The 133209-nt window shown below is 40.8% G+C and overlaps 1 protein-coding gene across 1 annotated transcript; it reads left to right on the top strand.

The window, feature by feature from the left end:
• The first annotated feature begins 19843 nt into the window (after positions 1-19843).
• Positions 19844-89994, top strand: zgc:153039 (uncharacterized protein LOC767698 homolog). Its single transcript, XM_038692253.1, has 13 exons — positions 19844-20417; positions 24134-24268; positions 26511-26648; positions 28999-29325; positions 32790-32897; positions 33344-33455; positions 49376-49533; positions 55414-55496; positions 66513-66637; positions 76974-77166; positions 83302-83476; positions 84877-85023; positions 87370-89994. The coding sequence occupies exons 1-13, from the start codon at positions 20198-20200 to the stop codon at positions 88329-88331; spliced, it is 2883 nt and encodes a 960-aa protein (XP_038548181.1). The 5' UTR covers positions 19844-20197; the 3' UTR covers positions 88332-89994.
• Positions 89995-133209: the final 43215 nt, after the last annotated feature.

Below are 133209 nucleotides of genomic sequence, written 5' to 3'. Positions count from 1 at the left end.
CAGGATGTACCTCAGAGCAAGCCGTAAATGCCGGCAGAGAAACAAAACAAGAAGCGCATGCTGCTTTTACAGCCACTGTTATGCTGATGCTGATAATGATGGTAATAAGAGGCGGCCCGCTCAGTTGTAAAGCAAATGTTGTGCTGCTGCAGGCAGCGGAAAAGGACGAATGGGCCTTTCCTCACCCAATAGGCTATGCTAATGGCAGAAGTCTTACAGAGTTGATGTTTATTCATGCATACGGAATCAATTGGCAGACACAGTCGAAACTTTAGAGAGAAAAGCGAGGAGCTCTTATTCCTCTTCCCATCACTATTTCCGAAATGGGATCCATGATGGAGAGTGTGTGACAATGATTACTGGGCGCAATTAGCGGGCAGAAGCTATCTCCAAATGTACTGACTATGGTTGTTGTGGGATGTGTGTGGGGGTGCTTGGTTTATTTTGACACCTTGGGGAGAGGACCTATTTGGCTGTAGGGTGGAGTCTCCATCATTTGCCACCAATAAATCATTTCTGGAGAAAACTCGAAGCAACATCATGGACTGTTAGGATGGGATCATTTCCGTCCGACAAAATGTAATTACAGCGCACATGATGCTTCCTGATGAGACATTTAATGTTGTAGGGCATCAGATGCTATTTAGCAATAAGAGTGTAAAACTACTGTACTTTCAATCTTATAAGTAAAAGCAATAAAATGGCACCATATGAGTGTTATGATAAAACAACTCACAGGCAATCATATTAGCTATTTATTATTAGGTTTGCATTAATCATGTTAATGCTGTAGCATGTGGAGAAAACTATTTGGTATAGTGTTGGATAGTTCAATAACAAATAGGCTATGTTGTTGTTATAAATTGACAGTGGTGGAAGAAGTACTCAGATATCAAGTAAAAGCACCAATACCAAAATGCTCCACTTTAAATAAAAGTCCTTTGATCAAAATCCCACTGAAGTAAAATCACAGAAGCATTATCAGGTAAATGCATATCAAAAGAACAAGTGCTCATTATTAAGCAGAATGGCTTCTATCAGTGTTACATTATGGTATCAGATTGTTAGTACTGATGCATTTAAGTGGAAGCAATTTACTGTTGTTATTGGCCAAGGAGGGGCCAATTTTAACAACTTTTTGGGCAATGCATCATATAGACCCCTCATACATTAAGGTAATCTATAGCAAATATATAGTAGAGTAAAAAGAACAATAGTTCCCTCTGAGTAAAGTATCACAAAATGTAAATACCTCAAAATTATACACAAGTACAGTGCTTGATGTACTTACTTACATTCCGCCATTGTTTAGGCTATTGATCATGCATTTTGTATGTAAAATATAATTATGCAGAGTAACTGGTAACTACAGCTGTCAAATCAAATTAGAGCACTATAAATATATATCTAGGCATTATTCTTGACTCTACTCTATCATTTAAACATCAAGTGAGAAAGGTAGTGCAAATAACCAAATATAACCTAGCGAACTTTAAGTATATAAGGAACTGTTTGACAACACCTGTAGCAAAGCTATACATGACAACTATGATAATTCCTCACCTAACATATTGTATGACAAGCTGGACCCAGGTATGCAGTACAACACTAAGGCCTATTTTATCACTTTACAAACAAGCACTTAAAGTATTGGACAAAAAACCCCAACTTTACCACCACTGTAACATTCTTAATACTTATAACCTACTCAATTGGGAAAATATTTTAAAACACAGTGATGCATGCCTAATCTTTAAAATCATTAATGGGAAGGCTCCCCCACCACTCTGTACTTTTATACAGCAGAAGTCATCTAGCAGCAGAACCACAAGGTCTGCCTTAAGAGGGGACTGTGTAGTCCCTCGTAGGTCCAGTTCCTTTGGCCAATTATGCTTTTCTGTGAGAGCCTCTAAACTATGGAACCAATTGCCTGTGGATATTAGAAATTCCACCTCATACCATACATTCTCACACCATCTTAAGGTCTGGCTTTTGAGCATACAAAAATGTGAACACCTCTCATAATAATAATGTATGTCTGTCTCTATATTTTAGCTGTCGTGTAACTTTTGGTATATGTATGCTAAATAGATGGTTAGATGGTAACTTTATTAATGCCCTAACAGTTGTATGGATGTATGGTTATATGTTATATGTTTTATGATGTTATGTTTTAATGGAGCCAGTGCTATGGCATTATGTTTTATTGTTGTATATCAATTGCTGTGTGACTTAATGTGTTTTATTATTTTTGTTTCTTTTAAGCTATTATGTGCCTAGTATAACATCTTGCCAATGGACTACAGTTGAAAATTAGCCTGCTGGCTAACACTGGCACATTTACAGAAATGTTGATTAATGTGCACTGTCCTTAAATAAATAAATGAAATGAAATGAAAAATAAAGTAAAATATTTCCCTTTGAACTGTAGAAGCAGGATACATTACAGATTTAATTTGTAGCAACTTTCAACAACAAGGCAAGTGCTTGACATAAGATATAAATAGGGCATTAGTACAAGACATAAAGGATAGAAAAGGCAATAAACAGACACACAAAAGAGGAAAATAAAAACTCATAATAATAAGCTAGAATAGAAATTGAACAGGAGAATAAAAAATACAGTGCAGTGAAAGATATAAATAAATACCTTGAAGAAGCATTAAATAGAAAAACTCAACAATAGTATCTCAGAGTTGTACACTTAAATACAGTAGCCTACTTGAGCAAATGCACTTGAATAAATTACATGCCACCTCTGCTACAGTTCACGTGAAAGCCTGACTACATACAGTAGACGTTGCCAAATAGGCACACATGGCACAATGCGTTTCAAGTCTTATCCATCCTTCCTGGCAGCCTCCCCTCCTCTCAGCCCTTTGAAATCTGCATCACGCCCCTCTCATTTTTGTTTACAAGAGTCAAATTGCTTCCACACACTTTGTTCGTAATAGATCTGCAGAGAGAGCTGCGCCAAAGGCGGTCACGGCACACGCATTTTTTACTCGCGCGGTAAATACTTCGACCGTTAAACATCAACACACAGTCATCCTGATGAGTGGTCTGAGAGGCGACAGCCTAACAAGCGTCTCTTTGACTCATCGGTTATTACTGAGTCTGACCCGCCGCTTAACTGATTTCGTGCATGCATGACATGAATGATGCTCAATGGAAAATTGGTCCAACTCCACTGAGATTTACAGTTTGGTTACTCTGGCTGAATACTTGGAGACTGCACCTTCGAAAAAAGGCAAACACAGTGACTGAAAAGCAGACAGGAAAGAAGAAGATAGGTTCAGGAGGGAGTTCTTCAACGGGGCCTGCATTACCTAATCATAAGTCAAGTGGTCACGCAAAGTATATGAACATCAGCCATGCCAAGTATAAATTCATGCCAAGTATAAATAGTCCTCGGCACCAGTGGTTCTTCAAATGAGGCTTGGAGCCCCAGGGACTGAGGAGAAAATGAGGAAAAGTTTATACTTTCACTCTCTTGTTTGCCAGAATCGCTCAAATTGAATGTGTGCCTAACATGCAAAACCAGTGGTGTGTAGAGCTAAAAGCCAAAGAAGAAGAGACACAGCAGAAGGTCTTAGTTGCAGAGAAAACCTTTAGCAAACAGAGGTATGGAAACATACATTTCATTCAACATCTGACCAATAAAATGACATGTGCCTGCATGAAAATCACTTTCATCATTTAATGTGCCAAGGCAACTAATGCATCTCTATCACTAAACTGTAATCTCACCACTTCTAATGTAAAGTAGTGGCTTTGGCAGCCCAGTACCACCTTAAAACAAGATCTCAGACGGTGTGGCTTAGCCAGTTGATCTATTCAGAGCTTCATGACATGGAAGCTGGTGGGAATCCCTCTCTCAACTCATTTCTTTTTTACCACCTGCTGTCTTTAATTCATACATGCTGTTTTCTCTTTCTCCCACTCTGTTCTCCTGCTCCCTGTCGCCCCTTTTGAAGTATTTGGGACGTCCTGTGGTTTTCAAAGGGTCAGAAAAGGGCAGGCCTACTGTTCTATCGAAGGCAGGCCGCGGGATAAACGTACGTCACCAGCTGTCCTCGCTGCTCTGTGTAAACACCGCTGGTGTCACTGTACTCACACATTGTCATCTCACCCCTTGCCGCTTGTACATCGTTCCCGCTTGCTGACACGCACACCGAAATGCGACCGAGCAAACGCATATACTCTGGGTAGTGCTTGCGCCCACATACACACATACAAGAACATGCACACTACTACTGTAGGACCCTTACTGCATGACTACCGTCACACAGAAACAAATCAAGGAGTCCCGCTGCTAAAAGCCCACCCTTTCCTCACACTTCACATTACAGAGGACTCTTTCGGACCCAATCCCAAACCAGTGGGGGTTATTTTGTAGAGAGAAAGGGCTGTGTCCTGGGGAGAGAGTCAATTGCCGGTCCAGGGTCACACAGAGATTGGAAAGAAGCAGAAAAAAGTCCTTCAAGATGAAACATTAGCCTTTCAAATGATAGCCAAGGATCAAACCACTCAGAGGTGTGTGTCCCTGACACTCCCATTGGAGAGTTTCAGAAGCTCTTCTTATTCAGCCCGTTTCCTTTCCTGCTTGCCCAGAGGGAAACATCCCAGGAATCCCCAGATCTGGAAGGGAAGCCAAGGTCGAGCAGGACGAACCAAAACTGGACACCAGGCCTGAGTCTGAGTCCGACACAGCCAGCTCCTCAAATTTCTGGATCACTTTCCTCACAGATTGGAAGGGAATCTCCCTGCGCCACCTGCCTCCACCAGCCCCACAAGGTCCCCTGTAGGTAGAGTCCTTACTGAGGAACACATGAGGGGGAGGCGGGAGGCCGCAGCGCAGCCTCAGTCGGCCATGGCCCAGGCCCAGAGCGGGGAGCACTCCAGTAGGGTTGAAGCGGGTAGGCAGCGTAGCTAGGTGCTCTTGGGTCAGAGGGTTGTGGAAGCTCAGGATACCCCCACCAATGTTGAGGAATACCCCAAGGGTTTTGATCTGAGGCGGGACAGTGCAGAGGGGCTCCCAGCTCCCATCATACACTGCACAGAAAGACAAACCCTGCCTTTGGAGCCACCAGCCGGCAGAACCCTCCAGTGCGCTCACACCTCGGAGATAGAAAAGTAAAGTTTTATATTCATTGTGGCATGGTTTGTCAACCACTTTGGTTCAGTTTGAAATATCAGAGCAACTACGATCCTCCTGACTTAAGTGATTCTTGACTTTTCCTCTAGCGCCACCATGAGGTTGACATTTTTGTTTATAAACTATAAAATAAAATTTTGTACACACATTCTCCTCATGAATTCTAATAGCTTTGGTGATCCCTTCACTTTTTATTTAGCGCCATCACCGGGACAAAATGTTAGTTTGGTTTATGACCAAATCCCTGTAAAATGGCATTCCCATCAACCTCAGCTATACATTGTGGTTAGTGCTAATTAGCACACTTCATTTTTCTTTGATACCGGAGGGTTTTGATGACAATGACTCTCAAAGAAGATGTGTCTGAAGCAGCTAATGATGATGAAGATTATAATTCTCTGCCACAGGATAACCAAAACCAGAATTGGAGCATGACTAGTTCCAGCTCTAGACAATATGAGCTTGACCATTAATCAGTGGACAGCTGCACATACAAACAGAGACTGGGATTTATGATTACTTCACTGACTCATTTGTGTTTGGTGAGTGAGTCATTGAGAAGTAGCCTAAGTGTAACACAGTACAATATTGTTTTATATCTAAACATAAAATGTAAAGACCACTTTTAAACACATCAATAAGTTTTGAAAAACTATCTATTGATGGGGAAAAAGCACATAAATGTTAAAAAAAAAAGAAAGTTTTTGGCTGTGTATTATTTTCAATACCTGTCTTTATGTTCTGTGCTACATCAAGTGTCTCTAAAGATCATACATACTCAGGATTGTTTGGCAAAACACTAAGGGTTAAGGTAATGTGGACAGGCAGACATTATTAAAAGCAATTAATATCAACAATTCGATTAGTTTAATGTCAATCTGCTGATGCCTAATATTTAAAAAACAAAATCCATTCACTTAAAACCACTTCATGGAAAGTAGGAAAGGGGCAGTACTTCTTTTCACTTGATACAAATGAAAAAATGTTTCCAATCATGGCACACTAACAGATAACAATTTAAACACAGCTTGTTCCAGTAACCTGACAAAACGCTAAGAATAGAAATCCCTTTTCCAGTGTTGCTTCGCCAGTGTTCAATGGTCCAACCACTTGGTGGCACTAAATATGAAATTGTGTCTGATGACGTGTGCATGTGTTTATACATGTGAGTGTGGGCTTAAACAAGCACAGTCTTGCTGACTAACGGTTAGGGTTTCTGGAAGCAATAAGCACACTGGCATCCAACCAACCAAAACAAACTCAAGAGAGTTCTCACCGATCCTGTAGACAGAGCTGTTACAGACATCCACCTCCCAGTAATACTGTCCTCTTGCAATGACAACGTCAGCGCAGACCTGGGGGAGGGCAAGCATAGCCTCGGCGTCAGATTTCATTGATCTCCCCACCTTGTTGTCTGGAGTTGGTCCAGTAGGGCTCCCTCCTTGGTAGGTGACGGTTAGGGAGGAGTGGGAAAGATAGAGGGATGGAGGGACGGTTGAAGGGTCCAGAGCAAAACAAAGTCCTAAAATAGACCAGTAATGAAAAAAAAAACATGTAAGGAGTGAACATTCACTCATCTTCTATACACAGAAAGCTATATTAAATTTTTTTTAGGGGGGCATTAAGAGCATAAAGTATGTTTCCTGACCAAAGACAGACCGCTCCATCTCTCCCTCTTGCAGGTCTACACCGCCATCCACTGGTGCTATTGAGGAACTGGCAGCATTGGAGCCTGAGTCACATAGGGACAGTGTTCACAATTCTGTAGGTTCCCATATTTACAGTGAGGTTCATATAGATAAAGGTTTATTCTGAGCAACTGGCTGGACCTCTGAATACATCACCATACTCACCATGTAAACTGCTCTGTGCTGTCGTGTCACCTTCACCCACGCAGCATGTGTCCCCCTAGATACAATGACGGTAAAGGGATGGAATTAAAAATAAAATAGTAAACTGTAAATCCAAACAAGGGACACGGGTCACCAAGAATGAAAATAAGAATACTTGTTTACAGTGCAGTATTAGTAGTATCATATTTAAGACAAGTATATTTACCCAACTACTGTATTTAAGTATAAATTAGAGGTATCTGTACTTTACTCGAGTATTTTCTTTTCATGCCACTATCTACTCAATAATTTCTACTAAATATTGTACTTTTCACTTCACTACATTTATCTGACAGCTTCAGTTATTAGTTGCTTTACAAAGTAAGATATTTACACATAAAACACATGGAGAGCTTTAAAAAATATGTTTTGTTCTAAATTACAGCTAGATCATTTGTTGAGTGAAAGAAATTCAAAAACATTTTATGGTTCATGGATTTGCTGCTTTTCCTTTTGATTAATTTAATGTATTTTTAATAATTTTGAGGTTTGGACTGACAAAACAAGCATTGTGGAGGTGTCACTTTGGGCTCTGGGTAAAGGTGACAACAACTGTCAATATTTTCAGAATATTTGCAATCGATTAAAGGAGAAAATAATCAGAGGATTAAGCCATAATGAAAGCAATAATGTAATGATATAATAAAAGTATAACAGTGACAGGGGACATTTTTCTTTCTACTTTGCGTACTTTTACTTTTAATATTTTAAGTACATTTTCCTTGATTATACTTACGTGCTTTTACTTAAGTAACATTACAATGCAGTACTTGTACTTTTACTTGTTATTTTACAGAGAGATTTAAGTACTTTTACTTAAGTAAAAGATCTGAATACTTCATCCACCACTGATAAATACGAAATAGGGCGGGGTAAAGTCAAGATGAGTAGATGTCAAGAGATGTAGTTTCATTATTTTTACATGTTTGCTCTCAAGTGTGTATAAAGTTTTATTGCATAGTTTGCTTAGGAATTGTGACATACATTTTAAGTTTTCATATACTGAAATGTGCCAGTAAACACTTTAGCATATTAAAACTTTTATTAGATATATTTATAATGTTTATCCTTTATATATCTTGCTCTAATCCTTTTTTTTTAACATTTTAATTATTATTACTCTAATTAGTTATTGCACATTAGCCTTTTTTGCACTCACTGCACAGAATCTTTAAATGCCTCTCTCCTTAGTTTGTATCTCCCACCTGCACATGTTGAAGGTTGTCTTCAGATGCTCCCTCCGTGGTGCCTGCCTTCCTGCTGACACATGAAGGAGTGAGGTTGGGATGTTTTGGGAGACAGGAAGTAGCAGATGACCAGGTCCAGCAAGGCAGCTCCACAGGATGTCGACAGCTTGGGCACAGAGCAGAGCAGACAGGAAGGCCGACAGTGCGGTGCTGAGACTGACCTGACCTTATTCCCTCTCCAGCTGCTATACAGTGACCGCACATGGAGTGAGAGCATGGCAGGATCAGAACTATGTCATGCTCCTGGTTGCAAGCTGGACAGCGGGATAACGGCTGGAAGCAATCTATGTCTTTGTCTCCATCTTCCTCCCTGTTAGACTTTCCTGCCTCCACATCCAGAAGCTTCTGCTCAATGTGTCTATTCCTGGGATAAAAAGTCCTCACCGACATTACTGACAATTAAATACATTCTTTAAATCCAATTTCAACTAAACTGTGTAAATACAGCTATCTACAGTAAGCCCGGCTTCAGTCAGTATACAAGGAGCATTGACAAACCATTCTCCCAAAAAAAGAAACACAGGGGCGCCATCTTCCTGTCAAGATACCCAGGAAATCACAAAGCTGTTCTAGTAGGTAGAGATATCCCACTGTGGCAAAAATGACGATTCCTGGTGATTATTCTCTAACAGGCCAAAGCACATGGCAGACTGCAGGATATAAAGAACGCTGTTGAACAGACGTTTAGAAATCCTCTTGATGTACCATCCGCTCTGTGTCCCAGCTGACTATTGTGGGTGAAAGAGGTAGAATGGCCTGAGAGCAGATAAAAGAGAAAGAGAGAGAGAGAGAGAGAGAGAGAGAGAGAGAGTGGTCGAGACAGAGAAGGACCCAGCTATTTAAAAGGTTCTCATTGCTTGGTGTTACCATGGTAATGGCTCTTCCCATAGAGACCAGATGCACAAATGCAAGATAATGTGCTGCACACAGACATGCATGTCTAAATTCTAACAAATGCCACAAGCACGAGCCACACCACTTTGACAATGAAAATAACACACACACACACACTTGAACACACACATTTTGCCCTCCTGCCCTGGATGCTCTGCTCTCCTGTTCAGCTGCGCCTCCCTTATAGAGGATTATCAGTGAGCGGATATCACAATGTGAATGTCAAAGATATTTGTCACAGCTATTTGTAATTCACTGCTGGTGAGAAGGAGGCGGCTCATTGTCTCCTCGCCTTGTGTACAATGTAGGGGGCAGATCTGAGGTCAGTGTAGGGAAAGCGTTCAAACACCATGAATGGAAAAAGAAAAAAAGCAATTAGCTGTATCATTTAAGAAAACATTGATGATCTGTGGCAGTGGCTGACATGTGATTTTTCAACTTGGTACAAAGCAACAATTCAATTCAATTCAATTCAAATTAGCTTAATTGGCATGAATGTAACACAATATTTCCAATGCATCATACAAACTACATAAGAACAATCAACCCCATTCATTTCATTAAGCAAGTAATTAAAGAATAATGTAAGCAACAATTAGAGCTGACAGTTTCATGGGAGAAAGACTTGCATGGACTCCTTCTTGCATCACATGATTATTTCCTATGAACGGAATTCCTGGGAACCAGAAATATGTTGTCACAGCATTGTGCAATATTGTACCAGTGAAGTTTGGCAAGGCCTGACATCTTAGAGCTGCTGTTTTCCATTGGTTGGAAGTTACACAGAACTGAGTATTGTGCTCACATTTAATATTAAGCACAATCAAACTTATTTTTTTTACACCATTCTCCTGAGGACCATGATAACATCTTCCAAAAATCCTGGAGTTGGGGATGGGGTGGATATGGCATGCATGACTGTCTGTCGGATTATATTTTATGATACTACCACTGGTGTGCCAAAGTCAGACATTTGCATTTGTGTTCCTCATTTAACAGACCTATACAGTACATAACTAATGTTAATGGTTAATGGTGCTGCTACACTTACATGTCACCTAAAACTCTTAACCAACTTCTTGCACTTAACATGAAGTTAGAGCCGCACCAATCAATATATTTTTTTACATCAACAATGGATCAAAAGACAATCTTTGGAAATACCCACAGAGAAGTCTCACCCAACAGTGCACTCCCTCTCAACTCTATGAGCATTTGAATGTTTTTTAGCTCATTGTTTTGGTCGAGCCCCCTCCACTCTCATTTCCCACATTTACAGCCACACATTTTCTCCAAGTTCTGCTGCCTGGTAAAAAAAAAAAATTAAACTCAAATAAAGCAGCGGTATTTTTCCTATTGCCACTTCTGTGTACTCTGCAACATCTTTATTGCATGTCTGTATGCCCCCCTGTTTGTCCTGTTTTTGTTTGTTTGTTTGTTTTTCTAGGTTTTGAGGTGTGTGTAGTTTTTCTGGATCAGACTGATGAATCTACAGGTTGCTGTAAGTTGTAAAATAGGCTCAAATAATAGTTATATACTACTACTACTACTACTACTACTACTAATAATAATAATAATAGTAATAATAACAATTATAGTAATAATAGTGATAATAATACACTTTATTATGAACAATAATACCATCAATAGAATAAGCTATAACAGCCACTTTGTGCAAAGATGACAGGGCAGCTGTAAAGTGCTCTTGATTGACATTTAGGATTTAGATTAAAACACAAGGTAGTTGCAATAATCTGGTCGTGGTGAAATAAAGACATGAATGACTGTTTTGCAGTGCCCTCCTAGTGTTTCTTCCAGCTTGTGTGGTGAAGCCCCTACAAATGGTTCAGAACGCAGCAGCGCGTCTGGTTTTTGATCAGCCCGAAAGGACGCATGTCACTGCATTTCTGTGTGACCTCCACTGGCTCCCCGTGGCCTCCAGAATCAGATTCAAGTCACTAATGCTTCCATACAGTGAGAGTGACTACTGGGTCTACACCCATCTACCTAAACTCCATAACACAAGTTTACGTTCCATCTCGGCCACTACGCTCCTCCAACGAAGGCCGTCTGCTCTGCCATCCCTTCACACAAAGCAATCCCAGTCCCGGCTGTTCGCATCTGTGACACTACGATGGTGGAACGAGCTACCGCACGCCATCAGAGCAGGGGCGTCCCTCTCTAACTTCAGGAAGCTCTTGAAAAATCAGCTCTTTACGAGAACACTTCCTTTTATAACACCTCTAACTCCTAAGCTCTAACATGCACTTCCTGTGCTCTTCTTCTTCTATCCCCTACAATTATCTTGTATTGAGTGCACTTTTTGTTTACTCTAACTTCTTTCCCTAGGTATTTACCCCATTGATGCGATATGTGCCATTATCGCTTACTAGTATTTATTGCTGCTTTTATTATGTATTGTCAGTTGTAGATCTTGTGCTGTATTTGATGCTCTGTTAATGATTGTATGTTGTTCCTCAAATGTAAGTCGCTTTGGATAAAAGCGTCTGCCAAATGAGTAAATGTAAATGCAATGGGTAGACAGTAATGGCTTACTTTTGTAGATATTTTTCTAAGCTGAAAAAAGCATGACTGTATGAAAGATTTGATGTGGCTGTTCAAAGTGAGGTTGCTTTTACAAATATGACAAATATGTGGTTCGGGGCAGTCTTTGAGATTGCCTTGGCTTAACTAATAACTTTGGTAATTGAAAAATGCACCACAAATTTTGCTCATCAAAACAGTTTAACAGCTTGCTTTCTGTGGTGAGGAATGAAAAGAAAAGCTAGTAGTTCTACACTTCCACCCACTCCAAGTGATTGGATATAGAGGGAAACGTCTTTATGCATCTATAATTATTATTATTGGTAGTAATAATAGTGGTAGTCAGGGACGGGCTGGGAATGAGAAATGGGCCATGGCCTTTTGACTCTTTTATAAAGCGGGGGCTGGGGTTACCTATTTAAAGATCTGTAGACCATATTTTGCATCCCATTGACCCCAATTGTCAAGACCCCCTGCCAGGAAAACTCCGTCACTGGTAGTAGTAGGGTCATATTTGTGTTGTTGTTGTTATTCCACAACCCATCTGTAGTCTAGCATTACATGAACAAACACACAGAACTGTGACCAATGATCCACCAGTTATAAACAACACTAAAATATTAAATACATTGTGAATTGAAGTCCTATATGTCATCATGTTATAACTGGGTTAGCACTGTCTGCGTCTCTCTGGTGCCTCTCTTGTCTTATTTGTGTTGAGAGTCAAACATTAACTCGGGCTAAATCAAATATAAAGCCTGCTTGCTCTAAAAGCTTAACTGCATGCCACGCTTTCGCCACTCCTGACACATCCGTTTATCAAACAGTTATCAAACTAACAAGACAGGTTTAGGCCCAGAAAATGGCATTTCTACTGGGTACTGAATGATATTTGAGGATCCGTGTTCTGAGCTCATTTTTATGAAGTATGGATGGGAGAAGGACGCAGGTTGACAGACCACAGCTGAAGGACACCATGCACCCAGGAACGGGTTATGGCTTATAGCAGTAAGTTGATTGTTTGGACTCATGCCCTGTATTTTAAGTCTTATTTCTGAAAGGGGTCTTTAATCACTGTGGTTTATACATAGCCTACTTAAAATTGTGTAAATGTTTGACTTAGATTGATCATGTTAATGTTAGGACTACAGCTGTGACAACCCATTAGGAGATCCCAGTCTCTTTATTAGGAGAGCAGCATGACTCATGTCTGACTATTTCTTATCTAGAAAATGTATTTTCTTTCAACACGTCACTCAATTAGTTCTAATTTTCACATGTAAAAGTATGTAAGATTGTGTGGGCACAGGATGTGGGAGGATTCCGCCCAACTTGTCAGGGTGAAACGAGTGGGTGGAATTTTGGCAAGATAAGAGGTGAGTTCCAGAACATACAATATAAGCTCAAATACAAATGCAGGGAGGAACCATTGTGTCCGCAGCTGCAGAAAAGGAGCTAGATGGCAGCTTGTCAGTCATATCTGCTGTGTGTTCCTCCAGGACTCCTGCTGCTGCTGATAGGTGCGATTTCCTTCCATCTACCTAAAGTCCAAGGGAGACCCACTGACTTCTGGTGCAACAGTAACGTAAGGAAAGATATGGTAGAAAGACTTGTGGAGCTGAAGAAAGAAATGGTGAGTTAATACTGAAATTAGAATTTAAAAAACAAACATATTCTGGAGCACTGACACATGGGCTACATGCATCCTTATGAAAACAATTATCACATCACAAGATGTGTGAAAAAACGTGTGTGAAAAAACTTTGTTCATGCATTCAGGCTCACTGCGTGGGTTCAGATAAGCTGTCCTCTCCTATACAACTACCATGTGTTTGGATCCGCGTAGCAGAATGGGCAAATAAAACTGTAAGTAATACCTGACACCCACCAAAGCAAGTACACACACCCTCCATTTGTCTGTCATTCCTTAATTTGGCAGTCGGTTTCAAAAACCGACAGCATGTATGCTATGCAGGGTTTTTGCGATTCGTCTTCTTGGTCCACTACTTATCAAGGAATACACTAAAATGTACAACAAGAGCGTGTGCTCAATACCAAATTTACAGTGTAATAATATGCAACTTACTTGGCATTTTACATATAGTAACACAAAAACATATAGTTTAAGAAACAAAACATTTATCTCTGATCTTCTTTTAAAAAGCCATTCTGTAAATGGTGCATCAAGCTACCTATTCAAAGACTGAATCTAAGTATCAAAGATCTATTACCTATTGGTTATAGAAGTACATGTTCCCACATGTACAAAGAAAGGGTAATATCAATTATCTATCCAAAAAGCTTTCCAGGGAAGTTATATAATGTCTGCTTTACTCACTTGCCAAAAATGTGCTGCTTGTACAGGTTGACAATTGTGTTGTTGTGACGGCTAGCTACATTCCTTTGGCATAAAGTAAACTTGATGATTGTGATGACTTAATGATACTGATGTAGTTTAGTGGGAAATTATTGAACATTTTCTTTTTTCCACACATGTATTTCATGTGTTGGGACAAAGACACTAGTGTTGGGGCACTGATGATTGTGGCAAACAGGTGATGGACAAAGCCTATGTCACTCTTACTTACTAAGCTTGGCTCTTGCTCACAGCAGCTAATACAAAACAATGTAGAAACAAGAGAGTCTATGGCCATGTTTATGGCTGTAGAGATGCTGTACTTAGGCACAGAAATTATATATGCAAAATGCCAGTGTGAGAATGCTAACATGCTGATGTTTAGCAGGTATTTCCAATGTTCTCCATGTAAGTTTAGTGTGTTAGCATGGCTAATTAGCACTGAACTCAAAGTACAGCTGAGGAGGCTGATGTCCTTAGCTTTGGTTTGGTTCATAAACCAAATTACTGGACAAATGACCATTTAGAACTGATGGTGGACCAATGTGCAGGTACGACATTGACCGTCAAACATTGCCATACCTATCCACGGCTAATGTGACTAAAACGTGAATGCTGTGCCAGTTTCAGATTTAAAAAAAAGAAAGCAAACACCACTTTTCTAGAATGTATGTTCTAACAGGTAGTGTTGAATGTCTGCAGAGGATTATGTGAAAGGGAAAAAGCAAGATAAATACATTACAAGCAAGTAAACAAAAATATTTCTTCCATTCATCTATAACCTGGTTATTATGTGCATGTGGGTCATGGAGGACTGGAGCCTATTCCAGTTTATGTTGATGGGATGACACATTGAATGGAATTCTTTGGAATTTAAGCCCGTGCCATCATGTTGTAAGTAACTGTTACAACATGACATGGACAATGTCCAACTTTCACTTTACTAGGCCAGACCCTTAACAAGCAGATGGTGGTGTAGGGAAAGCTGTTAACTACCCAGGTTGGTTGTTCAGGTTTATATTTGTGGTTTAGAGAGAAATAGCTTGAAAACTATTTGAATGAATTGCTATGGAATTTACAACAGATATTCAAGGTCCTTGGATACCTTCTAATGACTTTGGTGATCCTTTGACCTTTCCTATAGCGCCACCTACAGGCCAAAGTTTTCACTTACATTGTGATAAATCTCAACATCTCCACACGTTTGCACAACTTTGGTACAGACATCCATGGTCCCCTGATGGTGTATCCTGCTGACTTTGGTAATTCTCTGACTTTTCCTTCCATGAGGTTGACTTTTTTCTTTATTGAAATATCTCAACTATTATTGGATGAATTGCTGTGAAATTTGGTACACACATTCATGATCCCCAGAACAATAACTTTGATCCCCTGACTTTTTATTCAGCGCCACCATCTAGTCAAAATTAAATTTTGTCCAATACTTTGGTTTATGACTAGATACCTGCAAAACTAATGGCATCTGCATCGAGCCTCAGCTGCACTTTGTGTTCTGTGCTAATTAGCAAATGTTTGCATGCTAACACACTAAATACACACAGTAAGGTAAGCATGATACCTGCTAAACATCAACATATTAGCATTATCAATGTGAGCATTTAGCTCAAGTACTGCCTCATAGAACTGCTGGTGTGGCTATAGTCTGTTAGACTTGTTGATGAAATAATCCGGACTTAAACTGCCACATCAAATACAAATAATTTATACGACTATTAAAATACTTTGTTGTACCTATTAAACTAGTCAATTTCATTTCACAGCAACATTCTGACAGTTTGTGTGTGTGTGTGGGTGTTCAGCTCCAGCAGAAGCATGCAGAAGTGGTTGGAGCCCTCCAGGGGTTTCATGACGGAGTGCACGAAGTGAATACGACCACAAAGCATTGTCAGACCTCAGTGTTGAAGAGACTAAGGAATAACATTGGAAATTATCTGGCTATCGTCAACATGAGTTCGATACAGGTGATACACATGAATTCTTCAACATATTATACATAAACATACTATTTAAAGTGTTCACATAAAAAAGAGGAATAAACAATAAAAGAATGAATACAAAGACAATAAATTTTGGATAAACAAAGGGTCTAATTTACATATTCATATAAATACATTTAATAATAGAAATCATTATCAAGCAAAACAAAAGAATTGAAAACAATTGTTTTACACTACTAACTGATTCTACTTTTGGGCCCTTATAGCATGACACGGTGACACCATCTCATTCTGCAGTACAGAACTGTTCCAGCACATCCAGCCTAATGAGAGTACTGGAAATGTACATAAATCTACTCCAGGGAAAACTGGAGTACTTTGCAATTGACCTCCATGACAGTATCTGCAAAGTAGAACACAGGACAGCCAATTCTTAGGAACTGGTGGCTAATTTAACAAATGGAAAATTACTTATTTGCACTGCTGAGTTGTGTAGCCTGAGACCTGATCCAAAATACAGGATATCAAGGGAGGAACAGCACTGAGAGGACTGAGAGGGTCCGTCATGTTGACAAAGACCCAAGAAGAAAGGAATGGGATTTGATTTGTAGATACAATGATATACTGAGGAAAAATATCTGTTGTTTTTCCATTTACACTGGAAATAAGGATGGATGAAGGCTAAAGGAGGGGGCAATAGTTTTGAGTTGAATGTCATAAAAACTAAACTAAGGAGTGATAGTTTTGTGTAAAACTTTTCAGTCTGGAAAAGATCACTTGAAACTAAAAGTCTTTGCTGAAAGAAACACTAAGGAGTTTTCTTCAAGGAGTGTATTAGTGACTTCTTAAGCATAGCCTATCATAGTTATAGGTTTATATTTCTTCCTCTCAGGCATCACTATTAATGCTAAAAGTCTAGAGCCATGCTAGTGGTTAAGTTAAATGCTAGCATGCTCACAGTGACAATGATAGCATGCTGATGTTGAGCCTTTTTGATGTTTACTGCGTTAACCATCTTTGTTTTATGTGTTAGCATGTGTGAACACTAAACACACAAATGTCCAACTGAGGCTGAATGTCATTAACTGTTTCTGCATTTGATCATAAACCAAAGTACTGGACAAATTATAATTTTAACCTCATGGTAGCACTAGGTAGCAGAGGATCAGAAATGTCTACATAATATCACTGAAATCCATCCAGTTGTGTTGAGATATTTCAGTCTGGACTAAAGTGGTGGACTGACCACTTTTTGACAGACCGATGCTGTCAGGGTGGTTAAACATAAAAGGTACTTCAGCCACTTAACTTAAGTGAAGGAGTTGAGTATTCAGTATGATCACAAAGGGGTTAGTGAAGTCAGTTTTTGTCCAAAAGAAACATTGAACAACCAACTGTTATTACCAGGGAAATTTCACAATAGGGTTTCAAGGTCCTTTAAGTGAAACTAATCTGACTGTGATGCTGTTGTCTTACGTCAGACCCACACATTAATTTGTTTCCATGTAAGTAAATGTAATTGTGTAATGACTATCCCTTTGTAAATCACACTGCCTATACCAATGCTAAAATTAGCATAGTGTGACAGTGTTGTTGTTATACAGTCTATAGTTGTTGGTCACACTTCTTGTGCAATTCAGTGTGCAATCAAAACAATGACTGTAGTGCCCCCTGTGGGGGCTGGATGGAAGGTGCTCTATGTTGGATTCTGTAGTGTTCTTCCCACATGAAGACAAAGAAAGAAAGAAAATGGGCATCTAATTTTTTCTTCATTCATCTCATTAAGACTGTGGAAGGCTGGCAAATGTAATTGTACACTTTTAAGCACTGGCCTGCAAGAAGACTTTGATAATGAAGAAATAGAGAAGGAAAAGTAGGAATAGAATAATTTAAATGAAAATAAGATTGTCAATATATGAAACAAAAACAGTTAAAAGATACTCTTTGTGATTATGCACTCAACAACGCCTAATGGAAAAATGTCCTCTGAGTTCACTGTTGATGATGAGAACATTAACTGTGAACTGTGTTGCAAAAAAAGCTGTGCATATTTTTATCATGTTTTACATTGATCCAAAGCTGTCTGTCTGTCTGTCTGTATGTATGCAGTTTATTTGTCTGCATTACTTTTATAGATTTGTAGATATGTATGCAGTAACTTTTTTAAATACATGTGTATATATATATATATATATATATATATATATATATATATATATATATATATATATATATAATACTCCAGCCTATATAGGTATTAATGCTGGAGTATTTTTTCATTAATATGCTGAATCACTGTAGGGTTTTAAGATGTTCAGTTTTAGCTATAGGCAGACTCTGTTATGTGTGTTAATGCATTTTATTTTTTTTTACTGAGGAGGACTTTAGACTGTTTGGGTGGCCATTACACCGTTATCACTTTCATCATTAGTATCAGACCAGTCATAACTTTCAAAATAAAAGCTCACAACATCAATGTCAAATAGGTGTTGCATGATTCTTTGAGAATACAGAAGTGAAAAAAGAGGAGGAACATGTTTGGTTTGGTCTTCCCCCCTCAGTGTGTTGAATTTCTATAAATATGGGTCCGTATTGACCCATGCAAAATGCCACTGTGCAAAAAGCGAGTTTCAAGGAGTTAGTTTAGTTCCACTAAAGCAATTAATGCATGTAATGATAGTTTAACACATATACTTACATTTTCTTCCGTTATCTTTTTATATTCTGAATTGTTCTAAAGCACCCACATTTAATTTTCTATTTTAAGGTAAAATCACATCCACATTAAGTATCAGATTTTAAATAGTTATGTGTGTCTGAAGCGGTCTGATGACACACAGCTATCAGCAGGTGGCCGAAAGAATGCCATGCTCTGATTGGCCCAGCCAACTTGATCATATGACCGAAAGCTACAGGCTGGAAGGCTGTATAAAACAGCCGGCCCAGAAAATGCAGGAAAATCCGATAGAAAGATTTGTCAAGCTGGATACAGAAAGCCAGGACAAACACGGAAGTTGCAGAAATTTCGATTCAAATTTAAGTATTGTGAATTATACCGCACGACTTGACACCAGTCAGTGGCTCTTTATGGTACCATTAATTCGTCTGATATGTTATAGTAGGATGTGCATATACATTAAGGCAAGAAAACCAACTGAATTTGTGTTTGTTGTTGAGGTAGCTTCCTTTGTGTTGAGTGGTGGGGACATAAGGGCTCAATATTTTGAAGAAATATTCAGTGCTGAAATATAGGCTACGAGTGGGGGTTCTGGAGGGTCCTCCCCCAGTAAATTTTGAGCATTAAACATTTAATTTCCTGCATTTCTGCACCAATATATGGTAGATATGTCTTTATTTATGTAAAGGGAAACAAAGTGCAGGTGGCAGGTAAAAAAAACTGTTTGTAGCTTTTTGCTTAAGTTACTTTTTTGGACAATGCACATTTGTTTCTTCTATATTTACATTGCAATGCATGTTTTGTTATTGTGCACATAACCTTATCTCAAAGCATTTCATTTTTTGCTTAACGTTTCTTGTTGCAAGCTATTTTAAGAACATTTTCAACAAATGTTTCACAAAAAGTGATGGGGACAAAAGACAACAGCTGCGATTACAAAAAGTGTTGGGGACATGTCCCCAGCGTCCCCAGTGTAAATGACACCCATACTTATTTCCAATATGTTTTGTGGTAGTTTTTACAAGCGTTTTACTGGCTTGTCAGCTTTTCTACTGAAAGGTTTAACCGGAAGTTCTACATGAGACGGAGGCTACAAACCGTTCGTACGTCACGTGATACTCAGTAACTTGGAAAGAGTCCAGTGTAACAGAGGCGAGGCATTGGCAGCTTGCGTGTACATTTAACTTTCTTTTTAATGTTACGTGTAAGGACTGCTCATTTTAATATATAGGTTTACTACGCTGGGTTTCTTTTACGTTATTTTTTTTATTGATAACGAAGGCACTTATTTCCTACTCATGTAGCCATGTAGCCAGGTATGGCTGAGTTGTTACCATCAGGACGCGTCACTAAACTTCCGAGCAAAACATTGGAACTTTAATTAACGTGTGTGAGAAAGCCGGCGAAGCTGTCGGAAATCATTCAGAGCACTTCATGAAGCTGTGAAGCTTGTGCAGGGGCAGTTTTCACAATGACAGAGCGGACTCCTCTCCTCAACTACCGCCTCTCAGCCAGCGCCAATGAATCCGAGCTGCGGTCAGCTTCGGCCGGGCATGCCCCGGAGCAGCACCCGGGCAGCCCCAGGCAGAGGTCCACCCATCAGCGGCAACCACAGAAACTCTCCATCTTCTTCGGTGTGGTGATCCCTACCTTGCTGTCAATGTTCAGCGTGGTAGTGTTTCTCAGAATTGGTGAGTGCTGATGATCACAGACGTCCGCGTTAATCACTGCACACCGTTTTGTTGTGATTTCTAAACAAACCCCATTCAAAATTCTGAGATTTTAATGTTGCCTTGCTTGTCAGTAAAGGTTCATGGTATAAAACATAGCTTTGGCCATTTTAAGAGCTACTGGGCGATTTCTGTGTGCATGTCATTCATCAAATTTGAGTTGTTTCTGTAATAGTAACTTTGCTCTATATTATAACCATGGCGGCACTAGTGAGCAGTGTTAACCCATTCTATTCGTTGATTTCATTGAAAGAAAGTTGTGCTTAATGGCATTCAAACGGATCTTTTAAAAGTTTTTGTGTCTTATAATTTCCCTCATTAACTCAGTCCTGTTCATAAATCAGATTAGATTAAGAAGCAGATGAATTACAGAGGGGTTTTTAAGATTTAAGGTAGTCACTACAGGTTTCATACAATCTAGGGCTGGACGATATGGCCAAAAATGTTATGATGATATAAAGTTTTAGAGTTTAAAGGCTGAATTTTGTTCCTCAGTGAAAGTTGAACAAACCTGATGGTTAATTGTGGTTTAAACTTATCTTTATGGTCAGAACATGACAAACATTTGATTCCAAACAGTGGATTACCTCACAAATCTGAGGGAGAACATTCAAAACAATTATGATAAAATCTTTTTCAACAAATATGCACAAGTAAAATTAAGTAAAAGCTTTTTTTCTGTCCTTTTTCCTCAACAAAATAAATATCTTAATAAAAAATTCAGTCCTAATTTGTGTGTGATTCAAGTGAATCAAATCAAACATTTATTGAATATTTATTGAACATTTGTTATATTGTTATTGAAAAAAATTATATCACGATAATTATTGTTATTGTTTTATTGTCCATCCCTAATGCATTACTGTTTCTGTTTTTGTGCCTCTGTCAACCCTGTAGCAGCAGTGTGAGAAATAGTCTGCAACTTTTATGTGCATTGCTTTATTTCGATGTGCCCTGATTTGATTTGATCCAGATCAAATCATCAGTTAAATTCAAAGTGACTGCATCGATCTGTATTATGCCATTATATTTAGCAGTCCGTTCAGTTTGGTGAGAATATCACCAGCAGACACATCTTTACTAGGTTTTATTACTAGTTTTTTATGTTAAAGTCCTCAACCTCTCACCCAATTTTGCATGTAAGGTGGATGAATTCCCCAAGTCGGCAGGAGAGCTTTTTCTTCCTTGTTTACATATATTGGGTAAGAATAAAAATTTTGATCAGAATTTTCTGTAGTTTTGAATGTTATGCAATTGTTCTCATCTTTACAAACATTTGCTCACAGCAAAGATGTAGGGCTATGTTTTTTTTTTTTTTTATGCTGAACCTATTTTTGGAGTTTTAAGTAATAATTTGACCAGTCAGATGGGTCCCGCTCTGGCAGGGAGGGTTAAGCTTCAGACACTCAGGCTTTTAATAATTAAGTTCTGCAAAATATAATAGTGCCAACAGTTTCCTCAAAATGTAAATGTGAAACTTGTCAGTTCTTGTTGTGGGGCACTAAATTCAGCTTCATGTAGAGGAAGGATCCCTCGTTGTCATTTAGAGTATTATGGTGTAACTTTAAGGCTAAGTCATTTTGGTCCACGTCTAGAAGGTACAAGGTTTCCTGTGAAAAATGTAGTGTGAAGCTAGTAATCATATGTCATGCAATCCACAGTTTCACATTTCTGCTGTCAAAGGACAACCGAGAAGCACCAAAAACCGCCCTCTCCCATGTAACTTCATCTCTTTCTCTCTCTCTTGTCACTGTTGCAGTTATAGGAGTGTTGTGCTTGTGTGTTTTTCTCCCTGTTGTACCCCCCCCCCCCCCCCCCCCCTCCAGTCTCATGAGATGTCAGCTGCTGTGCAGTAGACACACATTGTCTACACACACACACACACACACACACAGACATACACACATAGTAGCTGTATGCCTGACTTTAGACTACTACTCTCACACTGTTAATGTGCCAGCCTACACAGGAACTAACAGTGGTTTCATTGTGGATGTGAAACTATTGTAGATTCATCAGCTGTTAAAGCCTCAGCATAGATGACAATGAAGACAAGTGTGCTGTTGTCATGTCTTCATACACATATTATTGTGACCGGCCATTTCCCAGTAAATCTTGAAGTTATATTTTTATGGTATAAAAAATCAAAACAGAATCATACATATATCAGTTGAATATTGTGCCCCATGCATTCGTGCCATTCCCATTTGATTTTGGTTCTGATTCTTTTGATCATGTGGTGCTGATAAAAGCAGACTACGAAAACAGCAGCAATATGCTGTTAGTCACAGTCATTGATTGTATGTAAGTACAGTCAAACGTGACAGTAGAAGAAAGTGGCGATGATGTGGAAAATGTGCATCTGACATGGTGTAAAGTGACACTGATCTCTTCTCTCACACTTTGATGAGATGCGGATGACTTCCCTTATGGAGATCTGATAATTTAGTTATTCTTGTCAGCTGTTGCTTGCATCTGAACTAGTTTTGTGTGTTTGCAGATGCAGAGGGGTAAAGTACGGAAGCCCTAAGCGGCAGTACATTAAGACATTTTATTTACTCTGTTTTCCCGTGAAAAGAGTTAATTTTATTTTTTATTTTTTCAAGATCTCGAGTTATTATCTCGAAATAACAAATGTTGTTTTCCCGAGATAATGGGATAATTTTCTTGATCTCAAGGAAACAAAACCATAGTCTTGTTCAGGGGTCAGCAAGTAAGTGTGGCATCGATTTTTGAGGATAATTTAAAAGTGGATGTCAGTGAGTTAGCTCCGCTTTTTTTTTTAGACTGTTTCAAATGCTTGTATGCTTCCATAACATATCAGTGAGGTGCCTGCGCAGAGCCCAAAAGATACTAAAGGATAGTACCCACCCTGCCACAGCCTGTTCACCCTAAAGAATCTGCTGTCCAGGCTATGAGATTCTTAAATTCATATTCATCCTCGGCAGTGCTCCATGCAATACAGCTTATTTCTGTTTACCATTTTAGAGTTATTGTGTTTTTTATCTGCTTTGTTGCAGAAGGGAACTACATACTGCATTTCATTTTACAACCCAATCAGCTACACTCAGTTACCAGTTTATCAGGTCCACCTAGCTAAAAGTAATGCAGTCTAAATTAGACGGAACATAACAAGTTTCATGGCCAGGATATATATATATATAACATATTTGTTTCATGATTCATGTCGTATGTTTTGTTATATAGTGTCTTCCAAAACTCCCCAGAATTCTTACATTTCACACTTTAGCAACTGTAATCACAATTTATTTTTATCACGCATTTCCTAAATATGAAAGTTGTGACCAAGCCTGAAATCTTTTAACATTTATGCATGGCACTTATTCTTACTTAGAATCAGAGCAAAATTAAGTAAATCTCAGAATGTCCCCCCCTTCTTTGAGAAAATGATTTCTGTTGTTAATAGGGCTGCAACTAACTATTATTTTGATTGTTGATTATTTTCTTATTGATTGATGATTGACTTATGATTATTTTGGTCTGAATGTCAGAAAATGGTTTAAAAAAAAAAAAAAAGTTACAGTGCTTCCTAAAGAGGAAACTGGAACCACAACCAGAGAGGATGGGATGTTGTGCGATGAGTCATTTTGTACGTTGGTCTCTTTCATTTTGACTTTCTGGAAAGATCTGACTGTGTTTGTGTTTTGTCTGGCTAGGTTTTGTGGTGGGACAGTCCGGATTGTACCAAGCTATTGCCATGTTCCTGGTGGCCTACTTCATCATCAGCATGACCGTGCTGTCAGTCTGTGCCATCTCCACCAACGGAGCCCTGGATGCCGGGGGAGCCTATTGTATCCTTTTCAGTGCTGACTGTAATCCTTACCCCCTAACCTAAACCTAATTCTAACTTCACCCTTGAAGTTGTGTGGACCGGCCAAAATATCCTCACTTGCCAAAAATGTCCTCACTCTGTTGGTTAAAAACTTGTCCCCGTCCTCACTATGCAGGAAGTACAAATACACACACACACACACACACACACACACACACACACACACACACACACACACACACACACACACACACACACACACACACACCAGTCAGCGTACTATCAGCGTTTTGACCAAAAGCACCCGTCCCAAGATCTCTTTTCAAGGAACTAAAAGGTTCCTTCAGCCCACTGTTGTGTGCGTTTCCACCGTGGTCTAAAGACCTGCGAAAGCCTGTGTAGGCCTATGCCTTACAAAGCGATGCACAGGCATCATTATTTGTAACCACTATCCATGAGCAAAATATATAAATGAACATCAGATTTGATTGGACTATTGTAAAAACTATTGTATTTTTTTTTGTGTGGGAGTATAATGAAGGGCCACACGATAGAGTTTGTTACAAATTTAATAACACATTGGATAAAGCCATCAAGTTCTTCAAATAACTCTAGCACAGAGAAAGCAACACAAAAATAAAACTCTTACAGTTTGGAAGGTTATTTCCAAACATTTCCAGCTGACAAGAGCTGCAGATCAGCTGGCAGCACTCACGTCTGAGTCGCCTGAGCGTCGGAGGAACGGGATCTTTAACAAGCTTTATTACCTACTGTTATCAGCTGTTCCACTTGTTTTGGAGAAGGGGAGACCGACTTCGGCTCTGTGTAAAAATATCCTGACTGATGAAAACTTAAAATAACAACTCAGGACCCTGTTTTTAGCGTAGCTCCACCAGGTCTAAACACACCGCTGCACGCTAGCTGCTATGTCAGAGCAATACATTTAATGCTCACTTTAAAGACAGTAGCCTCTACTCGTCCATTCAGAAATTCGCTGCAAGCAGGGACTCTTTGGTGGGCAAAATAAAGACCCTAAAACAAAATTTAGACCCTGGTCCCTGCGGTGGAAACGCAGTGAGTTCCCCCAAAGGTTCCTATTCCCGGGGTCTAGTTCCTTTGGTCGAAACGCAGCTTAGCATCGTCATCGGTCAAGATATCAGGAGCACACACGTAGAGCCCCTTGCCACACCAAACAAAGACAGACTTTCCTCATTTTAGTACTGTGTTTAGTGAAGTGTATGTAGCATTGTCTGTGACAATGAACGGGGACTGATATGGTCATTAACTGCACTATAGGACACAGTTTGCTACTTAATGGAAGGCAGTATGTTTTGCTGCCAGGAATCTGGTAAATGACCCCAGTCAGTGCTGCTTATCAGCCAGGACAGGCCATTTCCATCATTTAGACACACAAATATTATACAGCTTTGTCTCCCTGTAATTCAGTTGTTGCAGTCGTGACCTCCTGTGAATGATTTATATCACAGTAATTCATTAAACATGGATCATCTGCAGAAATTTGGTATACTGTGACCTCAGCAGTTTTCATTTCCCCATCTGATGATATGTTTTTTTGTAGACTGTAGCATGGGACCAGAAATAAAGTTGGATGAAAGTAATCTATCTACACATACTATTGTTGTGCTTGGGAAGACTTGTCCATTACTGAATTCTAATTGTAATTGTGAGTCTTAATTCAGTCAGTATCTCTCAAATAATCTTAATCTAGATAGAATAGTTTGACATTTTGGGAAATACTATACTATCATTCACCGTCATTTTGAGAGTTAGGTGAGAAGATGGTTTCCACTCTTTTATCTATCTGTTGGATTATATCTCATTTTTTAACCAAAGTATAAAAACTGCAGGTTGCGGTTGTGGGTTATGTACCTTTGGACAGAGCCTGTTTGAAGTCCTTAAAGCTTTTAAGCTATGCTAACAGTTTCCTTGCTGTAGATGTAGATATTTATTGGACAGACATGAGAGTGTTCTCTTCTCATCTAACTCTCAGCCGAAAAGCAAAGAAGTGGATTTGCCAAACGCCAAACTGTTCCTTTAACTCTTTTACTAACCCAAACCTATTTCTAATCTTAGCTAGAAGCAGACCCTTTGTAAAAGAGACGACTATTGCCCTCATGTCACTGATGTCAAGGTCACATCTGTTTCGTAGTGTGTATATATATATATATATATATATATATATATATATATATATATATATATAGTAACAAACAAGTGGGCTTTGCCTTAACGTCAGTAAGACATGATCAGCCGAGCGCTGGGTCCAGAGTTTGGTGGCAGCATCGGCATCATGTTCTTCCTGGCAAATGTATGCGGCAGCGCTCTCTTTGTGCTGGGTCTGGTTGAAGCCATTGTGGCCACCTTCGGAGTCCCTGAAGGTGAGTTTAATTTATGCAATAAATAAAATGCTGCCAGGTCAGCATTCCTTTTCATTTTGGTTGGAAATGTGTCATCCATCCGCATGCGCAGAAGAATAACAGGTTGTCAGGCTACAGAAGTAAACAAGGAGCAACAGAGGTTAGCTCCGGTTAGCTCACGGGAGACTCACGTTTTTCTTTGTCCTCTTCACGGGTCACATTTTTTGAATTATGACATGTTTTCACAACTTTCTGTTAGTTTCATTACATTTTCTGGCTCTGCCCCAGTATTCTCCCCTCGCTCTCCCACTGTGTCCGCTAGGACAAGTAGCATGCACGTAACTCAGAAGAGAGCCCCGGTCCGGTGGATTTTAGGTATAAGGAAGGGAATTTGTGAGCAGATGATTGCGAGGTAGAGAAGAAAGAGAGACGCATGTTAAACCGTAGCTTTTTGTGGAGCTTTTTTGTTCAGCGCGCTCCGTGTACAGCAGAACAGCTGCTCTACAGTGACGTCAAAGTCGCATCAAATGCGACCTGAGTGTCCAGACTGAGGTCACATTTAAAAAGATCCGATCTGTATTGGATTTGGACCACATATGGGAGTTGCCCAATTCCGAACTGGAAAAGATCAGATTCCATGTGACTTGGCCTGTTTACACTGTCATAAAAAGATCAGATCTGAGTCACATATGTACAAAATTGAATTTGGGTAATTTTGGCGGTCTGAACGTAGCCATAGAGACAGACAACCATTCACAAGTTTATTACAGACCTATGAAGATTAGGGATGCACCGAAATGAAAATTTTTGGCCAAAATTGAATATAATGAAAAAATTTGCCAAAAAACTGAATACCGAACAAGTAAAATCACATTTTTTACCATTTATTTTGCCTTTTTTTTAAACCACTGCATAAATTAAATAGTCAAAATGTACTTTTTACTCAGTGTTGCCCACAGGATCTGGAGAGACTATGGTGGGTGGGTCCGAGACCCGAGAGCGTCCTGTAAAGTAAATTACATGTGTCCGTTTACTTTTAATTACACATGTAATATGTGTTTATACTTTCTGTGAATATAATCGAGTTAATATTATTTCCATACTGTATAGAGACCTTGTTTTGAAAACCGGACGTTGTCTCACGTGTATCCTCGTGCTAAATGCATCAAGTCCAACCCAATTTGATACACAATGTTGTATGTGGTTCTCGTATCGCGTAACATGAAGACTTCACAGCCTCTCTTCAGGTAGGACTCTCATACTGCAACACTTGTCTTTGTAAAGAGAGAAACTGACAGGATAAAGTCACTAACCTGCCTGTCAGCTCGCACTGGTCCATTTCAGTGGATTTACCATAAAGGCTTGAATACGTGTGCACTCCAAATTTAGGTGCGGCTAGCTTAATCGCCTTCTCACAAACGAGTGACAGAAACACTCAAAGCGGGTCAGACCGTGTGTTGCCTTCTCTAAGAAGTCAGCCGCAGATGGAGTGGATGTGCTAGGAGACAATTCAGCAGAACAGACAAACGGCCATTTTTGCCTGTTTCTCAGAAACTTTAAATTGGTTCCACACTGCCGACATGTCAACGTAATTGTTCAGTGAAATTTATTTGGTTTTTTTGACTTATTAGGCTGAACACCGAAAGTGCTTTTTTTTTTTTGGCCGATTAATTTTGGTGGCCGAACATTCTGTGCATCCCTAATTATGATCCTTAATTATACAAATTACAGCAACAATAAATAAGCAAGTTGCCTGATCAGGGAATATAAATTCATTTTACAAATAAATGTTTTTGTAGGACTTCTTTAGTTGATCAGGTTCTCTTCTTTAGTTTATATGATGAGTTAATTGAATGGAATCCACAAAGTTCCCTCTTTTTAGAGAACATCTTTAGTAAACCAGGAGTGTTATATCATTGTGACACTTACATAATTATGGACAGTCATGAAAAATCAGGGAAAAGTCACATTCTATAGCAGGGCCATGGTGAAAATAAGAAATGCTTTCCGTGTTCAGTAAGATCTGAGGTGTGAATGAATAAAAAGCAGGAAGCTTCTACAAAACAGCATAAAGCTCAGGCAGTGTTCCCCGGACAAATGAACCTTAAAAAATGGGGAGTGTTCTGTTGAAGGCTGTCAGACTTCAACAGAACACTCCCCATGTCTAGGTACAGACATTATTGTTTATTACTGTGAAAAGTTGTTTTTGTCTTTCAAATCTTTTTAAATGTACCAGTCTACATTAATTTTCGTGTGTAATATTGTACTCTTGAACATATTCTGTCAATCATTTCTTAGCACTAACACATCTTCCTCCTTATCTTTTCCCTCATCCAACCTCCTGCCATTTGACCATCTCATCCACTGGTAGACGGGACTCTGGCCACTTTGTCCTACCAGGTCCTGCCGTCGGGCTACTGGTGGTCTCTGCTTTACGCCACAGCCATCGCCCTGCTGTGCCTGCTGGTGTGCCTGGTGGGAGCCCACATCTACGCAAAGGCCACCTTCCTCATCTTCCTGGTGGTCATTTTTGTCCTGGGCACCATCTTCATCAGCTTCTTTGCAGTACGCCCTCGTACCGTCGTCCTGCCCAGTTCTGCCATATCCAACCCGACAGCCAATGGAACAGGCCCCGTGTTTCCCACCACAGCCAACTTTACTGGCTTCAAATTGGACACGCTGCTCGGAAACCTGTGGGGTAAGGTGGATGAGGCCAAAATTTGTTCCCTCATGATGTGCTCATACCTAGCATGTTTGGAGTGCCTTATTTAAATTGTGGCATGTTTACTTCTATTGTTCATTTTGCCAGTTGACAACAACACAATTCAAACGTAGATTTAAAAAAATGTATATCAATAAATAATAAGTTAATTGACAAAAGACGAGGGAAGAGAAGTGTGAACGGTCTGATAATGTACTGTGTCTTGGTTGTTGTGCCAGGTTGCACCCTCCTAATATGATTCCAGCATGCCACACTGGAGACCTCTGAGGTGCACCGCAGAACGCCACAGGGGGTCTTTTTTATCAGTGGCCATCAAACTGTATAACTCCTCCCCCTTTTGCACCGTTCACACATTGGATCAAGAGACAAATCTGTCATTAAAAACCAACTGTAGTACAATCATGTTGTAAGGGTTGTTGCAATACAAGAAATCAATAGAATTAACAAAGTACAATTTCAATCCCAGTTAAAAGCTAGGCAACACAATGCTTGTTAAAAGCCTCTGAGTGTTGAACTGCTTTGTACAGCGTGAGAGCTTAACAGGGGGCTAAATCTTGTTAAAGCCTAACACTGCACATTCAGTTATTATTAATATGTAACCTAATGCTCAGACTGATCAATGTATTGCTTAATATCAGACTAGCAACGTCTGTCAGATATACACGTTTAGGTTAGTCCAGTCTTCAAGTCTGCCATTGGCTTGGGGTCAACATCTTTGCCTTATTCATAAGGGAAGTTGTGTGTTTTAGTGCTGAGCTGACTGCTTTCTGCAAACGTCAGGAATCCCCTTGAAGCAACAAAACGAAGAGTGTGATCAGCACTACTCTTTCTGTGGTCTAAACCCAAAGTGGGAATGTATGCCATGTTCTTTAGAATATTTTGTTGAGTCAGTTCTTGCAAAGAAATCATGTGAACTCAAAAGTGGGGGCAAGTTTGAATTACAAAATGAAGTTTATTATAATTGATGATTGGGCTTGTTCAGTCAATAGCCGGTTAATCACACGATTCTTAAAACTACTTGTGTGGCCCATAATTTCCACAACATGTGCACTAAATTAGGTATTTGAGAAATATACATATTCAATAAACATAATCTAAATTGTAATTAAAGCTGCAAGCAGCGTTGGACGGGCGAAGTGTTAGGCGGCTGCGTTGCAGATTCTGAAGCTCTGCCGGTGCGGCTGTGAATTTGCCTCGGACGCTGCACGAGAGTGTTAAACGTCACTTCCTGTGTCCCCTTTGTGGCGCTACAGAGCACTTGACGCTATGACTATAACTGAATTTTGGCATGTGGATGTGATCAGGGCGGGACTGAAACACGGGCTGAAACACGTAAAGTTTGGTACAGATCTGAGCATGTACAGTCAAGTTACAGCAACTTCCTCAGTAATGGCAAAGCATTTAAATACGCCGCCCCGCCACGCCACCGCCACGCCGTTAACTGCAAACTCAAGTTTTACAACATAGCTTCATCGATGTGTTAAGGAATTTTTGGGACAGTTTTGAAGTTGATATGGCCAACTTGCTAGGAGTAGTCCATCATAGCGTAAAACGTGTCATTTCCTGTTGCCAGCAGGTGGCGCTATGGCTTTGAGTGAATGTTGGCATGTGGATGTGTTCAGGGCAGGATTCTTCAAAAAAATTTGGTGCAGATGTGAGCATGTACACTGAAGTCCTATAGACTTCCTGTTTCAAGGCAAATCATCAATTTTCGAAGACATGCCATGGGCAAACTGATCGACTGATAATAACCATTTAATAACTGTTGTACAACTTTTAATCTTGTCTGTGAAGATTTTCAGTCCTCTAGGTCATTGGTATCCAAAGAATGTTAAACACTGGGATGTTGTTTGTTGAAAATCCTCCTGAGTTTCTCTGATACCCATACAGGTTGTTGTAGGCAACTGAGAAAACTGGTGGATGCCTCAATTTTTTGGCGTTACAACCTGATGACATATAGGCAATAAATATGTTATAAATCTATTTAAATTCCTTTTTAAAAACTGAACTCATCTGTGGCTGATCTAATCAGTTACAGCTCAAAGTGGAACACGCAACACGTTGAACCATGAAGCAGATGGGCTACAGCAGCAGAAGACCACACCGGGTGCCACTCCTGTCAATATGTACCAAAGAGAGCCAAATGTCACTTCAAGGAGGTTCTGCTAGTTGCCTGGCAACCTCACGGTGATGGCAAGACTGCAGGAAATAACCACAAAGTAGTCCCGCACATAAATGAAAGCACAATGTGCCGTTTTTACACTGAAGACAAGAAAGCAAAGTGTCCCCTTAGATCCTAACTCCCTGTGGACAGATATCCACACCAGCCAGTAGGAGTCACTAATTCAACAACAAGGACATGATCCCTCACCTGCTTCCCACCCATTAACAGAGCTGAAATTCGTACTACTGAGAATGAAACCAGAGGCTCTGCAGTGGTGGCTGGTACTTTTTCCTCTTGCCCTTCTGCCCCTGTTTTTTTAAAGTAAATAATCTTTTCCTTCACTGTTGACAAAGGACAGAAGTTTTGCTTGATCTCTAATTAGATGTTGAACATATTTACCGGATCTTAATGTCCGTGGAAAACTAATCAAGCACTCCACTCTGTTTCCAGGGATTTATATCCAAGCACATGATCACTAAGCTAATTGCTGTAACTTGGGCATGCACTCAGGCACACGTGAGAGCTATTATACATTCAAGCTTTGCATAATCCCAAGATGTGACTTGGAGCACAAACACACGTGGAGACATGTCAAATCACAATTTTGCATGTGAATATTTTCCAGTTCAGAGAAAAGGGTAATCGCGTGTTTAAAAATTAAAACCTCTAATATTTCTGAACATGTCTAATTACATTCTAAGGAGCAAAAGGGCCAGAGTGGAGTGACAGTGCAATTCTACTTCTCTGGGTAATTTTGGATGTTTGTTTCATTGCATCAAACTGTTGTTTGTTTTACAAATATAACTGTTGGTTATTTTCTTTGTTTACCTTCATTAATTAATAAAGGACGGTACTTTTTAGAGGTGTGTTCTTGTTTGAAGGCCCCAGGTAAAAATGCTATTATTCATTGTTAGTAAAACAAGAGCAGAAATTTCTCAAGTGTTAGTTGAAGTTAGGTGTGATCCATGTTAGACTGGTTTGGGAAAGGTAATCAGAAGTCTGGGAGATACTATACGTATCCATTATACACACACATCCATAAAGACCTCAAAGAAAATTAGTTTCTTATAAATAGATCCCACATCCTGTGATTGAGTAGATGCTGCTCTATAAACATCAGGAAAGATGTGTAGAGATTGGTTTTCTCAAGTGCTGTAAACCATGATGGAGTTTGGTGGCAAGCAGGTGTGTCTGCCAACAAACCAAATTGAACTTTCTGTTAAAAGACTGATGATGCTGATAACAGCGACTTATCTGTTGTTTTCTCTTCCCACAGCTGACTACACTGTGGATTACACAACAGGCACTACAATGACCTTTGCCACCGTTTTTGCTGTTATGTTTAATGGCTGCACCGGTATCATGGCTGGTTCCAACATGTCAGGTGGGTGAGGGCAGGTTGTGTGTGTGTGTGTATGGGTGAGCTAATTACCTGTGTATGAACCATAGAATATTTATAAAGATGGATGACATAGTAGCTTCCCAAAAGTGAAGCCAAAACCTCTTGATCGCCCCATGGGGTCTGGCTGCAGTAGGGATAGTATAGGTCAGGTCTTTTTCTGAGAAGTTTGGTTTAATTAGTTATTTGATGCTATAAAAAGGGGGTTTCACGTCATGATTGACAGCTGAGGCCCTGCTCACGGTGGAGTCTGCCACGGCTCCAACCCTGATCACTCTGGCTCCAAATGACTGCCCCAGCACAAGATGGCAGCACCTGTATCAGGGATGTTTTGCCTTCATTTTTGTACAGTGGGAGGAAGTGGAGACGCATCGTCCATCTTTAAATACGGCCTCTGGTATGAACACATTGTAAACTTGTCTATTTACTAGGTGAACTGAAGAATCCAAGCTACTCCATCCCCCGTGGCACCATCACAGCCGTCATCTTCACCTTTATCATCTACAATCTGCTCTGTGTCCTGGTTGCCTGCTCCTGTGACCGGTCAGTAACACATGCACGCTCGCACTCAGTCACACTTAGGCGATGTCATTGGGGTATTTTATACTTGTACTCTTTGATGTAGTGGTAAATAAAGACGAGGTTAAACTTGATGAACTTTACGAAAAACATTGCTTTATGCTTTTTACTTTTCATGTTCCCATCTTTGGTGTGTCTAGGTTTTATACTACTTACTGTAACATTCAGTTATACCATTTACAGCTGCAAACAAACAAAAAGCAGTGAGACCTGTAATTGAACATTAATCCACACAGATCCAAACAAGGTAATTAAACCTTCCCGTTGATAAGAGTACAAGTGCGGTGCTGTAGTAATAGATAAAGCAGATGAAATCCAATACTTAGTGGCTATCAGATAATGCAAACATGGTTCATTTTCTGCTTCACCAAACAGAGTTGGGGCATCAGAGGTGGATGATTTCAAAATCATCTATTCCAAGTGACTTTTATCCCACACCAGTTGTCAGTTAATCAGTCTGAACAATTACAGCATGCAGGAATGAAAGCAAAATAATGGTAACACATCTACTATGTGCAAGTGTGCCTCCATTCAAGCTCATTTTTGACAACACTTTAGGGAGTAGATCCACTATAGCATGTTAACACTGTAGCATACAGTATATTTAATGATGTAGGGAAGCTAGCTGTATCAGTAGTAAAAAGACTGACCAGATTTTGTACAGCCTGTTTCAGTTTTTAAACTACTTTCTGATAAGCAACGATGCATTCATTTGTCCACTTATTAGCTGTCCACAGTCTTCCATAACTTCCTCACATAGTCACATGGATAACTTTGGTGTCTGTGTCCTCGCTTCATTCTTAAGGTTAGAGTGGTAAGGTCTGACGATGCACTTGGTATTTACTTCTTCCTGCTTTTGTTGTCCTCCCTCTCTCTATCTGTCTTTTTCTATCTGTCTTTTGCTGAGTGCCACAGTTCAGTATTGATGTAGCTCTAAGGCGAGTGTTGCCAAGGTGCTAAACTGACATGACAGGGCTATAAAAGAGCGTTGGAGATCAATACTGCCGTCATTTACCCTCCCTGTCCTCCTGCGTCCACCTACCACATACACTCACTGATTTTGACTGAGTTTCTTAACACACTTTCTCTACCTCGGCAGGACACTTTCCCCTTAGAATCACACATATTACTTGTATTTTTTGTTGGCATATTTCATCTATTGAATCTATCTAAAGTAGTTTCTCTTGTAAAAAGAATGACTTCTGTTAGACATACAGCTATTTGGTCTTCAATGAAGGCTTAAGGCAGTGTCAGTGTTTTGAATTGGGGCCAAGTCAGCACTAGGCCCCTGCTCACATGACCCAACAAGGAGGCCACAAAGGTCCCTCACATGACCTGTGCGTGTAGAGGTGGCTTATTCACACTTGGCATTACAATGTCTCTTGGTCACGCATGCATAGCTCTAAACACATTTGTGGATGCAGTGGAATCCGGCCCATCAGGCCACATCAGGGACACATGTGGACACATACAACGGTGATTACCAACCCGGGGTACTTCTGCAGTTGCCATGGGGCACATGGAAAGATTGTGGAGTAGCTAAACTCATTTGGGGGAAAAAATATATATATATATATTACAAATAACCAGTTGATAAATAGCTTCTGATAATTCAAGTGTTGTAAGTAGTAGAAATGCAGACGTGACCAAACCAAACTAAACATTGACAGTTCAACTGTATGAAAACATTATTTTATGTTTTATATAATAGTATACTCATATAAATTAATAGTGTTAAACAACATCCACTTTGGAATCAATTCAAATGAACACATTTGTAACATGACAGGTGGAGGGGGTACTTGAGTTTAGTGACATGCGCTTATGTGTCATGTGCATGCAAGGCTTCTGTAAAAAATCTGGTCCCATACCATAATGACTTACTGTAGACAGGGAATGTAAAATATTCTTGTTGATGGAAAGTTTTATGGTTTTGGAGAGAACGGAGTCAAACGCAACGCTTTCAAAGAGATTTATTAAGGGGGGAAAAAAGGGATGTTGAGGGGCTGGAGAAAGGGGGGAGATGGACACCGGCAGACGTGGGCGCGGAGGACCGAGGAGCTGGCGGGGCAGGAGAGGTTCAGGCGAGAGGGCCGAGGGGGACAGGAGGCCGAGGTTGGAAGGGATGTGGTGGCTGGCGGTCAGGCGAGGAGCGAAGGGGAACCGGGGAGCGCCGTGGAGGTGATGCGAGGGGGGAAGCAGGTAGGCGAGCCCAGCTGACCGAACGGGAGACAGAGGTGAGTGGACCTGGCGGGGGAAACAGACACACAGGGTTAGTTCAGGGAGGCAGGAGACGGAGAAGTAAGATGCGAACAAGATCATAAAAAGCTTGAATGTAGCAGTGGCACCAAGTCTGGAGCGACGACGATCAAGCGGGGATGGAGTGGAGAGCCGGGGTTGAAATACTGGTAGATATGAGGCTGATAGCTGGCAGGTGTGGCGGGCGGAGGTGGAGGTTGATGAGACACAGGTGTGGGTTGTCAGCCGGGCTCCGGAGTGGAGAGAGGGAGAGCACACACAGATGGAGAGGGGAGGAAACACATGAGAAAACAGGATGTGAAAAAAAGGAGGAAAAAACAGGGCACTCACTGTCAGCCGGGCTGCCACCGCAACAGGCAAGGCTGATAAGAGGAACATGGGTTGGAAAGTGAAACATCAACTTCCTCAGAGCTGTGCAAGCAGACAGACAGTTGTGGGATTTTGAAATACAGAAGACGTAAATTCATACAGGGTGTAAATTCCTGCTTTATTGGTTTCTTGTCTGGGACTTCATTCCCTGACTTATGCTCTGGGTCGTTTGGTTTATTGAGGCTGACCAGAATTGAACTGATATGAGTGTTATCTTGCTGCAGAATATGTATAAGAAGTTCTCGGAAACACTAGGAAAATTTACATTGACGGGGTATTTCTTTATTGTGCACTTGTTTCTGTTCAGGCCAGATGTCGGACATCTTGAGTTTTTTTTAAAATGCTGGTTAATGTGAGAAAACGAGAAGAAAATGTATTCATTGTAAACTTAAACCAGTTATTTTAATTGGGTAGCTAGGCGTTTATGCAGAATTTTCTGTGTTGCGTAAGTGAATCTTGCCATGTGATAAAGACACTAGAGAGTAATTGACACCCAACTCACAAGAATCCACCCAAAATATTATCAACAATAACTAAAGTGCATCATAAAACTTCATTAATTTTCTGTAAGGAAATTAAAGAAAGACCAATATCATGGCACAATAATTTAAGTAACATCCATTTATCAAGTGCAAATTATTCTAGAAATGAGAAAAAATCTGGCCATCCATTCAAGTACAAGATCACATACCTGGTCAAATAAAGCATTTTGTGAAAATGATATCTGTATATAAATACAATCATTATGTGTTGATTTTCTTATGAAAACCGTATGAAGAGAAACCAAAACCCTGACTCCATGCTGACACGCGAGCAATTCAATTATGCAAACAAGCAGGCTAAACTAATAATTGTGGATTAAAAAATGTCTGGTTCTATTAAAGTAATTTGTCATGTTATGGCGCCACCACACCACATGTCAGGGAAGTCCGCACGCCTGATACGAGACTCCAGAGTAACTCTAATGATGGCGGTATTTCATATGTTTGTGTGTGATTTAACTGGAAGATGGGTAACCCTAACCCTTTACTCCAACTCACCTTATTTAGCATTTATAAGCAGTGTATACATACATAATAAAATGTTAATAACACACTATAATAAAGTGTTAGGCTGACATAAGGATGTCTTTAAGTTTTATTATGTATCTGTGTGTCCTTCACAACATTTAATCATTTAAGCAAGTATCCCAGTTAGTGTATAAACAGATAATGAATGATTGACAATAACACAGTAAAACATAGCTGTAATCATATTTAATTATATATAATTGACACAAGAACACAACAGCGTTTGTGTGTTATAAAGGATGTACACACATATACAAATCATTCACTGGTGGGTTTGAAACTGCTGAGTAAACTCAACTGGGCCTTTCTGTGCTGAAAAAAATAAACCTTTTAAAGCAAGTTGCCACTGATAGTTCTATAATAAAAGCAAAAGGAATATTCAGTGCCTGCTGTAGTTGCCTTAGTTGTCCAAAGGGTGGCAGGAACACTCTCTCACCAACCAGCCATGCTGCCTTTTTAAGGGAAGATTTAGAGTGACAAACTAACCTTTGCATAAGGCTCTTCTAAATTGCTACCCTCTGCAAATTGTAGTTCTGCATCATAGCTTTAAAAGGCAAAGCAGTTAAGATTGTGTTTAAAAGTGAAGGAGGTGGGAGAGCGGCCATTGAAAATGATTGTACTGCATGGTACAGGTACCTCTTTATAACTAAATGCCTACCTGTGTCAGTGTGTGTGCTGATCTCACAGCATCGGTGCCCTCGCTCAGGTGCGTGAGCGGGCGAGAAAGGGGTTGTCAGTGTGTGCTCATTATAACGGGAGCCGAGGTAATTTAACCCAGGGCTGACAGCTTCAGAACAGTTCCGACTTGGTTTTAACATGAAGTATGACATACCCCAACAGCTATTACTCTTCCATATGCCCTGTGTGTGGAGTTCTCACCGGTCATGGAATTCCTGGAAAATCATGGAAGTAAGGGCCACGGTTTGACAGTGTGAGGCTTTGGTAAGTTATTTATATTTTCACAAAAGCTGAGACATACTTGACCTCACATCACGCATTAAAGTAAGGTTTCAGAAGTATTTCCTTCCGCTCCACAGTGGGAACCCTGAGATTTATTTTGCAGGTGCACTGACAGTACTGCGCGTGTGGGTTTTTTTGTTTCCTTTTTTTTTTACAGCCGAGTGAGCACTTTTTCTGCTTCACAGCTATTAGCACTGCAAAGAAAATGAAGCTCATTTTGATGTAAAAGCGGTACAACTGGTTTCCAGGTCACTCTTAATAGAGCGGCCTCATATTTTGTCCGGTTTGAGATTATCTCTGTTGATATGCCACTATGGTAAGAGGGCCGCTGATGATGGCGATGGAGGCTGAGGGGATGTGAGATAGAGGGGAATCTATTAACCTCCTGTGACCAGCTAGCCAACCGTGACAGATTGCCCTGTCGCTACTTTATCAAGCTCTTTTGGTAGTGTGTGTGTGTGTGTGTGTGGATTAAGAACGTAAATCTACACTGAAAGCAACAGAATGAACAAACATGACGACTCACTCTGTTACTCCACAGTGTTTTTTAAAATTATTTTAGAACATGCGTGAGTATTAACTAACTGGTTTTGTGTGTGTATGTGTGAGTACACACGCTACACACACGTGTTTTCCACAGTACTGTGCGTCAGTGACCTGTGGGCTAATCCGCTGTGCGCAATAGAGGCTTTTGTATTAATAACTGACTTGATAATTATATTAATTTGAATCTGCTGGGTGTCCTTTTGTTGCGCTATCTCTGACATGCAGCCTTGTGAATGTGTGCGCCATTTGCACCCCCTGAAGTGCCTCTGTCTCTCATCTCACTTCTGTTGCCCCACACCAACCCCCTCCCATTTACTGCCGTTCCTCTCACTTTTTCCAGAAAAGTTACGTCTTTCGTCACAGCACTTTTCTTTTTCTTTCTCGCCACCCTCCAAAAAAACATTCTGTATTTCTGCTGTCACCCACACACTGTCTATTTTCATTCCTCTGTTTCCTAGTTTATATTTTGTCCTCCACTTCCCTCCCTGTGGTTACCTTTCAGTCACATACTGTTGTTCACTTTTTTTTACTCATTCAACATCTACCCCTAGTCTCTTCCTGTCTGCAGAACACTGACATTTTTGAGACCTTTTACGTGCTTTACCATCTGAAAAGGGGTTAAATGCTCTTGGCCATAGTTTCTACCCCTAAACCCTCTAAAAATCCCTGTGACCCAGGTTTGCAGTAGCACATAGCATATGAATAGTGAATCACACGGCTACTCTTTTCATACTGGCTACTAACTGATTGGTTAAACAACTGAGGCCTCCTAACCAGTTACGTGAATAGTTTGACATTTTGGGACATACACTTTCTTGGCGAGAGTTAAATGAGGGGATCAGTCATTTAATTCTCATGCCTTTACCTTAACAATAAAGGTACTGTACAGCAGCTCTCCAGCAGCTGTGTGAAACATGTGGAAATAGCCAGCCTGACTCTGCAGGGAAATTCCACCTATTATCACCTCTCAAGCTCACCAATTACAGTTTTACTTGATTGCTTAAACACATTTCTTGAAATGATGCCACTTTTTCTAGAAACTCTAAACACAGATCCATAACTTCTCACCCAATTCCCCAAATATCCTGTTTTCAGGTAAAAAAAAACCTCTCCACTCAAAACCATTTAATATAAACCATCACACACAAGCCCTCATAAAACACACACACTACAACATAGTCTTACGCCAAGAATCCACTGACTCCGGCACTTTACGGCTGCGCCAAGGTTTTGATGCGTCCATAGCTCGGCGTCAAAGTCCAGTGGAGTGTCTCAGAAGCATTTCAGCAGCGGAGCGTGCAGCCTGCCCCACGTTATTGACTTGTTACTAATTTGTCATTTTTGTGCTTCTGCTACCTTCTTCACAGCTCTATGTGACCCCGTTTTGTTCCGTCAACTTTAGGCTGCTTATCCCACAAGGAGCATTTCAGAATCAGATCGTTTTGCCAGCCTGATTTAGCTGACATGTTTAAATTTTGTTGATTTTGGTCTGGGACAGGCCAGAGATCCTCCTCCTCTTCCTCCTCCTCCCCCTCCTCCTCTTCCTCTTCCTTCCTTCCTTCCTTCCTTCCTTCCTTCCTTCCTTCTTCTTCTTTTTCTCCTCCTCCTCAGGTGTCCTCTACCTCTTCCTTTACATCTCTTTGGATCCATTGTTCCAAAACTGAATGAACTGACTCTGGTCCATTTTATCTTTCTATTGAAGCTTCTGATTGGTGTGTTATCAGTTATGACTCTTTGTGTTTCCACACAAAGAGCCATAGGCCAGAGCCATAGCTGTGGGCTAATTGAACCTGTGCTGATCGAGTGAACAATATTGAATGTTGTTTTCTCAGTGACCACATGGTGTAGGCAATGATAAATGAAGGGATTTGTGTGTAGAGTTTAGAGAAATAGGTGTACTTTTTGAAAAATCGAGCTATGGTTTTGAAAGTTTAGTTCAAAAGCCTGCTTATAGTGTTTAAACAACTCAGAAAAACTGTAACATGTTATATCTTTGTGTGTTGTGTAAACAACAAGCTATGATTTTACGGTGAGTTGCATGCTGGAACTATTTCTTGGCCGGGGCTAGTGACGTCCTGGAGTCTCCGCTGGTTGTCTTGCAACCTCACGGTGACGACAAGGCTCCAGGACTCCTGCTCCCAATCTTCATGATAAGCTAAGCTAATTGTCTGCTGGCTGTACCTGCATATTTAACAAATGGAAAGGGATTGTTATTGGTTTTCTCATTTAACTCTCGACAAAAGAAAGTGAATAAGTGCATTTCCCAAATAGACAAACTATTCCTGAACGAAACAATATCTGATTTATTAGTGAGCACAGTCACATTTCTCTTTTCACTTCCTTATTCTGGAGAGGCAAAGTAAAAATGAAAGTTTTTTTTAGCTCTTCACGTTCTTTCTCTTTTTGGCAGAAAAGTGTGTTACGACACACTGACAAACTCCATTTTTACACCATTTCTCCTCATTCTCAGGCTTTCTGCTCCTCCTTCTCTAGACTGTAGCCATTGTAAGGCAACAAGTCCAGCATCCCTTCTCCCCTCATCCACACTCCTTCATTTTCTCTGCAACCCCCCCCCCCCCCTCTCTTGGCACTATCACCCCACAGCAGCATTCTTGGCTTCCCTTTCTCCCTCCTGTCCTCGTCTATCATTCATCCATCCATCCGCACAGCCGTGTTCCTTCCTTTTGTTATTCACCCCCTATCTCTCCACTGCAGAGATTCCAGTCACTTTCGCCCCTCTCTTGTTTCTCTTTTTTTTTTGAGGAGGGGGTAACAATGGTGGCAGTACAGGCCAAGCCTTCAACAACATGTCCAGTCTGAATTAAAATCTGCTGGGATTGGAGGGAGAAACACATGTATGAAGAGCAACAGACCGAGGAGAGAAAGGGAGGATTTGGGCACGGAAAGGTTTAGATATTGGGCTTTTTTTTATTTGAAATGGGTTGGCAGGCACTTTGTGTCATCCATGAAAGATATGAGGCAGTTTATAATAATTGATGAATACCTCACCTGTTGTCCATGGGAAGAACTAAAGTTGAATTCTAATTAAAGTCTTTTATCAGATTCCACACAATCGATGAGTAGAGAGCCGAAGCCCAGACATCACTTCTGGACTAGCCTCTGTCGACTGCACTCTCTCATCAAGGGTTTCTTTCATCTGTCTTTATGAAAAAGTTAAATTGCTGATTGTGTGTGTGTGCATGAGGTTCAAAGTTCAAAGAAAACCTGTTGTCATGGCAATATCATTGGAATAAATGTTTGAACTTCCATATTTTTCTTCTTGTCCATGTTGGTTTAAGAGCAGATGTTTAAATCTATTTCTAATTTTCCATGTCAGTTGGGCAATATGCTAATGATTGAAGATTATGAGATATGAGAGCTCCAGAAAGTCAACCAAATGGTGTGGTGATGAGGTTGTTTTTTCAAATGATGATTAACTTGTTTGGATTAAAAAATGACACATGGCATCATGTGTGACATGCATCACTATAAAGTGTGGAGCGGTACATTACAGCTGCGCCAGACTGACGAAGTAGTGAAGGTAATGTAGCAGGAATGTGCCAGTTTAGATAGCAAATGTAATAAAATTACTGCTTTTCTGGAGAGTTGACACCGCTGGTGTGTAATGCCCACCGATCATTGATAATATCCACTCTCACTCTCTTCTAATTTCTCTCCAAGATCTCTCCAATTGCTAATTCTAATCGTTGCTTTTTACAAAACATCGGAGCCATTTGCACCCCCCACCATTTTCACAGCCCACACTCGACTGGCCCCAGTCTTTATAAACTGGTGATATCTAACTGGTGTGAATGGGAAGACATTCCCCAGAAAAGCTGAGACCTGCAGAGTACCTGTGAAGTGTTGGGAGAGAAGGGAAGGCTGGAGACTGAGAAAGGGAGGATAGAGCAGAAGGGCTGGAGAGAGAAGGAGGTAGCGTGTGTGTGTGCGTGCACAGAGGCCTTGTTAGTTATTGATCCCATTTAATAATCCTTAACCACAGTCTACTCCCCTGAGAGCACTTAACTCGCTCCCCCTCCCTCTCCCTGGCTCTTACAGCCCCTCTCTGCCTCCCTCTTACTTTCCGTTTGCCTCCTTTTCCTCGGCTGCTTCTTTATGCGCCTGTATCTCTTCCTTACCCCTCGTGCACCACGGCTACACCCTACCTACAAGGTCAAGGTGAAATGAGGCTAAAGACTTACACTAAATCCCAGCAGTTGACGGGTGTAGTTCTGAGCTGGTGCATTTGTTGCTGTGGAGTCGATTCAGCCGTCTCTAAGAAGCCTGAGTTTATTCAAAGCACACCGGGCAGGCGGGCAACACGCAGACTCTGTGAAGGCAACGCGGGTCTTTAGCGAATTGAGATCCACATGTTCAGGCTGTTACTGTTCATACTTTTTGAAATGTGCTCTGAGGATTTTGCCTCTGGTTTTGCGTGCAGAATGAGTTCTTCTTTGTTTTTCCCCACTGACACGGCAGAAAATTGGACCATTGAATTGTTGCCTTTTCATGTCTTTCAGCTGAGCTGTTGCCTTTTTTCTTTTATATCACACACTTTCACTTCAGTTTTCGTCAGGATGCAGGTGCACTTTTGCATGTGAAAGTTCAGTTTATGTCGTGAGGAGTACTTTTCTATGAAAACAGTTACATAATGTCTTCTGTGGCTCAGAGGAGCTTTTCAGAGTTTAGTGATCATAGTGACGTTATCAGGGTCATCTCGGCTTGGGTTTGCGACTTTGTGAAAGACATTTAATGAATGATACTATTTTTGGATCTTGACTCTAGGGCTGGGCAATAAAACAACAATGATAATTATTGCAATATAATCTTCCTCAATATAATACATGTTCAGTATATTGTCAATAAATATTTGGTAAAATGATTTACTTTTGAATCACGGACCGCTTAGCCTTGAATTTTTCTATAAAAATATTTATTTTGTTGAGGAAAAGGGACTGAAAAAAGATTTACTAATCATATTTTTTGAAAAAGATTTTATCATAATAGTTTTGAATGTTCTACCTCAGATCCACTGTTTGGCATCAAGTGTTTGTCACATTCTGACCATAAAGAAAAGTTGAACCACATAATTAACCATCTGGTTTCTTCAATTTTGACTCAGGAGCAAAAATCATCCTTTAAACTTGAAAGAAATAACGATTTGACACATATCGTGATAATTATCGATATCAAATGATATGAAATGCTTTTATCGTGATAACATTTTGACCCATACTACAGACTGAAAAAGGGTTTTCTCAGTCCCTGCTGCTTGATTTTCACCATTGCTTTTTCAATCTTGTCCCCCAACTAATTTGGTTGCACGCCACCGGTTCAAGTAAACATTTAGGTAAATATAAGTATCGGATCAGACCGAGTATTGACAGATACCCAGTGCCAAAAAACTTGATCTAGACTTGCCTAATGTTGATATAATGGAGGGTTTTTGTGTCCCAATGTTCTTAAAGATCATCAGAATTAGGGTTTTTGGAAAACAGTGGATCACCAGTCATGACCTCATACTGCAGTAGAGGGCATAATTAAAAAGCCCAGTTGGATAAAGCCACTGAAAATCTACACTCAACAATCTGCACTGGCCTATCAAATCAAACTGCCTTTCTCTCTATAACTAAGGCTACGTTCAGACTGCAAGCCTTAATGCTCAGCTCAGATTATTCTCCCCAGATCCGTTTTTTTTTTTTGTTTGACAGTTCACATTGTTGTTTTAATGTGGCCCATATCACACTCTAAAGTGACCCGCATGCGCAGAAGAATAACACGACGTCACATGCAGCGCGCTGTTGCAAGCTACAGAACCAAGGAGCAACGGAAGTTAGCTCACGGGAGACTCCCGTTTTTTATTGTCCACGGGTCACATTTCCCCTGAATTACGACAAGTGTTCACAACTTTCTGTTCTTTTCTTTACGGTTTCTGGCGCTGTACAACGCATCTGCCCAACAACTCACTCCCTCCGTCTCTCTCTCTCCCCACTGTGTCCGCAAGTGGCATGCACATAACTATGAAGAGAGCTTGAGGTCTGGTGGATTTCAGGTGGAAGAAAGAGAATATGTGAACAGATGATCGCAAGGTAGAGGAGGATAATACTGGCTTTTGTGAAGCTTTTTCATTCACCGCGGCTCTAGAGTGACGGATCAAAGTCACATCAATTCCGACCTGAGTGTCCAGACTGAGGTCGCATTTAAAAATATCCAATCTGTATCGGATTTGGAACACATATGAAATGGCTCAATTCCGAAATGGAAATGGCCTGTTCACACTTTCATAAAAAGATCACATCTGAGTCACGTACAGGCAAAAACAACGGAATTGGGTCACATTGGCCTACAGTCTGAACGTAGCCTAATAGCCCATTACACTTGAGATGAATCCTTTACTGTCTGATGTTACGCCTCCTGTTTTTAATAATAATTCAATACCATATAAATAATAATATCACTTCATTTCATGGCATCTTTAAAGAACTCCACACCTTTTAACGTTGTTATTGTGAATGTGTTGGCAAACAATTTCCTATTTGCACATCCAGCAGACACAAAGCAACATTTGCATTCACTTGGTGTGTTTTTGTCCACCCAACAAATGAAAATCCAATATTCACTCTCCTTTTAGCTTTTGACTCTTGTTAAGCTATTAATGTCTGACTTTCTTCACCAGCTAGTCGCTAACATTGTTAGTCTGTTGTTTGCTGCAGGGCAGGTGGGGTACAGTGCTTGCTGCAGCAAACAGCAGCAGTAGGAAAAAGGGTTGATGAGAGCAGAACTTGATGGACTGGAAAAACCAAAACTATAAGCTAAAGTAGGCTAAAAAGCACCATAGAGGTGCAGTACTGGGTGATTATTCTCTGTGGGTTTCACATTACACATAATCTTTAAATTCACTTTTAATATAGAAAATATTGATTACTGCAGCTTGGCAAGTTTTTTTTTTTAGCGCAAATGATGACTGTCAGCAGCTTCTATCTAAAAACATCAGTAATCTAACCACCCATCCCTGTTTGCAAGCATTAAGAGAAGGGCAAACAAAAGGAAAATGCAGTAAAGGTAAATGCTGTCCGTGTAATGTTGATGGAGAGACTCATAAGAGGTACTAACCTTTGAATTCTGTCACCGTGTCCATGCAGAGACACAAATGGTCACATAATGGTGCAATGAGCATAACAGTGATGTTAGCCATAGGCCAGAGCCATTGCAGTAACTGGCTATGATCCCACTTGAGCATTTAGTAGGCATTCTAAAGCCTTTTTCTTCAGGGTCATTAAACCAAACGCTCCTGAATCATTATGTTAGGCCTGATGAGGAGTGACCTCGCCCTGTGAGAGCTGAGACGAGCAGGATCACAGCAGAGTGAGCGCTGTTTGTGATGAGATTCTAATATACAGTACCTAAACACACACTCCCTGTCAGCGCTTCATTTTTCACCGCGGATAATTAATCCATAGTGTTCGACCAAAGCACTGGTGAATTATCAGAAGCACAAACCTCATGAAATGATGGATTAAAAGATGAATGCGCATGAATACACAAATGAGAGCATGAATAAAAGCGGTAAACAAATGAGCTGAAGGATGGAGCGGGCCGGGAGGAGCGAGAACAATCGGCCAAACGATCTCTGCGGGCTCCTTTAGTGGTTTAGCTTTGTTTCCTCCTCTTCTCTAAACGAGCTCCTTTAATCTGTCACTCCCACCCTCACGCTTTTGTTCTCCTCTTTATTTGCATGGCAGAGCTCATTTCAGCTGGATGATCTGATCAATAATTACTATCCTACCCCCCCCCCCCCCACACACACACACACAGACATGGAGTCACAAGCATTACTCCCTTGGTAATAACTACACAGCTTTGGAGGAAGCACAAAAATATAAAACACAGAAAACATACAGTATAGTTGTGCTGGGTCATGATAGAATGAACATAAACAACATCTCTCTCTTACTCACTCACTCACTCACTCACACTCAATTCAAATTCAATTCATATTAGCTTTATTGGCATGAATGTTACACATTGTTACACATTCATGCCAATAAAGTGTGTGTGTGTGTGTGTGTGTGTGTGTGTGAGAGAGTAAGAGTGTTACACACACACACACACACACACACACACACACACACACACACACACACACACACATCATTTGTCACCCCTGTCACCCAGTTTGCAGCGCCTTTGTTTTTGAGAGCCAGTTTGGAAATGTCAAGCTTTTCAAGATTTATTTTGCTCCTGCTGCACGTCAGAGAAATTAATAGTCAGCCTATAAGTTTTGACCCACATCATCACTCACCTCTCTCTCTCTCTCTCTCTCTCTCTCTCTCTCTCTCTCTCTCTCTCTCTCTCTCTCTCTCTCTCTCTCTCTCTCTCTCTCTCTCTCTCTCTCTCTCTCTCTCTCTCTCTCTCTCTGAGACACACACGTGCATACACACCCTTAAATTCCTCATCATGCTTAGCACTTTTTTTTGCATGATTCTTCTTCTTTTGTCTAACGTACACAGTGAGACTCCCCTCCAAGCTTGTCCCTGCGTATCAGACCATTGAACAGTTTTTTTTTTTTTTGGTGTTGTGAATATGTCAGAGAGTCTGATTAAAGCAATGGTTCATAAACTTTTCACTGCAGTACCTATGCCACACACACACACACAAATAAACAAAGTAGTTGGCATTTCCTAATTTCGAGGGTGATGTTAACTTCCCCGCAGAACCTTTGTTTAGTTGATTTGTGGTAATGCAAAAGCCTGTGTGTGTGTGTGTGTGTGTGTGTGTGCGCACGCGCGTGTGTGCCGCCTGCCTCTCGGGCTCCATGTGAAATAATAGTGTGTTCAGATCTTTGGATGGAGTGAACAATACTTAACAGGGCCATGATAATAAGTATTAAAATCACTGGACCTGAAAGAAAACGTGATGAGACTCTTAACTACAAAGAAAGAGGGCGAGAGTGAAAGAGAGAAACGGAGAGAGTGAATGGACACTGGTAGAAATAAATTGAGAGAGAGGACTGAGCCAGAAAAGCAAGAGAAAAAAACCTTGAATGGGTTTTAAAAACATCATGATGAGGGAGATAGAGGTGATGAGGGAGGGGAATAGATGGATGGATTGATGTGGGTGTGTGTATTTGTGTGTATTGAAACAAAGAGAGATTGAGATGGATCGAGACAGAGAGAGAGAGAGAGAGAGAGAGAGAGAGCAAGAGAAAGAAATACTTTGCACTCTAATTCTCCTCTCTCTTGCTGTGTTGTATTGAAAAGAGGTGGGGGGGCCGGCTGCAATCATACACACCCTGCTGTGTTTTTTTTTTTTTTAACTCTCTGATCTCTCTTTCTCCATGTCTAGCGCTGCATCTCCTGCACAAACACACACACACACACACACACACACACACACTCGCTGGAGTGAGCCTCTTATTCCAGGATCTCATCATTAGGCACCCCGGTAGAGTAATCATCACTTCCTCTTCAATCTTGTTCTTTTTCATTGGACAAGTTTTGCACCCCAGAACAAATGAGTTTGAAATGACACGCAACCATTTGGACCACTTGATTTTGATTCCCTGATATGAATGTAATAAAATGGCTATGAAGATGATGGGTGTCTTCTGTGTGGTGGTGTTTTGTGTGAACATTTTCAATGCATGGTTGTAGTAGTAGATATAGGTTTTGTCTGTTTGAGGTTGACATTTGCAATTTTGAGTGAAATGTTTCGACAACGACTGGACGGCTTGCCAAGAAATTTGGTACAGACATTCATGTTCCCACAGGATGAATTGGAATAACTTTGGTGTTCCCTAAAACTTTTTATCTAGTGCCATCATCGGGTCAAAATTCTTGTCTGATGCTTTGTGGCCAAATACTTGCAAAATAAATGCTAACACGCTAAATTAAGATGGTGAACATGGTAAAGATTATATAGCCAAACACCAGCATGTTAGCATTGTCATTGTGACTTTAAGACCCTAGTGTGGCTGTCAACTCCAGTTTAGTCATAGTCACTTAAAAGTGAAAAAACATTTTAATGATAAAGAAGAAGAAAAAATATTTTATATAACGTCACTGACATTTCCAATAACTAGAAATAAAAACGCACAACCTATACAAGACCTATTGAGTTTGGCAAAACAATTCCAACTCATTGTACACTTACCGGCTATTTCTGGAGCTTGCAACTGCGTCACATGGTCTTTACTGGCGCATGGAATTTACTCATTTGTAATGGTGCTGTATCTGTTGACATGGGCGCTCAGTAGCAGCTATGATTGATCTGAGGAGGAAAGTTAAAATCATAGTCAAAATGAAAGTCTACGGTCACTACTGTTGCAATAGATTACCGCTCTACGACTTCTTTTTGCAGATCTGCCAACATACATGCCAGTACAAATAAATCTGAAATGATAATCCTGCCAATGAATTAATCGGGTTCTGTTTCTTCATTATTAGTTTGCTCCCTGTATGTGTCTTTGCTGCTCAGCTAGCCATGTTTGATTCTGCCCAAAGACCTTCCCACATATTTTATGTATTTCTATTTAAAACTATCAAATGAAACTTAAGATGCCATGAACTGAAAAAATTAATGGTTTTCTTGGTAAGTGGTTTGTAGTGAAGGCCAGAACCAAACTTCCATGAATAGTTTCTTAAAGTAATCTCTTGAATTGTGTTCTCCAAACCTTTACAGTGTCCTGCTTCAGAGGGATTACAGTTTCCTAAGAGACATCAACATCTGGCATCCCTTTGTCACCGTCGGGGTCTATTGCTCCACTCTCTCCGCTGCCATGAGCAACCTCATTGGAGCCTCACGCATCCTCTATGCCTTGGCCAGGGACGACTTGTTTGGTAGGTAACAACCATTTCCTGCTGCCGTGAACAAAGTAAAATAGACCTATTTTGTATGTTTATTACATCATTGAAAGTTTAAATGACAAAAATATTCATTTACTAGCTTTTTTCAGACTTGGTTTTAAAGCTCTGTGTTACCCATCTAAATATGACACATTTGCAAAGGTTGCTTTACAGAAAAAATAGTTGATATCATGTCAGTTTTTGCCAATAATTTATACCCCATCAGCCAACAAGCTTAATTATTGTTTCAGCAACTTTTTCCTCAGTACTCTTCTCTTTGTTTCTCTTCAGCCAATAGCTCAGTAACTGAAGTACAATAATTGATAACAACTATGAGAATTAAGTAAATAATTCTTGTAAAATGAACGTACTCAAACGCTTTAAATATAAAGTAAATGCAATGATGAACAATCAAACATAATGTTTTCTCTTAAATCAAGGATAGGTTCACAGTCTGTCTGTCTTCCAAGTCTGTCTTTAAACAATAGTCAGGGGCCCAAATAATCATTGAAACAATTGCTGCTTGCTGTGATCATTCCTCCTGTTCATATTAGCCATTAAAAGATCATAATCAAAATCCACAGTCAGAAATTGTTCCGACAACTGGAGACTAGGAGCACAAGCATGAGACACAGTCCAGGGTGCACGGCTGGTGAAGAGGTCCCGGGGCACGGAACAGAGTTAGTTATCAGAGACACAGAAAGTCAGGAATGTGGTAGTTACAATTTAAGTAAATCTGCCGCTTCAGGTGAACAACAATCTGCCGATGAGTGACTGGAGAAGATACTGCAGGAAGGAGTTAGTATCCCTCCACTACAGCTCAGCACGGAAACACAGACGGACTTTTGTACTACAAAGACTGGAAAATACCTCCTTGATATGTAATAAATCAGACTGCTGAAGACTCATTAGATTTTAGAATACTAATTTAAATAAAATAATAAAATGTGATTAGCCTGTTTCTTAAGTGGAGTGATTCATTAATAAATGTTTCAACATCAATTTGATTCACATCGTATGTGAAATACCACTAACATTAAACTAACTGTTAGTACAGTACGTTCTACTTAGGAACTAATAGCTTGATGATTGACTCAGAAGCCTCTGATATCCTTAATTCTGAATCTCACCAGCAAGTTTCGATGAGAATAAGGCTGAATAGAGCTTATTATAATAATATATTAACTTCAAATAAAACTTGTATAAAAAATACTTTTTTTTGTTTTTTGGGGTTATTATAAGCCTTGGGAGGTGATCGCTTTTTAGTGTGTACAGCCATGTGTGCTGTGAATGCCTTAAGAGTAGAGACTGGACAGGAGTGGGACTTTACCCCTATTTGAGTAATGTACAACGTTTAGACTGAGGAGCAAGAAACATCACTTCATGCTTCTTGAAAGTTTTAACACAAAAACATCTTGTCATGTTTGCCATGAAGTTATTCCCACAGTCAGTCCCATATCAAGCGAGCGCAGCATTTGTGTCATTTCGACTTTCTGTGTGAATCCATGCTGCCTGCTGCTTGGTCATTATTAATGACTGTGAGCAACTTCCTTAAACCATCCTCCCTCTGCTCCTTTGTGAAGTCTATTGCAAATTGATTTGGCGTGTGTGTGTGTGTGTGTGGGTGTGTGTGTGTGTGTGAGGGGAGGTAAATGACTGTGGCGTGATCAGACGGAGCAGAGGCAGATGACTCTTGTTCTGCTGTCTGTTCACCAACGGCAGAAGGGTGAACTTAGATTAATCTGTTTAATTAAGAGCCTCACTGTGGAACCATAAATGTGTAACGGTCTTGTAGGGAGTATGACATGGTTAGTATGACCACACTATAAACTGTATGTGCGTATGTGTGTTGGGGGGGTTCTTCTTGTTGTCTTTCATGTATGCTGCTCACAGCTTAACCTTGTCACTGTCCTATGCAAACAGTGTGATGGATGCGGCAGTTTTCCAACAAATGCACACAAAGTTTACTCTGCCATCCCACACATCTTCCATTTCTTTCGTCTCTATAACTCACTTATCTCGACTCCTTCACCTCTGGCCTGCCTTTCTCCATTCTCTCAATCACTCAGTCTACTCCTCTCAGTTGCATTGATTTGACTTTAAAGTCTCTTATCAGCTGTGAAATTTAGTCCTTAACTCACATTCCCTGTCCAGCAACAATCACCTCCCTCCCCAGTTCCAGTCTCCCTGTTTTGAGTTGCTCTTCTAGTCCTTTTTAGGTGCCTGTGGTTGGGTCTGTCTTTCATTCTTGATAGGTAGACTCTACAGTACAGAGCTGCCACGAGATTCAGCACAAATGTCATGAAATGTCATATGTGGAAAAAAAGGAGAGGCTGTATGTAAATGAATTGTCTTCCAGTAAACTGTACAGCCCTTTAAGGTATTAAATGAAGTGTCAACTTAGTTTGTCTCCCTCGCTGTCTCGCCCGCCCACTTGCTTTGCCTCTCTCTCGCGCTCTTCTTTCCTGGCTAGACGGCTAGTTAATTACATAAATTTTGTTTTAAATGTCAGTACCATTAGAAATTGCCATCCCTCATCTAAATCTGATCTGATCTGTAAGCTGTAACATTATCACTCCGTCTGAGGTCTGATGTTTCATAATCTGGTTTGTATCTGTTACTATAGGAAACAACAGGGGCACAATCCACGTGTTTTAAAGCGCTCTTAGTTAGATGATGGTTAGATTCATAGTAGATGAATCGGTTTTCCCAACAACTTTAAGCACATCCAGGCATTTCGTAAGAGTAATGTCTAGTTCACGCAGTCCACTAATACTATAAAACAACTGGCTCCCAGCACAACACTGACTGCAGCACAAACTCCAACATAAATTCCACGTAAGGATAAAAACAACAAGCCCATCAGACCAAACGAGATTCAGATGATGTCTGGTGAAAACAATCAACATCAGAAAGGCTGGAGAAACACAGAGAGAGTCACATTGGCTCGCCGGCTAACTCCGAGCAGTCGCTAATGTTATCCGGTGCAAAGTTGTATCGCTTTCCACATTACTTCACCAACTAACTGGACCCATATCACTATCCTTTGTATCACCGGTATTATGTCATAGTGTTGATTTAGTCTGCAAGAAAGGATGTAACGACACACAGCAAATGTGGAGCCATTTGTTTACTAGCCTATATTGATGCAGACAGAGCAGCCGCTACATTAGCACAGACCTGCTGCTCTTTGCTTTGTAGCGTTCGTTTTATATTTATTGTTGTTTTATTGATACTCAGGTACACAGCTTCTCCACCTCTCAGTCGCTGTAACTAACGTGACCCACATGATATAGAATACTGCAGCAAAACGGCGACAACAACACAGAGGAAGGGCCATTCACTATCACTACAGTAAAGTTACTTACTGTTATAAAGTGTGGCCACAATCTCATTTATTATATTTAGTCTAGCTCACTAATCGTTTTGTTTTCATCCAGTACATTTAGCTGTGCTCACATTGATGAGCCTCCGGTGAAAGACACACAGAGAGGAATGTTAGTTGCTGAAAAGCAGCAAGCGAGCTGACGCCGATTCAGCTAAATGCGGTCACTGTAACATTATCATGCAACGAGCATGGATTAGTTCAACCTGCAGCTGATAAAAATATTACTGTAAGGTTGCAGTAGGTGTTTACCTGAGTTTCCAGCATGATGTGTGAAGCTGTCTCCCTGTCTGTCTATACAGACAGGGAGACAGACTGTCTTTCATACAGCTGCTTCCTGCGCTGTATGAAAGGTATGGAGCCGGTGTTGATCTGCCTCTGAGCTGGGAACATTGAAGTAACAGAGTCTGAACGTGTCTGTATGAAAAGCCACAGCTGGCATGCCGGCGTTTCTGCGTTTATTGTGGGATCTCTGTATGAAAGCGGTTGTATTTCGGCTTATGCTCGCTCATGAGTTCAAGCAAGCATGTGTACGAGCACACGCCTGGCTGCAATCTGCTGTCATTTAGGAAGATATATTGGCCTAGCGAATGCAGGCGTCGGCCAATGCAGATTATTGCAAAATGCCAGATAACGGATCAAAAGTTGAGCCAGGTTCAACTTTTTTACTTGAGCCTTAATGGTCCTGTTGAAAAGAATGAGGGGGCTGCGTCTTTACACATAATCCTAATTTTGTTCTAAACATCAAGATGGTGTATTTTAACGATCTAAGTGCACAGGTGAAGCGCATGGTGCAGTCATGTTTTGGGCGTGTCCAGCTCCAGTTTGCTAGTTTGTCGTGGTAAAAAAGCTCAGTGCACCAGGTGCATGGTTCTAAAGAGTTGTGTTAGTCTGTGAATATTCATGGGTGTGTTTTGGGCTTAACATGCAATAAACCAATCAGAGTGTCATTTCCCATTCCCTTTAAAAGCCAGGTGCTCTTGTGCCTTGGCGCATAATGGCAGATAATTGACGCATTATTAAAACCATCAATTGATTGATTGAATTGCAGACTCACAGCAGAGGGGGGATGTGGACAGAAGCGTGGATGTGATATAAAAACTGTCTCTGATTATGAAGCCTAATGTTACTCTGCAGCTCTGTGGTTTATCAGTGAAATGTCTGAACTCCACTGTTGACTGGAGTTTGTTACAGACAGACCTTGTCTCCTCTATAAAACGTCTGGATCCTCCGTGCGCTGTGTTATTATAAACTATGATGACCCGGTCGTGGTCACATCTCTCCCTCTTCCAGTGGTTTCTTTATTTTGTGTTTTATTGATGTATAAGTGTTTTCTTTAACGATTTACTTTCAAGATTAGAGAGGCTGCTGTCAGTCATTTTAAATGTTTCCATATGCGCAGTAAAGTCACAGCAAATACCGTGAGGCGTTTAGGTAGCAAAACAAAAACACTGTAGTTATAAACGTGACATGACAGGACAGAGGAAACAGAATTCATCTTTTAGCTTCTGAAATACTTTAGACGCTCTGATGGAGCTCAGGATTGATCAGGAGGACGGCTGCTTTACTCTAAACAGTTTCACTGTATGAACCTGGACTGTGTGTGAGACTTTTTGGATGTGTAGAAGAACACAGGACATGAATTAAGATTCTGTCCGATCCTGTGGGCGTGTCGGGAGATTTTAATAATCAACGAAGTTACGCTGCTGTGCCTCGTGCGTAAATGAGCACAGCTTCTCTCTTACCATTAGAATAATGCGCCCCTAAAATAACAAACAACAGTGAAATGCAAGACAGGGCGCCATGTGTCTTATTTACCTTGCGTGGTATATGTGGTATACAGCTGCTAGAAGGAGCGATCAAAGTCTCCAAAAGAGTGGGTGGGAGACGGATGGCACATCCACTGGAGCAGGTATTAATTGTTCTAAATCCTGCAGGACTGAGCTGGTATGAGGTTAAAACATTGCATGCAGACCATGCAGATCTCTACCACCCTGTAGTCTTCCACTGTTGTTTATTTCAGATTCTCGTTTTTGTGAATCGCAAAGAAAATGTCCACTGGCAGCAAACTTTGCATGTCAAGTGAACACATTAATACTCCTTGAAGACTTGTGGGAAGTGTCATAAATGATCAGGAATAGCAGTGAGGAGGAGGTGTCAATAGAGGAGCTCAAGTTAAACTGAGCAAGTGTGAACTTGTGAAGTGAACAGGCATCTCTTTGTGTGACATCTGATCGACAAGGAACATACACCTGCCATTTCAGTTAGTGTATGCCCACAGTGTGTCCAGAATTGAGTTACATTTTCCATTGTTGAGAAACATGCCTGCTGACATGGAGGAATTTCTCCTTCAAACCCAAGGATCTAATTCATTACATGAATTCTTCCTTTGATTAAACCTTTCTGTCCACATGTGTATCCAGGATCTAACTGATGTTGGTGCTGCTAAAGTTTTTTGTTTTCACCAAGATTTCTTTTCGTCCTTGTAGGTAAGGCTCTATCTCCGGCTAAGAAGACGTCCCGCAGTGGTAACCCGTGGGTCTCGGTGCTCATCTCCTGGTTCCTTGTGCAGGTTAGTTGAGATAAATCAATACCGAATAATTGAGATTAATTAAGATGTGTGTTATTTGACAAAAGTAATCATTAAAGGTGAAATCCCAGCAAATCTGCCAGTTTAGTCTAAAAGTACCGACACAAAACATAAAATAAAAGGTATTTTATTTTGATGTGGTGTAAAGAAAATGTTGAACATCAATGAACATGAGACGATGGTGGTGGTGCTGGTGGTGGCACAGTAGTCTCCTTTTCTCCATGGCTGGCTGACAGCTCTTCCAACTCTTGAACGGTCTGTCACATGTGCAGATGTTCATCCAGACGGACAATCTTAAAATTTAAAAGCATTTTCTTAGTCAAATCTGCAATTGTGATGTGCATCTGTTTGCTAGCTAGTATGGTATCTACACTGTCAAACAATAGCCTTCTACTTACAGAATTGATTTTTGAAATTGCATATTTGACACTCATCACTCAATTTAAGTTTCTGGCTGAGGCATTTTGTCTTTCCTTCGAGGTGAACTAAAGCGTGATATTCACTGCTGTGAGAGGGATGTCAGGTGCGTGGGAAGAATATTCGAATCCCAAAATTGAAAATCGAATACCTTCTTAAGAAACAAATATTCCAATATTCAGGTCCAGCCCTACAACATTCACTAACTGGCTCTTGTAAATTAAAAGACTAAAGTGTAAAACATTTGAATTAGTGTTGGGCGACCAATAGACCCAATAATATATAGCGTCAAAGGTCAAGAATACAGATACAACACTGGCCTTAGACAACTGAGCTACAGGAGCAATGTAGCTCAGTACAAAAGGAAGGAAGAGAAGCGGCAAACAAGCTACTATTATTTATGGATAATAGATGCTGGAGAATGATCTCCAAGATGGCGCTGAGTATAGCTGCCTCAGTGTTAGGTGCGCTTTGTTTTTGTGTGTTAATTCAGTTTTTGGCTGTGATTCCCGGAGCTCTTTCACCAGGGAGCAGCTCGTGAACATCAGGGGAACAAGTCCAATGGATTTAATTCCCACTTTTCTCGAGTCATCAGTGGTGTTATTGGACATTTTGGTGAAGGGTTGTTTCACTGTCGCTCGCACTGTGAAGCGCCGCAGGAGAAGAAAAAGAGCGGGGTCGCTCGTGCGTCTTCGCTACCGCTACCGGCAATATTTCTCTCCAACGTTCTGGTGGGGAAAAACAGAGACTTTTATTCATCTTCTGTTCTGTGCTTCACGGAGACGTGGCTGTGTGAGCTGATACCGGACTCCGGGCTGTAGCTGGCAGGCTTCCAACTGGACAGAGCGGACCATGACACACAACTCTCCGGCAAATCAAAGGTGGAGGTGTCTGTTTTTTATATAAACAATGGCTGGTGTAGCGACGTTACAGTGATTCAGCAGCACTGTTCTCCTGATCTGGAATTTCTTATCATTAACTGTAAACCATTTTACTCCCTCGTGAGTTTGCTTCATTCACTCTGGTCGGTGTTTACATCTCGCCGCACACCAAACGTGAACGACGCACAGAGCATGCTGGCAGACCGGATACTGTGTGGAGCAGACAAACCCGGACTACCTTGTTATTGTTCTCTGTGACTTTAACAGGAGAAATCTCAGCCAAGAACTCCCCAAAAACAGACAGTTTATAAAGTGTCCAACCAGAGAGGGGAACACTTTCGATCACTACTACACCACAGTTAAGTGCTATATTTCTGCGTCAAATCGACGGCGTAGCCTCTGCGTAGCCCCCTACCCTACACTGTCACCTACGCCGTCGCCTGACGTGCACCTCCTCAAAAATGTAACTACACGTTGAGGCAATGCAGACCATAAGCACTGTGATTGGCTGGCCAGCCTTGCAATGCCTCCGAGCCGACAGGAAGTGCCCGTGCTTTGAAGTAACTTTTTTACTAGCAGACAAAACGGTGGCTGTAACGCGGTGGATCAATATATTTGACTGTCACAACCCAAGTGAAATGACACTATCACTATCAAAATGTGATCCATTCGGTCGATAACATTTGAAAAGGCTACACCAGCCGCAGGTTTACAATTTTACCCCCATTCACGTTAGCGGAGGGCTAAACCGGAAGTTAGACTGCTCGGCCGGCAAAAGTCAACACAGTGGACGCTGGAGCGCTACTGCCGACTGGCGTTTGGGGGTGTAATCTATTAATGTGGGGGTGTAATATAAATGCCTGGCTACGCACGTAGACCCTACGCAGGAGTATAAATCAAGCTTTAGCAGTGCCTATCACGCCGTCACACGCTCTCCACTGGGACGCTCTGATCATGTGATAGTCCATCTGATTCCTGCTTGCAGGCAAAAACTAAAGCTCTGTAAACCTGTAGTGAGGACATCAAAGAAGTGGACTACTGCAGCTATTGAGGATCTTCAGGTGTGTTTGGACTGCACTGACTGGGACGTTTTCAAGAAGGCTACCAACAATCTGGATGAGTTTACAGAGGCTGTGACGTCCTGCATCAGCTTCTGTGAGGACACATGTATACCAACACAGACCAGGGTGAGTTTACAACAATGGCAAACCCTGGTTTACAGCTAAACTCAGACAGCTAAGGCTGGAAAAGGGCGTTAAAGTACAGGTTTAGCAAGGAGGTGCGAGAAGCTAAACGACTATACTCGGAGAGACTAAAGAACCAGTTCTCTGTAAACGACCCAACTTCTGTCTGGATGGGGTTCAGACAGATCACAAACTATAAACCCAAAGTCCTCCACTCCATAAACGATTCTCTGGCAAATGAGCTGAACCAGTTCTACTGCCGCTTTGAGAGTCAGTCGGACACCATCCCCCGTGACTCCTGCTCAGCTTCAGCTTCAGTCCACCACTTCTTCCCCTCCCTCCTCAGAACTGGCCAGCTCCACTCCCTCCCCAGGATCCTGTTTGTGGACCACCCTCATTGGGCTCATCTCTGGTGGGGATGAGCCGCGTACAGGTGGGAGATTGACCATCTGGTCACCTGGTGCAGCCAGAACCACCTGCAGCTCAACGCTCTGAAAACAGCAGAGATGGAAGTAGACTTCAGAAAGAGCCCAGCCCCACCCTCCCCAATCATCCTGTGTGACTCTCCAGTCACTACTGTGGACCCCTTCCGCTTCCTGGGCACTGTTCTCCCAGGACCTCAAGTGGGAACTGAACATCACCTCCCTCACCAAGAAGGCCCAGCAGAGGATGTACTTCCTGCGGCAGATGAAGAAGTTCAGCCTGCCAAAGACAATGATGGTGCACTTCTACAGCGCCATCCTCACCTCCTCCATCACCATCTGTTACGCTGCTGCCACTGCTAGGGACAAGGGCAGGCTGCAGTGTATCATTCGTTCTGCAGAGAAGGCGATTGGCTGCAGTCTTCCTTCTCTTCTGGACCTGTATTCCTCGAGGACTCTGAGGCGAGCATGAAAGATTGCAGCTGAGTCCTCCCACTCCGGACACAAACTGTTCCAGACTCTCCCCTCTGGCAGGAGGCTGTGCTCCATCAGGAACAAAACCTCTCGCCGAAAAAACAGCTTCTTCCCGTCTGCAGCTAGCCTCATTAACAAGGCCCGGGTCCCTCACTGACACTCCCCCCTTGACAATGATACAAATGTCTTTGCACATGTAAATACTGTTTCGTCTCGCACATATTTGTTGTTGATTGTTGATCTTTGCTTTTGTATATTTTTATGTTGTCAGTTTATATAATTATATGCATACAATGTTCTCTTCCGTTACGTTACTGCTGCACGGCACAGACCCAGAATAACGCACATGTATAGATCTGCAACGTTGTTCTTGTATTCCATATTTATATATTTCTACATTTATTTATGTTGACTGTATGTGTAGCACCTTATCACCACGGCAAATTCCTCGTATGTGTAAAACACTACTTGGCAATAAAGCTCCTTCTGATTCTGATGCAAGTTTGGCAAGGTAGTGGGACAAAATCAGCCCATTTTCTCTTGTTTGGATTGTGAAGTCTTGTCATAGAAACATTGCTTAGGCAGGAAGATCAAAAAGCCCTCCTGTTTAACTTGAGAGAATGCTTTCTTCAAACAGAACTGATTCATTTAGAGGAGAAACTAGATGAGTTTGATGTCTTTCTTTCCTGGAACTGCTCAGTCTTCATCCATGCAAACCTGTCATATTGTTCTTTAATTTTGTGCATTTGTAACAAAATTGCAAAAGTCAGTCATTTTGTTGACAAAAAAAAGAGCGCCAGGACCACTGAATTCTCGTGATTTTAATAGTCTTCAATGATTTTCCCAGAAAAGTATGAAAAAAAACTGAATATAATGAGTTAATTGTATTGGTTGCCACCAGTTGCCATTGTTTAAAATGTGTGTTTTTAACTGCCATTTAAAAGAAAATACATATAAATAGTTTTGATCAGGATGCCTGACCCAGCCCCAGATAAGTGGCAGAAAGTAGATGGATAGATGTATGGATTGATAGTTTTAATTCTCAGGCATTTGGTGTAGTTACACAGGTATGTTTATTGCAAGCAAAGTTACGGCTAAAATGTTTACTGTGGTCAAATACGAGCTGTGGGAGTGGTTGCTACATTCCCACTAAGGAATGAAAGAATAGGCACTTCTCTCATCATCCCCCATGATTGATGTAGTCCCTATTTGGGCTCATCACTAACAAAAGTCTCAAAGTGACTAACTCATAAATATAGGGCTACCTTTAATCAGTCAAAGTAACGCTTAAAATGTTGGCACACGAGAAAGGAGCACATAAAATTATATCAACAACAGACAGGGACCGATCAGACAGAGGCCAGGAATATGGAAGTATTGGGACAGCTGAACAGAACAAACTGTCACTTTTTTTCTAAGATCAAAGAAGGAAAAAAAAAATGTCTGTAGTGTTTTTTTTCTCTTGTATTGTGTCTTCTAAGTATGGGAAAGAAGTCAATTTAGACTGAGGAGAAAATATTGGCAGAGGGGAGGAGGGTGAGGATAGAGACAAAGAGGAGGAGGATGATCTTAGGAGCAAATAGGCCTGACTATCATCATTATCAGAGGTGAGTGTTAAAGGCTGAATGGCTTGTCATCATTTGCGCTCTCTTTCTTTCACTCTCTTGTCCCTCTCTTGTCCTCTTCTCTTCATCCCTCTCCACTCTCCAGGAGTGGAGGAGGAGCAATTAGGTGGAAATCGTTAGCTGAGCCGCCGCCGCCGCCATCAGAGATCATTGACTCTCGTCCTCTTTTTCTCTGCCTCTTCCTCCACCATTCGAATGATTCACTGATGACAAGTCTGATTGTAATCTGGACTCAAACACTCACACACTGCAGGATTGAAGAAGGGGGAGGGGGAAGGCACCAGCCAATGCTTTCTTTTATTGGACTTTTAAGGAAAGTGAATATAAACGGACTGCAAGAACAAGATAAAGAAGAAAAACAGAAAAAGTTCGAAGAGGACAGAGTTGTATAGGTGAGGTGAAAGTAAGCTTCAGCCCAGCACAGATGCATGTGATGGAAAAGATGAACACTGCAAAGGAGGGTGACATTGAAATTGTGCATTGGTCGGTTTTATTCAGTCCCTTCAAGAATTCACAATCTTGTGACTGCAAGAATAAATCCAAATGTGGCCAAAACCTTACCTTACCAAATATTTTTGAATCCCTGCATACTTTAGCGAAATCGGTCAAGCTATAACAATGCTTTCCAATGTTACCATCCATGACAGTTTCCTGCACAAAAACAATCCAATTCAAAGAATAAATTACATTTAAATTGATGCAGTTTTCAATATGTCAGTCGAACAAATACGAGAACATAGTTTCATTTATTGTTATCACATGTTCGTTGCCTTATCGAGCCAAACGCTATGCGTTCAAACACAAGCGGAATGCGTTGGGTTTAATCTCTTTTCAAACGGGGGAATCCAAATTAGTACCTGGGTCATCCTGTCTTGCGTGTGTGTGTCTCCCCCTACAGCCAGTGATGTCTCTACTCGGGAGGAATGCCCCTTCCTGCAGATCAGTTATAAAGGGGTGGAGCTCCGGTGCCCCCTTTCCTCTGGTGCACAAGCGTTGCGTGAAAGTGCGTTTTTTTTTTTTACCCACCAAACACCAGGCTTCAGCTTCACAAAAAGAAATGTCAGTGTCAGACTGAGTTAAATTTCATTTTGTAGCCTTTCTGTCAGATTTTGCCTCCTTTTCTTCATGCAGTCAGTACGTATTAATATTAATGAGGGGCGTTTCACTGACCATTTATAGGCAACTATGGGCGTTTGAAGGGTCGGACATGGAGCTCCCTCTCATGTGTCACATTTCAAGTTGATTGTGATTTATAAAGGGAACTTGCTTACAACTGTGCGTACGCACGGTTTTATAAGTCTGAATATTTTTTGCCGGACGCCATTTTTGGCTTTTGGGCGCATGTACACTTTTAGTGAGGTTTCTACGCACTGTTTTATAAATGAGACCCCAGATCTGTTTATTGACAAATTACACTGTGGGCACTTTTTAGTGTTTCTTATTTACTTCTCAATTAAACAATTACAAATATTTAATATATATGTATATACTGCAACTTATTGCTTTGTTAGCCATGCTGTGCATGCATCTGAACCCAACACAGTTAATCAAGCACAGTCCAGTTGTTACCTGTAACCCTGAGACAATTCTGGGAAAGCAATGGCTTTGTAATCCAAAGCATTACTCAGCTGCTTCCACTCAATTTTTTTTTATTTAATAAAACTGTCTGTGTGAGGCCACTTATTTCAGTGAAATTATAGCAATTTATGCACACTGCTTTCTAGTAAAAACAGCCTTTCAAATCGCGATACAAAAACATAACACGGAGAGATTTAGACACACATACACACTCATCTCATGCACACTTTGTGCCTTTGTGACAGCAGTTGTCCATGCTGGCCTGTGTCTGAGTTAATGGCTAATTAATGCTCTGGTAGAGTCGGCTCCCAGGGGAGCGCTGGAGAGACACCCACTGACTTTGACTGTCAGAGGACAGAGATGCTCTCTTACCCACTTTTCTTTCCTCTCTTCTTCCCATCTCATCTTTTCCACTCTTCTTCTTTCACTCTCCCCCTCTCTATCCTCATTGCTCCCTGGGTTCATCATTTTGTCTCTCATTCTGACCGCCTGTCAATAATGTGATCATTAATCACAATTCCCCATCATTACCACCTCTCCTCTCCCCTTTCATTGTACTTCTGCTTCATGGTCACAAAGTTTAGTGATCAGAGTTGCTACTTTCTCCCCTCCATAAATTCCATCGATATGCCCTTGAGTTTAAGAAAATATACTCCAGTGGAGATTCTCTGCGGCCAATCGTAAAACACATGATAATTGGAGAGAGAGACTGTGTTTGTTCCTAGGTACGCTACGGTACTTACCTCCTTGTTCTGCACATCAGTCTCAGCAGCTCGCATACAGATAAAGAAAGCACACATGATGAAACCACAGAAAATGTTTCGTTCATTACAGAAGAAATAATGATGGCCTTTTCCTGAAAGATACTGTTTATGCACACTTTGTGTTTCTCCTCCAAAGTAAGGTGCATGTGGAAAGGAAGGTAGCGATGGGGAAGATTCCCATTGTTAAAACATGAAAGTGTTCACGCCAATTCAATACAAGATTTTTGGTAACGAGTGTAATTTACACACTGAATGAATAGTTAAGCTACAGTTCTATGATGGGCACAGCTGACCATGTGTTGGGTTGCATTCAGTTAGGGTGTAGTTACTTCGTATGATTGATTTCAGCTGATGGGGAAATTCATGTGTGTGTACTTTGAGTTTCAAGAAAGCTATCAGAAAGTATAAAAACCCACAATTCATTTTAAGAGATTCTTCACAGGACTTCTTTTTCAGGTAATTTTACTTATTAGGTTCACACTCTCATCATCCTCATTTCCTGTAGCAGCTGGCAGCTTTCAGGGATAAAGCCTTAATAAATCCACCTGCCCAGCACCAAACAGCAAATAGATAAAGTTAGCAGCTAGGTGGCGAACCTTGAACCGTCTAGCAGCTAAAGAGCCAGATATTTCCTACAGGACTAGATGCACACTAAACCAGAGTTAAAAGGAGAGTGAAAATTGGACTTAAATTTGTCCAGTGGCCAGACACGAGACACTGATGATGCCTGCATGATGTGTAAATAGTCAATTGTATGTAAACAAGTTCACCAAAACAGCTTTATAAGGTAATGATACAGTATGATCATGTTATGTAAGCTTATTGCGCTACCCCTAAGTTGCCAGTGGTTTTAAAATGTCACTATTATAGTGATCAACATTAACACAGTTATCAGCATTATCAAAGTATTGTTAAAATGTGCTAAGAATGTAATCAAATTTTTTTTTTTAAGTACTCACAATGAAATCTTTTCATCGACTTTTATTTTGAAAAGTTTTCAGCAAAGTGACTTTTCATTTGCATGTTTTAAAGTTATGAAGTATGACCTCAAGCACAAATAAGTCTAATAGGATTGCAATTTCAATGAGCCCAACAACTGACATACAGAGGGGTCTTTAGCGTTTGTCCTGTTGGAACACTTTTCCAAACAAAATATGTTTGTTGGGTGACTAAACTACGTAACAAGTTATTGTGTGCAGTGGGCGAATATAATTTGCAGACACACGACTTATACAGCTGCGGAACAACATGTAGTCAGGTCAGACAGACGGATCAACACATCTTCCTCCATTCCAAAGTCCCCATCATGCATCGAGTTAAAAGTTAACTGAGCTGGCATTTGCTATAAATTAGTGGGTGGTGGTTACGAAGATGACTCATAAGGATCAAAGTGTTTTGCTGCTTTCCCAGCAATTTTCTTCGATCAAGTTTCAGTCAGTGCTCTTATAATATCCAAAATACGACCACACTTCAGACTCTGAGAGGTTGAGGCTGTCACTGCCTTCTGCCATGTTTCCATTCACCCAGAGCAAACCCACGTTGCATGCTGCACCTGCGCACCTGCATCTGGGAGACTGTTCCTAACTTTGGTTGATGCTGGACAGTATTTACTGTATATCAAAGTGCGGTAATTGAACACAATTTGAAAGGCTAATACGAACTGTCTGGAAGTGACCATGGTTTATCATTAAACCATCCCTTCAAGTGAAACAGTCGAAGCTCTTACTGCTTTCACATTTGTGGTAGCTCGCAAGTGAGTTACACAGAGCCCTGTTCACACATTCTGATGTCAGAGAACATGGCAGGGTGCAGTACTACTTATAATGGGGTCATCATTTCCCTCCTCTATTAGAAGTCACCTACTACTCCTCAATCAGAAAGGGTGGTGAATGTCATACATTCAGTATTATTCAGTATTATTAGATTTACTTTCCCTCCAAATGAGGCAGTGAGAATTCTAAATGAAACTGGACTTGGCTGTGTTGTCATATATCTGCTGTTGCTAACATAGCTGACTGCATGCAGCTGAACAGCAGCCTAGATACCATCTTAATTAAAACTGAACATGAGCTTCAATCACTGGGTCCCAAAGTGGAGTCTGGGGACCACCTGTGGTCCTACAGTAGTCCCCAGTAAAGTGTAGAACAGTTTAATGTTAACAGTGTCTTGCTCCCTAGATGTTGTTCAAATCTGTTCATGGTGTTACCTCCCAACTACAGTGCAGAGAGATAATCATATCTAACAGCAGAAAATCTTCATAAAGTGTCTTGGGTGCAGAATGGACTAATGCTCAGTTATCTGGGGATCATTGACTTAAAAAAACTGTGGTGGAACCTCCAGACTAGATAACAGCTTATTTAAAGCCCATATGTGCAACATTTTATCAAATTATTTTGATGGCATATGTTTTTATTTGTACAAACATGGGGCAATGCTGGGTTTCTACCATTCATCGTCAGTGGTTAGGGTTCGGATCTGATAGCTAGTACCGTTTTGGATCCAGTTCCCAGTTTGCAAAAATACCCATATACCTTAAGCTTAGAGAATAATGTGTCTATTATGAAACCTTTTATTTATTCTGTTTTATTAAAGAGAAAATGCTGCTGTCGCTAACATCACAACAACGGCATATTTTTTTTGCCAAACTAGAAAGTTGCTGAGTCCGAGCCACTTCGCTTGTTTCCCATTAACAGAGCCAGGGCTGTGGACAAACACTGGATATTTTTTCTGCGCAAACACAGAACAGACAGCTAGCGGACTGTGCGGAGATATTTGCTGAATTCAACAAAAAGATGTCTTTTGTCTTAGAATCACATACCTGGCCTTTAAAAGACTATTTTGGAACACCATTGTATGACTGCACACAAATGGTGTGTTTTTGTAGTTCAGCAACTCTCGAGCAGTGATCCATTTGATTGCTCTACGTCAGTGTTTAAAGAAATTTGTGTGCATTTATATCTATGTTTAAAGCTCATAAACTTAATTGGTCTGTATCGGGACCTCTGCAAAGAAACCTATAAAAGTGGATATGTACAGTAAGTAGTGGTCCAACTTTTCCATCTTCAGCTGCTCATCTCATTTTCAGGTTTTAGGTAGGAACATTATTGTGTGAACATTACTCAGGCTACTGACTAGTGTTTTAGTGAAGGAGATTGTAGATCTAAATTGAATCTTGGTTTTAGTCATTTATAACTTAGTAACTTACTTTCAGAAAGGGATTAGGCATGATTTGGATTTGATGAGAGCATTCAATTTTTGGATGTGGTATCTGTAAAATACAAACAAATCATTTAGTTGGGGTCAGGTACATCTGAGTAACTGCATTGCTGTCACCCACAGTGTCTTTTTTGAAACTCCCAGCAGGAGTTGCTGGAGTCAGAAATCTTTAAAGTCTCCCTCCACACAAAAATCTGTTTTGCTTATTGTTACTTCCCTTGAGTGTTTGAGTTACACACAGAGCAGTCTCCTTATTTTTACTTAAAAAGCACATGAACATGCACATCGTGTGCTGGACTACATATTTTAGATTTGTGTTTTTGGGTGCGAAAAGTGAGTGGGTGCATTAAAATGCACTGTCCAGCTGTGGAATGAATGTTAATCCCCTGTCTATTTTCCCTTTTTCCTTCTTCCTTTGTTTTGTTCTTTCGTTCTAGCTGGTGCTGTTTTCAGGGAAGCTCAACACCATCGCCAGTATTGTGACCATTTTCTTCCTGTTGGTTTATGCAGCTGTGGACTTGGCCTGCCTCGCTCTGGAATGGGCCTCTGCACCTAATTTCAGGTAAACATGTGTCACTTACTCAACACATACACACACACACGCATGCGCGCACACTAACACATACACACACACACACAAACATTACCTGTCATAATGAAGGCCTGTGGTCGACACCCTGCGATGTGACTTTCTATAGCACATTTTCCTCACAAGACAAACTCCTCCGCTTCTTTATTTTCCACCTCTGCCATTGTTTATATATGTGTGTGAGGAGGTGGTTGTTTGCCAGCTGGATGCTGCTATGGTGACAGTGTACTAATTAAAAGACATAAAACTGGCCACTGCTTATAGCCCCATATTGGAGAGGGACCAACAATAAAACTGAGTTTGTGTGTGTATGTTTGTTTTTGTGAGGGCTCAGCCTGAACTGGATGCTCAAGTAACAGCGCATGGAGATGCTTAGAGATTTAAATTTACAATGTTTGTGTGTGTGTGTGCATCGGTGAGTGTGTTGTTTGTATTCCTAGGACACTTGCAATGATCCTGATTTATAAAAGCTCCCTGAAGCCATTTCCACACAACAGCAGCAAAACCTGAGGACAGTGTTTGTGTATATGTGGCTCGATGATTACATCATGACATCAACACGGCCAGAGTTTGGCATTTGATTCACTCTGCAACTTTTTATGAGTTTGTCTATATTTTCTGTGTGAAGTCTTGATCATGTCACAAATATTGTCATCCAAAGCTTAAATTTATAAAAGTACATCTCCAAATCCAATAACCGACATTGTTTTTCAAAAGACATACAGTATCTTCCTTGATTAAACTCCTCTACTGGCTGTGAAATACATTTGAACATGATAACTGCTACTGTTTTTATTTATGGAGCGGAGAAACTGTTCAAACACCATACGTCACTTTGTCGTTGGCCGTATATGATATGACTGATATGTGATTTTTATGTCCGATACCGATTTCGATATGAGGATTTTAAAATCCGATAGCCGATATATCGGCCAATGTTCTTTTTCCCTCTTATTTTAAGAAACACTTAACATAAGCAAAGATTATCCCTAACATTTGTTATGTTGAGACCTCACCATGATACCATTACATAATGCAGTTTAAAAAATAACGTTTCTTGTTAGCAATAGTACTTTGAACAAAAGTACAACAAAATATATTAGATAAATAAGAGTCAAACATATAAAACTACAGAAAACATTTTCAAAATATCTGATTTATTATAAATTGCTACTACAAATGAACATTAAATTAAATAGTGTATTACTGTGGGAGCCATCAAAACTATAAAAAATACCAATATATTACTACTACTAAAAATAATTATAATACAATACCAGGAACTGCAGCGCCCCCTCTGGTGGGCAAACTATGCAACACTCATGACATGAGGGAAGGATCCGACTCTGTTTGTCTATTTTTATAATCATATTGGCCGTTATAAATACGATGCAGATATATCTGCAAGTAGCTTATATCGGCCAATAATATCTGCAAAATGATAAATCGGTCGGGCTCTAGTATATGAGTTGTAAGACATGGGAGATCATTTGCAGCTTTTCAGAGGTGGAAAAGTTATTCTAAAATCAAGAGTTCAATCAAAAAAAAGAGTTCTTCCTATAATATAATTATCAGCACAATGGGATTCATTCAACTGTTGTGCTTCTGAATATTTTGTAGGATGATTTATTGGATTAAATTAATAGGTTCATAATTGCACTACAACTTCAGTCTTTCTCTGCTGGAGCAGTTTGTGGATTGAACATCTAGCTTAAAGGCATTCGCATGGAGGGTGAGAACTGACACAAACTCACCTGTAACAGCTGCTTCCTTTGTTTTATGTTTAAAGGTGAGCACAGAGATGATGTTTGGGCCAAATTTCCCAAATTTCTCTATGACTCACAACTTGGATGTTTTTTAGTGCTTATAAAACTGCAAAGCAACTGCCTAGTAAAAGAATTTCTGTTGAGCTCTGGAACCATATATATATATATGCGAGAAAGGAAAATACAGTAGCTATGTCCTTATGTTTTTTCTCTTAATTAGGCTTTATAGCTTACTTTGAACTTAAAGCTAAGTGCATTTACTTTGTGCAGTTCTACTGTACATGTACCCCAATCATTAAGCAATTTTGTCTTATAATTGGATTTTTAATACTTTAAAAATAAGAAATATGCAGGCAAATGATTTAAAGGAACTGCTGTCGCAGCACATAAAGAGCCTAAATAAAAAGCGTGTGTCTGTGACAGTACAGTTTGTAAGACAACTTTTTTTGATTCTGACTTCCTGTGGGTGTCAGCTGATTGACAGCAAGAAGAACAAAACATACACATATATAAAAACGCTTTATTCACACACAAAAAGTCTACAATGCTGTTTGTGTGCACAAAGAAAGGACATGTCTGTGAAGATTCTCAGTCATCCAGGCCATAGTTATCCAAGGAAGGTTAAATAAAGGGCACCTGGAAGTGGTTGAAGATATTTCCAGGAGGCAGGAACTGAAGAAGGCAAAATGTCTTCAGGTATATTCAACCAAGTCCAGTTGCCCTTTAATTTAACCTTCCTTGTATAAAGAAAGGATATATTTCATGTTTTCTGATACTATTTGGTTGTTATACATTATTCTGCTTTGAAAATGCACTTGTCATTGATGTCATAGATGATATCCACTAGACGTGCCAAACATCTTCAGTGTTTCTCACACATAAGTAACACTTGTGTCTTCCACCCAAGTAAATGTTGACCCATTTTAACGATAACAGCTGTTCATAAATACAGTTTTAACAGCATGTAGTTCTAAATCACAAGGAACATCCTATGAATACACGCCAGCCCAAACAGCCGACAGTCATGGAAACTAAACCAAAGCTTGTCCATGGGTTGGCCGCAGTTAGTCATGCAGCGCATGAAATTGGATTTTGATCTTAGCTTGTTACCTCCTCAGTCTCCTATTCTGTAGCTCTCTGTGAGCTCAATTCAGAGACCTGTTGTATTAGTGTGATGACAATGGGCTGGCAGAAGGAGGACATTTTGAGAAAAGGCCTAAGAAAAGCTTCTTCCCAAGTTAAATGTTACTTGAAATAATGAACTCTTGTGCCACCTGAATGTGCACATACTTAATAGCGCAACTCAATTATTCATCTGCACCTGTCCATCCATTATTGCTAAGTAATATTTGTATTACCATTTGCATACAATGACTTTTGGGTACCTGACATACCTGACACCTGAAACCAAAACATTATAGTAATAAGTTTCTGTAGTTTGGCTATACCTTGTATTGTTTCACATTTGTTCGAGTATTAAAATGTATCAATTTCAACTGCCACAAGTGTGCACTGTCAACATCAGTATGCCGTGTTAATTTATAGCATTAGTATAGTGAGGGATTGGTTGTTAAAGAGTGAGTATGAGAGAATAACTAACTTTCTGTACAGCTCACTCAGAGTGCCCAGTGTTTCCTCTGTTGCACTCCATGTACAATGTACGCTGTGTGCTATCTGCTCATGCCTCCTTATCACTGTGTGACCGCTGGCAAAGGCTACAGGACACAAAGTTAGCCGCAAAACTTTTCCTACCGTCGATCTCTCTTCTCCCCATCGGCCGAGGGACCCGGGGCCCCCTGAGCTGATAAGGCGGCTTGTTGTCTGGCCAGCTGCCTGCTTTGGGCCTCCTTCCTTTTCCCCTGAGTTGTTCATTCTGTTAGTTCATTGTTGCTGGGCAAATTTTAACGGCAGTTGTTTGTGTTGTTTATTGGTTGAAATTTTTTTTTTTCTCGCTTGTGCTCCCTGCTTCTTTCTGTCTGGCTCTCTCCCACGTCTCTTTCCAGGCAAAAAGAATTAAAAGCCATTTAGCGCCGTCTCTCCCCCTGAGAACTGCTCTGTAATTAGCATAACTAATTTAGCAGAAATATTTCCCTTTCCCTTAAATTTGCTGTTGTGTAGGGGAGGGGATGGATTGAAATTATGATGTAGCGGAAAAGATGTCTGCTTGTTAAATGTTTGTGTGCGTGCGTGTTTGCACATAAGAGTATACAACAGGAGAGTGAAGGTATGCAATTTGGAGACTGTGGGTCTGAAATTCAAGTCATGCTGGGTGAACTGGTGTATGAGTGCATCTGCCTCTTGGTTCTATCTGTGTGTGTGCTCGCTTGTGAGTAGTTTCCTTCATTTGTGTGTTTGCAGCTGTGTCTTTGCATGTGTGTTTTTTGTTAAGAGGCTTCTGTTGGCTGCAGCTTTATCAGCGGCAGCTCCAGCTGTGTGTAGTGTTCCTTAGGGGGTGCTGTGTGTCCTGCTGCTGATGCTGCATGGGCACCGGCCACTTGGACTTGTGGCTTAAACATACAAACGCAGACAAATACATATACACACAGTATCACAGGGTGAGTGGCCAGAATTCAGGACACAGCAGAGCGCTCCAAACTGATGCCAAAGGATGTTTGTGGAAAGCATGGAACTCGGTCACACACAGGCAATGACCTTCAGTCGGAGTGGGCAACTAAAAAGCAACAGCAACTGGCAGCTCAACAGAAACACACACATTTTTACTCTTTTTACTTTTACCAGCTCTGTGTGCCATCTGATGTCCAAATTACAGCAGCATTCTCAGCGGCTTCCTTGATTGTCTTTGTTAGAATCTGTGAATTGACCAGCTGAACCATTAGCTCCAAAAACAAAAGTGTTGCCCTCTGCGGGTCCCGTCCTTTGTCCAAATATGAGTCAAGAGTGATTTGACAGATTGGGGTGTGTAAAAATCCAGATGGATCATCAACTGTGTTTAGATGGATGGGAGACAGTAGGTTGTTAGAGAATCATTATCTGCTAATAGATGGGTATGGCTTAATGATGTTTGAGCATAAAGGTGCCTTTATCCTCAAACCATATTCAGAGCTGGGAGATTTGAACTAATATTCTCACAAAGACAGAAATATTCTTACTCTTTATATAAATTTCTTTGTCAGATATTTGTAGGTAGATTGTATTATGGGTACATTAAAGGGACCCTTTACTTGTTAAAGTCAGTTTACGGGTTGTGGAGAGTATTAATCAGCCCTTAAAACAGTTGTATAATGTCTTCTGTGGAACTCTGGAATTACTGTGTCAAGTCTAGGTTTCTCAGCTTGGTCTTAAAGACTTATACCACACCATAACCTTAAATGATGAAATTGATTCAAAACAAAATGACTTGATTCATTGTAAGAAGACCAGTGACGATGCTTAATTATCAGCAATGCAGCCTGTGAGAGATCAATAACTATGGTGTTCTTCCTCCTAATAATAAAGTGACTGCTTCTCTGTATTGAGCACCAGGTGCCAAATATCACCCCAGCATTGTGGCTCATTCTGTCACCTATATCTGAATGAGAAAATGCCATCACTTTATATGAAAATGATGGTTTATTTCAATGTGGCATATTTACCATAAATGTGGCTCTATGGGTTATGCTAAGTTTGCACTCATCTCTTTTGTTGTGGAAATTCAGGGAAACAGGGACAAAACAACACAAATTGGGGCGAGCTTCCTACAGATTTCCAAATAAACAAGATTTTTACAAGAGTAATTTCAAAGGCTTGTCTTCAATCAAAAGGAAACACAGAAAGAAGCCACCTGAAATGGCCATTGTTGCTGATTGCATCTTCCTAATGACTTCATATCATTGTTTTCTGTTTCTGTTTTAATTAGTAATTGTTTTTTTAAATACCACATATTGGGATCCTAAGGACCCCAGTTTTAATGGATGCATCTATTTATTGAGTTAGGCTTGCTACGAGTCCTAATTGAACTTGAAATCATGGTAAATAAGTACTAATGTGGATTGTACTTGGGAGAAAAGCTGTAGTTTGTGTTAAAGAAAAGTATATATTTTTGTTTTACACAAAATACAAATTAACTGTAACCTAAAGTAAGAATATTTTTTTTCAGATGAAATCAACTAACTTATAATGTTTAGAGAACTCCTGTCAGTGGTCTTGTACTGTATCTTAAAAGATGGTTAAGTTTCTTAAGGTCAGCCCAGTCTCCATTGGTGTTGTGCCAGTGTTAAGAGGCTGCCTGACGTAACGTCTTATACACTCACTGACCTCTCACTTATAGGAACTGGCATCTCCTGGCAGCCGTGTCTGAGTGTAAGGATAAAGTTTTTTGTCCCTGCTCTCCCTCAATTATGACGTGTCTTTTGGCTAAAGGCCGGACCTCCTCTCTCCGTCTTTGTCGTTCTCAGTTTCTTTTTCTTAATGTCTCTAAGGGCTTGACTGGCGGCGACTATTTCATGGTGCTTTTGCTGTGTCAGCTAAGTGACATCAGTCGCTGGAGAACAAGAGAGACAGTGGAAAGGGTAAGAGGGAGGTGATTGCATGGAGGGACCGCACAGACAAAAGAGAAGGGAGCTTTTATCGTAATTACACCCACTGTCCAATGGGATGGAGAGAGCGATAAGATGAGAGAATTGTGGGCACCGCCGATGCTAAGTGATCAAGTCGAGAAGACATAAAAGCAAAGTTTGAAGACAGTAGGCCAGTACGATGCATCCATGGTCACAGGCTATATAGGGCTGATATGTCAGGATGATATTGTCATCCACTTACAATATGATGAAGCTTCCTATCAAGTTTTAACAAGTCAATAGATTTTATTATTATTTCCTTTCAAGGTTCTCACTGGAGAAATCATTCCAGTGGGCTGTGGGAGGATTTTACGCAACAGATTCAGGAATGTCAGTCTTTAAAACCTGCAATGAAACCTGCCTGACTCTTTGAGCTGCTAACCATTTAACTCATTTCATTAGTGTGATATTCAGTGTTCCCTGTGGTCTAAATGCTGTTTCCACCCTGACAAATGCAATTTTTGTTTGCAATGTATATACCTAAAACAAATCACCTAAATGGCAGAGTCAACTGTTTGAGTATTAAAGAGTAAAATCCTGTGTTTACATCAGTTCAATCTTCACTCAACAGCAGGTTCATTTTACGCAACACAGCAAGTGTGATGCTATATGCCAAAGAATACCAAAGGGATAGGTAATACTTCTTAGGACCAAGTTTTAACATTTTGCTAACAAAGTACAACTTCAGCACTGTGACAAGTCTCCCTTTATTGGTGAGAAGTAAAAAATATCACCTATAACAGCTCAACTTAAAAACAATGATATATCAGTATCGGAATGTACTGTATGTTGGTAACAAGAAAGAAAAGCCAAAAATATACTAGAGGTGGATCCATTATATAGTTTTTCTACCAGATAGCACTGACGAGATGTTCAAATCGGTTCTTTCTAACATGCTAATAATGTTTGCCATGGGCACCATTTTAGGAACATTTGCTCATTAGCACTAAACACAAAGTACAGCTAATGCATTTTGGACAAATGAAAATTGTGATCTGATGAATGCACTAGATGAAAAGTGAGGAGATGAACAAAGTTATTACAGTTCATCCTGTGGGAAAACATGAATGTTTGTACCAAATGTCATGGCATAGTTGAACTAAACATGTCAACCTGCTAGTGGCACTAGAGGAAATGTCCAAAGTGGCGAACCAGCTGATGTTGCCATCCATAGAGCCATGACGCTAGCTGGCTACTGGATAAGTCTAAAATGTTGATATCTGCCTTAAAAATCCAGTATTTATCTGGTTCTAACTGCTAATAATCGTTTTGACAAACTGGATGGATTTATGTCTCGGTTACACAGGATGAGACTCTTGAATATCAGTGGAAAATATTGGTTTCAGGAGCTTTTAAGTTTAAAAGTATTCACTTTCAAGTTTCTAATGTAAGACGTGCTCGCATTTTCCTTTGTCCCTCCCTTTATCAATGAAGAAAACTCGACCAATTGGAGGGCTAATGACTGATTCATGGCTGTCTCTGTCTGTCGGCCCCTCTGTTTCTCTCCTCTTTTAATTAACAGCACTTTCCTGCTTTGTAGTTTTCAGCAGTGGTTACTTTCCCCCCTCTTAAATAGTCTATATCTGTTAGTGGATCCATGCAGGAAGCAAGTCAGTCATTTGAGCTGCGTTGTGTAATTACAGCTGGGACTGCTTTAATGGCTGTTTATCCACACTGCTGCAACTATTGCAGGAAATTGGGGTTAATTCCATGATCCTGTAAATATTTGAGCACTTCCATCCACATCTGTGTGGCCCCCATCCCCAAGACCCCCTCACCTCATTTACACATTACATATGAAATTATGTTTTTACAGGTACATACAATATGTGGAATAAATACAATTAATGCACTCATTCATACATGAAATCAAGTTTATGTGCAAACTGAGAGATCCACAGCAGTCCACAGTGGCAGCTTATTATCTGTGTGGTGTTTGTCTTAATTACTCTTTTCCTTAGCATTAACTCCTCATTTGTTTTGATGCTGCTGTACAGTCACGCATTAGTAAAAGGCTCTGAGTGTGTGTGTGTGTGTGTGTGTGTGTGTAATATGAGTTGAAGTAATTATGATTTGTCTGACATTGAGATTCAGATATTATTTATGGTTACAGTCTGACCTTTTTGAAAAACATTTCAGCATAACTCTGGACCAAATTGCATTGCTTAAATTTATATTGATTGAAAGGTTTTTGTAAAAGTAAAATACATATTTGTTTACCAAGCCAATATAACCATTTAATCAACGTAACACCTCCTTATTATTAGTCGAGGGTATGTCTGTCTACTTTGCTAATGTGCGTTGCCTGTCCAAGAGACTGTCTGCATGGATGGCATCAGCTGCCACATACTGTTATGTAGTATTTAACTTACACTGGTTGTATGGTACAATGACACCAGATAGTTGCATTCTAATCTTGTTAAGCATCGGTCACAAACATTGGAAATGATATAATGTGGGGCAAGAGGAGTTTTGGAAAATCACAAAGCCAGGTAGTCAAGAATCCTTACCACTGAGGTAACAACTACATTATGAGAAGGGGCAGTAGACCATCATATGACACTGAAACCCAGACATATAAAAATTCTTTCACGGGTGTAGCAGCTATTTAAAAGATTGCCTCAGTGTTGGTGAAAGTTCCCAGTTCATTTTCTAGATGGCTCACTCATTTTATAATCTAGATGTATGTATTCTATATTGCTCCTTTCCAACTGCTGTGTCACATGTTACAAAGTTAGATACAGCAGAATTATGAAACATGATTATTATTATTATTTAAATTTTTTATTTACCTTTTTTAAACTTTGACCTGTACCGTTGGTGCTAGATAAAGAGTTATGGTTTCACCACAGTGATTGCAATCATCCTCATCCCAAGGGGAACATCTGAACTAAATTTCATGGCAAGCTATCCCATAGTTGTTGAGACATTTCACTCCCAATCACAAATGTGAAACTTGTGATGGCGCTAGAGGAAAGGTCAGCAGATCACCGTAGTCATTAGGAGACATGATACGGGAACCATGAATGTCTGTACAAAATGTTGTGCCAATCCATCTAGTATATGGGGAGATATTTTACTGGATGAGAAAAATATTCAACCTTCTGGTGGTGCCTTAATGACAAATCAGAGGATCACCAGAGTCACTAGGATTCATCTTCTGGGCATCATGGATATCTGTACTGAATCCATCAAATAGTAGTCTTTCCACGCCTACAGCAACAAATCTTAGCAGATGGCAAGTTGACCTTTTCATGTCATGAAATCTTAAGATCAAATTTCAGTCCTGTTTAAAGACTAGCTTAAGGGGTCCATAGAGTGTAAAAGATCCTTCAGGACCTGACAAAAAAAATCGGCCATTGCTTTCTAAAATTGGGTTTGAAGAAGGTTAGTAAGTAGTAATACTCTGACTGAACAAGTAGTTCTTTGCACAAAGACTTTAATAATCCAGTATGTGATTCGCCTTTCATTAGCTTTTTTAACCCAGGTGGATGGAGAATCTGAATTTCATTCCAGCTGCTTTTTCACTGAAATCCTCAGTGGTTTGTCAAACCCTCTCAGTCTAATGAACTGACATTTCGGAAGGACCTCATCAGAGGTGTGGGATGTGAGCTAGTAGCTAACACAAGGTTTTTCTTATCACGTCAAAAAAACAAAACTACACGTTTGTAACCAACATGTAATTAAAAGGACCATCTCTATACTTTATTACATGGAAAATGCCATAGAGCAATCAGAACTGTAGAGCAATATCAAGTCCTTCGGTCAGACTGTGTTGTATGTTAGCAGTAGGGCTGCAACCAACAGGTTTTTTGGTTTCGAACCTGCTGACTTTCAACTTCAGAAAAATTTCAGCTTGGTATTTCTCTGTGTACACAAAGTGTTCCATTTTTATTATTTTTATCATTGTCACACACAATCATATGTGTTTTGTCTATTGCTTCCCCCCTAACTTTTACCTCTCCACTTGTCCTTTTGTGTTCTTAGGCCCACCTTTCGTTACTTCACCTGGCATACGTGCGTGTTGGGCATCGTGGGTTGCGCCGTCATGATGTTCCTCATCAACGCCATCTACGCATCGGCCAGCATCGCCTTCATGCTGCTGCTGCTTCTGCTGATTCACTACCTCAGTCCCACCTCCAGCTGGGGCTACATCAGCCAGGCTCTCATTTTCCACCAGGTCTGACACATACACACACTGAGGCACACACTCTCAATACTGCCTTGTCATTACTAGAGCAACTAAAATCTCATCCCCTCAGCTTTACAAGAGCCTGTACCGCTGCCAAGAAATCGTTCTATCAGGTTTATAGAGACACGCAGACACACAGACAGACTGATCTCTGCCGTCTCTCCCACAGCCAAGCCTTCTGCATTTAACAGACAAACTCCCTCACTCTCTCTTTTCTCACACATACACACAACACTGCCTCATCATTCCTACAGCAGCCATCTATCACTTTTATCAGGATTACCAGACACACACATACACATCTGCATCTTTTCCATACTCACAAACATACACACACAGAGCTTTACATCATCCAGCTTTCCGTGTCCTCTATGAAGCGAGCCTGTTGCTTTCAAGGAGAGGGGACACCATTGCCAGAAGGGCCCGTTGCCAAAGAGGAACTGTTGCCAAGGCTGCAGGCAGGGGTTATGGAGGGGGGACAGGGAGGGTGGCTGGGTTTGCCAGCGGCTTGTCAGGAGGCAGAACATTATTACAACCACTTAACTTATTGAGCTTTTCCTCCTCGTCCTCCTTCTCTTTTCTCATCCCGTTCTCTCCCTCCTCCTCTCCCTCCTCTGCTGTTTCTCTCAACCTGTGACAGCCCCCCCCCCCTCCCCTCCTAGGTGATAGGTAGTTGGCTCATTAGTGTCATGGATGGATTACAGTCCTACCGGGTACAGGCCCAGGGGCCCTTGGACAAGAACCTCTGTATGAACTTTTTGAGAAGTCAGTCAAACAAACAAGTACAAAGAGACGCAAGTTGACCACACAAAAAGAAAGCAAAAAGGACGGAAAAAATAATGTAAAGACACACAAAACGTCCACAAAGATATGCAAAATGATTTCTAAGTGATCCAAGACAACCACAAAGTCGTTTTATCATCATCATCGTCATTTTATGTCTCTTTCAGTCTGGGTGTCTTGCTCCTAGAAGGGGTGTGTTCTCATAACCTGGCAATGGATGTAGGCTTTTTGGTGTTACTAATAACATCTATTTATTGATATCATTTCATATTAGAATATTTAAAGTTGTGTATTTGACATACATTTATTACATAGAATAAACTGTTTATTATTGCTAAGAACCACAGCTTTAAATGTGCATCCAAACACATTTTCCTGATTAAAATGATTACACTAATAGGCCTGGCTGGAGAGACCAAGTGTGTGCATGTACATATTTCATACATGCACTCGTCTTCCACTCCTGCTCCCTCCAGCAGTAACCATTGTGGCAGGACGCCAACTGGGTGACTTTGAAGCAGGGACACAACAGCTCACAACAAAAAAACACTCTGGGCGATAACAGGCGGCTGACAACGGTGTTTAAGAGAGAAAGACCACGAAGAAAAAGACAAACTGAGGCAAGAAATGCTGATGGTATCATGGTAGGGAAAGATACAGACAGAGTATAAGCAGGAGGAGGGGATGAGTGATTGAGAGAACTAAGTGATGGATGAGACTGAAGCGACAGAGAAATGATGATAGCCTGATGGATGAGAAGACAGGGGGAAAATGGAGATATAAAGAGAGACGGATGATTAGATGAGTGGAGGCAGTTGGACTTTTTCTTTTTACTCCAATTACCGGACAGGACCATGAAAACAGTTCTGGTGATTACGATGGTAATACTGTTGGAAATGGTTGCATCTTCAGTTTTGATTGATGGCTGTATAGACACACACATTTACACTGTAGCAGCTTCAGGACCTTGAGCTAAACTTGTTTGCTAAGACTGTCTTTATCAGCACCATTTTTATGGTTCTTTTCCAACTAAATCCTTAAGTGGAGCTGCAACACAAGCAAAGGGTCATTCTTTTATTTTTCATTATTACCTCAAGTCTATTAAACTCAAGTGAAAATAATTTTAAAGTTAGTTTTTTTGTTTTTTTTTAAGGGAAATTTGTCTGTTTTATATGGATGTCCAATCAGTGTTGATGGTAAAAGTGTTCAATTGAAGCAATAAATTCCTGTGCATTGTGCTATATTGACACAGAAAGCTGAGTTCTCCTGCTGCCAGATGCATTGCGTGCAAGCTTCTGATGCCCACTCTCACCTGCAGGCTTCCAAATAAGCTAATGCTAGCTGAGCTGGTGCTGCAGTATAAAGTTCCACAAGAAGCAATCTGAACAAACTGTTACTGACATCCAACCTACTGCTCTCATTAGGTGGCTTCAAATGAGGCTTAACGTTCACACAGTTTCTCTTGACTGCTACTTAATATTACAACATCGCCTCAGCCTGTGGGAGTCCCCTCTGAGCCTATGGCTATTACTTTGCAGGCCGAAGCGTTAGATGATAAAAATACTCACTCCGTGGTCATCTTCCCTCTCGGCCCTGCTGAAGAAGGTCTCCAGCACATCTCTGTCCAAGTTTGGAGTAAAACCTCAATGCATAGTAACACACTTGGGCTCTCCCGGATTAGAGTCGGCAACAGGATCCAACAAAAAACCTCCCCGCTGATATTTATTGCAGCAGAACAATTCAGTTTGTGTTGGTATGGGAGGGCAATTTGAGAAAGGCGCAAATAGTTTTCAATATGTGTATTTGTCCGAAAAGGTTGTGTGAATAGGCACGCCCTCAATCCAAGCTAGTCTGAGCGGAGGCCCTTTGGCTCGACTTGCTTTTCTTTGGGTTTCCATTGTAGAAATGTTGCACCTGTTCCTGCTTCCTGGTACTTTTTTTCGTATCACCTCACCATCGTCGAGGTTCCAAGCGAGCTGAGGGATACTAAAATGTAACGTGAAAACACGACAGACTGCTGATGGGTCAGAGAGAATATTCACTATTCACTGCATCATCATTGTGTGCGCCAGACAGAGGCCAGCAACAGAAAGTTTTGTACTTTACAGTTTTCGTATGGAATTTAATCTCTAAATCCACTTCTGACTAGTTTTGAGGTGAGAAATCAGCTGTGTAGATTTCGAATATTGACAGTTTTATGAGAAGTGATGGCGGAACAAAATGTGCTTGAGGGTGGCGATGGCGAAATTAAGACGCCTGCCTTTGGTGTGAGAGACCCAGGTTCAATCCCCCATCCACCACTGTGTCCCTGAGCAAGACACTTAAGTAGACACCTGCTCTAGAGGCGTGCGACCTCTGACATGTATAGCAGCTGTAAGTCACTTTGGATAAAAGCGTCAGCTAAATGAATAAATGTAATGGTGTATGGTGTTTTTTGAAAATTAAACCATGTAAACCTGTTCTGGTCCAACCCCTAATTAAGATTTTGAACCTGAAAATGAGCATAATACCACCTCTTTAAAGAACAGCTTGTTGATAGCATAAACAGATGTCATTATGGGTTTTTTAACAGGGAGCACCTACATGACCCCCCGCACACTCTTCTCCAAAGAGCACCAAAGTTTCATATATTACCTTTTATCAAAGTTCAAAGTTTATTCTTCAACTACTGGTTATACATGTACATGTAGGGAAATCCATGACCTTCAATTCCTTTAATTGTACCGTGACATACATAAAAGATAATAACATAAAGAATTGATGTATAGTAGTCTAATAACAACAACAAAGAGTTGGAGTGTGTGTGTGTGTGTGTGTGTGTGTGTAACAATATTGTGTTTCCAGCTCCTGTATTACGCTTTCTAATAAATCTTCCGTCGGGTTAGTCACTCAATTCATTCAACTGGAAGTGGTGATGAGGTCTTAAAATATATGGAAAGGGTCTTTAAAAAGATCTTAAAAGGTATTAAATTTTATTTTAGGATTCCTGAGTCATTCATTGCTTCAACTGATGATTACATTTACTATCAACACTGATTAGACACCCACATAAAAGTGTGGGGAATTTTCCCATAAAGTCATTCTCAAGTGACGCTTTTCCATTTAAGGTGTGTTTCAGCCAAAACAAAGGTACAGCTTCAATTGGCTAGGATTTTAGGTTTCCACGTCCTCCCCCTAAATGTTAGGTGATGAGTTGACTCCAGCAAAGTTTGCTTTCTTCACATTACATCCCTGCTGTGCTTGTGTCAGAGATTACTTTCTCTCCAACACCAAGACACAGTTACTCACTCCACTTTAAAGAGGACAAAGGCCACGCCAAACACAGAATTCTCCTTTCAAGTTATCCTTCAGCGGCTTCAACATGGTGGACATGTCATTACTGAACTAATGGTTATTAATTGCAATGAGGGTATAAATGGAGTGTTAATCATTCCCAGCAGACTATAGGTTTAGATCTAATGTTTGGTTCCACATGGTTACATTCCCTTAATGCTACCTCATCAACACGCCTACAGAATCCTAATGATGGTTGTGATACAGAGTGCATTGTAATACAAAATGAGACACTCCAGAATATAAATGTATGCTCACAAGCAATTACAGATGGGTACATTTTTACCAATAACATTTTGATTGACACATATGTATGCATGGATACTGTATACATATGCTCCTACATGCCTGCCACAATCTCATATTCTAATGGGGTGCTGATTAAAGATATAATTTGTTTCTACATAAGATCGACATAAGAAGTCCCTGCATTAACAATACACCAGCACATGCATACAGACAGTAGAAGATGGAGGCGCACAGACACAAACACACATCCAGACAGAGTTGGTGACTTAGTCAGCCACTTATTTCAGTCGTTTTATCACAAAAGTAAAATGTGTGATATGCTAAAACATAGTGTAACAGCAGCATGAATAAAGTAATTAAGTAACGTCAAACAGCAAAATCTAAATGAAGTTTCCCAACATTAGCTAATATTAGCCACCATAATCTCATCATACCAGACCAAGTGAGGCTGTAGCAGCAAAACTCCTGCGTGTAATTCCTGAGCCATTCCTTTTAAACTTTCATTTTTTTCAAAACATAGCCTCACTTTAAGTTCCAAACGTCAGTCCAGAGAAAGACAAGAAAAGTCCATTGATCCATATTCCTACTACTCATTTGCTTTATTGAATTTCTTGGCAGCTCATTCAGGTTATTGAAATCACTCTCATCCAGTCCTCCCCTCTGACACTGCCAGATATGTCTCACGGGAGCTTTTTAGCCCGGTTGTTTTTCTTATGCATTTGCTTTAAATCCCAAAGAAATCAGGGAATAAAAATCTGTATGATAAATCACATACTGTAGATATTGGGACAATGCACAGTGAAGAAAATTTAATGTAAAGGCATATACTGTCTCAATGATGATGACAGACAAATTGTGTTTTTGCTGAGGTTAAAAGTTCATTCTGTAATCGGCAGTTGAGAAAACAACCTCACCATAAGGTCTGTTTAGTAGCTGTTGTGGCGTTTTTGATCATAAAACATGACCTCCAGCAGCAGATGAAGTTTTAGATTTCCAGATGTCCAGTTTTCTGAGCACTTTAAGGACTTCTAGTTCATGTTGGCCTAAAAGCTCAGGTTCAGAGTTCATCTGTACAAACAGCTTCAGCTGATACTAAATTGACCTTGTGGTTTGTGATTTGGTGCCCAGCTGGAAAATTATTTTTTATCATAGCTGAAATATATTAGCTATATAAAAAAAATCTCTTTTAAGCTAAAATCAACTCGGTGTTATTTCCAAAGTGGTTTATTTAACAAGTGTATTTTCTTGTGCAGAGGAAATGATAGTGAGCATCTTCAAGTCTATAAAAAAATAAAAAAATCCCTATGTATCATCCTCAAGCTCAGGTCCTCTACCACAGAGGCCTGGGAGTTTGAGGGTTCTGTGCAGTATCTTAGCTGTTCCTAGGACTGCACTCTTCTGGACAGAGACCAGAGATGTTTTACTGGAATCTGCTGTAGCCATATATATATATATATTTATATTTATATATATATTTGCAGCAATTGTGCAAGCATAAGGAATGTGATACATCAAATCTGTAGGGTGGCAAATATTCAAAGAAATGTAATGCAAAACATCTGCTCCAAGCATCACCTTCAGATATGAATTTTTGGGAGACTAGGTGCATTGGGTCTCAGATAAATGCAGATATAGCTTTGTTTTAGAGATCTCTGCCCTACACACATGGCTTTCTGAAATGGTGCTTGAGTCCACTCTTTGGACCACGGGGTTAAACAAACACACTTCTCAATAACAACCCTCATCTGTCTCCTATAGGTGCGCAAGTACCTGCTGATGCTGGACGTGAGGAAGGACCACGTCAAGTTCTGGAGGCCTCAGATCCTGCTGATGGTTTCCAACCCTCGCAGCAGTGTGGGCCTCATCACCTTCATCAACGACATCAAGAAGAGCGGCCTCTATGTGCTAGGACATGTTCAGCTTGGAGATCTCAGTAAGGACACTGAAAATCAGTTTAGACTCTAGTCTCTCACTGTGTTTGCTGTTATTTTAAATTTACTTTACACCCAACACTCCTTTTAGACAGTTCTTCTTCTTATCAGGAGAAATTGAAAGTTTACTTTGGCACAGTTTCTCTTCTAAACTAGCACAGTGTGACAGGGCGATATTAATTATGAGCAAAACTAATCTGGGATGATGAGTGCAGATAGTAGGATAGATTTGAATAGTTTAACATTATTATGAAATTTAGAGGAGGCAGTAACAAAACTAACACCATTATTTTTTTTGACGATCATCTTGAGCATTATTGCTGGATTTAAATAACCATTTGTTTTACTACTCTTTGCTAGAAAAAGTAGTGATATTGCCACTTCACTTAAGTGTCAAAATAACAGGTCTTTTCCAAATATGCACGATATGAATTGGCAAAATGCTGTTTCCCAGTGAGCAGTGCATCATTTAATGGACCTTTTTAGCATGCTAGACCTTTCCTCCGTGACATCGTCTCATCTGCTGCTGTTTTATTTCGAGGGAAATAATCATCCACACAATGCTCTGGAGGCGTCTCCTTTCTTTTCTGCAGAGACACACACTCACCGAGTTTAAAGGAGCAGGGTCATTGATTGTTTCATTTGTCTTCTGAGGATTTTTTGGGGGGTTGGTTATGTGTTGGTGGGAAACTGGGGGCTGGCCCTGAACAGAGTCTTCAGAATCCAAAAATCCTCTGAGTGTTTCACAGTGGAAAAAAATGACATGTTCATTAGCCACTGAAGAGCCCTTCTCTCATTTGGAGTGTTGAGAAAAATGAAGGATTTATTCATTCACATAAGAGGATCTTGTTGTTGAGGACTCTTAGCTCCTTTCTCATTTCCTTTCTAATGTATTTTAATTCTTATCATTTATTCTCTCATTTGTCTAGCAGCAGTTTTCTTTAAAGCTGAATGCAAAGAATATTTATCCATAGGAGCAACAGTGTTAGTCTCAAGAGTCCAAACGCAGCTCGAAGTATCACAGGAAATGTCTATGAAGCTCGCATTTGGCCTCTGGCTTTACGTACATATTGGTGTTTTTTTTGGATGATTGATCACCTGCCAGCTTGTTTGTGCTCCCCTGTATCTTCCTCTCGGTCTCACATTCTGTCGACGCTGTCACTTGTGCTTGCCTCTTTCTCTCTCTGTGCCCCCCCACATCTCAGCATCTTGTCTCGTATCGCTCTCACGCTGTGCCTCTAATTCCAGCTCTGTCATACTGGCTTCTCTACTCCCTCCTTTGACTTGTATATCTATTGTTCTTGGCCTTCTCTTTCCTTTACCGTCTCTGAATCTCAGCATACTTCTACTGAAGTGCTATTTTTCTCACATCATAACATTTTGTTTTCTTCCACCCTCCCAGGCACTTTACCATCCGACCCTCTGCAGTCCCAGTATGACTCCTGGTTGTCCCTGGTGGACCATCTAAATATCAAAGCTTTTGTCAACTTAACATTGGCCGATTCTGTGCGTCATGGGATCCAACATCTCCTCTTCATCTCTGGATTAGGTAAGTGTCACCATCATCACCACAAAATGTCCCTCTTGGTCAGTAAGGACAATGAAAAGCCTACATTTATCTACTTGCTGATTTTGGGCTGTGATTTCTGTATTTTCAAGTACTAATATGTGAAGTATATTATGTGATTATAGCATTTTCCAGATAATCGAGTTGGTCATTTCCCACTTTATATCTTTCACATCTTTGTTTTATCGAATGTCACCTAGAAAATGGTTTAATTGAAACTACTTTCAGTGCTTTCACTTGAAATTACACTGAAACTGTCAGCACATCCATTTTAACTTACTTTTTTTTTCACCTGCCACTTGAATTACTTTTAGTGCTTACAAGAAAACTTAAATTTTCACTTAAATTTCATTCAATTGTTACACTAGCATAAGCACTTTCAACTGCCGCTTGTTTAAAGTAATTCTGATGCAGCTGTCACTTCAGTTGCTCTCAGTGCTTACACTGAAACTGACGCCTGTCTAAGATTTAAACGACTTTCAGCAGTGCTGTTCTAACAGACATTTTAACTTCTTTCATTAATGCTGTTTCAACTGACACTTTAATTTCTCTCATTCCATGCTAACACTTAAACGTTAACTCCTTTCAACACTTTCATTGTAACTGCCATTTTAAAGCCTTACTAATTCAGTTTAAACTGCCACTTCAATTTCTCAGTACCTGCTTAAAGTGACACTTCATTCAATGCTTTACTGAAACTATAACTTCTCTCAGTGCTTTCATTTGAAAGTTTACTTTCAGTAATTCTGTTTCAAGTTCCTATTTACTTTCTTTCAGCTTCTTTGTGCTTAAATGCAGCTTGTTTCACTTGTTAAACACACACACTATGTCAAAGTTGTAGCTACTACTGCCATATAAAGCTCTCTACCTGAAGACAATGAAACTGTTACAGATGTTTCAACTGCAAGTTAATGCAAGCCCTCCTACATTTTCTAAAGAACATCTTTCCTTTCTAGATTATGTATTTCAGCTTGTTTTCAGACACATATTGTACTTTTGGTATAGCTGTTTTTTAAATAATTTTCTCACTAGAGTTTTAGTCTTGGTTTAAAAGCTAAATTACAGTTTTCTTTATGTCTCTATGGCACTATTATCAAAGCACAAGACTCTAAACAGAGCAAGGTTTAATGGTTTACAGATCATTGCTGTAAACCATTAAATCTTGCATTCAAAACAACTGATTTTGCTTTCATTTGACTTGTTAACATTTTTCACCACAAGATCTATGATTCAATCACTAGTTATTTGGTGATATGGTGATAAGTACATTTGTTTAGTCATCTAAACATACCATACCCAACAATCGCTTAGTTCAAGACAAACCAATGTAAGGCACATGTTTCAAAATGACTCTTTGAAGCGCTAATGGTAATCTGTTACAGCTCATTTCACTGTTTTCACATTAGGTAACAATTGAACTATACATTACCCATCACAATTGACAATTTGACAAATAGAATAATTTCTATCCTATAATCAAAAGTGTGATCATTGAAGACATCTTCTCCAGTCACTGATGCAAGAAAATAAAACTTTTACAGTATTGAAACATACAGGTACATCATTGCAGCGGTCTTTGTTGTTTGTTAAAGCACTAAGCTACCAACACTTAGGTTGTGGGTTTGAATCCCACTGAGGTCACATCAAAATCTCGAGCCTTAGTGCGGTGATTCTGTTTTAAGTTTTGAATCTTAATATATTTAGCAAAATAAACAACAATACAATTAGGAACAGTGAGCATAGTAAACAGTATTCTAACAATAGAGAAGAAAATCTTATCCAAAGCACACATGTACACACATGTCTTTCTAGATGTTTTCTTTGAATCAGTCAATGTCAGATTTACTTATAATTGTGGGAAAAGGTATTTTTTTTATGATCTGTTGTTTTGTACTTAGTGTGATGATATATTACCACATGAAATAGTGAAAAGTACCATAGCGACAGAAAAAAACTAATATTTGTGCATGCTCTCCTCTTCAGTAACAGCCACTCCAAACCAAAGAGTTTTCTAGTTCTTTTCTTGTTATTTGCTGTCTTCCTGCTTTCCTGAGAGTTGTCACTCATGTCTAACTTTGACCACTCCAGCCCTTTCTCGTATCTCTCTTTGGCTTCCCTCCAATTCTTACTCCAGCAATTGTCTTCTTCACATGTGTCTCTTACTTTCACTTCACTGGATAAAATGACTGAACCTCTGCCTCTACCCTTCACTTTACAATTCAAGAAATCGATGATAATGATAGATGATTAGCATTAGATTGTAACAAATGATCGAGTTGTATTCTTTCCCTCATCTTTCTTTTCTCCTCCCCTCTCCCCTCTTTCCAGGTGGGATGCGTCCTAACACCCTTGTCCTCGGTTTCTATGACGACTGTCTTCCAAAGGACAAACTGATTGATCCATCACTCTCTACCAGTCAGTGCACAGATCCCTTTGGCCCCTCACATGAGCTCGAGCAACGACCCCCTCTCTTCCACTTCACCTCCCTGCGGGGTTCCATTGACAGACAGGATAATGGTGAATTTGGGGACGGGAAGGTTCTAGGATCCCAGGAGTATGTCGCAATCATTGCTGACGCCATGAAGATGTTAAAGAATGTGGTGCTTGCCCGGAACTTCAACGATTTTGACCGAACCCAGGTCCTCTCACCGCCCTCTACCTTTCCGGGGAAGAGAGCTGTGTACGTTGACGTCTGGCCGGTCAATCTCCTGCGTCCGGACAGCAGCAGCTACGTCGACACCTGCTCTCTGTTCCTGCTACAGCTGGCGTGTATCCTCAACATGGTGAGAGCTTGGCGCAGAGCTACGCTCCGTCTCTTTCTGTGCGTGGAGGAAGGGCGAAGTGTGAGAGGCTCGGAGGAGAAGCTGGGCCAGCTGTTGAAAGAGTTGAGAATTAAAGCTCAAGTTTACCCCGTGCCCTGGGACCAGCAGGTGGCGCTACACTGGCAGCGCCAAGGCAAGTGGAGCAAGAAACAGCGGTCACAGTCCCCCGATACCACCGAAGAAGAGAAGACGCCGAGGGCAGATGACGAAGACAACGAGGAGGATTACGTCAATAGCTTCCCAAGCAACGCAACGCGCCTGTCGGATGACTACCTGTCAGCTGTCAATAAGCTGATCCTGGACACTGCCCAGCCCGCCCCTGCTGTGCGTTTCCTGTACTTGCCCCGCCCCCCAGCTGACACCCAGCGCTACGCCACCTACTTACACCAGCTGGAGCTGCTGACTCGGGACCTGGGCCCCACGCTGCTCATCCACGGTGTCACGCCTGTCATCACCACTGACCTTTAAACAATCCCTTTTTCCTTTGCAGAGAGATGGTGAGTTCTGCAGTGTCCCCACCAGCTGCTGAAGGTTCTCTCTGAAGGTGTGTGGACCACTGTCAGTGCAGCATCACTGCAGATCTCAGCAGTGCCCATGATAGTCACCTCTGTCACTCCATCAGCTGCTACTTCATCCATACAGGATCTACGATAGAAGGAGCGGTCTTTAAATATTTTCGGGGTGTGCAGATGCTCAGTTTCCTTAAAATGATCATTCCATATGCCTTCAGATCTAAAAGTGCTTTGGTAGTTAGGGAGCTAAAGTCTGGACTCATTCCATCATGGACAGAAAGTTGGACGGCATTACACCTTGGAGCAGTCATTTGCAGGAAATCTGCTTTTCCATTTTAGGAGCTTAGAACAAAGGAAACAGATGCACAGTAATGATGACGGTGCTACTACGGAAGTCTTCAAAGTTTTATTCCAAAAATCTTTTTATGTGGGATCTCAGGAAGACATTCTTCTTTTTTCTAAAAAATGACAAACTGCATGTAGTGCATCTCTCCAATAATACCGTAAACGTGTTTACAGCACCAATAACTACTGTGATTGTCCACAAGTCCAAAATTACTCACCAGTGCTCACAATTCTTGATCTGCCTCAATGCTGAAGTGCCTAAATGTATTTTAACATGTGCTCAAGTCTACATCCCTGGCCTTTACATAGTGTATTTATGACTTTTGAAGTGACTACAGTGGCCAGAAGTGGCATTTATGGGAACATAGTCAATACTAATACCCTAAAATGTCAGACAACTGACTCAGTAATGTCGACTACACTGCAATATCCACACAAGGTATGCTTACTTTAGCTAAGATTAGCCTCAATAAGGTGCTGGTCATACCAGACCAACTAAGGCTTTAACAACAAAACTCCAGAGTGTGATGTACTTTTATTTCTTAAATATCACATCCTTCCTCTTACAAATAACAAATTGAAAGATTTGTAAGAGGAAGGATGTGATATTTCTTCTGTCAAAGTGACAGTCTCACTTTAAGCATCACTGTGTATCTTAGCATTCTGTGGCAAATAGTATTTCCATTCCTTGACACTTTGATAATGCAATCTGTATCCCCTTAGATCAATGTCAGTTGCAGGTGTATTGTAAAATGATCTAAAGAGTTGGAAGCCTTGAATTTTGAATCTGAAATGTCTCTACAAATAGATTCATCTTGACAATCTTCATCCCACTCACTTTGACACATCTGTGGGGTATTTATTTTATATTGTGTTTCAAATCAGATGTATGTTTACTTGTGGACCAACTGCATCCTTGGACACTACACTTGTCAACAAACCATTGACACTACAATTCTTCAAACCTTTGTCCCGGATTTCAGCTCTTGTCCTCACAGGAGTGCAAAGACATTGTTTATTGAATAAATGAAATTTTAAGTGTTGATTTCCTGTTGAAATCTGGAAAAATATACGAATAATGACACATATTAATAAGTTTGATTTGATTTATTTGTAAAATTGTTTCACATTTGTTCAAATTGGTTGGTATTTGTTTGTGGATTGGAAAAAGCACCATAAATGACTCACAAATCATATTACACTGTATTTGTCACCAAATTCCCAACATTCTCTTAATAAAGTCACACAAACATACGAACACATAAGAAAACCTAGTCCTGAACTTTTCTGTTTATTTCGTGTGTGTGTGTGTGTGTGTGTGTGTGTGTGTGTGTGTGTATCACAAAAGTGAGTACACCCCTCACATTTCTGTAAATATGTGATTATATCTTAGAAGAAATGACACTTTGCTACAATGTAAAGTAGTGTCTACAGCTTGTATAACAGTGTAAATTTGCTGTCCCCTCAAAATAACACATCACACATCCATTAATGTGTGGGCGCCATTATTTTTCAACACTGCCTTAACCCTCTTGGGCATAGAGTTCACCAGAGTTTCACAGGTTGCCACTGGAGTCCTCTTCACTCCTCAATGACCACATCACCTGCTGGTGGATAGTAGAGACCTTGCGTTTCATGGAAGTGAAACAATATCCATCCATCCATCGTCAACCACTTATCCTGTGTACAGGGTCGCGAGGGGGGGCTGGAGCCAATCCCAGCTGACATCAGGCGAATGGTGGGGTACTCCCTGGACAGGTCGCCAGTCCATTGCAGAGTGAAACAAGATTACATTACTTAATACATTAGGAGATCACATAGAATAGCTTATGTTTTTGAGTTCAAAGATACAGTAGTTTTGGGGAACTGTTTTGCCCCTATCAGAGTCAGAAACTAATAAATACCTTAGGACAGATCTTTTTTTTTTTTAACTATTTGGTGTAGTCTCACACTTTCATGGCCTAGGCCATCTTTATGTAGAGCAACAATTCTTTTTTTCAGTTCTTGGCAAAGAGTTCTTTGCCATAAGGTTCCATGTTGAACTTCCACTGACCAGTATGAGGGAGTGTGAGAGCGATAACACCAAATTTAACACACCTGCTCTCCAATCACACCTGAGACCTTGTAACACTAACAAGTCACATGATACCGGGGAGGGAAATTGGCTTATTGGGCCCAATTTGGACATTTTCACTTAGGGGTGTACTCACTTTTGTTGCCAGCGGTTTAGACTTTCATGGCTGTGTGATGTGTTATTTTGAGGGGACAGCAAATTTACAAGCCGTACACTCACTACTTTACATTGTAGCAAAGTGTCATTTCGTCAGTGTTGTCACATGAAAAAGATATGATCAAATATTTACTAAAATGTGAGAGGTGTCCTCACTTTTGTGAGATACTGTATATATATATACTGTATATAACTGGAATGACAGGAGAAAAATATAGTGTTGGAAACACGTGTCCTTTTTTTTTTTTTTTTTTTACTTCCTCAGGAGATTGTTTGTGAAAGCCAGATCAAATTTAACGACCGCTCAAGGCTTCCGGACTGTGTTTCATTTCACCTGAAGACCAGTTTGTGCGTCTCAGAGCAGAGAGCTGACGGGTTTTGCGTCTGCACTTGTTTGTTTGAGGTAAACTTTGGAAATAGAGGCTGAGATAGCTCAGCAGCTCAGACAGAGAGATACTAGAGGGTGCCAGCCAGCCAAATTACCTTGTCCTACAGTCACCCTAGCCGCCAACCAGGCAGAAATGGATTCCATCTCCGCTCTGAGGTGAACAACAGATTGCAGAAATAAGCCCAAATAACCATCGATATCTGTTCAGGAGGAGGGAGGCTGACATTTATCACTGAGGCAAGGACCCTGGCTTTGTGAGGATTTGATGTGTGTGTGTGTGTGTGAGAGAGAGAGATTAGGAAGAAATAGGTTGAGGGCTAGGTTTTCTGATGTGGGTTTGTGTGTTTGTGTGACAGATTTGTCAGTAATTAAGAAACACAAATGTGTATGATGCAATTTATGTTGCTTTTTTCAATCAAATACCAACCAATCGGAACAAATGTAAAACAATTTTACAAATAAATACAATCCAACTTATAAATGTCAGTATTACACATATAATTTTCAACTTCATTTATCTAATGACATCTGCTTTTTTAAACGTTCCTGTACATTTAAATGGCTTAAAATATTTTTAGTTTTTTGTATTTGCAGATTGGGGGGTGTGTGTGTGAGAGAGTGGACTTTTAAACCTTCACAGTCTTGATTCACAAATGCATGTTGTGTTTAATTGATGGTTGAAAAGTAGGATGCCCGGCTCTTCAGTGCATCCATGAAGAATTTCAATGTGGGAGAGGCATTTTTTTTAGCCTTACCTGGGCCTTCTTCTTTTTAGTAGTTGGGTAACTGAGTTTGCGTGATTTGGATTTTTTTCTGCTTCAAAGCTTCTTCAGAGCAAGTCCTAAAGCTCAACCTAAACCTGCAAAGGGGACTTATTGACAGATTTTAGATGTGAAGGTGTAGATTCTTGATATATCCTTTATCATATTATTATTAACTTAATTTCTACACTATAGAGACCAATATATGATAAATTACACAACAAAATAAAATCAGTACCCTTAAAGAACCAACCTGAAAAACAGAAAGACATAATCTCATATACAACTGTTAAAAGTCTGTTGAACACAGAAAACATGACATACAACAATGTCATTATGATGGGCTTCTGTCCTTTGAAGTGTAAAATGTCTTAATTGTACTTTCCTCATAATTAATAATTAAGAACAATAACTTATTTGAAATTTTTAATATATTGTTACATTGTTGGGACCATGGTGCCACAACATGTGCTGTGGCTCTGGAGAGTATTTGTGGTTTCCCCCTTCTTTCCCTCCCCATTTGTCTGTCAGTGCGGCGGGGTGGTGATCAGGGCAACCGATGGAGCTACTTACTTAATCTACTTAAATATAATCTTATCAAAGGGTGACAAGCTATCGTATGTTTTTCACATTTTGACGTTCCACGTGAACGCACTCAAGCTGGGCATCCACGTTTTCCACCAGCACTTTAAATGCAACATTTATTTGTCAATCAGAGACTGAAAATTGTCTGAAAACTCCACACACAAATGTGACCCAAACCACACGTGCCAGGTGATCCATGCACGCACATTCAACAATCAGTTAATAAATGCAAAATATATTTTAGTGACATGCACAGGAAGCCTTTCAAAAGCAAATGTCCTCTGCTCTATGATATGGTGCAAATATATAGTATATCTAGAATACTGAAATTTTGGGTTGGGTTGTATTTATTTGCAAAACTGTTTTACATTTGTACAAATTGGTTGTCAACACCATAAATCACTCACAAATCATCATGCGTATTTGTAGCTCTTGTTTTAATTTCTGGATCAGGAAGCACACATTTGTCCCCAGTATCTGACACTAATTTCTCTCCATCTGCTTCTGGCATCAGAATAAAATTTTGCATTCAAAGTGTTTCGCTTGTTGAAACAAAAAAAGCTGTAGGCTACACAAAAACAAGAGATGGTGACAGGAAGGAGGAGGGTGGCTGTGGTGGAGGAGAAGAACCGCTCCCCCAAAGGAGTTTTCCTAAACGTGTGTGCGTGTGTGACAAAATCAAAGATGGAGACCATCAGGGCTGAGTGTGTGTTTGCCTCCGAGTCTAAAACTCTACTCTGTCATGTCTGCAGCCCTGATCAGAGGAAACTTGTCACTACCTTGTCACTTCCACCGCATGTCATAGCCCTAACCACCAGGCACGCCGCCGGGATGCACGCACACACACACACACACACTCTTCATCACTTTTAATTTCTACCACACTTTCCATTTCATTTCCCTCTCTGCGTTTTCAGATCCACTTAATTTTACATGACACACAGATTGCCAGAGTCATCAGATGGATCGGACAGGAGAGATGGAGGGAGGAGAGGAGGGTGGAGTGTCGAGTAGAATTTGGTCACGCTGACAGCCAGATTCGATTACTAGTTAAGGTTTCGGAGACCAAACAGACCCCTGGCTTTTCCTACGAATCACGTTTGCATTCCAATATGCAGAAGGTTCGTGTGCACATTCAGATTATAGTACGAAGGCATTTAAAGTGTTCAACACGGCAGTCATAGTCTGATTGCTAAAGTGTCTAAAGCTATTCTTCACTGCGGTGATTGCACGTCTACTGCGTGTTTTTGGCAGTGTGGCACTGAGGTTGCACTACTTCACAGCCAGTCAAGGCTCAGAACCGAATGTGTGTGCGCACTTGTGTTTTGTGCTCCTTAATGACAACAATATCAGAGGGAAGTGCACTAAGTGGCATTATGCAAGCCTGAAGTAAAGGCAAAGCATTTTTCTTCATGTCAAATCTTGGCTCCATTTTCTTCATGAATATGAGCTCAGTGTGTGTGTTGCTCAGTCAGTGGGCACTTCATTGTGTACTGCTCTAACATGCATCATAAATAGAATGGCCACCCTGGAGGGTTTTTTGCAGTGAAATATTTTGGATCAGTTTCTTGCAAAAAAGTAGGTATTCAGTGTTTGACATGTAACTGAACGAATGAACAAGAGAACAGTGGTTCCTGTTCTGTTTTACCTTTTAGATGTAGACATTCTACTGAGATATTACGCTTCTAAAACCTGTTCAATACAATGACCATTAAATGTAATTTAACTTCTTCACAGTTTTCTTAACTCTGTGTTAGACCTAACTTTTCAAACCATGCTACTATTGACTGTGAGTACTGCGACAACTGAGTGGATACTTGAGGGTAAGGTTCTACCAGATATATCGGTGCATGGATCTTGTAGGTGCTATAAAAATATGTCAACATTCTCTGAACCTGACCCTGCATATTGCAAGTCTGGCACAAAGAGTTTCATGTTCGTCCCTGGCTGGTGCGTTCTGTTTGCCTGGCCAGGAAGATGCAGTGTCCTCCTTCCAGGCCGATAGAGACAGTAGCCATTCCAGCTGGTAGGCTTGTTCTAGCACTGGCCACCCTGCTCTTCTCTTGTTGCGGGACAGTTCAGGTTTTATTTTATGGGGGGGGAAATGGATGGAAAATTGTCTCATAGTCAAACATAAACATTCATGTGATGTGGACTTGCAGCAGGTTTGAGATTCTCTATTGCTCCCGAACACACTGAAGTGTTTTAGAGAGTTTATATTTTTTCAAGTGTCCGACTGAATCAAAATAACCAAAGACGTCAAGGCACTGATCAAGCTGTCAAACAGACCCCTGGAAAGAGTTCAACTCAGTCACCTATAGCGAGAGTACATAATGGAACCGTTATTACTGCCACTGAGCAGTGACACTTATTGGTCATTTGTAAGATAGGATTTGTGATTTGTTCTAAAATAGATCTGAACTAGGGACAGACAGAAAGTGGACACATGGACAGAAGTGACACACAGCCCTTCTTTGATCATGAAGCCTAATGTTACTGTGTAATCCCCAGGTCTATCAGTTAAGTGTATGAACTATACTGCACTGGGGTTTTAGCTTGTCTAATGTGTTAAACGTCTGTTCCCTCACTGCCCTGTATCATTTTAAACTATGATGAAGTGGTCATGGACCACATCACTCACATGCACAAGCTGTCTCACTTGCTGCTTGCAGTTTTCATGCATGAGGTCAGTGTTCTTGCCCTCTATCTAGCTGCTGTGGCTGCTTTGAATCCGAATCAGGAACTGATTTATTACCAAGCTGTTTTTCACGCATACAAGGAATTTGTTTTGGTGACCAGGTGCGCAACAACAATAAACACAGACCGATATAAACAATTATTATGATATCTTAAAATATGTTAAGATTATTATTTTTATAATTTTTTATAATTGGATCTGTAGTGCTGTGCATGAGCGTTGGTGTCAGTGGAGGGGCCTTGTTGATGAGGCCGGCTGCAGACAGGAAGAAACTGTTCATGTGGCGTGAGATTTTCGTCCTGATGGACCGTAGCCTCCTGCCGGAGGGCAGTGTCTGAAACAGTTAGTATCCAGGGTGAGAGGGGTCAGCCACAATCTTTCCTGCACGCCTCAGAGTCCTGGAAGCATACAGGTCATGGAGGGATGAAAGACTGCAGCCGATCACCTTCGCTGCGGAGGCAGTCTGCCTTTGTCTCTGTCAGTGACAGCAGCGTACCAGATGGTGATGGAGGAGGTGACTTTGGCAAGCTGAACTTCTTTAGCTGCTGCAGGAAGTATATCCTCTGCTGGGCTACTTCTTGGTGAGGTTGCTGATGTTCAGTTCCCTCACCAAGATATACTTCTTGAGGTCCTGATTGATGATGGTGCCCCACGAAGCCGAAGGATACCACAATGTCGACGGTGGAGTCACACAGGGTGATGGGGGTAGGTAGTCCTGAGCTTTTCCTAAAAGTCACAACTATCTCCACTGTCTTAAGAGCACTGAGCTCCAGGTAGTTCTGGCAGCACCTGTAGGCAGACTCATCCCCACCAGTGATGAGCCCAATGAGGGTGGTGTCATCTGCAAACTTCAAGAGCTTGACAGACTGGCGACTGGAGGTGCAGCTGTTGGTGTACAGAGAGAAGAGCTGAGAGAAGAGCTGAGGGGAAAGAACGCAGCCTTGAGGGACGAGTACAGTATGTTAGCATGTCAAGTTTGCTGTCCGTTCTAAACTTGGTGTTTATAACTCACTGATTCTTGAGATAAGGGACAAAAAAGTCCTACATTGAAAAGTCTCCTTTGTTTTAAAAATCAAGAAACTATTAATAACACAAATTATTAATAATAATAGAAAATCTAAAGGGCCTGTGTATACCTGTGTATAAAATTTCATACATTTTTAAAATAATTTCATTAGAATTTGTTAAAATACAGGCTCTAATTTCAAAGTACACTTAACCCGTCCTCAGCAAGAGGACACAATGTCAAACTGCCAAATAAAGTGTTTAAAAATTCTCCAATTGCCTAAACAGGACAAATAGCAAATGAAACGAATTGTTACATAAGATATCACACAAAAATTAAAATATATTTTCCATAAAAAAAAACTACCTATCAAAGTCCTCACTTTCCGTCAACTCCGTTAAAATCATCCTGAATAAGTCATGAATCGTCATGGTCAGTTATAACCCTGAGGACCCTTTTCCATTTCCTGCTCTAGTTGGATGCAACTATAGAACAACAGTCGGTTAAGTTTTCAATTTTAGGAAATTTGACATTGAATAAATAGTTTTGATATCACTGCAGTCACGGCTTTGACATGTGAACAGAAAAGTAGTTCTTAGAAACTGCTTTGTTTATCTAAAAAACTGCATATGCTAGTTAGCTAGCTAACACCCTTTGTCAATCTCCCAATAAAAATAAAGTTATATGTTTTGCTTTTATCTGTTTTGTAGGCAAGCATGGCTGAAAGAAACTGCCAGTGGGAGAGCAGAGAAAGAGAAGAGAGAAATGAAACAGTGACCCAGACAGCAGAAGTGAGTTTCCAGTAAAAGAAAGACGAAGGTGGAAGAAGAGGGTTGAAGACAAAAAAAATGAGACAAATAGGTGATTTGGGGGCAAGGGTATTGGAAGGATGCTCAAAGCAGGGCAGTGCAGAATGAAGTGCAGCAAGTATACCCCCCCACCCCCCGATAGTCCACTAGACCAAAGGAAAGAGCCAACTACAAGCATGCGTGATCATGCAAGTGAGAGGCAGAGGAATCACTAAGAAAAGGCATTCAAGTGAAATAAATGCTTTGAAAGAGAAAATTAAAAGATAGCAAAATTGTGAAATCAAAAAAAGAAGGCTCAAATAATTGACAAATCAAATGCCAAAAAAAAACCCCCACAAGAGATAAAATGCAAATAGACTCTCCACAGACAGAAACTGAGAGGATGATATCAGGAAGCCAATTTAGGAATCATAACATCAAGAGAGCTCTTCTCTTCTACAATCAAAAAACAAACAAACTCCTTTGTCACAGAGACGGGCGACTGACAAATCAACTAGGTGACAACTGACATTATCAGGCAAGATTCAAACAAGTATCACCTTCTTCATACTATCCGCCGGCTTGGTTTGACTTTCAAGTTAGTAAGTGAGAAGAAACAGACAGCACAGAAAAAATAAGGACAGAAGAAACATTTCACCAGGGTATCAGCGGGACTGTTCAGGAGTTCTTCCTGTACTGTTCTTCCTTATAACAGCAGATAAAAACTGACACCATCACGAGGAACAAGATTAAGCACCACGATCAACCATCAGAGTCAGAGTTCATCAACAGGAGCTCAACTGTGAAGCTCAGTTACTCTTCCTTCTGTGCCCTGTGGCCCTTCTATGTTACAGTACGAAAGGCATCAGATAGGAAGACATTTCTGTGTCAGTATCATAAAACTGCATGCTTAATGCTTCAGGTTCTTAAGTCCTCGGGTGTTGTGAAATCGACCAAACTAGAGGACAGATTTCAATTTGTTTGTTGCTCTTCAGCAAATGAGGCCTGCCTTCTTCGGAACAGTTTACGGTGCTAAGCAAACAGTTCTGTCCCCAGAGCAAGGTGGAAGGAGGCTGAATGGAGGCATAGGGAGCGAGTTTAAGAAGAAACAGCTAATGGGATCCACTTCAACATAAAACTTACCTTGCACAGCGGGAGTCTTTCAGAGCTGCTCCATATACAGGGAGAAACGTACAAGTGAGAACACAACACGTGTTCTTGGTTCACAATCAAGCAAAGGCCAACATAAATTCATTTGTGCCAAAATTGCCTGGTATTTGGAACTGTTCATAATTCCCTCCACCCTGACTAAGGCCCAGTTTCCAGCTGAAGAAAAACAGCCCCAAAGCATGATGCTGCCACCACCATGCTTCACTGTGACTATGCTGTTCCTTGGGTGATGTGCAGTGTTGTTTTTGCGCCAAACTTACCTTTTGGAATTATGGCCAAAAAATTCTACCTTGGTTTCATCAGACCATAACACATTTTCCCACATGCTTTTGGGGGACTTGATGTTTGTTTTTGCGAACTTCAGCCATGCTTGGATGTTTTTCTTTGTAAGAAAAGGCTTCCGTCTTGCCACCCTACCCCATAGCCCATTCATATGAAGAATACGGGAGATAGTTGTCACATGTACCACACAGCCATTACTTGCCAGAAATTCCTGCAGTTCCTTTAATGGTGCTGTAGGCCTCTTGGAAGCCTCCCTGACCAGTTTTCTTTTCGTCTTTTCATCAATTTTGGAGGGACGTCCAGTTCTTGGTAAAGTCACAGTTTTCTCCACTTGATGATGACTGTCTTCACTGTGTTCCAGGGTATATCTAATGCTTTGGAAATTCTTTTGTACCCATCTCCTGACTTATGTCTTTCAAAAATGAGATCTCTCTGGTGCTTTGAAAGTTCTCTGCGGACCATGGCTTTTGCTCGGAGATGCAGCAAAGAAAATATCAGGAAAATCCTACTTTATTTGTGATTAATCAAAGTCACTTTAAATGATGGCAGGTGTGTAATGACTTCTAGTTAACCTGAGTTTGAATGTGATTGGTTAATTCTTAACACAGCCACATCCCCAGTTATAAGAGGGTGTGCACACTTATGCAACCAGGTTATTGTAAGGTTTTTATTTTTCATTTTTTACCCCTCGAAGATTTCAGTTTGTTTTTCTATTGAATTGTTCACATTATAGGTCACATTAAAGGTGGAAAGAGCTCTGACATAAGAACCTGGCATTTTAACAGGGGTGTGTAGACTTTTTCTATCCAGTGTACATGTTGATTTTTCAGAATCGTGGAAGTGTAGGTATATGCCTGAAGTTCAAGTCTGCCATTTCACCCAGAATGTGCCACAGTTGAATCTTCATACTGCAGTGTATTACACCAAGGGTAAAAAGGCAGCATTTTGCACAGTTTTAGAGTCTAAGAGAAAAGATGCTGAAGCAATCTGGATATACTGTAAAAGGAAAGGAGCTGCTGAAAGGTCCTTCGGTTACAAAAGTTGAAAGAACTATTGACAGCAATGTGGATGGAGACTGGCTAGCAGTGGTCTATGACCACCACTGTTGGCTAGCAAAGGCCTTCAATGTAGACACCGAGCACCAAGATGTGAAAGCGGAGTTCCTGCACCCTCCTGGTTCAACAGCAAATGCTCACCCAAAAGACGGGAGAAGGGATGTCTGTTTCTGTCCAGTCTTCTTAAACTAACAGGCAAAGGCATCTCCACTCCAATCAAGCCGTACAAGAGTGCTCTGCAGCCCCTGATGTAATGGACTTCATAAAGCGTGAGCATGTCAGACGCCCATTGCCCAGTGCCTAAGTTTGGCAGGTCAGGCAAAACTGAGTATACTTACCTTAATACTTACTGTGCCTGCAACACTTAGATGTTTGGAAATTGTGTATTTCAAACTAGATAAACCAAACTCCCTTTACACTTGCCTGTCCTACTTACCTGTAGAGAAAAACCTGGGTGAAGCCCTGTGGAAAAACATAGTTGGATTTATGATACTACATAATCACCTACCTTGCTAGTTCTAGTTCCAAACCTGTCCTATTTCTTTGACTCCTAATTTAAGTGTTTACCCTTACCTATAATTAATGACATTTATTCAATTAACAGACACCAACAAAACTTTCAGTGAGATAGAATTGAACTGATAACCTTTAGGTTACCAGGCAGCAGTCCTACTCACTACCCACTATGTCACCACTACCCCATATTATGTGTAAAGTAGTAAAATTAAGCAGCAGCAGTGTACATGGAAGTGAACGTCCTTATACAATAAGTTGTCTCACCACAACAGAATATCATTATATCAGTAATCTAATGTTTTGTTGTAATCCATCTTATTTTGGTTTAGTTTAGAGACTGTAGTAAGAGCAACCCTGTTTCCTAGAAATTACAGTATATTTTTTTTATAATTAATTTATAATAATTTTTAATGAAAGTGTCTGAAAAAGACTAACTGGGAATCTACATGAAAAGGGAGAAGTGAGTGACGCGATTGTGTTGCTGAAGCGGGCTGTCCATTCAGTCATTTGTGTGATTTAAACAGATGTCTGTGGACATGCCATAAAAAAAGGGGTGTTCCTGGGTGATAAGCAGTCTCAAGCTCAGTGTGGATTGATTTCATTTGATAAGATGGGAGCATATCTGCTCTGTGAGTTGGTCGAATGATGGACATCAGAAACACACAGTCTACAGCCATGCTAGCGGCTACCTGGGGCTGTACAACTGTGCTTTAAGCTAAATGCTAATTTCAGAATGCTAACATGCCAACAGTAACAACCATACCGATGTTCACCACCTTAGTTTGGTGTGTTAGCATGCTAACTTTGCTCATTAGCACAAAGTACAGCTGAGGTTGATGGGAATGTCATTCGTTTTGAAAATCAAAGTACTGAAACACATTTCCTCAGTCTTAATCAAAGTGCTTTCTTGTTTTAAACCTAACTACATGTGGGACAATCCACATCCTCAGCCTGGCTATGACTTTCATGCAGTGCAAGTTTCCTGCCAAACAAATGAGTAGAATAACATTCTTGGAAACCGGGTTGGAAAGAGATATGCATTTCTTCAGTTTTGTGGTCCTCTATTCAAGTTATTCTGTGATAGAAGCTCTCTCTCTCTCTTTGCTCAAACATGACACCCTCATTGGACTACTTGTTCGTTTTCAACTCACACATTTAAAGGGTCTCATGAGACCACTCCACGCAGGAAAAAAACTCCATGAAACACATCTATAGAGCTGGCATGTACGCAGAGTTCTGAGTGACACTGCGCTCCATTTTGAGATTCCCAACGTGCTTTTGAATATTGTCAATGTGCTTGCAGAGCCACAGGCAGAGGAACATTCCTTATTGCTTATTCAGTTTTATGTTTGACCTCCACTTCAGAGCGATATTAATTTCCACACACAGGTTGGACAGAATAAGGTGAATAAAGGTGATGGCCTACTGGCTGAATGTCATTACATTTTGGATTCATTGTCCCACAATGCGACCTGGCAACTTTTGCTTTTTGTTTGTATTTTTGGGGCGGGTGGGGATGAGGAGATGTGTATGGGATGAAAACAGATGGGACAAACGATTCACATCAAATGGAACCAATACCAAAGAAAGTGTGCGCATCTTCTCTATTTTTTTCTATAATGACAAAGAAAGGCCTCATTCCTGTTTATCCATGGCCTTGGTTCAAGTTGAGCAGTAACAGTTAGAATGCTTTCTGAGGCTGAACTCAGATAAAGCTCCTAAGGTAGGTGTGTGTGTGTGTGTGTGTGTGTGTGTGTGTGTGTGTGTGTGTGTGTGTGTGTGTGTGTGTGTGTGTCCTTGTTGATTGTATCAGGACCATTGTGAAAGGCCTGTGTGTGTCCCTGAGTAGTGGAAATGACTTGGTGCTGTTGCCTTAGCAGATTCTATATTAATTCCATGTAATTAAAACAGGCTGTGTAAACATAGTGTGTGTGAGTTGGCAACCTACAATAGCCCTCGTCTTTAGCACTCTGATTCTAACATCTGTTTTCCTAATGTTTGCCTCTCACCCACTCTCCATTTATCCACCAAGCTGCCCGCTACTTTCCCCTCATTTACTACCTGTCCTGGTCCTAAAAATTAATCTCCACATTTCCTCTTATTTCTTGTCACCTTTTGTTCACCAACACTTTCTCTTCTCAGTTGCCTTTGTGCGAAACGGTGCTATGTGTAGCATTTTGACATGAAAATCAAGAATCATTACTGCATTGATTTTGGGGCATTAGGAAAATAACCTACTGAGACCATCATTTAGAAGATGTAGCAGCCCCTGCCAGCCCGGGACACTCCATTTATTAGCCATGCTAGCAGTGTGGTTCTATGGATGGCAACATGGCTTGGTCGGTCCACCACTTGGTTCAGACTAAAACTATTGGATGGATTGCAGTGAAAGTTTGTACAATCATTTAGATGATGAAGCCTACTGACTGTTCCTCCAACATCACAATGAGACTTATATACACTGCTCAAAAAAACAAAGGGAACATTTTAACAACACAATGTAACTCCAAGTCAATCACGCTCCTGTGAAATCAAACTGTCCACTTAGGAAGCAACACTGATTGACAATCAATTTCACATGCTGTTGTGCAAATGGAATAGACAACAGGTGGAAATTATAGGCAATTAGCAAGACACCCCCAATAAAGGAGTGGTTCTGCAGGTGGTGACCACAGACCACTTCTCAGTTCCTGTGCTTCCTGGCTGATGTTTTGGTCACTTTTGAATGCTGGCGGTGCTTTCACTCTAGTGGTAGCATGAGACGGAGTCTACAACCCACACAAGTGGCTCAGGTAGTGCAGCTCATCCAGGATGGCACATCAATGGGAGCTGTGGCAAGAAAGTTTGCTGTGTCTGTCAGCGTAGTGTCCAGAGCATGGAGGCGCTACCAGGAGACAGGCCAGTACATCAGGAGACGTGGAGGAGGCCGTAGGAGGGCAACAACCCAGCAGCAGGACCGCTACCTCCGCCTTTGTGCAAGGAGGAGCAGGAAGAGCACTGCCAGAGCCCTGCAAAATGACCTCCAGCAGGCCACAAATGTGCATGTGTCTGCTCAAACGGTCAGAAACAGACTCCATGAGGGTGGTATGAGGGCCTGACGTCCACAGGTGGGGGTTGTGCTTACAACACCGTGCAGGACGTTTGACATTTGGCAGAGAACACCAAGTTTGGCAAATTCGCCACTGGTGCCCTGTGCTCTTCACAGATGAAAGCAGGTTCACACTGAGCACATGTGACAGACGTGACAGAGTCTGGAGACGCTGTGGAGAACGTTCTGCTGCCTGCAACATCCTCCAGCATGACCGGTTTGGCGGTGGGTCAGTAATGGTGTGGGGTGGCATTTCTTTGGGGGGCCGCACAGCCCTCCATGTGCTCGCCAGAGGAAGCCTGACTGCCGTTAGGTACCGAGATGAGATCCTCAGACCCCTTGTGAGACCATATGCTGGTGCGGTTGGCCCTGGGTTCCTCCTAATGCAACACAATTCTAGACCTCATGTGGCTGGAGTGTGTCAGCAGTTCCTGCAAGAGGAAGGCATTGATGCTATGGACCGGCCCGCCCGTTCCCCAGACCTGAATCCAACTGAGCACATCTGGGACATCATGTCTCGCTCCATCCACCAACGCCACGTTGCACCACAGACTGTCCAGGAGTTTAGTCCAGGTCTGGGAGGAGATCCCTCAGGAGACCATCCGCCACCTCATCAGGAGCATGCCCAGGCGTTGTAGGGAGGTCATACAGGCACGTGAAGGCCACACACACTACTGAGCCTCATTTTGACTTGTTTTAAGGACATTACATCAAAGTTGGATCGGCCTGTAGTGTGGTTTTCCACTTTGATTTTGAGTGTGACTCCAAATCCAGACCTCCATGGGTTGATAAATTTGATTTCCACTGATAATTTTTGTGTGATTTTTTTTTTGAGCAGTGTATTTTTGTTATTCAATAGTTTGCCTTGAAATTTAGAGATCTATGGTGCCCAGCCATGATTACAACACTTAAAGGTTTTAGTAGAAGATAGAGTAGAAGGGATAAACAAGAGGTCTGTGTGAAAGTGTTACTGTTCCCCTTCACTGCGAGACATTAGCACTTCCTCAGATCTTAGCCAGTAATTTGATACTTGCAGAACAAGTACAATTAACGTTCAGTTATTAATATCGGAATGACAAAACAAAACAAAAATAAGATTGAAGTTGTATTAAAGCGGAATTATCACTTTAATTAATTTAATATAATCTGTGTGATACATTTTGTGGCTATAAAATAAATGCAGAAAAACAAACATGGAATGTCAGGTTATGTCAAAATGATTTTGCTTTCAATCTACGTACAAAATTGTTTGTTTACACTTCTACACGATCTCAAAAACAGCCTGCAGAGGCAATAGCATTGCAAGTGAGGGTCAGTTATAATCCTGTAAATTCACAATCTAGGAAATCCACAAACTGCAAACAACAAACAACAAACCTAAATGACAAAATAGGTATTTTATCCATGCCTCACAAAATGACATACATGAGTGTTTCTCATACCAGTCCAGCGTCAGGCAACCAGGACTTAACTACGTGTTTAATGTCATGTCACGCAAGTCAAGTTGTGAAATGATCACAGTTTGGTTAGGTTTAAAGGTTAAGTGTGTAAGTTTTAGTCACATCTAGCAGTGAGGGTTGCGAATTGCAACAAACTCCTCACTGTTAGTTTGGCTCCTGGTAGAAACCTCCTGAACTATCCAACACTGAAGAATTCGTGAACTAAAAACACACTGAGCACCTAACCAGAGCTAAGGCTGCAGCAGCTCGGTTGTAAACACACACCAGAGACTAATGTTAGCTGCACGCGGGTTGCTACCTACATTATTTCCAAAACAGATTTGTTGTTCACAAAAGCACTTTATTGGAAAAATAATACACTCACATACAGACAGGGTAGTCACTGATAATAACTTAAATGACAGCGTGACAATGAGGGGTCGTTCTAGTTAACGTTAATGCTCTGTTCGGTTTGTCATTACAAATTTCAGGGATGTGATTTTTCCGGATTAATCCAGAATTCCGGATTTTTCAGACCTGAAAATCAGACCCATGTGAATCATGCGTATCTGCAATGAAAAGTACAGGAGCTGGCCGAGTGAAATGGAGGGGATTTGAGGACATCTACAGGCTGAAGTGTGTAGAGTTTTCTTACTTTGAAGGTATCAACAAGGATGTTCATTTGCATTCAGCTGCCCATTCCACACCTGCGCAGTGTGTACCACAGTCGCTCTCACGCTTCAGTGGTAACATGTTGGGCAGTAATACTGCAATATTACTTTTCCCAGTAATGAGTAATGTAACGGATTACTATTTCCTAAACAGTTACTAATCCAAGTAACGCTGTGCTACTGAAAGCACCATCCCTGACGTGAATGTGCGACCACGCAGCAGCTCAGCGGCACCGGACCTTCTGTTGTTCAAGTCAGCTGTTAGCCAAAAAGCTGTGCGACTTGTGCGACCAGCAAAAAGCTTTCTATTTTTTTTTTTTTAAACCTGTCCTGCCCAGCAGCCTGGTATAGAGTATAATGACCTGGATACCATATTGTGCCAGACAGATTTTACTTTAACAAGAGAGTATTAAAATACTCCTTTGTCTGTTTTATTATTTATTTAATTATGTATTGATTTGTCACCGGGCCGGACAGGGGGGCAGACACGGGGATGGGGGGGCACAAACAGACAGCACAGAGAAAGGACAACACCTGTAAGAGAAGGGGGATGGAGGGTGGGGACAACAGGGAAAAGCTGTGGGAAACACCAATTGCAGAAAGCAACGAAACCTGCAATAGAACAGAGAGGGGGGCTTGGGGAGGAGAAAAACAACAACAACAAACAAACACAAACAAAAAAACAATAAAAATAATAATAATAGTAAAAGAGCAAAAAGCTTTCAACGCGAACAATTCTACATCTTTACTTAATTAAAACATCAGCTAAAGCAGCGCAGCAACGTGAAACTCGGAAAAACTCCGGCCGCTGCTGACACTGATGCTTGGACTCGTCAGGAGAGAGTGGCGTTATATCACCCAGTAAAAAGTAGAGTAGCTAACATAACTTTAAAGAGTATATGCTAAGTAACTAGTAAGTAGCTATATTATTTCTGACTAACTTGCCCAACAATGAGTTGACAATAAGGATCGGATAGATTAGATATGTTTTGATTATTGCTTGTTATAGGCTATGTCTAATGTTTACTTTGACGTTGTTGTCGATTGATCACTTATGTAGCCTATATAGGCTACACATTGCTGTTTGAATGGTTGCTTTTTAAGTCGTCCTTATGTTAATGGTTTTGGCACGTTTTAAATTCATTTCTTGTGAATGGTTGTGACAGGGTTTATATGATGCATTTTCATAAGGCTTTGATCCACGGGGTCGCTTTGCGCTCCTCATCAACAGGCAGGCAAACAAGCCCTCCGGGAGGTAACCATGGCAACGGCCTCTGTGTAGCTGGCACGATCCCGTAAAACTGTCATTCTCGTCTCACACACGCACTGCCAGAGTTGAAATGTCAAACTTTTTCCTACAGTTTATCAACAGACAGAGACTGATCTGCTGTTAGTTTCCTGACTAATATAACTGTATATTATTTAGTTATAGACTCAATTTCATGTTGCATGTTGCATGTTGCACATTTAGCTGTTGAAGTTTGTTAAAAAATTAATAATAATTATTATAGAGACGTTGCGAGGGGGGGGTCTCAGTATATTTTCCTGCTTTTTTGCCCTTTGGCAATTACATGCCTGATATTTGCCATGCCATAAAAATAAATGCTACGGGGACACAGTGTCCTTTAGTTCCCAGTAATAAGGTTGAGATTTCGGTGGGGGTCCCGACGCCGATGCGTCCCCTGGGAACGTTTGTTTGGTCCGGTATGGCTCTATAGGTGCAAGAACTGCTAGCTAGCTGTATGTGCTGTTGTTTATAACACGTTTGGTTATAGCTAACTATAGCCAAAGCTAAATGATATTACATTAGTTGGACAAGTTTTGGGACTTGATTAAAACTCAATGAAAACTGTAGTACACATTTACACAATGCCATTTGTTCTGCACAAGCCTAACGCCAGGCTGTTGGTGAGCCAGTTTCTGGACAGTTTCTGGTTTTAACGCTAGTGCATAACGTTAACGGTTACTGGGCTGCAATAACGTTATTCTTTATTGAATGTCACATAATTACTTGGTCGTGTGACCGCTTACCTGACAACCCGTCTTGCGAGTGTCGGTCAGTTGGTCCGTCCTTCCCCAGCGCTGCTCAGGCTCTGTCTGCAGAGGCTCAGCGCTGTGACACCAGCAGCCCAGCCCACCCATCCAAGAAGCGTCAGCTCTTATTTTGAAAAGGGCTTATTGAGGGGACGTGACATCACATTGAAGCAATACCCCTGATTGGCTGACTACACGTGTGGATCGTAGTCACACACTCAGCAGAATGATAGTGCCAAAAAAGATCTGTAGACGTGTGCAGAGGGATCTGTGAATGCCCTGTGATCTGCAAACACAGATTCAACACTTGCATGCCGAGCTTTGCACAGAATATGTAAGAATGTCTTTTTACAGTGGTTTGAAAATACAAGCTACACTGTGTTTGTTTGCAAATTGTGAGGAGGGCATTTGTAGAATTTTTAATGGGAAAAAAAACGGAACAGTTTCTGAAAATAAATGCAACACAATCTACAAACAAATAATGACCCTCATGCACAGACAAATCTCTATGAATTCATTTAAATTCTGGTTGTGAAGAACAAGTAACTGATTTCTATTTGTGAATCATAAAGAGTTTGTTTGTATGTCATGAAGAGTCTTTTTGTGGATTTGTTATCTATTTGTAGATCTTGTTTTACATTTGCGGATCATGAGGAGTTTGTTTGCAGATTTAGAATCTATTTACAGATTGTGTTTTACATTTGCAGATCATAAGGAGTTTGTTTGCAGATTTTAAATCTATTTGAAGATCTTGTTTTGTGTTTACAAATTATAATATGCATTTTTGACTCATAGTCTCTTCATTTTCAATGATTACGGCATTGTTCTGTCACCACAGTGAAACAATTTTGCCAAAATTCTGAAAACAAATGTGACACAATCTATAATCATGAAACATGAAATTTACCTGCAAACAAATCACTTTACATTAATTCAAATTCTGCTTTTCAGTCATTGATTTTTGTCACTTCTCTTAGTGATTATGCCCATCTTCCAGCTAAAGCTATCTAACAACAGTTTTCATTTCCATTGCTAAAGTCCAACTAACTTAATTACCTGTCCACCAGAAAACAGACTTCAGCACCACTTTGAAAACATCTGTCCCACATCAGAGCCTTCCATTTGGGAAAATCCACATCGATTATATCTGTGATTTCAGCCATCATCTGTCTGCATCTGTCCCAACTCTCTGTCCAAATGTCACTTATTTTCTTACATATATTAACCAGATGACTACCCAGAGACTGTTTATTATTAGGCCTATTATTATTTTTTCTCTTCTTCTTCTTCTTCTTCTTCTTCTTCTTCATATACATTCAGTGTAGTGACGGGCGTCTACACTAACAGAATTACACAAACAGAAGGCCGTGATGATGAAACGTGCTCTGTAGCGCTGTTTGTCTGTTGTCAACTACTGTAGAAACATGACGACACAATACCGCGATCTCCATGTAAGAGGACCCGCGGTTATGTAGATAGAATTGGCTCACAGTTTATAATGTAAGGTCTTTATACCCCTATTTATTACTGTCGCACTTCACGCTTAGACTGTGTGAACACGACGTGATTATGATGGCGCTGTTTGCAAAGTGGAGGAAGAGAGAGAAAATAGCGAGGGGCAAAAAAGACCAAAGTATGGGATTATTTCAAGCTAAAAGAAAACAACAACTCTCTTATGTCACAGTCCATCCACCGTAAAACGAAACTCAATGTATGTCGCCTACCAACAGCACGATGGCACCTTATCAGAAAGCACCCAGTGTTTTACCAGCGGACCACAGACAAGGTAGCAGTAACAGCGACATTAGCATTTAAAGGAGAAACTAGCAAGAAACTGCTCGATTTTGAAAGTATCCAACAGAGAAACTCCCACCCCCTCCCTTCTGAGCTCCTTCCAAGGCCACGCCTCTAAAAACATGAACGCATGTTGCTGACACCGCTGGAGGATGAGCACAGTGTGACATGCGGGGAGGAGCACAGTGCAGCAGCTCACATTATGTCACATCAGCGGTAATACAACATCTAACTTTATCGTTATGAAAATAAACAACTAACCCGACTGTTAGTACTCACTACCAAGCTAGCATATTATTATTGGATAGGTTTAAAGCCCCCCACCAGCCAGTTTTAACTGCCGTTTTTGGTTAACATTCTTTCTTAAACAGAGAATGGGGGTGTGGTTAATAGTCGAACGTAATAGATTACCATGACAACCAAAAACTGACCAGCTGGAGTGTTCACTAACGATATGCTGTGTTAACATCACTGCACATTACTGTCTGGCAGAATAGCTATTACTTACCCATGATAGAAACTAATGTGCGCGTATCTGTTATCAGTCATACAGTCGATGGTCCTGTCACGCACTGCACACGCTAACTCCCACTACGTTTTATGGTGCGCTTACTTTACTGCGGGGGTGTGGGGGGTGCCTCCGCCGATGCATTGGTAAAATGGCCATCAGTAAAATGCATGTTGCAGAATGTATATAAGACGGTGGCGGGTGAAAGTGCGACGCGTTTTCTGTCATCTATCCTCCAAAACCGCACGCACAAATGCCATAATGAAAATGAACAGCACAAGAGGAGGAAACTAAAAAATAAAATGAACACCCTTGATTAGACAACTTTCTGCAATAACTATGCTAGCTAACTACAACTTAGTTAACTTAGCTAACTAAACTAGAAAGACAAACAATCAGACACAGCAACTTTTGCAACTTTGAGCACAAAATTAAGCCATTTGTCAAAATATATTTGGCGAACTATGTGGGTAATCAACATTGTAAGGAAATATCATAGAAATGTCAAAATACAAAAAAATACCTGCGTCAAGCTTCACACTTCAACAACGACATATGAACAGGTATATACACATATATAGTGTATTTTAATATTAGTCTATTATCTCCCAGTGTACTTGTCTCAAAGTCTCTCCGGTGTTTCCCCCTAGCCCTTTGGGTGTCAAAAATAAAGTGCTATATAAATATAATCCATCACTATTGTTATTACTTTTTTTATTATTGTTTACTGATTACAACAACTACAACAATCGGCTCATCTGTGTCATGTACATTGACCTGGTGTGTAATGTGGACTTGAAGTCCTGTTGGAGAACAACCAACCTGTTCTGAGGACTCTGGACAACATCCAGACTACAGTGCTTCCATGCACCACACATGGCTGACCTTCCAGACCCAGGACAGAGTAACAGACCATTCAGTCAGGCTGCATACAGACAGGTTGTAGTGTGGCAATGTGAAGCACTTGGAAACATCATTCAAAATAAGTATATACAGGAAGAGACAAGGTGTGTCCAGAGGTATCTTGACTGATTATGAATTCAGTTTAGACTTTACACTTAGCATTGTATCGCTGCTGTGGAGATGATTTAATATATCACAATCACCTCTCTGACATGATTACCACATTTCAAAACCAACTATATTACTTTTTGTTGTACGTTTTGTTGTATCTAGCAACAGTCCTCTGGAGGTCAGCGATGTAACTGTAGTCCTTCTCCACCTTCGATGAAGCTCCACATCCTGGACTTTTTGTTGTACACTTGGCTGTACCTGTTAACACAGAAAGGAGTATCAGCTTAGGGAAAAGTTTGTAATACCTGACATTGTTCTCTTATAGAGTAGTTAGCATTTTCCACATAAAATGCAATCAAAACAATAAATCAGCACCATCTATCTGTATCCCTCATATTGTTTAATATTTTTGACTCATCACTTATAAATGTATTGAGTAGTATGCATAGGAGTAATACATACTCAATTGTGTCATCAGCTTTTCTCCTGGCTGGTCTGTGGACATGGTGGTTGTAATCCAGGCCAACCAGCATGGTCCAATTAGCGTGTACTGGGTTATGGAAGAATCCAAATCTGCAGGTGACATGAGGACACAGTAGAAATAATACATAGTATTTTTTTAGTTCTGGTAAAATAAACAATGGCATAACAGCATTAATTACAGTAAAAGGTTTTTACACAGTAGGTTTAGCTACATGCAATGGCAAACTATATAATAAGTAACACAGATACTTTGTTTATGTACACTAACGTTGACATGTCTTTCTCATAACTACAAAAACCTAGGTGGTGAATAACTAAACTGGCACAGTCAACACCTACATTGTCTTACCTAATGTTAGCCTTGGCAAAGTTCTCCAAGACAGCTCTCAGTCATGATACTGTTTAACAACTCAGCTGCATGCTAAGTAGTTAGCTGTCGTTAGCTGTATCTTAAGTAGGTAGCTACATTGGCTAGCGTTGAAAGTAACAAATTACCATCAAAATGATAAAAGCCAGATTACCTGTCCAGCAGAGATGAAGCGACCACGGTGAAACTTTTCAGCCCCTTGAGGTACCTCAGTTGTCACCATCGTTGAAAATCCACGCAGGTATTACCTCTATGAAGGTATTTTTGTGTCTTTTTAATGTAAGCAAATACAATTATTTTGAGAGCATATTTATCGCACTGCAATCAGAAATCAAGTTTGTAATTAACAATAAATAGGTTTAAATTAAAACTTTTTGTGTCACAAAAAGTTTTAATTGCTATTATGTCATATTATTTGATTGCAAGTCAAAAAGTTTTCCAAGTGAGAGAGTTTTGCAAGTTGAAAAGTTTTGCAAGTCAAAAATGTTGAGAAATATGAGATTCTATTGGTGGGTTTGACTGACCAATGATGGATTTGCATTTACCGCATGGCCACACCCACAATCCCCTCGCTCCGATCTACTGGAGATGGCGTTGTAACATGTACAGGCTTGATGGAGGTAAGTTGATGTTATGTTGCTCATTTCAATAGAAATGCTTTTAAATGTTGTATGGCATGATTTAATGCTTATTTATATTTACCATTGGCAAGGTCACAGAGTCTATCACTGTCTCCTTTTTTAGAATGAGATATATAACAGTTATTGAAATGAGCAACATAACGCTTACAACAACAACAATAGCTTACCTCCATCAAGCCTGTACACTTTACAGCTCCGTCTGCAGTAGAGCTGAGAGCTGCTCGGAGCCGTCTGAGCTAGAGGGTTGTGGCCGTGGCCATGCGGTAAATGCAAACCCATGATTGGTCAGTCAAATCCACCAATAGAATCAAAAATACCTTTGTATTCGTCCATCCTGACAAGCGGTCAGGACGGAGCCAACGGCTCCAGATATTTAACATGCTAGATATCTGTCTGGCATTAGGAATTGTGTCAGCGAGTTCATAACAATTGGCGAGTGCAGACTGACCGCTAACTTGCCCCTGATCACAGCCCGATGGTTGGCGGGCTTGGTTACTTGCAGTACTTGCTGTGACGTCATGTGATATACAGTACATCACGTCAGTTACGTGATGTACTGTATATCACATGACTTCAAAATAACTCAACTTGGTTTCCCATGGGACTTAAACTTTGTTCTCCTGCATGGAAGTCCTGCATTGGTTTGACCCATCCATCCACCCATTCCACCTCCTTAAATGGACTTTCTGGCTATCTATAATAAGTCATCCTACTCCTACCTACCACTAGAGGTTCCTGCCACAATAAACGTAAATATGGGTCGTTACAACAAGCTGCACAATCAACCTATTTGGTCGTTTCTGGGGAGGATAGGCTGAATTTTCTACAATGTATTAGAAATTCAAATTTGTCTGCCACCATTCCACAATTTGTGGCTGGGCATGAACAAAGCTATAAAAATAATCTTAAAACTTTGTTTACCTAACATTTCCCAAACATTACAGTCTGTATCTTTGTCAAACTAATCAAACTTCAGTAAATCATTGTATTAACCACAAACAGATTTAGACCAAAAGGGAGATAACTGGGAGCCTCTATCTCCCAAAAACATTGCTTAAATCATAAGGCTACTCTGTTGTCACCCTCCATGCTGTCTTTTGCTTTGCTGATTAAGGTAAACATATTAGAGAGACAACATTGTCACAAACACAGAAAGCATGTCCTGGTTTATTCTGTAAAGCGATCCAACAGACACCCCTTCATTGCAACCACAGCAGCTCACAATGTAAGCAGGGCTAAAGGTGTGTTCAGACTATAACTAAAAAGGTTCAGACAGAAAGCAAAGTGACTTTTCGCTGTTTATGTAGTCCATTCGCATGCATCCAGTGTACAGATGTTAGCTGCTAGCTAGCTAAAAAACTAAAGAATCAACAGTGTGTTTGGTGGTGCTAGAGGGAAGGTCAGGGAGTAACAGTGGTGGGATTTATTATCTGGTGACCATGAATTTCTACAAAATGGAATGGCAAGTTTTGGAGATATTTCAATCTGGACCACAGCAGTCGACTAATGTTACAAGCTAACTGTCCTTTCATTTGTGCATAACACATCACAGCTAAAATGAGGATGCTTGGTTGTTTCATGGAGGCATTACGACACCTTAATGGCAGTGAAGAACAGTGCAGGGATATTAGAGAATATAATAATAATATACTCAGACAGCTGAGTAGTAATAGCTAGTCTGTCTGACACAACAAGCCATGAGACCAGGTAACAAAAAAACGTCTCGAATCTGCACTTGAGACCTTCATTGTTTGCCTTAGTAACACATTTTCCTTCCTGGAACATTACAATTTCACCTTATCTTGTAATCTATTGTTTCTCAACCTTTTCAATGGCTCACCACAGTAAGACTTTATTCATGCTCTACCTATTGAGCTCTACAAGATCTGACCACACAACTGTGCCATTGTGACTAATGTTGCTGATCAGTCTGCTTAAACAATATTAAGAAAAAGCACTACTGCTCATTTCGTCTTCAGTAATCAGGGCAGTGACCCAAATGAAGAACAAAAGCTGGCGGAAGACCTCATCTTCTCTGTTCTACGTCAGTCTTGCCGCCTGTCATTATCTGTCCACCTCTTATTTCACCTACTGTCACCTCCTGCCTTCTCGCCTCCTTCGTCCCTCCACTCTACCCAGAGATGTAATCACATCTATTCAGTGATGAAGATGAAATTGCCCCCTCCCCCCGCCTCCTCCTCCACCCACTCCCTTTCGAGCCTGGTTGAATTTGGTCATCCTTTTGTCGTTGAGGGAACAAACAAATTACGTGTCCTTAAACAGTCAAGACAAGAGTGATCACTTGAATGGAATCTGACAGAGAGCAGAACGAGCAAAGACGGGAGGACTGTGGCTCAGTGAAATGAGCAAGGTAAATGGTTATGAGTGTTTGTCTTTGTGTGTTCACCGTGGTAATTAGTGCATTACGCTGTGGGTAAAATGCTCAGGCCAGCCATGTAGAGGAAATGGACAAGTAATGAGTGTTACCTATGTCAAAACACACCAACAGGGTTCATTTAACACATAAACACACACACACACACACAGTTGTGGGTGCATCCATTAAACACAAAAACAAAATGTCATGGAAGCTAATTGCTAAGTGTTTTACTTAAATGATCATTGGTCTGTGTGATTAATCAGATTTCAGAAGTTGAAAGGCAACTTCAAGTCATGTAAATTAGTACAGGTGCTGGTAGAAGTGCAAAACAGTGTCTCTAACAGAGATGCAGTGAAGTTTAGGGTCAATGAAAAGACTAACACTCTAACAATGTTAGTTTTGCAATGAGGCCACCCAAGCCACAAACACATGTACTAATGGCTCTTTAAAGTGCTGATATTGAAGATTTTAATAACGTTTGCTCCTTTTAAAATTAGTTTTCCCCCTTAATTGTACATAAATATAGTACTTTTCACACAGATATAAAAAAAGAAAAATATACAATAATAAGTAAATATCCAAACACGCGTCTGAAAAATGGTGATTTGAGTTCCCTGTTTTAGATATTTTATGTGTTTCAGGGAGAAAAGTTCATGATGTTGTTTTTGCTTTAGCATACCTTGCTGGTCTGATACCCCGCAAAATCAGATGAAACTATTTACAGCACGCAGACCAGAAGAGAGTGTATGTTTACATCTTCCCAGGCAAAGTTTCACAGTGAGCAGTACGTTAGCCAGTTAAAAGGAAGCAGCAGGAGATTTTTAACTTATATTTTGTGGTTATGGCTGATACTGGGGCTGGATCAGCAAAGAGAAAAAGGGACAGTCATAGAGCAGAGCGAAAACACAGTGAACCTCGGTTCTGTCATTCAAGAGATGGAGAAAATTGCAGGAATCAAAACTGATCCTGAAGTGGCCCTCTTCCACCTAGAGTGGTATTTAATATGTCTTATTATATGTTTTATTTGGCTGTGTATAATCCATGGAGACATTACTGTAATACAACTAGCTTATAACATAACATTTAATGTTGGCCTTGCTATGTTGGCTGATTATTATGAAGACATAACATAACTAGGGAATGATGATAACTTTAGCTTTCTCAATAAAATGACTAAGCAACTAAGTAACAAATCTGTTAGTGGTGGGCTTACATGTAACGTAGGGGTATAAACGGTACTAAAACAAAGTTTGTTGTCTTATTATAGTTATTGGTCTTATGTAGCCACAAATACATGCATTACTTCATTGCTATGCATCCTGCAAACAGCTGTGTTTAAAGAAGAAAAATAGTATTAACAATAAATTGTGTCTTTTTTTCACTGGCTTCAAAAAGCAAATGCAAGCAATAGCCAGATCAAGATCTTTATGACACGAGGCGGTGGAAACGCCACAAAATGAAAGTTCCTTGTAGTTACTTTAACCACAGCGTAAACATCAAATTACACAGTGGCTAGCCTTGGGTTTCTTTTTGTTAGTTATTTTGTGTTAACATGATTAATGCAAACCTAATTTTAGAATATATGCTGGTGTTGGTGTGCCAGTGACACCAGGGTAAAGGCCAACCTCACTTTTTAAATGGCAGTGATGATGATAGACATTACAAAAACTGGGAGACTTGACCAGTTTAGTTTCTATATTTCACTTGGACTTGCTGTTTATCTCCTAGACAGCCCATGAAAACCTCTTGTTTCTGGGGGGAGCAAATAAAATTGTTTTTAATCTCTGGAACAGCCAGTCAGAGCCCGTGAGAAGGCTTCATGCTGGGATTTGACTCGTCTGGAAGATGTAACTTAAAGATATTTCAGTCTTAAATCAATTTTCAACCATAACAAGAGTGTAACGTTTAGCAGATGCACGTTGGCTTGTTTAGCAGGAGAAACATAGCAGCCTTAAAGTGCTGGAAACATCACTGAAATGTCTGGGGTTGTCCTTCAGTAAAAGGCTGTCTCTCACTGCATGATGATCTCTCGCAGCAGAGATTTAATTCACGTCAGGACTCATTTTGTCCCAAATTTAGAAGTCGCCAGGGTTATTTTCTCTTCACTAAAAATACAAAATTCATTCATAGAGAAATAATCACTCACCAACTGCATATCAAAACCAGAAATGGCACAGTGTTTAGTTGATGGATGAAGTTGTCGCTTGTTGAAAAATGTGAGGTCTGAATATAGAGAAGCAGTGTGTGTGTGTGTGTGTGTGTGTGTGTTGTTTGCTGAGGTGAGTGCAAAAATAGACTGATGTCCCCTGACACTTTAACTGCTTAGTGTGTTCTTTAGACCCTGTGGAAAATGGTACTGTCGTATAAAAGTCAGTCGTGCACGGCAGAGTTTTTACTGGGAAGAGGCAGAAAAAGAATTGGACATAACCAAAGTAAGAGAAGAGAGAGGGGGGGAGCAGTGACTGGGACACGGTGATCTGGGCATAGGAGTTGAGGAGCAGGAAGAAATGAGATAGGACATCTTCATTTAGTTTTAACATCTGCCTAACTCTGCAGTGCAACCTGCTCTGCTAAGGCAGACAGCAGCAGGCTCAGCTTCTCACACTAACAGATGGATTTAGACTTTTAGACTCAGACGCTTGGCAATATTCGCTGCCTCAGGTGAGATTTTAGAATTTGGTATTGAATCAAGCGTATCAAATCGGTCTTGGGATATGAAAAGTCGATGCGTAAATGGGATTTTCTTTTTTAATTAGTCAGTCCGCTGCCATATTCCAGGGCCCCACCTGTATGGTTTGTGCCTCGAGGATGTGAATTGTGTATATTTCTCAATTAACTGTCATGAAAAGAGGTAGAATGGCAAAGAAGGAGCAGACGTAACAGGATGAGGGATATGACAGCAGCTGAACCTTTACCGTCGCATTGTGCTTCTGCACCAGATAACTGAGGCAATTCGACTTTTCCCCACGCTGTCTGCGTATCTGTCTGTCATTTAGCACAAATTGATCATATTTATTGGGGTGCCATCAGTATTAACGGCCAAAGGTCATATTCACCTGTTCAAGTATCTCGCCTCAAGACAAATTGGCGTAAAAAGCGGGTGAACGTTAACACTGATCGATTCATCGACCACGCAGATGCACGGATGTCTCGTAATAGTCACACAAGAGTCAAGGCAAGATGTGTTGTGTATGTGCATGCGGTTAGTGTTGCGTGGAGTTGTTTCAGATGTTTCAGTCAAGGTGCCTAGTTGACCGTAGTGTGTAATTGTGCTTTTAATGTGGGTCTTGCTGCCTTCAGGTGACTGCAGGGATTTAATCAACTTAAGAGGAACACTTAGTCATAGTATCATAGTAGTTGGCTGACAGACATTTGTAAGAAACACTTAGCTGCACTAATCTGTCAACAATAGATCAAACTGCTTTGTATAAAAGGAAACTTATTAGGTGTAGTGACAAACCTACAGAGAAATGTCACCAAACGCTGCAGTTCCTTTTAGTTTTGTGGAGCATTTTAGAATCGTTGAGCTTATTGTTTTGGTTTTATCTGTAAAGTGTGTAATAAATCTTCGGTCACTCCTCCTGTCACCTGCCCCACCACACACACACACTCACAAACCTGCACACACACCTTTACTATGGGTATACAGACACACACAGGTGATAGTAGCCACACATCAGCATTACCTTAGTGTCTGTAACTCAGTCCTCTCTCTTGCATATTCATTGTGGGTGTGTGGTCCTGTTGTATGTCTGTGTTTAGTTCCGTAGTGAGCTCTGGGAACATTCAGACTGAAGTTATTTGGCTCCAACTGAGAAACGAAAGACAGAGTTTGTACATGTGTGTGTGTGTGTGTGTGTGTGTGTTCGCCCAAGTGAAAGAGAGACTGGGAAAATAAAACAGATAGGGGGAAAAAAACAAAGGTACCCCTCTGATTGAATCTGTTGAGGCGTGGCATTGAGATAGATCACAGACAGGGTGTGTGTGTGTGTGTGTGTGTGTGTGTGTGTGTGTGTGTGTGTGTGTGTGTGTGCACGTCTGCTCCTGCCTGATCTGACCACTACACAAAGTGGAAAAAGATGGAATTCCCCATCCATTTCTGAAAGACACGTGTCAGTATGCTTTTGTGTGTGCTTATTCCTTCATAAATGTGCAGTGTGTGTGTGTGTGTGCGTGCGCGCGCACAATAAACATATTAGTGTGTGCATCAGCATTCATGCAGCCCAGTGTGTGTGATTAGATATTTACTCGGTGCTGCAGTGTGTGATTAAGTGCGGTTTGAAGCGGTGGCTCTACGCTACACTGCGTCCTGGACTCAATGCAATCATAGCACACACAGGTAGAGAGAAAAGCACCAGCATCAGAGGGCTGCACCATTTCATATCTGCTTTAAATGAGTTCATTGAGTTTATCCCATTCATAAACTTAGTGATTACTGATGAGACACTAACATCCCTGATATGAAAATAACTTTTAAAAAAAATACCTCCTTTAAATGTACATTTTGCCTTAGAGAAGCTCACTCACTTTGACAGGATTTAAACACACTGTCATAACGTACTCAACAACTACCTCCAGGTGAAAAGCTGAAAGTTAAAGGCAGTACAGAAGTGCTTTGATTTTGGCTCTAAAATCCCCCAAATGGATTTTGAAAGTGATTAAAAACTCCCACTCTCTCTTTTTGAGTCGGATTTGGTTCTGAAAGTTAGTTTTAATTGAGAGGATATTGAGGCTTAAAGGTTCTGTATATGAGATTCTGAGTATAGCATCAAACAATTACTATGTGAAGATTTAGCGGAGTAATGGCGTCCTGAGCAGAGAATGACGTCACACCCCCTCTGTGTGTGTTGTCACTTGAGCTTCTCTGTGAGTTGTTTTGGTAGCCGGTCTGGCCGCGCATGCCTTTTAGAGCATGTGAATTGTGAGCTGTTGTCTTTGAGGCGAGTGGTACAATGCCGTGAATTAAGGGTTTATTTCAGCTAAACCAGAATCAGTGATAGTTGGAAAAGAGGAAAGACTTGATGAGTTTTGTTGTGTTTCTGTTGAGTTTGAACAAATTGTGTTTTGCAATGCTCTGCAAGGTAAAATTAGTTTTCTTGACGGAGTCTGGTTGGACGTAGTGCCCATTTGATGTAATCTGAAATGCTGGTGCTCTAGTGCGACATTTTAGGGGCAGAGCATGTCGCACACAGCTTCTTTTAAGTTGCAGTATTTTTATATTGGTAGACAAAACGTATCTGCACTGCTTGCTCATTTCCAATTCTTCTTTCCATTCAATGTAGGTCAAGGCACAGTTGCCAGGAGAAGACCATCTGTGGTCGACGCGCTGTCAATCATGTTACGTATAATAAAGTTTCGTCCGTGCAGATCATTCTTCACGAGCACCTGCACACATTTTAAGGATGTGCATGTGCCTATTCGAGATTGGCTGTTCACTTTCAGGCAATTACCATAATGTGTTTTGAAGGGTGGCTAGGAAGTGTTGTTGATTAATGCGAGTCACTCTTCTGTTACCTCAACTGCTGCTGAGAAACATGCAGAGCTGTCCCTGACCTCTTTTTATTTTGAGTGCTCTAATCTTACGGTCTCCCTGAATTATTCACAGTTTTGCGTTATGCACATTTGCACAACATAATGTACAGCAACCTATATCAAATACTGTAGCTGTATAATAAGCAAAAGACGTCGCCATTGTTCTAGATCCCTAAATTGATACCTTAAATATAGAAGAGGCACAATATTTTTGAAGTCTTTGACAAACAATGTTATCCGGCTGGTGTGTCAGACAACACAATGCATGAAAGGTAAGGGGACAAACAACATTTATTGTTATTTTCAAGGGCTTGTTGCCAGGGCCTGGTTTCACCTGGTGGTTTAGTAATTTTTTGTACTTTCAGACAAACAATTCTACAGTAAAAGTACCGCTACTACACCCTAGCAGCACCAAGTGGCCCGCCTATAGCACCCCCTTCCACCCCCCCAACCCCCCGCTTGTTGCGTACCTGAAGCTTGACCAGGTTTGACAGTTGGAGTCTCCAGACTGATAGAAGTTCTCCAACTTATGAAAAGTCATGTACTTTGTCATCAGGACAACAGTGGGAATCCTATAAAAAAAAACAAGTCCTCAAAATGGACAACACGTTAAACAAAACAATTTTTCTACAAACTAGGTTTTCTAAATGGTACGTGTTTTTATTTTATGCTGGAGGCTATGAAGCAAACATCAGTCACTGCAAAACAGCTACTGGGTGTATTTTAGCATTTCAAACAGATTTACGTATTTGTGACTTTGTAAAAATGCCGTGTGGTAATGGGGTTGGGTTGTCATTTTAAAACAAGTTTATTTTCCCGGCTAACAGCTGTGTGTCTTAGAGATTGTCTCACTAACAGATAAATCACCACAAAGCATCCGAGGATATGAAACTCATATTCTATTGAAATTACTAGCTTCCAAATGTCTCATTCGTGTGTGGGAGACTGTGTGTGTCTCAAGAGACACAGTTTGTACCTCTCATGTCACCTGTGCCCCCCTACAGGAATCCACTTTAGACTGACAGGTGTGCCTGTGTGTGTGAGTTTGGAGGGTTAAACAAACATACTCTCCTGTCGTTGGACCTCTCAAACAACACGTTTATGTCACCTTTTCTTTTCCTATCCATCTCTCCATCTCATTCGCTCTCCCAGTGGGTATATCTGGTTACCTCGGAGAGGCTGGCTAAATTCTACAGTGTGTATGTGTGTGTGGAAGAGAGAAACATGTGATGATAGATTTATAGGCCGCTCGCATATGCTGGAGCAATCAAGGAATCACCCCCGACTCATATCCTCTCTTCTAATAAAAAATACTAGAGAGGGAAGAAAAGAGAGTGGGCGAGGGTACGGACATATGAAAATGATAGAGACAGAGCTGAATGACGAGAGAGAGAGAGAGAGAGAGAGAAGGATAGAGAGAAATAGTGGGAATGAGCTGAAAGAATGTTGAAAAAGAATATTTTTCTATGAAAGACTAGGACTTTTTAGTCCGGTGAGACACAGGCGAGGGTGTGTAGAGAGACAACAGTACAGTTTGGATGAGAAATGAGAAAGAAAGAGGTATAGTGAGAGACTGAATGAGCATGATTTAATGTTGCTCGTCTTTATGAGGTTGTAAGTCTTGTTTTTTTTTTATGAAAGTGATCTTTAGTTTATAGCTTACCACCCCTTCCTTCTCTCAGTCGACTCCCCCCCTCGTCCTTTCTTCTTCCTCCATCTTCATCCATCTCCAGTGGTAAATTATACGGTAAAATATCTACAGAAGATATAAAAAGGAAGGATGTTTTTCCTTCCACGGTCAATATTTCACACATTGTTTAGTATTCTCTTCCATACAATATTGAAAAAGCAAACATTTCAGTGTTTGCCCCTGAGAAATTTCTTAAAGTTTTCCACTGGATATTAATGAGACAGTATTCACCCACCCCTCTATATCACTGAATTTAAAATCAACTTATTAGTTGGAAATATATTTATTGAGGGGTTTGTGGTCTGAAAACCACACACTTTTCTTTCTTGTGTGCTTTTGCAGATACAAGCTTCACAAACACAATTCATAGAGCCAATCACTGATCTGCAGCTACTCAGGAATCTATATGAGACTGATTTGTGTATGTTTGAAGTCCTTGAGCTTTAGGATTACAGTCCCACGCTGAGAAGGTGTTTAATCAGTCTTTTCTTGAAGGCTTGAACTCTACTTGATGAAATGTCTCCGACAACAGCAGGGGTTGAGGGGCTGTTCCATGTTGTTACTGTTATGAGTTAAGGATTCTGGTCTTGTTTTGGTTCCATGTCTGGTGTTCTTGTTATGGTTTTGGACAGAACGGACCCAAACGCAATGCTTCAGGTTTCAAAGAGATTTATTAAGGGGAAAAAAGGGATGTTGAGGGGCTGGAGAAAGGGGGGAGATGGACACCGGCAGACGTGGACGCGGAGAACCAAGGAGCTGGATTACCTTGGTTTTTGAACACTCTGCCTGTAAGTGTGCTCGCCCTTTGTTTGTCTTTGTAAATAAACCTTTCGGAACTGAACCTGCTCTGTGTCCTGCGTTTGGCTCCAACCTGCTCATCCACCACAACTCATGATAGTTAAAGCAGAATGGAGAAAGGTCCTGTCAAGGCATTTGGTGTTAGCCTGGAATGACAAGGCATGGCTTGGTGGTAACGTCCCGGTAGTAGAGGGACATGAGCTGAGGGTAGCAGTGCTTTCACGTGTGCTGGACAGTTAAGTGTGCATCTTGAAAAGAACAGTTATTGCAGCAACTGTACTGCGATGGCTCAGCTTTGTGATGGCATAATTATTTAGAGCAGTCCTGATCCACACAAATGACCTTTAGTCCCTGAATGATATCTATCTGCATAAGACTGGTTTGTGAGGCATTCATCCAAAGCAAGGCAGGAGTACTATATGATACTACAGACCTGGGTTTTGTAGACGTTGGCTCTGCCTCTAGGGTCAAGCCTGTCAGTCAACTTCCAGCAAATGCTCCAGCACATTTGCAGATGTTAGACACATGGCTGGTCCGCAGGAGTTTTTTGTCAATGCATAGCCCTAGAACTTCCGTCTCCTAAAGAAGAGATCTGGGCCAGATGGATTCCTCTTTCTTGATGGCATCATTGCCTTACACTTGCTGGGCACGAAGGTGACCTTCCAGGCATCATCCCACTTTCTGATATTTCCCAGGTCTTTGCTTAGGCTTGCCGCAACCTCACACCCATTTGATGATGTTATGGGTGCAAAGATGGTGGTGTTAGATGACAGGGATGTCTGTTGATCCACTTCACCAATAGTGTGTATTTACAATACTCCACTATTTCTTTGAGCTTAATGACTTGGGCATTTTTCAGTCTGTTGTTGTACTGTCTTTTAGCCTGCTTTTCTGTTTGGTTGACAGTTGCTCTTGCTTCAAGGATTTTTTGTTGTGCAGCCAAACTGTTTGATGTCCTCATCTTACGAGTCCATGTTTTTTTCTGGCTGTGCTTCTGCACGGTTCATTAAACTTGCTTTTTCTCCAGCCTTTCTGGTGATACTCTTGTTTGGTATATATTCCTCCATGGCATCTTGCAGTATAATGGTAATATATTAGTGCAGATTATTTTCCAATCTTCTTCGTTGAAGACACTGGACCAATTAACAGAATTTAAGTACCCTCTCATTTCCCAGAACTGGGAAAGGGGTGGTGATAGCGCAAAGAGACTATGCCTTTGGTGTGAGAGACCCGGGTTCAATCCCCCATTGTGACCCATCCACCAATGTGTCCCTGAGCAAGACACTTAACCCCTAATTGCTCCAGAGGCGTGCGACCTTTGACATGTATAGCAATTGTAAGTCGCTTTGGATAAAAGCGTCAGCTAAATGAATAAACGTAATGTAACTGAGCTTGTCAGATCTCCACACCCTTCGCTTGTATGGCTTATCTCTGAAAACTGATACTTTTAACTGTACAAGTACATTATCCAGCAGCATCTCTGATGCTGCTCCCCAACCACTCTTCATGATGTACATTAAAGTCACCAATGAGCATTAGAGACTGGGCTCTGAACGCGTCTGAAGGTGTTAACATCAGGATAGTCCAAGACTTCATTAGAGGCACTTGGAGGACGGTACACAGCTCTAGTGGTCATTTCGAGGCTTTCTTTTAGTTTTTCTAACAGGGGATTGTTGATTTGATTTTGATTTTATGGCCTGGAACTTTTTCCTGTTTTTGGTTCAGTGTTACTGCTGTGATCAACCATTCGTCAGGCGGAAATTAACACAACTCCAAATGAATGCTAACGGTGCTCTATGACTGCTGAATGTGTAAATACGCAAGCGGCTGCAATGCCCGCAAATAGCCAAAAAATCTGTTAACACTGGTTTAAATAGGAATAAAAGTTATATTTATGTGAATTTCAATCAGAGGTTCGTTAGAGAACCAAGTGGTTTCTATTAAATCCATATTTTACTATTTTTCTGTATCAAATCAGAGGTGACACTGCTCAAAGTCAGATTTTTAACTGGAAAGACATAACGTCAACTCATTTTCATGAAGGTCCATGTAACAGACAAAAATATTCATATTCCAACTACACATAGTTGAACTAATCTTTAGTACACGAGCTGTGCAAAACGAGAACTGTTATGTTCACTCCGAGGTTTTGACACTGAAGCTGTTTATTCAGTACGAGAAGAGCTAAACAAGTGTGAAAATCTGACACAAAATACCTCCATACCTCATTTTACCCACGTCTCTTCCTTCCCAGTCTCTACCTTTCTCCACCATCCTCCCTGCTTCTTCTTTGCTATTTTTTCTTTCCTCTCTTCTTTGATTCTCCCTACCTTATTTTTCTTTTCTACCGCTTCTATCTCCCCTCTCCCTCACCCTTTCTCTCGCTGTCTGTTTAATAAGAAGGGATTGGTGGAGGAGTCGGCCTCTACGCCCTCCTCACTCCACTGAGCCATAGTCTCATTAAGGAAGGAAACATGCTGACACACACAGATCATACTGTGAGACTTCATTGGTTACCCATTGCCTTCTTTTCTTTCTTTTCTTTGCTGTCTATATAATTTTGACCTTTTCCCCCTGAATTCTATTGCTTTTCTTACTTCTGACCTTTTCATTTCTCTGTGAGCATGTGAGCGGCTTTGTTTTTTGGCACTTTGTCGCTTTATTTGTGCTGACAAACCTTTTCAGTTTTTACTTGCTGAACAACTTTCTTCTGCTTTACTGATGTTTTCTTTCATTTTACACTTTCATTTTTCTTTGGCTCATGTTCATCTTTACCTTTGCCTGCAGTTAAACTGATGTAGTGACATGACAATACAGTCTGCCGGGAGCAAGACGAGGCTTTTAAACCTGAAACATTTAAACATGAAATTCATTCTAGTGCAGCTGTGTCTGTAACAAAGGAGATTCTTAAAGAGGTCATATTCTGCTTTTTGGCTTTTTCTCTTTCCTTTATTGTGTTGCGGGTGCATCTTTTTGTGCATGTAATAGATTTGCAAAGTGAAAAAGTCCACCCAAAGAGTTCCCAATCTCCTACAGAAAACTCAGAACTAAAATAAGACTTTTGCTTTATAATTCCTACAAAATATTTATTTTGTTGATTTTCTTGCACTTTAGTGTTCCGCAATGTAAAGTCAGAAATATGTGGTTTGTCACTGCCTTCCAAATGTCAAATAAACGATGTGTTAGACATTCTGAGTTTCCTGAGATGTTCTTCTGAAATAAGAATTGAGTGGCTCCCAAGATTTTGGCAAATTGGTATGGGATGTGCACAGATCAGAAGATCATTGGCACCTGTCTACTGAGTATCAGTGATTCCAGTGAGGTGAGGTGCCTTTCCAGAGCCCAACGGATACTAAAAGACAGTACCAACCCCGGTCACTGCCTGTTCACCCTGCTGCCATCTGGCATATGATACAGAAGTATCCGTGCTGCACCACCAGACTACAGAGCAGCTGCTTTCCTCTGGCTGTGAGACTCCTCAGCTCTACCTCATCCTTCGCACTCCACCATACATATATGACATGGAACTTTCTGTTACGCTAGTTTTACACATACCATACCACTACTTTGAATAACATATATGTTATGTATGTTCTGTGTGCGTAGTGTGAATGGGGCTAAAACAGTAATTTCATTGTGCAGCTCTGTGTTGTAGAATGACAAATAAATATACCTGTAACCTAGAACCTTGAAAATGTTAATTACTAGCCTATGCTGGGGACATGATCCCCGGTCTCCAGCACCCTCCACCAGTGTTATCGCCACACCCTTACTTTCCACTTGTCCACATAAAAGACACATTACTTCCTGCATTGGCTATTCACTGTTGTAGGACACTGGGCTGGTTTAAACATAGTGTTTCACCCCTATTTTATTCTTCCTGACTGCCAGAGATACCTGGATGTATAGTACCTGGATTTTCATCATGTGCATGCGTGTAGCAGAACTGTCCCTTGTAGTCAGTTGATAGAACTGTACATTTACATTTGTAACTCTAGTTTCACCTTCTCAGCTTTTTATGTCCTGACCAGATGTTTGTCATTTAAAAGATAATGGCAATTAAAAAAAACACCAAATTATGTTTTCCATTAGTGTTATTAAACATTTAACTACTAAACAATTGAAATGAAAACTATAAAAATAAAAAAAATAAAGATACTTCTTCTTTATATGGTACCCTAGTATAAATACTGCACAGCAGTAAGCCATAATTTTGCTTCACCAATACTCTCTTTCTTGATCCACCCAGTCTCTCTCTCTCTCTCTCTCTCTCTCTCTCTCTCTCTCTCTCTCTCTCTCTCAGTATCACACTCTCTCTCTAACCACTCCCCCTTGTCGTGGCAGCTTTGACAGTGAGTGAGGAGAGAGAAAGGCCATGTGGTGTTTTAGATAAGCACAAAGTTCTTCTCTCAGGAACGCAACATCCCAAATCACTCATTCTCTATCTGATACACACACACTGACACACACACACACACTGACACAGATACAAACAAAATAAAAGAGAGATTCAAACACAAAATTCACAGAGTCAAGCATCAATCATTTAACTTCATATCCCGCCTGAGATCTAATCATGCGCGCACACACATACGCGCTCACACAGTGCAGCTGACAGAGCTCAGTCAGATATGGCAGTATTTGAGCTTTAGATGGAGCTGTATTTGTACATATTTGCTTGTTATGGTAAATATGCATCCTCATGCTGCGATGTGGTCAGTGGATTCAGACCAGCTACATCCCACAAAGGACTCGCTCTAAATGGCCTTGTTCTTACTGCAGCCTAATAAAGACAGTATTACCAGCAACAACAGCAGGTGTGATTGCACTATTGATTTGTCTCTATCCTCCTCAACAACAGCAAAGTTCTCAAACACTGGATGTAATGTCAAGTAGGAGGAGCCTGTGGGGACACTATGATAGCAGTGTTTTACATTTACTCATTTAGCTGATGCTACACTTGTCAGAGGTTGCACGCCTCTGGAGCAACTAGAGGTTAAGTGTCAGGGAGACATTGGTGGATTGAACCCGGGTCTTTCACATCAAAGGCATAGTCTTATCCATTGTGCCATCGCCACCCCTCCCACAAAATGGTGGGCATGGCATCTCTAAATGCAGCACTTGGCCCTAATCATTGCATTTAGAGCAGGGCTGACCAAACTACAGCCTGTGGGCCAACTGCACGTTTTTAAATGTTCCAGGGTAATTTAAAAAAAAAAGGATTGTTTGAGTTATCCCTCTAGAATGGTGTTTAGTGTGCTGATTAGGTCCTCTACTCAAATGTTTTGGGCCTGGCATGGAGAGAAGAAGTCTATGAATGCAATCTGTCATTTGGGTGGTTAGGAGTTAACCCTGGTTAGGCCTTTAACGAGTGGGCCAGCTAAACTTAATCTGTTTTTCTTTTAGCCCAATACTTTTATTTTGCCTTTCTTGTTTTGAGGTAATTCTGGGTGGAGGCTACAGCCTCAGGTGGGGATATGCATTTCACGGCCTTTTAGTCTTTATTCTAGGCTAATAGTTCAGTGTTCGAAGTCGCCCCAGCACACATTATAGTAGCTTGTTAGGCTTAAGCAAGGATTATACTTTCCGTTAGTACGCTAGGGTCTATCCATCCATCCATCCATCATCAACTGCTTATCCTGCGTACAGCGTCGCTGGAGCCAATCCCAGCTGACATCAGGCGAAAGGTCCACATGACGGAAAAATCGTCGCGTAGGGTCTGTGCGGATGTCCATGTACCTCTAGTGCTACCAGGACACCATCCAATCTACTGCGCATGTGTGCAACGAGTCTGCCAAGCTGACTCCAGAAAGTAGTATGAACAGAAGTAGTCATATATTCATATTATATAATAGCCTTTAAGCCTGGTGGTAGGTTGGAACCAGGGTGGCACTCAGTGGCATTGTCTCCCTGTGCTTGAGAGTTATGTTTTGTGGCATAGAGCTGCACTTTTTTTGTGGCATTTTGTTATGTGTCTGTAAGCCTAACTACTGGGGTGTTTAGCATTTTTGGAAGTGATTTTAGCTTACGTGGTAGCTGCTCTTCCTTCTGTTTGGGGAAGGGATTGGAGTTGTTTGTGTTAAAGCAATCTTTTGTGTGGTACCTGTTTTGACTAGTGCTTTTTGAGGGTGAAAACCCTTTAGCAATGACAGTCTTTTCAGTATCTATGTTGGTGAGCAATAAATGGAGTGAGGTGTGAGCAGGCGGTGCTGCTGCTGCACTACAGAGAGATAAGTTGCTGTCTGTGTGATGTTTCTTTTTTTTTTGTGGGGTCTTTTGGGTTTGATCTTCGGTTTGTCACAAAAGAAGCATGGCTGCAAAGATAATTTTACCAGTAAACCTTCTAGGGATTTATTGGAGGCGTTGTCTAAGGATCAACTGTTAAAACTTGCTTCCCACTATGACATTGAGATTATCAATAGTGAGCGATACTTTAAGGATAACATTAAAAGAATCCCTTCAGGCTCTTTGAGAGTGGAGTTCTAAAGGCAGACAAGGAACCTCACATTTCTCCACCCTCACCCTCCCTTATGCTGCAATGGAACTAAAGTTCAGGGATTTGGCATTGAAGGAAAAACAATTCTTACTTGAACAAAAGAGGATGTTGTTAGAGCAGGACTGTGCACTTAAATAGCTGGAACTTGCTCGAATGTCTGATCGTGCTCCTTCTCACTCTTTCAGGTTTTGTTGTTGGCAGGCACATTAAAATGGTTTTCCCTTTTGCTGAGATTTTCCTCACTTTGAGTGTGTAGCCATCACACTGGGCTGGCCTAATGTTGTGTGGACACTAATGTTGGAATGTGTGTTGGTTGGAAAGGCTCAGAAAGTGTATTACTCCTTGACTTTAGAGCAAAGAATGGACTATGAGATGGTTTAGAACTCCTATGAGCTACTCCAAGAGGCGTACAGACAGCATTTTAGAGACAGCTGTATATTTGACAAGAAAACGTGGAGTTTGCCAAAAAAAGAGACACTATTTGAAGGCAGGATCCACCCCATCTGTCAAGTCTGGCAGAATATAGACTATGTCTAGCTTGAAGGTTTGTTTCTATTGTAAGAAGCCTGGTCATGTTGTTGCTGGCTGTCAAGTTATTAGCAAGAAACAAACATCTGTTAAGTCTGTTGCTCTACTTAAAACAGAGCAACATCCTGCACCGGTTCTAGATAGCAGTGCAATTCTTCCAAGGATAAAGACACTGAAGTGGATAGTTTTTCCCTTTTGTTACAGCTGGGTTTGTTGTGAGTTGTGATAATGTTTCTGCTAATATGACAGTTATTACTTAGCAGCAAACCAAAGATCACAGATCGCTGGTGCTATAATCTTTGATTAGACTGACAGGACAGCTGATTCGCTGGTTGCCTAGCAACATTTCAGAAAACGCAGCGCTTTGCTTTTTTCTAAATTCAACCAAAAAAAGGCATTGCTGTGCGCCTTGCGTTTTCGAATCTGCACCGCGGCTTTTTTCTTCTTTGGCGTTTTATAGCAGTTGGCATTACCGCCACCTACTGGAAAAAACTGTGCAAAATATTTACACCCAAAATATGTCTACCCATCGTGATTCCATTCACAACTATAGTTTGTCTAGTTATTTTTAAGTAATTTTTTGTTTATTTTCGCAACTCCAGGACTGGATCCCCAGGGGGGTCCTGACTCCCAGGTTAAGAACCACTGGTTTAGAGGGCACTGAAAGGAACCGTTATTTTTTACAATCAAGCCATCAAACCCTACTCTCCAGGCCGACCATTGCCCTCTTCTACCTCTCAACGACCGGCCACCTTTTCACTCCATGGACCCTGTTGTCTCCCACCTTGGTCTCTCAGTCTCTGTCCTGGCTTTGCGGTGAAGTCAGCACAGCAGAGTAACTCTATCTCCTGCTGCAGGCTGGACTGATATCTAATTTCGTATTAAAAAAACTCTTAGCACTTCAGTTCAATCTTGTAGCAAAATCTGCAATCACATGGATGATTATGCTGTCATCTTTTTACTACTTGACAAGTAATCTAGCCAAAACATAATCCCTGTAAATTTGTTTTATTGAATATACAAGGATACGAGATTGTGCTGCTGAGATAAATTAGCCAAAATGTTTTACGTCAACAGAAAGTAAATAATCGAGATATAACAGAACAGTAAAGCTGATGGTCCAATTATGCAAGAAGAAAATGTGATTAACAAGATGCAGGAAAAATCAGATAGATACTGAAAATTGGTAGAAAAAAAAGAGTCTCATCATAGTGTGTGTTTGTGTGTGTGCTTTAGTGATCTCTTGCAGTCAGAAACACAGTACGTGTGAACAGAGCTAGAGTTCATCATATGGCTACAGCTTTATAAACATAAATGAAGCACACACTTCCACAGTTACACCCAAACCCACAAGAAGTTAATGAACTGCCTGTTTTGTGCGTGTGTGAGACCCTATGTCAGTTGTGTCTGTGTGTGTGTCTTTGTGTGTCTTAGTGTGTGTGTGTGTGTATGTGTGTGTGCGAGCCTGTACTCTGTCCTCTGTATGGCGCTTTTATGGACGCAATTTATCGTCTTCGGTCTCCAAAGTGAATATTAATAGATTTATAGCTCAGGACACTTTGCAATCCATCTAAACTATGAAGGAGAGAGAGATCTAATCCGTCAGGAAAACAGAGTGAGGGAATGTGTGAGAGGAAAAAAAGACGAGATAGGTCGGTTTGAAGATGAAGAAAAAAAAGTGAGTAGCTTCTCTGGAGAGCCCGATGTGGTATACTGATCTGTACACACCGTCAAGACCTTCGTTCACATGTCAGCAATAAAACTAATCACGTTCAGTATAAAATACAGGTTGAAGAGCCTGTTCCCATTCCCATGATGATATCAAATAGCTTCAGCCCCAGAAAGTGATCATTTTTCTGAAAGAGATTAAACATTTCTGACCATGTTGCTGGCGGCAAATCCTTTTTTCACGCTTCCCAAAGTGTCTTGGTGGTTTTCATGCCGTTCCAATTCACTGAGGTTGTTGTGAGCCTCTCTGTTGGCTGATAGCTCTCAGCAAGTTCCATTCAGCTAACTGTCCATAACAGTAACAGCTGTTTATTCTGCATCGCCTCTAACTATCTGCTCTAATTGGGAGTTTGTTTTGGTTGCTCAGGCGATGGCGGTGAGTGACTGATTCTCAGAACATCTCTGCCCATTTTCTGCTGGCTGCGCTGTCCGATGAGGTCTGCTAAGGGGTGTGTGTGTGTGTGTGTGTGTGTCAGACTGAGCAGATATCAAGGGCAGCAGACAAGCTGGTTCCCAATGTGTTAACAGCATCACAGACTACCCTCCAAATGTTTGCATCTTTCCTCTCTAACAAGCAAGTGTGTGTGTGTTCCCAAGTGTTAACGTGGGAGTTGGCCCATCACTAAAAAACTTGGATGGACCTACAGAGAAAGAAGAGGATAGTGACAATTTATTTGTGTGTGTGTGTGTGTGTGTGTGTGTGTGTTTGTCAGAGCTCTTTAGGTTCCATTAGCAGTGTTTCTTTTTTAATAGGGAATCTAATTGATTGAAGGTTGTTGGAAGGATAATGCTGTTTTTAAACTGTGCCTCCTGCTCCATCTTAAAGGAATCCAATACTTTCTTCTGGCCTGCTAAAAGCATGAATAAAAAACGATTCGTTTTGGCTGAGCACTGTGCCAGTGTTTTAAGAGGAAGGAAGAAGGAGAAGCTGGCCTAAAGATGAGAGGAACGGTGACAGGGGAAAATGTATAAAAAAACAACAAAAAAACCTGTTGGGAGCTTTTTTGTTTGTCTTGGAGGCTACACTTTGATTGATTCTCCAGTGGTTATTTGTTCAGCCAATCACAGTGCTGCATGCTTTATGGGGAAGCACACACAAGGTTGCATCCAATCATCTCCCGCACTCACAGACATGATGCCGCCGGCTGAAATGGCACCTAATCACAGCTCCTGCATCATAATGTCACAGCTATAAACACACAGCAGTCAAATATGTACAGAAGTCGTGCTTTACAGCATTTCAGGCAAGATACAAAAGTTATGCACACCACATCGGCTGATCAGGTCAGTCGGATCATCCTAACACCAATCACACAGTGACACTGTAAACAGGGAGCTACATTTGTAACATCAGCCCTCCGATTTCTTCACCTGACTCCTTCTATTAGCTCCTCTGTTAGGTACACTTTCAATAGGATGCTCTTCTGATACTGTCATAGTGTCATGGAAATATGGCACCAGTGCGTTTTTTGTGCCAAGGGGGTGAGCAGGCATTTCCCTCTGATGTTTTGGATTTGGTGCAGTGTGAGTAACAGATGAATTAGAAGGTTTATCAGAGGCCAAAACACTGCAAAGCAGTTTTGAGGCAGGATTTTACAACTCAAGGATCACAGTGGTTACAATGTTGTCTTTCGTGATGATCAAGAGGTAAACTGTAGAGATATGGTGTCACAAAGTAATCTACCAGGAATTTCCACTTGCATGTATGATTGGCCTCTGCAGCATTTTGCTGTATGACATTGTTCTGTGTTGCTGCAAAAGCTGGGCTGAGTTTAATTTGTTTAGCTGGTGCCTTCTACAATGGCACCCCTGTTGGACT

This window comes from Micropterus salmoides, unplaced genomic scaffold (assembly GCF_014851395.1).
Source record: "Micropterus salmoides isolate LMB-PRFRI ecotype aquatic unplaced genomic scaffold, ASM1485139v1 Ms_hic_scaffold_3, whole genome shotgun sequence".
Taxonomy (NCBI): Eukaryota; Metazoa; Chordata; class Actinopteri; order Centrarchiformes; family Centrarchidae; genus Micropterus; species Micropterus salmoides.
Note: the sequence above shows the minus strand (reverse complement) of the source record. Positions and strands in the feature narration are given on the sequence as shown.

Excerpts from the sequence above, each read along its gene's own strand:
- zgc:153039 (XM_038692253.1), top strand. The coding sequence starts at position 20,198 with ATGACAGAGCGGACTCCTCTCCTCAACTACCGCCTCTCAGCCAGCGCC. Across the intron at positions 24,269-26,510 it reads GGATGCCGGGGGAGCCTATT|ACATGATCAGCCGAGCGCTG; the intron begins GTATCCTTTTCA and ends AACGTCAGTAAG. Across the intron at positions 85,024-87,369 it reads CCTCTTCATCTCTGGATTAG|GTGGGATGCGTCCTAACACC; the intron begins GTAAGTGTCACC and ends CCCTCTTTCCAG.